Source organism: Zingiber officinale, chromosome 8A (assembly GCF_018446385.1).
Source record: "Zingiber officinale cultivar Zhangliang chromosome 8A, Zo_v1.1, whole genome shotgun sequence".
Lineage (NCBI taxonomy): Eukaryota > Viridiplantae > Streptophyta > Magnoliopsida > Zingiberales > Zingiberaceae > Zingiber > Zingiber officinale.
This window is the reverse complement of record NC_056000.1, coordinates 35,445,840-35,557,053: the sequence shown is the minus strand read 5'-3', so window position 1 is coordinate 35,557,053 and position 111,214 is coordinate 35,445,840. Positions and strand designations below refer to the sequence as shown.

The 111,214-nt window shown below is 36.0% G+C and overlaps 7 protein-coding genes, 2 non-coding genes and 1 pseudogene across 16 annotated transcripts; 4 read left to right on the top strand and 6 right to left on the bottom strand.

Moving 5' to 3' along the window:
• Positions 1 to 2,906: 2,906 nt before the first annotated feature.
• Positions 2,907 to 26,768, bottom strand: LOC122008447 (protein SUBSTANDARD STARCH GRAIN 4, chloroplastic). Of its 2 annotated transcripts, XM_042564180.1 has the most exons (24): positions 26,566 to 26,768; positions 24,384 to 26,466; positions 21,619 to 21,817; positions 21,450 to 21,509; positions 19,973 to 20,077; positions 19,613 to 19,753; positions 19,115 to 19,177; positions 17,874 to 18,104; positions 17,693 to 17,776; positions 13,809 to 13,966; positions 13,109 to 13,631; positions 11,837 to 12,007; positions 11,667 to 11,726; positions 10,847 to 10,969; positions 9,949 to 10,224; positions 8,706 to 8,771; positions 8,166 to 8,297; positions 6,682 to 7,509; positions 6,100 to 6,380; positions 4,704 to 4,954; positions 4,273 to 4,511; positions 3,981 to 4,172; positions 3,355 to 3,627; positions 2,907 to 3,244 (listed from the first exon to the last, which is right to left on the bottom strand). In XM_042564180.1, exons 2-24 carry the CDS (start codon positions 26,351 to 26,353, stop codon positions 3,098 to 3,100), a joined length of 6,573 nt encoding a protein of 2,190 aa, XP_042420114.1. In that variant the 5' UTR covers positions 26,354 to 26,466; positions 26,566 to 26,768; the 3' UTR covers positions 2,907 to 3,097. The 2 variants fall into 2 exon arrangements, with proteins under 2 accessions (XP_042420114.1, XP_042420115.1); XM_042564181.1 differs by lacking the exons at positions 24,384 to 26,466; positions 26,566 to 26,768 and adding an exon at positions 22,619 to 22,707.
• Positions 26,769 to 29,562: 2,794 nt separating this feature from the next.
• On the bottom strand, positions 29,563 to 38,171 carry LOC122012375 (annotated as a pseudogene).
• A 1,501-nt stretch (positions 38,172 to 39,672) lies between these two features.
• LOC122010682 (pentatricopeptide repeat-containing protein At4g13650-like) lies at positions 39,673 to 41,670 on the top strand. Its single transcript, XM_042567186.1, has one exon. The coding sequence runs from the start codon at positions 39,673 to 39,675 to the stop codon at positions 41,668 to 41,670; it is 1,998 nt and encodes a 665-aa protein (XP_042423120.1).
• A 75-nt stretch (positions 41,671 to 41,745) lies between these two features.
• On the bottom strand, positions 41,746 to 50,290 carry LOC122008446 (protein PAT1 homolog 1-like). Of its 4 annotated transcripts, XM_042564178.1 has the most exons (7): positions 49,986 to 50,281; positions 49,769 to 49,860; positions 49,593 to 49,676; positions 49,343 to 49,488; positions 48,282 to 48,338; positions 46,387 to 46,456; positions 41,746 to 44,212 (listed from the first exon to the last, which is right to left on the bottom strand). In XM_042564178.1, the coding sequence occupies exons 4-7, from the start codon at positions 49,433 to 49,435 to the stop codon at positions 42,165 to 42,167; spliced, it is 2,268 nt and encodes a 755-aa protein (XP_042420112.1). In that variant the 5' UTR covers positions 49,436 to 49,488; positions 49,593 to 49,676; positions 49,769 to 49,860; positions 49,986 to 50,281; the 3' UTR covers positions 41,746 to 42,164. The 4 variants fall into 4 exon arrangements, with proteins under 4 accessions (XP_042420112.1, XP_042420111.1, XP_042420113.1 ...); XM_042564177.1 differs by lacking the exons at positions 49,593 to 49,676; positions 49,769 to 49,860 and having other exon boundaries at positions 49,986 to 50,082; positions 50,180 to 50,290; XM_042564179.1 differs by lacking the exons at positions 49,593 to 49,676; positions 49,769 to 49,860 and having other exon boundaries at positions 49,986 to 50,082; positions 50,156 to 50,287.
• A 1,250-nt stretch (positions 50,291 to 51,540) lies between these two features.
• TRNAR-CCG lies at positions 51,541 to 51,613 on the top strand. The gene has a single exon. It is a non-coding gene; the product is annotated as a tRNA-Arg (tRNA).
• Positions 51,614 to 54,792: 3,179 nt separating this feature from the next.
• On the bottom strand, positions 54,793 to 58,155 carry LOC122011393 (mitochondrial import inner membrane translocase subunit TIM14-3-like). Of its 2 annotated transcripts, none has more exons than XM_042567783.1 (4): positions 58,044 to 58,155; positions 57,850 to 57,908; positions 55,216 to 55,394; positions 54,793 to 55,137 (listed from the first exon to the last, which is right to left on the bottom strand). In XM_042567783.1, the coding sequence occupies exons 2-4, from the start codon at positions 57,850 to 57,852 to the stop codon at positions 54,981 to 54,983; spliced, it is 339 nt and encodes a 112-aa protein (XP_042423717.1). In that variant the 5' UTR covers positions 57,853 to 57,908; positions 58,044 to 58,155; the 3' UTR covers positions 54,793 to 54,980. The 2 variants fall into 2 exon arrangements, with proteins under 2 accessions (XP_042423717.1, XP_042423716.1); XM_042567782.1 differs by having other exon boundaries at positions 57,850 to 57,905; positions 58,044 to 58,152.
• A 544-nt stretch (positions 58,156 to 58,699) lies between these two features.
• Positions 58,700 to 58,773, top strand: TRNAE-UUC. The gene has a single exon. It is a non-coding gene; the product is annotated as a tRNA-Glu (tRNA).
• A 1,528-nt stretch (positions 58,774 to 60,301) lies between these two features.
• LOC122008444 (switch-associated protein 70-like) lies at positions 60,302 to 65,903 on the bottom strand. Of its 2 annotated transcripts, none has more exons than XM_042564172.1 (10): positions 65,746 to 65,903; positions 65,507 to 65,611; positions 64,710 to 64,771; positions 64,538 to 64,621; positions 64,402 to 64,433; positions 64,188 to 64,269; positions 63,689 to 63,917; positions 63,308 to 63,535; positions 61,658 to 61,950; positions 60,302 to 60,832 (listed from the first exon to the last, which is right to left on the bottom strand). In XM_042564172.1, exons 1-10 carry the CDS (start codon positions 65,767 to 65,769, stop codon positions 60,496 to 60,498), a joined length of 1,476 nt encoding a protein of 491 aa, XP_042420106.1. In that variant the 5' UTR covers positions 65,770 to 65,903; the 3' UTR covers positions 60,302 to 60,495. The 2 variants fall into 2 exon arrangements, with proteins under 2 accessions (XP_042420106.1, XP_042420107.1); XM_042564173.1 differs by having other exon boundaries at positions 65,507 to 65,643; positions 65,746 to 65,881.
• On the top strand, positions 62,752 to 72,450 carry LOC122008445 (ras-related protein Rab5A-like). Of its 2 annotated transcripts, none has more exons than XM_042564175.1 (7): positions 62,752 to 62,868; positions 68,494 to 68,571; positions 68,673 to 68,840; positions 69,554 to 69,602; positions 70,192 to 70,265; positions 71,718 to 71,811; positions 72,165 to 72,450. In XM_042564175.1, exons 1-7 carry the CDS (start codon positions 62,827 to 62,829, stop codon positions 72,269 to 72,271), a joined length of 612 nt encoding a protein of 203 aa, XP_042420109.1. In that variant the 5' UTR covers positions 62,752 to 62,826; the 3' UTR covers positions 72,272 to 72,450. The 2 variants fall into 2 exon arrangements, with proteins under 2 accessions (XP_042420109.1, XP_042420108.1); XM_042564174.1 differs by lacking the exon at positions 62,752 to 62,868 and adding an exon at positions 67,916 to 68,065.
• Positions 72,451 to 94,011: 21,561 nt separating this feature from the next.
• LOC122011601 (L-type lectin-domain containing receptor kinase SIT2-like) lies at positions 94,012 to 96,063 on the bottom strand. The gene has a single exon (XM_042567985.1). It carries the CDS (start codon positions 96,058 to 96,060, stop codon positions 94,054 to 94,056), a length of 2,007 nt encoding a protein of 668 aa, XP_042423919.1. The 5' UTR covers positions 96,061 to 96,063; the 3' UTR covers positions 94,012 to 94,053.
• Between the last annotated feature and the right edge of the window lie 15,151 nt (positions 96,064 to 111,214).

The following is a 111,214-nucleotide window of genomic DNA, read 5'->3' as shown; positions in this document are numbered from 1 at the left end:
CACACAAAATTGACGAACATTTAGAGTACCATCTCGTCCTCTCAACTATAAAAAAGAATTATGATGCATTGCGAAACATTGAACATGACCCACATCTAAAGGGATAAAATAAATTAAATTTTAATTTAATGAGTGTGCATTGCGAAGCATTGAACATCCCCATCCAACGCTATAAAATATAGCTACAATAATAACACATTTTATAATCGAAAAGATCATAAGCCTTTCCTTCTTTCTTGGAAGGATTCACATCATGTGCCCAAAAAGAGTTATTTTTAAGGAGGAACATTGAACGTGTACGAGTTCATCAAATTGAATAAGTTGAAGAGAGACTAAAGTTGTGCTCGGTTCTATCGACCCGTTTTGACACCTCTACCTAGAGTACAACCACATCATCATGGTGTACACGAAGAGGAGTATACTTGAGATTCATAGCAAATCTAATGGGAATCTAATCACATGATAAATAACATCAATGCTATAAGTTAGTACATGTTTCGAGATCGATTGGACCATAACTTCTCGCGAAATCTAACCTACGATCGACTCGTGTTAAGTCAAATTTGACCTTGATTACCTTAATTCAGCTCCTTTTACTTTGTCCAATGAAGAAGATAAAGAATCACGTGAACTGTTAATAATAGTCAACTTTAAATTATATATAGAACTTACTATTTACTCATTTTAGGGTATTATCTGTTTAAAATTCTTTACAAAAGTTTTAAAAAATAATTAATAATAATGATTTGCAAAATATTTGATATGGTAGATTATACGTGAAGGATGATATTATGATGGGTCGAATCAACTACTCGGGAAAGAGATGAAAATAGGTTTTCTCTTGCAATATGTGCAAGTAATAAGAGTTGTTAGTAAGTAATATACATGATAATAAAAAAAAATATTGTTAAATATTAATTAAATGAATCATTTTCGTAAATCCACCAGTAGAATTTTCTTTACTTGAATAAGAAAATTTTGGCTAGACATAAAATATTAATATTTGAATTTATTCATTTAATGTTCTGACTAATAAATATATTTTTAAAAGTAAACAACAAATTAAAAGAGGCGTGGTGGCTAGAGCAATAGAATCGCCCTTGCTTTGGACGAAGGTTCGAGCCGCACCTCGTTAGTTATAAAGATGGGCGATGAGGAATATTTAAGTGGAAGAGGGGTCTCTTTCATAGCCGTCTGATGATTATATCTGATGATTCCGATCATATCTGAGCTCATATTTTATATTTTTCTCTTTTTATTTCATCATTTTCAAAAAAAAAAAAAAATTCGGGAGAAAGGAATTATGAAAAAAAATTTGTATCAAATATTAATACTACATACCTTATTACTTATTAGGACCCTACATATATAAAGGGGTCTCTTTCATAGCCGTCTGATGCTATCTGATGATTCAAATCACATCTGAGCTCATATTTTATATTTTTCTCTTTTTATTTCATCATTTTTAAAAATAATAATAATATTTCGGGAGAAAGGAATTATTAAAAAAAAAAATTGTATAAAATATTAATACTACCTACCTTATTACTTATTAGGACCCTACATATATATTTTTTATTAAAAAATAAATTCTTTACCTCTGTATTTTTCCATCGGGAATTAATTTAATTTAAATACCACGAATATTTTTTTAAAAAATTATTTAATCATATTTTATATTTTTCTCTTTTTATTTCATCATTTTCAAAAAAAAAATATTTCGGGAGAAAGGAATTATGAAAAAAAAATTGTATAAAATATTAATACTACATACCTTATTACTTATTACTTATTAGGACCCTACATATATAATTTTTATTAAAAAAAATAAATTCTTTACCTCTGTATTTTTCCATCGGGAATTAATTTAATTTAACTACCACGAATATTTTTTTAAAAAATTATGTAATCAATAGTATATTTATATAATTACTGCTATGAAATAATTTTGAAGTGCCACCCCCAAAATTATACAAAGACCTAGATAAAAACATTTAAATATATTTAATGTCTACAATTTCTTATCAAATGTAGTGGGTGTTCTTGGCTAGAGAGTGTCAGTCGGCCTTATCTATGGACGAAGGTTCGAGGCGCGCGCTCTTCAACCAAAGCACTGGGCGATGACGAAAATGTATCGTGAGGGAGGGTCTCTTTCACAACCATCTGATCTAGAACAGATGAATCTATTAAAATCTGAGCCCAATTTTTTTCCCCTTTTATTTGTTTTTTTAATGTGTTTTTTAAAGAAGAATAAGATATATATAATAAAAAATTTCAATATTGTGGATAGAGAATTCAATGATTAATTACTTGTAATGATTAATATATAGAGATTAGGATTTAGGACCCTATAAATCTATCGAGCTATGATATTCTTAAGACTTCAGGATAGACACATAAATGATAAGACTTACCAAAAATTTTCCTTGAAATTTTTTCTTAAGAATATCATTTCTCAAATCTCTCCTATTATTTTTCTGTTAAAGATTAGTTTTTTATCCCTATGTTTTTGCTATATATCTATGCAAATGCTCCAATACATCTGAAATAGGGAAGAAAAATATTATGAATTTGTCATTAAAAGAATATTCTTTTTTAAATTTATCATCCAAATGACATTATCTTATATATATTTCAAGTTTTACCTTTAAAAAAAATTCAGTTGATCCAAATGACACTGATCTGCCCGTAAGCAAAGAAATTCCACCAACCATATATAAGCAATACACTAAAGCCACCTTTTATTGTATACATTTGGACTAAGGTTCGAATTTTAAACGAAACGAATATCTTCAAACTGTATACCTATAGAAACTTAAACACCTGAATTATTAAAAAAAAAAAGGAGAGAATATATCTACGTTTTCATTGGGAAACGTACGTAGGGATCGAAGGAACACAAAGGATTTCACTTGCCATTTCCATTTTTTTTTTTTTTTTTTGCCAAGAAATAGATCTGTACAAACAAAATCAGTGTGCCTATGAACAAGCCTACTAATTCGCAGGCAAAAAAGAATACAAAATATCCGCTAAGTATATACAAAAATAAATAGGACTGACATTGCATATCATGCTGTGAAGGTAAGGACAAAGAAAACTAGTCTTGGGAAGTTGCAGTATATTCGAAGAGGAGACGATTTGATGGTGCCGATTGAAAGAGAACTCGCAGCCTGCTTGTCAGCTGATACATCAATGTCCACTGCATTGCGATTTCTGAATCCTTCATCTGTCTCACAACTGAGGCCTGAAAAAATAAGTCAAACATCATAAAGTTTAAGCGGATAGATCAACAAAAACAGTCATTTAAATGCTCTGAAGCTAGTCATTCGTCGATTCAGTAATCAGACTTTGCACCTGAAGTCGCTTTCCAAGCTGAACTTCAACTTCAGTACCAAAGGAGAGATTATTGGCAAGAGATTTCAGAGGATCCACTGTAGGATCTAAAGATAGCAGACTAGGAATTCGGGGAGCATAAACGACTCGCCATCTTGCCTGCCCAAATTCTCCCTTTCCTTCAATACGGGGCATCAACGTTTCAAGGGTCGCAGTTGCAAGTTTCTTGAACGCTAGTTGGCCATCCCCTTCCAGCAACGACTCTGCTAATTGACTCTCGAAAACCCTAGCAGCCTATAAGACTTGGTTAATATGTAATCCAAACAAATATTAGTATTGACATGGGAAAATACCAAACTACACATATACATTTAGTAGCTCAGTAAACTTTCTTATTCTCATATGATGTATCCTAGCAACAATACTGAAGGGAATTCAAGACACAATTTAGGTTAAGGGAAAATTCAGGTACATTACAAAAAAATTCAGGTACATTACAAAATATTTTGATAAATTCAGGAAGAATTTGTTGTTCTACCAAAATAATTTCTATTGAATATAAAAAAAAAATTGTCATAAACAATAAGCAAACAGATGACTTACAAATTTATTGACAATGAGGGCAATATTGTCAAAATGTTCCTTACCTCAGTTGGTGTGAGAGCATCTTGATCTACAGAGCGAGTTGAGGTCACAACCAAATTGTCCTGCCAAGTGCTAGCCCGACTCTGGATTCTAAATTGCCACTCCGATCCCATCAATGCTAAGTCTAGTATCGGATCTATGCCAAGGTCAGGCTCGAATTTAGCTATGTTGAGATGATCACGTTTCAACCTGACCTGCAATTGAAACAGCTAAAAATAAATTTCTTCCATAAAAATAGGTTGCTATAACATAATTCATACAATCACTTCAAAATTATCTCTCAATGAGCTTGACCTGTGTGGCAACTAAGTTAACATCTCCATTTTCAAATGTTAAAATTCCCTTTGGCCGGATATATTTGGGATGAGCCATACCATCCAACTCAAGTTCACCGCTCACAGCAAAGTTAAGAATTAAAGGATAAACAATCCTTAACTCTGGTCCCAATGTTAGTTTCAAGTTGGTAAGTCGTACATCAACAAGAGGTTTAAAAATTTTCTCCTCAGTCTTCTTCTCAACCACAGGTTCCTTCACTACAAACAGGAGAAGACTCTCACATATTAGAAAGGTCAGAAAAAAGAATGAAGTAATTTTGAGGAAACTAATCATCACTGAAATACTAATAATATTCATTATATTAATTATATCACATAACAAGACAATTGAAATATTTCTCAATATCAAAGAGTGAGCTTTTATGCAATATGACAAAATTTGAATGGTACCTGGAGACTGGGGCCATTTGTTTGATGAATCAGACATGGATCCAACAAAACGCGGCGTGCGTCCAGATGTAGTCACTTGGTTGTAATCAACAGTGGGGAAGCTAAAATGACCATCTGCCAATTTATTAGAACCAGCACCATTACCTTTATCATGAGGCAAATATGCTTCCCCACGGCTCAGTTGTATCGTTCCTAAAATATTTGGCTGCAATATAGAACCCATAATCTGCATTTGACTGTCAACCTGGCCACTGTTTTTAAGATGCTGTCAGTAAACAAGTAAACAATACAAGAATACCAGTCACATCATAAGTTAAATGCAATCCCGAGATAATTCAAATATGGTAAATTGGCAAAGGTGGTCCAATTAAATCAGTGAAGTACAAGCAATCAACTAATATGGTATTACCAAATGTAACAGGATACCTGTGTGTTTTACTTCACATAAAGTACCCTCCCATATTTAATTTTTAGCTGAAAATGACGCTATTTTCAATATTGATACGATGGTGCCTCTCAGCTCATTTTAACTCCATAATTCCACTCACATCTCTATACATCTAACCTTTAAACTAGCCATAATCTAGATGTGATGCAAAAGTAAATTATATCCAACACATTGTGTGAAGGCATGAGGCAAAACCATTTGAGTCAATGTTGGTGAACTATTGGGTGCAGCTGTGCAGTAGGATCACAAATATAGTTTCATCAGGCTTTGGAATTAAAACTTAGCCAGTATAAAGCAGTTTATACTCAACAATATGTCAATTGTAAAGGCTTATGTAAAAAATGGGTCTTTTGAGTTTATAATGAAAGGTACATTGCCCTTTCTTACTTCCTTTAAGTGACTCTACAACTAAAGTATCAAAGGTATTCATGCTGTACATCCTGTAAGACTAAATAAATACATGAAATCCTTATACAATGCCTCATTTTATCTGCACATGCCTTGGATATAGCATTGACAAGTTTCTATGATGAATAAATATTGTGCTAATATTTCCAACATTAACCTGTGTTCATTCATGATCAGGATATACACACATCCTTCATTGTTTAAAGTCAGCCAAATATGTCAGTGGAGTGTATCCTTACCATCCATAACCATTGCATACATTATCTGTAAATAAAAGCAGCTAAATTTTGTTGGAATTTCTTGGAATTATCCTAAGTGTGTGCTGCCACAGCCACAAGCATAATTTTTTTGTTTCAAATTTTGTCCCAGAATGGGATAAAATCCAAGCAGCCAGCCTCAAACAGTCAGAACTCACTGTTAGTAGTACTAGTCATGATGCCCTCCCTAGAAATAAGCAGTAAGCATATGTATAGACACAATTTACAAGTCACCTACTACAAATGGCACAGAAATTGTAATCTATTAGGGAAAGGAGTTAACCTGAAAATATTTTTAGCTCGCACTTCTAGAACTTCACATTTTAAGTCAATTTTATCTTTGCTAGACGATTCATTATTTTTGAGAGGCAAATTTCCTTTGAGCAATAGCTTCCCCTTCCTGCTGACTCTGCTTTCAATTGAACTGATGAACAATCTATTTGATATAATGTCAAGTGTGCCTCCAAGATTTGAAAGAGGCTTCTTCAATACTGGAGAAGAAACAGTAGCACGGTGAAAGGATGCAGAACCATCTATAATTGGCTGTTCAACAGTTCCCTTGACCTATGACAAACAAATTGTTTTTAAGATGCTTCAGACTAACCTCAAAACCAATAAAGTTAAAGAAAAAATGTCAGAGAATGTGTAGACAAAAAAAGGCAACAAATAATCAGGCAAATGCTGTAGCTTAGGAAGTTTCAATTATGTAACTAGGAGTGTCACAATCAAATGTCTGGGTAGTGAATATACTTTGGCAACGATGATCATAATGGTTTACATCTAACTCTGCTAAAGAATTTCTAGAAAAATGAGGCTAAATGTGAAATGGCATAAATGAGAAAATGCATTTCATTTTTATACCCACCTGAAGCATAATATCAGCATAGCCCTGAAGCCAGTTGGCATAAGAAGACAAGGCTGTAATTAACGTCATACCCCCATCTTTTATATCTGCATTTATACGGACTTCACTTGCATCTAACATGTTCCAATTCAAACCTTTTAAACTTTCAGCTAACTGAAAATCCCATCCTTCATCAGTCTTATCTTTTATCACTTTCTTTTCAGTAATGTCATCAGAAGACCCTTTTGCAGATTCCTTAACCCAAACAGGAATTTTTATTGCTCCCCCTGTAATCAACCTTTCTTTCTCATTATCTTCTTCTGAGTCACTTAAAACATAAGTCACAGGAACACTTCCTTGAATATGTACATGACCACTCTGAATGGCAGGTTCAAAGTTGGCATTAAATACAAACCGACTAGTTGATGTTAATGAAGCAACAAGTTCAGCCTTTCCAAGATCAATGCCTCCTATAGTGCCATCAAAAAGTCGTATTTTAACATCACACTCAGGTTTTGCCAGACTTCCTTTAAGATCTCCTTCCATGTGTAAGATACCCTTTATTGGCGTCAACCATTGGCGGAGAGACTGTATTGAACTGAAGGTAGAAGATTCAATAATCTGTACAACCATTGGCACCAGGCCAACGGGAAAATTTAGCACTGCAAAATGAAGATTTGTCACTGGTCCAAGTAGAGTTCCATCAGCATGGAGGGTTGCATTGTCTTTCTGGATAAATAATTTATCTAGTCGCAGACCATCAAGATTGCTATATGCACCAACTGCCAAAATGCGCTGAGTCTTATAGTTTCCCCACTCCCAATCCTCCCCATGGAAATCAAAATCTGCCTGCAGGGCACATATGAAAAGTAAATAGTGTTTCCTTTGAGCACTAGAGGTACTATGATAAAAGTTTCCAGTGAATTAAATTTCTCAAAGGTTAATGCTCAAACAGAAAACTCTAAGGTAATGCAGTGATCTATTGGAAGGCAAATAACAGATCAGTCTCTTATCCTTGCTAGGAAAAAGCATGAACAATAAATGCTAAGGCACAAAAAAAAAATCAATAATTAGAACATATTAAATTGGCTAATCACATATTCCAACAGCTTGAGATATTATCGAATGAATTAGTTTATATATTTATATTGTTAACACTCCCTTCAAACAAGGTTGGAGTACTTGACTTGATGGACCCAGACCTCCCAAAAACTAAATTGATTAGATAAATTTTTAACATAGGTTGCATTTGAGTCCCCGACCTCTTGCTTTGATAGCATGTTCAAGTTGATTGACAAACCACTTAACCCAAACTTGAGTTATTAGGAAACGAACTAATTTATATGTTTATATGTAAGCACAATCTCAATGCCTAGCTCTTTGGGTAACATCTATTTTCAGCAAAAAGTCATTCTTTTGTGCTTTTCTTCACTGTTCTTTTAGCAATACCTGAGAATTGATACAATCTTTTACATTTCTCAAAAATAGGCTGAATGAATGCTTACCATGGTGTCTCCATTGCCACCTCCGCTAGCATCAAGAGAGCCATTCCAGCGACCTTTAAATTCAGCTAAACCAGGAAGAGTAATGTCTTCAAAAGCATCCTCATCAGACCTATTGTAAAAATTTTGTATTGCCTGCATAACAAATGTTTCATGATCTTCCAGTTTAATACAAAACACGCCAAGTAACAGCAATATCAGTAGAAGAATGACATATAATCGCTGCTGAGCAACCTAATTCAGAAAAAGGAGCATATAATAAGTCAAAGACAATACAGGAAGGATGAGCCAGTTTTTGGCAGAATGGCTTAACATAAAAATCTTGTTTGACAACTTAAGATGCCATTAAAAACAATGGCAAAGTAGGATTAAAAATTGAGTGGTCAACATGCCAAGGATAATTCTGCTAGTACAAGGAGATTTGCAATAAAAAAACGCATTTAATTGATGGAAGCACTAATATGACCAATGAATACATGAATGGAACAATATTTCAATGTAAAAAATATTTATTTTCTGTTAAATTGCAGATTCAGATAATACCTTCAGATGGTCACGAAGGTTTTCAGCATAAAATCCCACAGATTGCAAGCTCTGCATAAAAAAGTCCTGCAACAAACACAAATATTTGCATGGATATACACATTCATATGTTAGGATAAACACCGACTGATCATGAGGACATAATATACGAATCTAGAGGCAAATAGACTTCAGAACTCCAGAGCAGAAAAGCATTCAATTTTTATTTTTATTTTTTGTGTACATGTGGTATGCATTTCAGAACTACATAGAACACTTGTGCAATGTTCCACAATGTCAAAGATTTTTTTTCTCTTTTCGGCAAAGCTGAACATCAGAGAATGAGGGAGGAGACAGTTAAGGTAAGTGGCAGTATAAGGTTGATGCTGTGCAGCCACCTCTACTTCTTTCTCCTCCACTTTTCTCCTCCCATTGTTTCTTCCTCCTCTTCATATTCTCCCTACTCTCCTCCTTCGTCTTCCTTTCATAGTTGATGTTGAAGGTGTGATGCTGTGTGCCACCTCTTTTCCATCCTTTTCTTTTTTCTTCTCCACTTTATTCCTCCTCCCTGTGCCTCTTCCTCTATAGTCCCACTCTTCTTCCACCACTTACTATTTCTCCCTATCTCTTCCTCCTACTCTCCCCTTCTTCCCTCTCCACTTGGTCGACACTGACCAACACCAACTTGCACCAACAGGTATGCTTGCCAGAACTGATGGCATCAAATTCGAGCCAGGCATTGAGACAGCAGCACAAAGCGTGACTTCGAACCAAGTTTGTCTTAGTTAAAAATATTACTAATCAATAAAATTTATATAAGTATTTCAATGATTGTGGATGCACAAGCTTCATTCCTTATACAAACAAAAAAACAAAGCTGAATTAGCACGGTATGCTTCTGCTTGTGAAAAAAATAGTTTTGGATCTAATAATTTCATTTCAAAAATATATTCCATTCAAGCAAAAACCAAAAGAATCATGATAACCTTAGACATAGCATCTACACATGGAAACTTGTTTCTAGTTCATGTTAGACCATAAAATTAAAATGAACAAAGTAAAATGTGATAAAGAACAAGTATTTAGATGTCAAAAATAACCCACCCAAACAGAATTGAAATATTTAATAATGCACTTTGGATTCCCACTTGCAATATGTAACGAATACAACCATTTTCACTTTGTGATATGTTTATTTGAAGGAAAGGTCATGCAATTTTAGGAAAAAGTACACCCTGACAACCTAGTCACAGCAGAATATTACCTTCGATCTTGACTGGACAGCAGGATCAGTACTTCGAGAAAGGAGCCTTGCCAAGGGAAGCATCTCAGCAACTTCAGCATAAGGAACTTCTAATCTTATTCGCCATCTTCCCATTGAAGAAATCACGCTACCAAGATGACCAGCCATTGCCTTTTTGAGGATGCCATCCTTCCCTCTGCTACCAGTATACCTATCACGTGTTCCAGGTAACACATACTCACCTTGTAGTTCGTATCTGCTACTAGCTTGCTCAAGAACAGTCTTCTCAACAGTAATCTGAGAATTACAATTCAAAAAGGTATAGAAAAATATGAAGGAACAACTTGGTATAAAATACATTGAACTCACTGGAACATGGACTCAATAGAAAAAACAGTCAATATGCATAATAGATCTCAAAAGTAGTTATCTAAAACAACTGCAAAATTAACACAAACCATGGTATATATATTTTCTTCATTTCATTCCCTTATCACCATGGAGAAATTCTAATGGTTCAGTAGTAAATAATCAGAATCACATACTTATGATAGTGTTTGAAACATGCTACTCTGCACATTGGGGTTTCATTGGCCATTAAGACCTACAGCCTTAAAGTACTATAGAAGATAGTATTAAACAGAGCACAAACTCAAATATATAAATGTCATGAGACCAACAGCATGATTACTAACTAGGATGTATTTCTATTCTAAGATCTAATAAAAGTGGTAGCAGTTTGGCTGGTAAGCCCTTAGCAATTTGGCCTTTCACACATGTATCAGTCATAATCACCCATCCTAATTGTTTTCCTCTTCTTTCTTTCTATTCATTTATGCTATAAACATACATACTCTTTACTAGTAGATAGTTATATCAAGTGCCATTGTAGCAAATTTAATATGAAAATATTACTGACAACATCACCAGTCCATCGAGCAGCCACATCAAATGCTTGACCAAGTACACCACTAAATTTAGGTCGAAGAACTGACAATAATCCATGGCCCCTTCTCTTCTGAAAATTAAGTTGGAGTTCTGCCTGCATCACAAAATTTCCAAAAAAAAGTATTGAGCAATCATGGGAGAATTGCATGAAAGAATCCAAGGTTGATATTATTTTTTATTGGACAGAATGTCTTTAATTTACAAATCTAACTTAGTTTGCATGTAGGTTCAAATTTTGGTTTTGTTAAAACTTAAATCTATGAACCAGAAACCTTACAACAAAGATAGGAGAGAGATTACTAAAAATGAGATAAAATGTTGAAAACATATGCATGTGAGCTCACAAGTATACAATCCAACATGTATTAAACTAATATTTCCCAATCTAAAATAGGCAATCTTGTCGGTGGACAAGGGAATTAGCATTTCTTCTGTAGGAGAGGGAGTCCACTCCGGTCCTACAGAAATAAGTCGTGCAATAAGTTGAGTCTGAGATTTTTGGACCATAGTTCTAATGGCCTGGTGCTGTATCAGGTTGGCACAGCATTCACTTACCTTTTCACTATATAGATATAGGGAGAGAGTTCAAATAGTTTACAAAAATAACAAGCCATGTAAGTACAAATATATTCAGAAACTGCTACATGTATCTTATCAGCCAAAATTTACCAAAAAAAGTCTATGCAGTTTGAAAACCATGCTTCTGCTGATCCAAAACCTGAATTATTTGTGTTATTTGATAACAATTACACACACTGGATCATAAAATTTCACATATAACAAAGTCATACCTTTTGAACTGTTCCTCGAAGTGATGCTAGTTCCAATTCATCTAGGGGTAAATTCCGCACCTACAAAATGAGAGAAAAGTCCACTTGGGTTGCTAAATGAAATGACATGGAAAACCAATAAAAGGTATTTCCAAAATTGCAAAATGAAAAGGGAAAAAAATTGGCAGCACCTCTAGATTAGCTGAAATATGTGGTTGATAAAAGATATTAGCTCTTATTTGCCCCTTCTGAAGAGAGAAAAATAATGATCTTCTATTTTTCACCATCTCTTCTTTGCTAAACCAAAATGGTCCAATCACTTCTGCTAACAAATTCTCATCAGGCCTCCCAGCAGCACTCAACTGATAATCCACAAATCAAACAGTATATGATCATTAATCAGATTAAGCAAATATATATATATATATATATATCAAGGTAATATTACTCAAATAACTATATATTTGACTCAAATTCAATAGTAATTGTAAGCTCTTGTGGGTAACATGTAGCAGTGTCAAAATGGGCCTACTGGGCTAGGCATGGCCCAAGCTCGGCACATTTCCTTCTTGTGTTGGGCTAGGCATGGTATGGGCAGTCATGAGCCATGTTTGCATGTTCAAGACTGCACAAAATTGTGCCTGACCTAGATCAGGGCCTGCTGGGTGTTTATTTTTAAAAAATAAAATAATAAATAAATCAGAAAAGGAGAAAAGGAAAAGGAATATGAAAAAAATCCAAAAACATTTTTTAAAAAAAAAGAGAAATAATTTTTAAAACTGTTTTTTCTGTTTTTTTTTTAAATAATACTTACTATTTTAAAAAATTATATAAATTTTTTTTGTGAGGCTCACCTCATGGGCTGTACCTAGCCTTGGTTTGTGTCATGCTTGGCCTCACTTGCGGATCGAGATACCCCTGCTCAGTCCAACACATGGACAAGGCTATGTCGGCATGGCACAACTCATCCCCTAGTGGGTCAAGCGAGGCACAACTCAAATTAGTTCTCAAGCAACTCGACATGATTGCCACCGCTACTACTTGTGGAAACCCAGCAAACAATGAAGAGGTCGTCATATAGGGCTATCAACAAAGTGCTTTGTTCCAACTATTTTGGTTTCTAGGCAAGGGTTTTTTCTTTTTTTTTTTTCAAATTTGGGCAACTGGGGCTTTAGCCTAAAACTCGAACCAATTCAAATAACACAGGACTCAAGACATAAATCATATGACAATTATCTAAAATTCATAAATACCCAAATTATATTGCAGCCAAGAACCTTCAAACTTTGGGGATAGGCCTTGGTTAATCTTTATCCTATTTAAAAGCTACAGACATTTTAAATGGCATACCCCTGAACACTGGTCAATGCTGTTATATATTTACAAATAAAGCATAAAAGTGCAGATAAAAAAACAGAAGAGACAATTATATTAATTAATGTTGTTATCTTTGCCCATCTTACCTTGACAACATCACGTGAAATTGAGAGGGAACCGGTCAGTTGGGGAGCTAGCATAAGTTGGTTGACAGTAATCCCAGATAAAGAGACATCTCCAACAAGTGTTTCTACATCACTGTCAACCTTGTGTACCCCAGAACTATTGCCCTTGCTTCCAAGTGCATTTTCAACCATGGTTTCTATGGTTTTGACAACTCTTCCTTGAAATTTGACCTTTCCAGTTGTTTTCAAGTGCAGAGACCTAGGTGAATCAAAAGTATTGGAAGAAATAAAACTGGCCAGCTCAAAGTCCCGTAAACGCAAGTTTAAGTCGACTCCCCCAGCAATTAGTGGCATTCTCTTATGATCCATAGTTTCTCTATCTTGCAAATAGTCATCACGATATGATGTTTGAACCTTAGCATACAAATCAAAGGCAACTGATGATGAAGTGACTATGATGTTATCATGAGTTATAATGATGTCCCCTCGTGCATCACCAAATGAGTCTTCTGCTTTTGGTGCAACCCACTTGATATCAAATCTCCTACAAAAGAAATATATACATATTGAGAGAGAAAAAATTCAATCAGACTAGCACAAGATAACTCAAGAACTGCTGCTAAAGGGTGAAACCAAGTTGTTTGTTTAATGTATGACCTACTGCTTGGAATTAGAAATCAGCAAATTTAACTTTCATACATAAAGTTAACATGTAACTTACGGTCTCAACAAAGACCCAGATAATCTGGTCTCTCCATTAAGCTCTCCAATTTTGAGCGGCATCAAATGCAAATCTTTAGGTAGATATCGGTGAAGAACTTTATCAAGTAAAAAGTTCCCAGAAAAATTTATATCCATTGCTGTATCGTCAACTTCCCCCTGCCAAATATAAAAAGGGAAGGCATAACAGTGATGTACTCCAGTATTTAGACCTTATACAGGGCAGATATAGATAATTTAAAGGATAGATGTTGAATTTAGTTCATCCACAAAAAGCTAAAGGATTGATAATGTAAAATTATACCAAGCTAAAGAATAAGTGCGTCTCAAGCATTATATGATCAAGGTGTGACCAGACATATTCTTTTCTTATAAAAACTTCTAGCTACTCAACACTTCAATTAGAAATCCACTGCGAAGAAACAGCAACTAGTCCCCATGAATTAAGGTGTGCATATAGGCTAGCACCAGACTGTATTATCTATATTTTTTTGTATGCATAAATAATTTAAATAATCTTCTACCATTCAAATTTAAATGTTATAAATTTCACTTCTTTTGTTTTGAGTCAACTTGCAGCTGTCTTTTATATTGTTTAGGTCAACTTGAAATTGTCTTTTATATTTTCTTTCAAGACTTAAAATATTATTTCAGGATGAGTTTAAGTGCCCAACTGAAATCACATGGATCACATAATCTACAAAAAAAAAAAAATGATCCTGATTGTGCATGCCCTGATCAATGCCCACCATAAGAGAAAACAAGACACTAGAAATGGACTTGACATTTGACGCCGATCCCTAAGTTAGCCTCTATCTTGAGCATAAGAAAAAAGCTTGAGTGACAAGTCATTCATTACCCATTCCTCTTTGGTGAGAGGAGTATCTGTAGTGGGAGTGCAATGACGAGCATCATACAATCAATGTAGGATTAGGCCCATTACCAAAGCATGATTGTGCACTGGATATTCAGATTACATTTACCATCCTAGCAACAAGGCTTTCATGCTGGAGTATTAGCAATTGAGACTAGGGGTACAATTTGGCATATTTTGATAACGATATGTGGCAACCCACTCTCATTGAGGTAGCCCTCAAGGTCATACCTCACTTTTTTAAGGCATAAGGCAAATTTGGAAAAATGGGCCCCCTCAAACAATATCATCTACCCAGGCTTTGAATTAAGGCTTCTTCTCTTTGTTTTATTTTCCTCTTTTGAAAGCTAGACAAATGTTTAGGAGCCATAAATTATTGAATTTTCTGTAAACAATTAATTCAAATATTTTAAATCCAACTTGAGAAATATGAACACAAATATATGAATGAATGCTGCGTATACTTACACAAGAAAGAGCAATTAAAGAAATTAGAATGCATCATACTGATGGAATATAATTAAAATTTGTGATTAATTTTTTTCTATGATTTTTTTTTGAACTTGATTACCCGACTTTATAGAATCTCCCCTTAGCCTCTCACATTCTTAAGTCAATTAAACAACAACATAGTAGTCTCGATTTCACACAATTTACAAATTCGTACCGAGAGGAAAAACTAATATACAGTGCTAAATTAATTAATTAAACAACAAAAAAATATCAAAAATAAAATGCACATGGCCCATCATTAGCCAAGTTGAGTAGATTAAGAAGTCCAGACCCCATACCACTTACCAAGATTGAACACATTACATAAGAAAGAAAGCATATCTACTAAAATTGAAAGAAAGTAGATAGTCAATCAGATGGAGTATAACAATTTAAAAAAAAAAAACCCTCTCAAATCTCAACTCTTGATCAAATGAAGAAGACATAAATTGTCAAAGGAAGCAGTTTATATTATCAATTCACTACAAATAAGCATCACCGCATAGTCCTCACCACATCACGACGTGTATGAGTTGTAAATTTTTTTAACTATTTTGTTTTATAGCTTGTGATTTTAAAAGGGCTTAAAAAAAATTTAGGCCCTCTATATGCTTGGATAATTAGATTACCTAGAGTTAAAAAATTAAAATTAACTTTTTGGACCTATAACTAATTTATAATATTTGTTGGGAGGGCCCCCTAGATGGTTGAGCCTGAGGGGGAGGGGCCTCCCCTCAGGTCCGGCCATGGTAGCCCCCACATTATGGAGCGAGGATGGGATAAAAAAAATATAACATGCATGAAAAGAGAAGCAGAGATGGGAAAAAAATTAATTTACAATTTATTAGCTTGTCTACTAGATATCCATATAAGTTACTAATGCGTCTTAAGTTAGTCAACTTATTGATTTTAGTTCTTAATTTTTTTTATTTCCACTAAATCAAGAATTTTATAGAGCATACAACAACAACAACTAAGTCTTATCCCAGTAAGTGGGGTCGGCTAAAGAATTTTATAGAGCATACATAACAAAAAGTTGTTGACTTTAGGAGAACATTTGTACTAAAAAATGATTATCAAAAGGTATACATTAATGTATTAGTAGGATGAAGGTTTGAAGTATCGAAGTGTGCCACTCAACACATCCGATACATTTCATTCCGATGGAAGACCGAGACACAATATATGTCGGCACAAGGTTTAATTATTGTGTCGCTTGTGTCAAAACAATCACAGAGGTCACAAGGAGAAGAAATTGATGGTTAAACTCTAAACCTAAAGCAAACCTTAAGTTGAAATGTGATGAGGCAGCGAATCACAAAAATTCACATTTGTGGTTGATGGATGGCGATGGTCGGAGAGGACTTTCACAATACTTTCTTCAATATTTCTTTTTAAAAATGTCCATGTTTGCTCTATCACTATGCAACCAAAAATTCATTATAATGCATATTTGTATAACTTGTAAACTAGCCTAAACCAAAACTCAATCTTTATGTAGATGATTTGCTATTTTAGTGGAGATATTCAAGCCTTAATTTTTGTCTATTGACTGTCCCACAAGTTGCATTCCTTTGGCAATAATGTAACACTATCATTTTTGTATCATTCAATCCACAATATAATTTATTTTAGAGATACTCTTCTTTCTCGTGAGATGGCTGATTGAGACATGCAATCCCGAATGCTAGCCAACTGATAAATGTGGTGTATCCTGGTGTTGCATCTCTTAATCTCCTTTCTTGAAAGCTTAGCTGAGACTTGATACAGAGCAACACATCAAAACTAATTCATGACTATCATGATATGAGGGTGTAGGATTGAAAAGGGCTGGGGGGATTCGATTATCTGGTGCTCCCTGCACTAACAGAGGGATAAGCCAGTTCAGATCTACTCCCTGCCAAAATATGCTATGCTTATGAGACATTAGGGAAATCACTTATAATAGAACTCCAAATCTTCATGTGTGCTTCCCTGTCTAGTGTTCTGGGTTATGAATAGTAGTTCTAGGTACAGACGCTAGTGCTCATGATAATGGAAGTCAAAGTCATATATGTCAATTATAATTCATTGATGCCCATGTTGAACACAACCCACGGTATCAATGCCATAGGTATTTTTTCAGATGTGGGCATATAGGATCACCTTGGTCGCTTTTTGCATGAAAACTCATTGACTCGCCATATCACCAATGCTAGCATGTTTATACACGACTTAACTTCTGAATTCAATTTGTTTTCTCACTTTATTGCCTATTAGAGCTACAGCTGACTTGCACATGAATAGTCATAGTTGTATATCTGAAATTTAGTTGATTGTTTCCAATTTTCCAATAAGTCCTACCAAGTTTATAATTAATAGCAACCTACATCATGTAAATAAACAACATCAAAAAACTATGCATCTAAACTACCATCCAGCATGTTGTCATGAAAATGTAAAATTGAGAAAACTAAGAACAAGTGCAACTTGATCACCATGCACAAGAATAAGGCACTTCTCTGTAGAAAGCAGCATACCTCTGGACAAATCCATACGCTTCCAGCTCCTCTAATTTCCCCATCATCTAAAAGGCATGCCCTGATGCCATAGAGGTCAGCAACCTGTAATACACAGAATGATATATTGTCAATAAATACAATGCAGTATGGTCATTAAGGTGGATATATCCATATAAGCACATGCATAGATGCAACTTACATAATTATCAAGGTTGAAAGTAAAATTTGCTGACGCATGTGAAAATGGAATGCGATCAAAAGCTGCCACAGCGCCAGCCTCTTTATTTTCAATTACCGCTTCAGAGGCAGAAGATGGAGGAAATGCATATATTGTCTTAGAAAACTTCCTTGATATAATTCCACTTCCAACCAAAATAGGAGCATCCAATGGACCTTGACAATTGAATATAGCTGTAACAGATCCAGCCACCTACATTGGTTAACGAGATTAACCCAGGATAATTGTTAAGGGTAACTAACAATTGAAAGTTTTACATCCTAAATTAGCATGAGTTAGCATAGCTCTCCGAAGAATACACAGAAAATAGCATGAGAAGTTGTTCGACAGGTTACCTTTAAAGTGAAGGCATGGAACCAAGATGTACATCAATAGTCACAATATGGAGACGCAAAGCATTTGCAAAAGCAACCATGATGTAGTAAAGTAAAAAAACACATTTACCTCTAACTATACTACCATACATCATTGAAAAAGCAAATTATAATTTCAATTCCTGGGCAGTAGATATTGTCTCAGTATGCAGTTATTCAGTAGCCATCCCATAAAAGGAAATGATTAAGAACCTAAATATACGGTACAAATCAACAATAAGATGAAAAGGTTTACAATGGTAGCACAGATTGTTGCACAATGCAAAATAGATGATGATGAACCAAATAGAAAATTGCTAATAGCTTAGCATATAGGTCAAAAAGATCAATATACAATAGGAGAACATCAAAAAGTGAGTTTGGAATGAACCATTTATAGATGATAAATTTCACTAAAAAATGAGAGGCAATCTTTATAGTAGGACAAAGAATCCTGTCCTGGCCGCCAATAGTTTGGTCATTTACAGAGAGCATTTTACTCAATATTGAGAACAAGAAGCGTTCAGAAAATTTGCATATACATAAAAAAATAATAAAATAAAAAAATAAAAAAAAAACCATGGCTTGATACACTCGGAATTATATAGTTGTGAAGTATACAAGAAAGCCTTTTAAAGTCCAAAATTAACAGAAAACTGAATGCTGCCATTTCTAAAAGCACAGGGTAAGTAGGAAAGAAAAGTTTGTGAGGAATAGCTTAACAGAAACAAGAAGCATAATATCTAATTAAAGGATTTAGAAGTATGCTTGTAAAAATGCCAGCAAATGCACTTTAAAATGATATGAAAAAAGAAATGCTTAAAATACAAATTTAACAGAAATGTGTACCGGGAATAACAATGGTCTCATTCGCAATGTCTTCATAAGCGCATTCACCTCAACACTCGGAACCTGAAGAACAGAAGCGTCAGAATGATGAAAAGAGAGATTCAGCAAATGTCTAAGCTTTCAAGAACTTAATTTGACAGCTCATAAGGCTTGTTTGTGTGTAAAACATACAGCATATGCACAAGTGATAAGTAAAACATCAAGAAAAATTCAATGTGATGTCAACTGCAAAGAAATTTTGAATTATTTTCTAACATAATCATAAATGGTCTTCAGTTGAGTAGTCCATCTAAAAACAGAAAAACTTTGTTACAGAAGAATGTATCAATGTAATCACAAAGCTCCCACATGATATCTATTAGCTACAACTCCAATACTGCAAAAAGTTAATCTAAAAAATTGCATCAGAGGAAGTATCAATCTATTAGTTGTATTTATATACTTTTATGTTTTAAATTTGCTATGTATCTCCAAGTCAGTATCCAACATAAATATTACCTGACACATGAGATGAAATTCACCATTCTCTGGATTTATTCCAAAATCACCAGAAGCTTCAAGAGGGGCATCACCGAACCAGCCACTTGCATTGTGCAAAAAGATCCTTTGACCACGAAAACACAATGTTCCTGTCAATTCCTGCAAGCAATAACATATCCCTTCTAAACACCAAGTTTATAAGTTTATCAGGCCATCTCCATGGACAGTGACAGCTTTTGGGTTTAGGTTAAGACAGGGTTATCTCAAAATTGTTTGGAAATTTAAGGAGGGCAGCTATTATGACCAGCCCCACTAACATCCACGAAGATTTAAAAAATGTTATTTTCCAGTAAAATTAATTGTGGATATTGGACATACTGAAAAGGTAGAAGGAGAATCTAGGATATGAAAAGACAGTCCATTAACATCAAGCTGGCCATGGAGACTTGGAAAGCTATCCCCTCGAGACATGCAGATGTGAATCTGACATAAAAAAGAAAAAGAAAAACATATATAATCAGTCAAATTACATGAAATCCATCATTCAGATTAAAAAAGATGCCAAAATATATCCATTTGTTCTAAACGCAGGAATGAAGTTTCACAAAGCATCATTAATTTTAAAAAGCAATGAGACTGAGAACAATCATCAACTAGATTCATGCTAGTTGACATTATTGTTTCTAGAATAACTTCTAGAACCATGGACGACCTGCAAGACAATTCACTACCAACGATGGAAATTAAGTACTTGAAAAAAAGTATATGTTAGCATCTCTTGTACAGGTAAAGAACTTTAACTTGTTTAATGAATTTAACCAATAAAGTAGTTCAGTAGAAAAGAGGATTATTATATATTCTAAACAACCTATACAGCCTCTCAGGTTTGTCAATCCTACATGATTAAGTCAAGAGTAAAAGGTGAATTCGGTAGTTAAACCTCTTTGAGAAAAATATAATTCACTTCTACGCTTCTTGGAATATATCTTTCTTTGGAAGAACTTTGAAATAAAATAATTAGATGGATTCAGAACTTTAGCCTTCAAAATACTTGTTGACAATAATGCACAGTGTGTCTTAACAATCCTAATACTTCAAACACTGAAGGTAGAGATGGATACCACAATATATTATGCAATTGCAAGGAAGTATATTGTTAGAAGAATTAATTGCTAAAACCTAGCCCTAACTTTAGCCATATTAGATCTAGCTAGAACACATTTTGCAACACAGCTTGCAGACTATTAAGTCTCTGTTACTCCAATAGTAGTAAAGTTAGCTAGCAAAGTTACATGTACACTTTTCTTTAGTCAATATGTTCAATCATCATCAATCAATAACCCAACTAAATTAATTTAAAAACTAATAAAGTTTAACCAAACACAAATCCTATACTAGGTCATCAAACCTCATGCCACAGTAGAGAGCTAAATTCAATAAGTTTAACTAGGACATTTTGAATGAGCTTGCTGATTAAGCAAAATTCAAAATTGCAAATGTAACATGGAGACGAAGAAAACTAATGACGAAATTAAGAGGGAATAAACAACTGCCTAGATTTGTTATCAAATTCTAACTTTGGATAAAATTGATGTTTACTGAAACTTAGGGCAGAAGTCTAAACTAAATTAAGCAATTCACCCTTGTTAGATTATCATGACAATATATATGCCAAAGCTACAAGACATAAGAAGAATTCTCAGAAAAAAAAAGAAAGTAATAGATTATATAATTGATCATTGTTGGGAATCTTATCTCCAAAATAATAGAAAATTAATAGCTAAAATACGAATTCTAGCAAAATCAGGAAATATAGCCAATTCAAATAGGTATCTAAAGGGAATCAGACAAGCACCTCACCAGTGGCTCTGCCTTTCGACCATGTCAAGGGAAGTTCTAAAATCCGCTCAAACAGCTACATTAATCCAAGAATCAGATAAAGGAATCATTGTGTTAAAATAGAATGGAAATTTTACCAAACCAATTCTCTGCTTCAAAGTTTCAGAAACATAGAAACTACTTACTGGAGCAAAGAGATTTATGATCTTCAAATTTGCATGCCAATTTTGCTCAAGAATATTTACAAATACATCAACAGACAGATCTCCCCCACCTTCACAAGTCCGCTCCTTTCTCCATTCCCTACAATTTCCACTCAGTTGAGCATGCACTCCACTATAGTCATTGTCAAGTTTGAGACGCCCATTCACTTCAATCATTTCCCTACATATAGATTTTTCATTTCAACTATCATAAGGATTATATGTATATGCTTGCATACATGTAATCCAAAAAAAAAATCCTTAAATTTGGTGCAACTAAATAGAAGAATTTAATTCCATGATCAGTTAACTACAAATAAAAAAAAGTTTGGGTTAAAAACAAATTGCATGATCAAACACTAAATAGGTGCCACACAATCAAAACTTCACAATTTGTCGTGATAAGCCCAAGACAATATGGATGATCCCCAAAGGAAAAGAATATTCATAAATTAGGTATGTTTGTCACCTGCACCAATCAAAATCCAATAAGACCAGATGGCTGGATCATAGTAATCTCCCTCACTCAAGCCTATGTGAGTCAAAGTCTATGATCACATATTGGACCACACCATCAACCACAGATGATCTTAGATCTGATTGGCAGACCCACCACTTTTTTATCATTGTCCAGAGCATATCATCACAAGTTGAATCACCCAATCCTCCCCAAATAATGTGAATCTAATGGTGAAGGATTCACCTCAGTATCACCAGTACTCAGTGCATATTTTCATCCAAGAAAAAGATTCATGTAATAAATTGTCTCCCAAATCCCAATACAGTTTGTAGAAATTCATAAACCATTTTAGCATGGACATTATTCAAAATCTCACATCAAGCATAGTTCCATTGTTGGATCAATTAGTTGCTAAATCATAACACCTATCAAAAACATAAAAGTAAAAAAGTTGTGTATTGCCTGTTCCAAGAAGTGCAAACGTATTGTCCTTTTTAGAATGAGCAAGTACTGTCATATTACCATGTAACAAGGGGATTTCAGAACCAAAATCTCTAGCTGCCCACTCAAACACATCACCTCACTGATATGAGACAGGAGCAAATCATATCCTGGTGAGGTACTTTGCTTAAGTATGTGAAGAGTGTTTAAATTGTTGAAAAAACTAACACCACAAGATTAAGAAGAAAGTAAATGCAAATAACATTTCGATATTGTTAGTTATCACAAATATAGAAAAGTTATGGTTCGTGTTGATAATAATAATCTATGAGCTAATAAGACACCAAAATCAGAATATAAAAAATAAAATATTATTTAGAAGGTTGCAAATTTCTTAACTATTGTAGTTTCCACTTCTGTTGATAGTTTAGCACATTTCTTTTGTTGCTACTGCAAGGTCCTGAAGCACAGAGATTTTATTCATTGGTGTTAATTCAGTGGCATGTGGACTTTTGTTTCTCTTCATGGTGCTTTCGAGAATTCGAGCTAATATATTTCATGTTACCTCAATTTGAACTTCCTCAATTTGTTCAATTGAGAGTGTCAAGTAAGGAAACAATGGTGGTAGAAGGAATGTCCACTTCTTTTATGATATGAAGTTGACTATGCAATCACATATATAATGATTATTAAACATATTAATTAATTGTATCAAAAGTATATTTTTTAAGTACATTCTTTGTATATAGTTGGTAATAAATAGTAAAATGCAAATAATATTAGCAATATGAAAAACATGCAGTTCTTATGAAAGTTTCAAGATTTATTGTGCACGGTTGGTATCTTCAATCCTAAGTTTAATCATGATTGAATTCCTGATAGCAATCACATTCTCATCTCTTTGTCGAAGTCATGGTGCATGAGTTACAATTATTAGGCGACTCATTGGTGAAGACAATTCATTACCCCTCGAAGCTTTACAATTGACTTATTTTATATCATAATCCAACAAATAACATTCTTTGACAAGTTGTAGCATCTCTTACTTTCTTATTTTGTGAATTTATTTTATTTAATAATATTAGTCATCTTCTTCGTGTCTAGTATATTCTTAAAATGTCTAGTCAATTGGAATAAACCCAATTTAGTATTGGTGAGCCACTTTGAACCAATCTGAGATAAAAGTAATATATGACTACATATGTGATGCTATGATTAAACAAAATGATGCCTATATCAGTACGAGCCAGAGTTTGCATTACCCTTGCCAAGCCAAGTAACTATATTAAACAAATAAACTAGTCAACTTTGCCTTCTAGTAATATAAGCATTTTGTTATAAATGCATCTACAAGGCATAAAATCATACAAAAGGAAAATATCAAATTACCACAGGAAATTTTAGGTCCCTTTCACTGCATCAATGAGAATAGGCATATTATAGCTGATTCATATGGAGATCTCAGAAAAAATGAGTCAGAACAGTGAAGTGCCAGGATATACGTGCATCTTAGTTTGTTGTATAAGCACAAGCAGAGGCATATTAAAAAAATTGTAAACCAATGGCAAATAACAGGTGGGAATGAAACCTGTGAAGAATTATGTATCAACAAAAGTAGCATACAACAACAACTAAACGCTATCCCACTAGGTAGGGTCCACTATATGAATCCTTCTACGCCATTGGGATCTATCCCCTACTATAGTATCATGTATATTTAAATATATTTTATTGTTGCTAACCAAGACTTCTTTGATCTATCTCTTTCTCGTTTGACGTGCATATGAAGCCATGAAAAATTGCAATGTATATGTCTGAGAGATCAATTCTAGTAAGATTGTCAGACCTGGGTTCAATGTCACCAAATCCCAGAAGCATTAGTGTTCCTCCAGCATAATGAACAGAATCCAGTGTAACTGGAAGAGCTTTCTTGATGGAAGTAGTCTTAGTTACTACATCTTCAAAGAATGAAGGAGAAAGGTCCTCGTAACTTGTACTGAGGAAGAACATCAGTTTCTGAATAAGACTGGCAAGGTGTTGAGATACAAGTGCATTATTAGGAACTTTCCCAGGTCTAAAGGTAAAGGGAAGAAAGGTCTTAGATTGGTGCATCTGTGTGCAAGTCCCAAACTCTCTGAGGCTGAATCTTTCACAATTATTATCCTCATCATCCCCTGATTTGTCTGCAATGTTATGCGCCACTGTGTCAAACCCAACACCATTGCCATGGCCATAATGAAGATGATGGTTCTCCAAGTCATCATCATTTTTGGCATTTGAAGAGGATTTAGAAGTCACAACAGTACAGGCATCAGTTTGCAAGGAGCTATGACTATCTTCTGCTAGCTGATGTTTTTCCATGCTTCCATTCATATGTATTTCATTGTCTTTCTGCACATCAAAATTACCAGCAGCTGAGTTACCATCAGAAGCTTTAACTTGTGTCTGTGATCTAAATTCTTCATCTAAATAAACTAACCCAGTCATGTATTCTGACTTAGTTCTTTCAACAACATTAGTTGGTGTTACTTGGACAGAATGATTTTCTTTGTCCTTCATAAATGTTAACTCAGGCCCAGTATCTCTGTTGCCTTCACTAGATGAATGTGTTTGTGAACTAGAAGACGGCTCACTGAACTTCCCATCATCCTTGGCTCCGAGATATGCCAAAGCAGCAACAGCACTCCGCTTGAGAGTTCGTTGCTTTGAAGAAAACCCCCTTTCTGCAACAACTTTCCCTTTTCCATTTCTTTTGAACCTATGCCTTAAAAATTTTGGTATTATTTTGGATGAGAAGTTTACACTTACTGCACTGGATTTCTCTGATTCAGAGTGCTTATAACCATGGACACTATCATCCATGCAATGGTGATCCTTTGAATGCATATGGTCATCAATACAAAAGAGTGAACTTGGCCTCCTTGACTTAGCAGAAAGAGGTTTATCCTTTATGCCTTCATCCCTAAGTACTGATGAATCCTCCTCAGGAACAATGTAACCCATCTCTGCAGCTTCCCTAGCAGCTTTAATCCTTTTTGTTGCCCAGGAAGCAGTAGATTGTTCTCTAGCAATCCTTCTTGTTTTTGTCCTGTAATCTATTCCCTCTTCAGACGAGTGATGTCGCTGCATACCATTTCCTGATGGAGATGGAATGCCCAGCCAAGAGAAGTCCTCCTTTTGTGCAACTAATAGGCAGGGTTGGAACAAAACAGCATCTATAACAATCTTCCCCCTCCTAAGGCTTGCAAAAGGACGAAGTCGAAGTTTCATGGTGGTAACCTCCCCACAAGAGAACTCCTCCTTGTGAGGTCCAATTGAACATGAATCCAAAGTGATGCCCAGTGGTGAAACACATCGAACTTTTCCAAAATCAAGTTCTCTTTGCAGATGCTCACTAAGAATTGAGCAAGCAGTAGGTAGAAGATGGGTCTCCACAAAGCTACTGGCCTTACGCTGCGCATACCACATCAGCATTCCTGCCATGGAAATGACCGCAACAAAGACAGAGCACCTAATGAAGAATAGCCCCTCTTTCCAAGGTGGGTTGAGCGATCTAAACCAGGCCTTAGTTTTGGGAAATGACTCCCCGAAGCAATTCACTCTGAATCCATCATTCAAAAACCCAATTTTCCTTGAACAGAAACTGGGAAATCTGCCAGCAAATGAAAATGAAGAAGGAACTCCACGACCTTTCCGGCGATTCCTAGCACTGGTATAACTAAAGAAATCCCTATCAACGGCGCTGCCATTTCTCCATGCCAAAGACGTCCGAAGCGGCGATCCTAGCAACGAACTACGGAAGCAATCTGCGCTCATCTTGGCCTTTTATTCAACCGAGTCCCAAAATCTCAAGTCATGCGCAGGGGACCAAGAACTCGATCTCAGTCCCCCAGTCGACTCAAAACGCCCAGCCTTCACACAACATACCGCTAACGACAACAAAAACACGATAATGAGCCAAAACAGACATATAAATAAGAATACCTAATCACTTCGATCCAAAACCCGGGATAAGCGACGACGAATACCTGGTCGCTTCGATACCCCATGAGCCAAGGCAACAATCGAGGATATCGATCTTGATGAGGTGAACACGAAGAACCAATCGGCGATAAGAATCGAAGCGAAGAGAATGAGGGCGATGGATCGCCGGAGAAGGTATGGTAGGAGGTCGAGGGCGGAGAATTTCGCTAAGCTGAGAAAAACTCTCGCTTCCTTTCGCATCAAGAACTCTTTCTATCGTCTCTTTCCGTAAGAATCGGACGGCCCTAAGAAGTCTGAGGACTCTGTTCCGTCCAAGACATAAAACAGCGGTTTAAGACGATAGCATTTCCTAAGTTGACGTAAAATGACGTATTATCAGATCTAAAGTCCGTTGACAGTTTGTTTCCTGATTGGGGTGAGAAATCAGATTAGGTAACTAACAAAACTTTAAAGGCGCCCGTTTTATTCATTATCGTCCAAAGTACGTGTCATTTAAAAAAATTATTAAAAATGATATCTTATCATACTTTTACCTTTATTTTAATATTATAAATTTAATATTTCTAAATAAATTTATTTATTATATAAAAACACTCTTCATCGTGTCAATCAAAATCACTCAAACTTAAATTAAATTGTTTCAGCTTGATAAAATTACTTTAATACTATTAGAGCAATTAAAATTAATTAAACAATATTTAATAATTTTAATTAAATTAAATAAAAAAACTTTACGTATAATAATTTTAATCGAATTAAAATAATTTTACTCTATTATAACACAATCACTATATCTTTTATAACATATTCAAATACAAATATTTTAAAAATGTAACACCCTTTTAATATTTTCTTCAAGTTTCATTTTGAAATAATAAAAGTAAGGGCCTATGTATAATTGGTAGTTTATGTGTTTTTAATAAATCTATTTAAAACTTAAAATATCTGATTTAGCATCCATTAGAGAACTAATAATAACCCATCCATTATATCTTTGTCAAATTTCTATTATTTGGAGTAAAAATAAAACAATCATTCTAATAGCGACAGACCACACTCTCTAGAGGGAATAAATCATAAAAATTAATTATTCTAATGTGTGGTAGCCCTATGCATGAGAAAATTAGACGTCAGTGAAATATTTATACAGAATGGACTCCAAGATCTATTAGATTATAGCAAAAAATTAAAATCTGTCATTCCATGGTTCCATACGATTGGTCCCACGATCATATATGAGTAGATAAATTGAGAAATTATAATTAATTAGTACAGTATCCAAGATTTATTGGAATAACTACCTATACAATTACCAACTGTGTCAATCATTAGAGTCAAATTTCTATTATTTGATATTGCCAACATTGTCTAATAATCATTTTTCCCACCTCATCCACTACTTCCCTGTCATTTTATTCCCTGACCAAATGCACCATTAATCTAATAGAAGGATAATAGTTTCAGAATTAACAGAAAATAATTGGAATATAACGTTTGAATGACGAATACAAGTATTAGGATGCTTGTGCTAAGTAACAAACCTTCAGAATGTTGGATATTGGAGTCTTAATGGATCAATACGGTTTTGTGGAAAAATTGGAATGCCATCAATAGATAAAAGTCGTAATTGACTTCAAAATTGAAATCTACGTTTCGCGTAGATAAATTTAGACTATTAATTTGCTCAAAACAGATTAAAGGTGAATGAGAAATTAATTATTTAAAGTCGACCCAAATAAACATTAATTATTCATTAATGATATATATAGGAAATGCATGGGAGAATAGTCCCACATCGGAAATTTTCGATGTACATTCTTTGCTTATTAATGATGCTGTGTTAATGGAATTAACTTAGAAAAAAGATCAGGTGCTCTCTTCTTAGGGGCAAGCAAGTGCTCGCACCTGTGAGCCCGCCACGTGCGCAATGGGCGCTTTGTAGGCGCGGCACTTTGCACTTTGCATCGTCGTCGCGAGGAGCTTAAATTTATGCTCCAGAGGACATTGCAGTACCTACGTGGCACTCGGGCTCGTATCTGACATGGCAATGCGGCACCTACGTGGCACTCGGGCTCGTATCTGACATGGCAATGCGGCATCCACGTGGGCAAGAAGAGATGACTGGACTATTGATTGGGAAAACAGATGACAACCGTTGATCAAAGAGGTGTGATGGATCGCTCGCATCCGTATCTGACATGGCAATGCGGCATCCACGTGGGCAAGAAGAGATGACTAGACTGTTGATTGGGCAAACAGATGGCAATCGTTGATCAAAGAGGTGTGATGGATCGCTTGTGATGCGATCTAGAGCGTTGGATCGCGAAGAGTCACGATCTGACCGCTTGGGATGAGACTTGATCTGAAGCGTCAGATCGAATGGATCAGTAAATCCAGATCCGATGGCTGATGACAATAGGCAAGATCTGAGGGTCACAACTCTTCAGATCTGATGGATGAGATTAAAGTGGGATATGTGAAGGGTTATAACTCTTCAGAATGGACGATCCAGATCGATTCAGCCCAAAGAACACATCCTTTCACCCAACAAGGCATTCAACCTCTTCATTTGGTATAAATAGAACCCTCCAGATGCTGGAAATATCAATCGAATCATCGAATTCATCTATTCTACTCTCTCTTGAGCATTCATCTCATCTTGTGTATTTAAGAGTCCAAAAAACCTACGAGAAAGTTCGCTGGTCTCGGAATTTGGAGTGCTACGATTCCGAGACGTTCGTCGTTGTATCTTAGGAACGAATTGCTGCTATCTGTTAGCACCATAGCGGAGCAATATCGTTTACGGAGATAGTATTGAACACTAGCCTCGACGATCAGTATCAGTTTGCGCACTCCGGGAGATACTGGATCCAACACAGAACTCACAAAACCTATTAAAACTGTAGCTGTCAAAATTCACATTCAAAATTCATTTGTTTCTATCAATCCCTCATTTCTCTTCGTTTTTAGGATGTTTATGTTGAAAAAAGAATAGAGATGAAATAACTGAAAGGAGCTGAAGTGCACCAGATGATCGATCGCTAAATTTTATTTGCGGATGTCTCGGAACCTTTCACCAATTTCTGAACAAAAAACTCTCCTGCAAAAGATTTCAAAAACAAACAGATGTATATGAAGGATTAAAGATTGTGAATTGCCAACAGAAAATGTGAAAAAGGTAATGTGGTGCAAAAAATACTCTCAATTGCCGCACAATCTACTTTTGAAGCTCAATTAGTGCCACACAGTTATCTCTTAATAACATGATAATAACATTTCAATTAGAATAATCACATTTCGATAACTAAACTCATGAAGAAATATAACAAACAAACACATTTCTAATTTAGTTTCGCAGCATATGCGAAAGTTTCTAACAAACACATAAATTTTAGTAAGCATCAGATGATACAATCATACTCACCAGAGGTCCACTAGCAACATAATGGAAACCAACAGATTCTCTATACTCTTTCCAGAAGGCAAACTTCTCACGGGTTACATACTCTTTGACAGTCAAGTGTAACAGTGTTGGCTGCAAAATATTTCAAAAACAAACAGATGTATATAAAGGATTAAGAAAGAAAAAAAACTCAACTTCCATTCTAGGTTGCATCATATCGTCAGACCTGTAAGTACTGGCCCAATATAAGAATATCAACATCAATAGCCCTTAAATCAGCCATGTCTTCCTTCACCTCCTCATCTGACTCACCAAGATGGAAGACTTAGTCACCATCCCCTCCTTGTGTACCTTCGCATGCTCCTAGGATTGATAGACTCTGCTCGTACCTGCCCCAAAATAATAAAACCTGGTACTAATGAACATCAGGTAGGTGTATTGCTATATCAAATAAAGTGAGACTCATTCTATGAGATTATCAATTAACACTGAATAATTACTTTTGTGTATTTCTTACCCTGCTCTAGGATCTCTGACAATTCTTTGCAATCACCTTACAGTTTCAATGTTGTGGGCAAATACATCAAGGTTAGAATCTACCAATAATGAAACAACCCCAAGATCACCTCAAAAATCAGAAGTTAAACACTCCACTAATATTTCAGGTTTGAGTTTCTGGAGCACAAACAAACAGCTGTGAGAAGCCATCAATCCTTCGCACCTATGAGCATAAGCACGTATAGAAACTAGAGTGTGAAAAGAAAATTTTACAAACCTCCAAAGCTTTTACTGTCTCCGCAAAGTGGCCACTTCCATCGTCAGGCAATTCATTACGATCAACACTCGTAAGAACTGCACAACATAGTCCACTCTTTCATTTCAACTATGAAATGAATACAATTCTTTGGCCAATGAGATTCAATCACTATAATTTAGAAACAATATATTTTGAACTCATGCACAAGAATGCAGCTTACTCATTGCTAATTTAATTGCAATCATTATATTGCCTAAATGAAAATTAAATTGTTACTTACTTTCATTATTTCCATGTACTGCACTTCTGAACATTAGCTGTCAGTTAAAAGTTGATAGTTAATGGAATGGAATGACTACAGCTTCTTGAACATGAAAATTTTCTGATTAGTTCTCAATTTAATAGCACAACTACTCGATAACTAAAATCCTAATAGAGAGCTCAAGAGCATACCATAGCTACAATATAAAACTGCATACAATTTTAATATGAATAACAACAACTACTCCCAATTAGAGATTGCCTTCGCTGTGTTCACAGGCTCCATGGGATCCGGTGGCGTTGGGTTCCTGTTGGTCTTAACGACGCAGAATCTACGTCCCGGGGTGCATGTATCTCCTAGAAGCATAATTGTGGCTGTTGTAATGTCATCACTTTCACAACTAGCTCCTCCCCCTCCATTCCAACATTACGTCCAAAACACCAAAGTCATGGTAAGCTTCAAGGGAAAAAAAACTCACACAGGGCTCTGTTTCCAAATTGATGTAGCACAAGGGATAAACAATTTGACACGTAGAACAGTTTATTCAAGAACAGTGGTTTATGTGCACAAAATTGTTCCACTTGTAATCATGCAATTTGTGGAATCCCTAGAATCCTTATAACAAAAAGATCTTAATATCAATTATTTATTCAGAAAAAAAACTGATATAAGTGTTGGGTCCTATATTGCTGATGCAACCTGAGTGCAGGTAGAATAATGGTATATCATCATTTTCGGCTAAGTCGAGATTAGAGTTAAACTCTATCTCTTTAAGACAAATTTTCCTCGCACACGGTGCTCACGGAATATGGCAATCGTCTCCCAAGATACAACAACTTTTATCTTGTGATAGCAGCACTTCAAATCGCAAGACCTCCGAACCGAGGAAGCTTCTTGAACTCTCTAATGCAAGAATGCATTGCTTGTTTTGCTTGGAAGGAAGTAAGTGAATGAGTATGTGAGAGACTTTATTTATACATATGAAAGGGTATCAGAACCTTTTTGTTCAATTAAATCTCATCCATCAATTTCAAAATGGATGATGTAGATCGCATCATTTCCTAAGAGGCATACTACCTCTTCATTAGATACACGCTTTAATCATCCAAAAGACATTTAAACCTTTTTTATTATTCTTTCATTTATAATTTCTAACAATCCCCCCACATAAATGAAAAATAATGCATGTTTGTGGCTTTGAACCTTCCGTAATGGAATGCTATCGAGCATACTAGGCTGCGTAGTGAACGTGATGTCTTGAACTGCTCAGCTGTTTGTGTATACTAGGACAATAACACCCGCACAAAGATTTATCTCACATACTTTGGGTTCTCATGGATGGTTCCATTTTGGTCATGGATATCATCTTGGATTCATGAGTGTTTCAATGAAAACGGCCAGTTTTCACACTCACATAGGTGGCACTTCTATCAAGAGTATTCTATCATACTCCACCTTATAAAGTGTAGAAGTCATTAAAAGCATAAGCTTATCCTCACTACATGTGGTAGGACAACACAAGTTTATCCTAGGATTGGGATAGAGATAATGATAATATATCTCGTGTGCTGTAACACAACTTCTGTAACTTCGTTGTCCCATTGAACCAAATTATTGGAATCTCCAGTCAACAAGGTTGGGTTACCGCTACAGTCGTTTTTAGTTGTAGATTTTTAATATCATTCCTCTCGATGAGCAGTATACTTGATCTCGACTTACCCTTCGTAAGAGGATCTGCCAAATTATCTTTGGACTTGACATAGTTGATTGCAATCACTCCGTTCGAGATCAACTGCCTAATGGTCTTATGTCTACGACGTATATGTCGAGACTTACCATTATACATACTACTCTGTGCCCTTCCAATCGTCGATTGACTATCACAGTGTATAAGTACGGCGGACACAGGTTTCGTTCAGCTCGGAATATCTTTCAAGAAATTCCGCAATCATTCAGCTTCTTCAGTTGCTTTGTCTAATGCTATAAACTCGGATTCCATAATTGACCGAGTTATGCATGTTTGCTTTGTGGATTCCCAAGATACCGCTCCTACACCGATTATGAATACATACCCACTAGTGGATTTGGAATCTTTTGTATATGATATCCAATTAGCATCACAATATCCCTCTAAGACAGTGGGATACTTTCCGTAATGTAATCCATAGTTCATAGTATATTTCAAATATCTAAGAACTTGCATCAATGCTTTCCAATGAGTGTCATTTGGATTACTTGTAAAATGACTCAACTTGTTGACCATACAGGCAATATCCGGACGTGTGCAGTTTGTGAGATACATCAAGTTGCCTATTATTCGAAAATATTTCAATTGCGATATGGGCTCACCATGGTTTTTCACTAAGTGTTGACTTAGAACCATAAGTGTTTTCACTGTAGAGAGATCGTTCGCATTGGACATTTTCAATACTGACTCTACATAATGGGATTGTGTCAAAACTATTCCATCGAATGTCCTGAGAATTTTAATTCCCAATATAACATCTGCTAGACCCATGTCTTTCATATCGAAATTCTTGGTCGACATTTTCTTTGTACTTATGATTACCTCATGATTACTGCCCATTATAAGCATGTCGTCTACGTATAGACATATTATTACATGACCTTCAGGTGTGTTTTTGACATAAATACATTTGTCACATTCATTTATTTTGAATTCGTTTGACGACATTATTTTGTCAAATTTTTCGTGTCATTGTTTATGCGCTTGTTTAAGTCCGTACAACGACTTAACAAGTCGACACACATTTTCCTCTTTTCCTAGAGCTACGAACCCCTCAGGTCGCTCCATATAGATTTCTTCTTCCAACTCATCATTTAAGAACGCAGTCTTAACATCCATTTTGTGTATTTCAATGTCATATAGTGTTGCGATGACTATCAGCACTCGTATGGATATAATCCTTGTCACCAGTGAGTAGGTATCAAAGTAGTCAATGTCTTCCTTTTGCTTGTATCCTTTGACTACAAGTCTGGTCTTATACTTGTCAATTGATCCATCAACTTTATACTTACATTTTAGTATCCACTTACAACCTAATGGTTTGGTACCAGAAGTAAGGTCTACTAATTTCCAAGTATGGTTATTCATGATGGACTCGATTTCACTATTGACGGCTTCTTTTCCATATTGAGGCATCAGGACTAGAGAGAGCTTCGCTTAATGTTCTTGGGTCCATTTTTGACATAAAAGTTAGGGTTGTAAATGAACCAAACGTTCGTGAACAAGCTTGGTGTTCGGCTTGGTAAGAGCTTATTTATGCTCGTTCAATATACATTAGATTAATTAAACAAATAAGTTTGAACAACTTGTTAAGCTAAACAAACAAGTTTGAACACATATGTGTTCAGCTCGTTAACGTTCGCGAACAACATTCATGAACAACGTTCGTGAACAATGTTCGTGAACAATGTTTGTGAACAATGTTCACGAACCATATTTATTAATAAAACTCTTTTCAATATGTTAAATAAATAATAAAATAAATAAATTTAAATTATCAATCTTAATAACTAATCAAATAATTAAAAGTTTCAAACAATCAAACAAGCTTGAATTGAGAGCTCGATAACATCTAAATGAACCAAGCTCAAATCAAACTCAAGCCAAGCTTGAACCAAGCTCAAGTCAAGCTTGAATTGAGAGCTTGATAACATCTAAACAAACCAAGCTCAAGCTAAGCTTTAAACAAGCTTAAGCTCATAAAAATAAATCAAGCCAAGCTTGAACACTCATTTCAAAAGCTTGGTTCATTTTAAGCTTGGCTCGGCTCGGTTATCTTATCAAACAAGCTTGAACACCCAAAGCTCGGCTTGTTTACAACCCTAATAAAAGTCATGAAGTCTGGCCCGAACGATTTCTCAACTCTAGCTCGTTTGCTCCGACGTGACTCTTCGCTTTGATTGTCAATAGTCCTTTTACGATAACTAAGTTCAAAAATGTCATTTTCGTTAGAACTTCCGTTGTTATCACTTTAAATGTTTCCCTTCTTATTTGGGAATATGTTTTCAAAGAATATCACATTCCAAGATTCTATGGTTGTTCCCACATGAATATCAGGAATGTCTGACTTGTGAACTATGAATCGATATGACTACTGTTATGAGCATATCCGACAAATATCGCATCGAACGTTTTAGATCTGATCTTTACTTGCTTTGACTTAGGTACTTTGACCTTTGCTAAGCACCCCCATACCTTTAGGTATTTGTACGATGACTCGCGGCCTTTCCATAGCTCATATGGTATTTTATCATTTTTCTTGTGAGGGATTTTGTTGAGAATGTAGTTTGTTGATAGTATAGCTTCCCCCCACAAGTTCTGGGGTAAACCTAAATTTATCAACAAGGCATTCATCATTTTCTTTAGTGTCCGATTTTTACGTTCAGCAACATCATTTGATTGAGGCGAGTAAGGCGTTGTTGCTTGATGGATAATGTCAGATTCTGAACAAAACTCATCAAACGTGGCACTATATTCTCCTCCTCTATCGCTACGAATTATTTTAATTCGTTTATGAAGTTGATTTTCAACTTCTGTTTTATATGTTCTGAAAGTTTCTAAGGCTTCATCTTTACTTCTTAAAAGAAAGACATAACAGAATCTCGTGCAGTTATCGATAAAAGTAATAAAATACTTTTTACCTCCTTTAGTATGCACGAATTTTAAATCACATAGATCACTATGTATTAACTCTAGAGGAGTCGTTGACCTTTCCATCGAATAAAAAGGTAGTCTCGTCATTTTTACTTCCACGCACACTTCACATTTGTGTGTTTCGTCAACATTGACGTTTGGTAATAAATTTAACTTGATGAGACATTTCAAAGTATTATTATTGACATGCCCAAGTTGATCATGCCATAAATTAAAACACTCAACAACATAACTGGAAGCTTTTATTTTATTACCATCAAATTCACGGTGTACAGTCATTACAACCATTTTAAACAAACTCTGTTCTAAGTACCCTTTACCTACGAATATACCATTTTTTGTAAATACAAAGTTGTTTGACTGGAATACTAGTCTGAAATCGACCTTAACAAGTGTTGATCCAGAAACTAGGTTTTTCCTAATGTTGGGAACATGGAGCACATCAATGAGCGTTAGCTCTTTCCCAGACGTCATTTTCAGAACAACTTTCCCGAGTCCGACAATCGGGGATGCATGTCATGAAATTGTCCATATAGAGCTTTCACTTTTATCGGAGTATACTTGGAGAACATCGCCTTATTTAGAAAGATATAACGGGTTGCTCCAGTATCGATCCACCACTACTTCGGGTTATCCACCACCGTGTTGGCTTTAAACACGACCGCAGTGAGATCCAATTCCATGTCGTCAGAAGTTACGACTTGGTTAGCAGTATCCTTCTGACTCTTGGTTGGTTTCTTCGGGCGTCTGTAATCCTTGGACATGTGTCCTGGCTTTCCGCAATTGTAGCATGTGCCCCCTTGAATTTCTTGCATTGAGCATTCTTTTTGGATTGCTTCAGCTTTTGGCTCAGCCAGATTGGACATCTCGTCGACTGTTGCTTTGTTCCTCTAGAGTCGGACATCTTTCGATTATCTTCCTCTATTCGTAGCCTCAAGATTAGGTCTTCAAGTCTCATATCTTTTTGCTTGTGCTTTAGGTAATTTTTGAAATCCTTCCACGACGGAGGGAGTTTCTCGATTACCGCGGTTACTTTGAACGATTCGTTCAGCTTCATGGCTTCACCATCCAGATCATGTCTTATCAATTGCATGTCTTGGACTTGAGATGCTACGCTCTTGGAATCCAACATTTTGAAATCCAGAAACCGGTCGACGATGAATTTCTTCAACTCGGCGCTTTCGGTTTTGTATTTTTTTTCAAGTGACTCCCATAGAGATTTTGCTGTCTCTATTGAACAATACATGTTATACAACGTGTTATCCAATGCATTGAGAACATAGTTACAGCACAGGAAATCTCCGTGCGACCACGCATCGCATGCAACCTTACTATCAGAATTTCCTTCTATAGCGGCTGGCGGGTCTTCATGCAAAAATCGTACGAGGTTTAATGTTGTCAGGTAGAACAGCATCTTCTGCTGCCATCTTTTGAAGTCGACTTCGTTGAACTTTTCCGGCTTCTCTCCGGTTGGAACGACGGTTGGAACATCGTTGATTCCAGCCATCAGTTTGCACAAAGAAAATTCGTCTTAAAAATGTTGGGTCTTTTATTGCTGATGCAAACTAAGTGCAGGTAGAATGATGTATACCACCGTTTTCAGCTAAGTCGAGACTAGAATTATACTCTATCTCTTTAAGACGAATTTGCCCCGCACACGGTGCTCACGGAATACGACAATCGTCTCCCAAGATACAACGACTTTTATCTTGCGATAGCAGCACTTCAAATCGCAAGACCTCCGAACTGAGGAAGCTTCTTAAACTCTCCAATGCAAGAATGCAATACTTGTTTTGCTTTGAAGGAAGTGAGTGAATGAATGAGTATGTGAGAGGCTTTATTTATACATATAAAAGGGTATAAGAACCTCTTGGTTCAATTAAATCTCATCCATCCATTTCAAAATGGATTATGTAGATCGCATCCTTTCCTAAGAGGCATACTACCTCTTCATTAGATGCACCCTTTAATCATCCAAAACACATTTAAAGCTTTTTGATTATTTTTCCATTTATAATTTCTAATAATAAGTTGGAGTTTATGTTATCTATCAGAAACAAAATTAAAGCGGCAACTATCTACCTCCAAAGTTTCAAAATTTTGATGCAAGAAACCAAGAATTAGTAAATCTACACTAAAATTTTGATCAAGGAATCACTATGACCTCTCCGATCTTGGGACACTACGCCTCAACACAAACCGTGTTTGGCTTCAACTCCGAGAGCGACTCCTGCAGCAACCCGTACTTCTCCCCCTGCGATGCCCTCTGACTGAGCCACTCCGGCTTCTTCGTCGTCCGATCACGGCTGGAGTGCGGCCCTATTCTGCCTGACTACGGACGTACGGTCCTCCGGACGCCGCCGCTGCTGCCAGCGATTCCGGCAACTTCGACGGTACCGGGCCAGGCATCGCTTCCGCTCTCTTCGAAATATCCACGGCTTCAGATCGAACAGAAACGCGCAAATTCTTGGAATTCTACGACCGCGACTTCGCGGAACAGATCGACATCGGCCAGAGCAAAGGATTGGCGACTGACTTCTACGACATTTTTGAGAATCAAGCTCGCCAATCGATGGAATAAGAAGAGTAGAAAGATGGGTAAATTTGCATGCAATCCCCAATCATAAACTCAACTTCGCATGCAGTCCTCATTGACCAAAATCTTTGTTTTCACTCCATAGTCAAATATAATAGACACTAATTTACCTAATTGCTTCTGATATTTTTAGGTATAAAAACTCCAAAAATGAGTATACTTTTTCTTAAATTCAGCACATCAAACTAGAATTCAGTATATTTTCTATCAAATTGAGCACTGTAGGATCGAAAAGAATTTAGATATCTCCACAATAGCATGATATTGTCCACTTTGGGCCTAGACCCTCATGGCTTTGCTCTTGGGCTCTCCCCAAAAGGCCTCATTCCAATGGAGATATCTTTTCTCTTATAAACCCATGATCTTTCCCATGTGTTTCCAATATGGGACTATGTTTCCTTGTAGGATCGAAAAGAATTTTAGATATCTCCACAATAGCATGATATTATCCACTTTGGGCCTAAGCCCTCATGACTTTTCTCTTGGGCTCTACCCAAAAGGCCTCATGCCAATGGAGATATCTTTGATTCAAAAGAATTTAGATATCTCCACTTTAGCATGATATTGTCCACTTTGGGCCTAGACCCTCATGGCTTTGCTTTTGGGCTCTCCCCAAAAGGCCTCATTCCAATGGAGATATCTTTTCTCTTATAAACCCATGATCTTTCCCATGTGTTTCCAATATGGGACTATGTTTGCAACCTTGCAACCCCAACAAGCACGACTCTTTTTCCACTTCAATTAGATAAAAAATATACTAAATTTTCTTTAAATGATACTCAATTGGATAAAAAATATACTAGATTTTTTTTAAATTGTGCTGAATTTAGAAGAAATTATATTAAGTAGGAAAAAGTCATGTTCAATTTGATAGAAAATATACTAAAATTTAATTTAAAGTGTCGAATTTAAAAAGAATTATACTTATTTTTAGATTTTTTATATCTAAAAAAATATGAGGGGTCAATTTTGATAGAAATATACTGGATTCTAGTTTAAAGTGCTGAGTTTTGATAGAAATATACTGGATTCTAGTTTAAAGTGCTGAATTTAAGAGAAATTATAATCATTTTTAGACTTTTTGTATCTAAAAAATCTGAAGGATAATTAGATAATGATATTTGTATGGGGGAGTTGAAGCAAATGAAACTTTGTAGGTAGGGAGTGAAAATAAAGTTTTTTAGACATAAGACTACATACAAAATTAAAATTATGATTGAGAAATTTTTTTCTAATTTACTCAAAGATCATTTTTATCGTAATAAATATTTGAAATTCAGATTTAATTTGGTTCGTCTGATCAAAATTAAACGAATCAGATTGATGTTATTGGGAAGTAATTTAAGACAATAAGAAGGGCAATGAAGGGAACTTCAAAAGGGCAATTAAACTAATGCAGGGAAAACACACTTTCTCCATTTAAATTCTTAATTATCAAAAGAAAAGACATCGATGAGCCTCTCCGACGAACTTTCTCCGATCTCCTCCGACGAGCTTTCTCGGTACCTCAAGCACAGGAAAAACCCACGAGCAGTCTCTCGCCTCTCCCTCAAGCTCGGACGCTTCCCCTCCACCTTCCTCCGCGACGGCTTTCTCCGAGCTTACGCATCCCTCTCCATGCCCGCCTACGCACGCGATCTGTTCGACGAAATGCCTCACCCAAATGTAACCGTGGCTTCGCTGAAGGAACTCCTGGCCAGAAGGGTGGTCCATGGCTACGACGGCCAGCTTCCTCTCGCCAGCCACCTCGGAACCGTGATCGCGGGCTGCTCTCGCGCCAGGGACTTGAGATCTGGGCAGCAAACGCACTGCGCCGCGGTCAAGCTCGGCGTCGAGAGAGACCGTTTCGTGTCGAGCACGCTGATCGCCATGTACGGAAAGTGCGGGAAGCTTAACGAATCATTCAGCACCTTCCTCCAAACTCCCCAAAAGGACACAGTCATCTGCACCTCCATCATCACCTCTCTGGCCACCAGTCGCGGCGATCAGACGCGAGAAGCTGCCCTTACAGTCTTCAGGGACATGATGGGCGATCGAATCTGGCCGGTCGACAGAACATTCGTCAGTCTGATCAAGCTTTTCGACGCACCCGAAAGGCTCGGCCAAGGCAAGCAAGTTCACGGATGCGTTCTGAAGCTCGGCGTCCAGGTCGATGATCAACTGGGCAGCGCTCTGATATCGATGTACGGAAGGTGCGGCAGCGTCGGCGAAGCAGTAAGACTCTCCGCCAGGGTGAACATGGATGCGGTTTCATGGACGTCGCTGCTCGTCGCCTACACCCAAAATGGCTACGATCTCCGCGCGATAGATCTCTTCAGAAGCATGATCGGAAGCAATGTGGTCGTCGACCGCTTCATGGTTGCGAGCGCCATTGGAGCTTGTTCAGGCATGGAAAAACTCAGATTGGGAGAGGAGATTCATGGCTATTCTCTGAGACAGGGATTCTTAGCAGATGTATCAGTTTGCAATGCCTTGATCACACTTTATGGAAGGTGCAATCTTATCGAAAAGGCTGAGAGATTGTTCAAGATGTTGAGGGTGAAAGATATGATCTCTTGGACTGCATTGCTGACTTGTTATGGTCAGAACGGATGTGGAGAAGAAGCAATAGTCTTGTTTAGGGAGATGCTCCGGCGAGGAATCGGTCCTGCTAAGTATTGCATTTCGGGCGCAATTCGAGCATCGTCGACGATAGCGAGTCTTGCTGCTGGCGAACAGTTGCATTGCCGGGCTATGAAGACAGGGAATGGCGACGATCTCTCAGTCCATAACTCTCTTATAGCGATGTATGCTAAGTGTGGGTGTGTAGAACTCGCACGGAGAGTGTTTGAGTTGATGAATTGTAGAGATGTTGTCTCTTGGAACGCCATGATCACAGGGTTTTCGCAACATGGTCGTGAAGGAGAAGCTCTAGAATTGTTTGACAAGATGTCGAAAGAAGGCATTCGACCAGATGACTACACTTTTGTTGGTGTCCTGGTGTCTTGCAGTCGTTTGGGTCTGGTAGCTCATGGATGCAGCTACTTCGGTGCGATGAGTGCGGAACATGGGCTCGAGCCGAAGATGGAGCATTATGCTTGCATGGTTGATCTGTTCGGTCGCGCTGGAAAGCTTCAGGATGCCATGGAGTTGATAAACGCAATGCCGTTCGAGCCTGACCAACTCGTTTGGGAAGCTCTGCTTGCATCGTGCAAGATCCATGGAAATGTCGATCTTGTGAAATCAGTGGCGCAAAGGATCATGGAAATGAGACCAGAAGACCCTTCGCCTTACATCGCGTTATCTACGATGTACGCTTCGACGAGTATGTGGGAAAGAAAGGCTTTTGTTCAAACTATGATGAAGGATGCAAGGGTCAGGAAAGACCCAGGGAAGAGTTGGATCGAAAGCCAGCAAGTATCAGACCATAGTCACCATTCAGTTTATTCGTTGCAAATGGTAGGAATTTAACAAAAGATCAAAAAATTTATTTATTATTTATTATTATTTTTTCTAATGATTTTAATTGAAACATCACCAATGCAATTACCATGAAAGCCACCAGCATTGAATTTAAGCAACTCCTAAATTAAGCAGTCTGCACATAAAACACAATTTGGCGATTCTTCAAGTCCAAGAGAAGATGGCGATAAAAGGTCCTGTACAATTTCTATCACTATCACATTTGCAAGGAGAACTAAGGCAGGCAATCAAAACTGAGCTCCCTCGACGAAACCACAGTTGCAACTCTACCAACGTTCTTGCATGAATGTTAACATTATTCTATTCGAACATAGAAGTTGAAGTGAGAGGAGTGAAACTATCTCTGTTTTACCCGAAACCTACGACTGATTTGTGATCCAGGATTCAAGTGTAGTGTGCCATCAGGTATCTCTGTGTTCAAACATAATGGAGAGAAATGAAATCACTTGAGTGGTATCGAGAGATTTGTATCTTTAGGTGTATCATCCTGGCACGGACTCAGAACTATCAGGTCTGCTCTGACCTCCACGAGTACCAGTATCGGTAATAGGCATGGACCTCTGAGCAAATTCAAGCAGCATCTCGCGCTGATGTTCGTTTGTGTGAGGAAGACTTGCACGCAACAGCTCGACAGGCATCTCTCTGCTAATGGCTATGGTTGCTTCAGGTCCTGCCATTGAAATGCCAGATGCTTGGACAAGCAGCATTCGCATTATACTGTCATATTTGCTCAGGCAATAGTGGGTTAGAAGCCCAAAGAAAGCATCAAAAGATGCCTGCCACAGAGTTCGATTGGCGAAACTGTAGTTGCTTGTGACGTGGGGTTCTGTTAGAAGTTCTGTAGCTCTATTGAGAACAGACTTTATAATTATGCTGGCTCCATCACCAGTTGAACTTCCAATAGGACGCAGAGGTGGTTGTTCAGATGAACATACCACTGCAGCCAGGCAAGCACCAAGAGCGCTAAGTTCCATATTGCGCACACATGAAGACACAGTCTTGGAAAGGTTGATGGTTGTCTCTGCTGCACTAGGATCTGAAGGTAGACCGCCAAACAAAAGCCTAAGGTGGCGGAAAATGGCCATGCAGACTACTCTTGTCAGATGACTTCCAGGAGGCAGAAGGTGAAGATAGCGTGATATGAGCTTTCTACCCTTCGGAAGAGAAATGATACGTAGGAAAACACGGTCATCCTTTGGGGCAAACACGACTGAGTTATCAGATTTACCAGGACCAAATGGATCAACAAGCTGGAGTGATGCAGCAATGACATCAAGAAGAACCTGTCTTCTCCGCTTCAGTTGCAACCCACCGTCCTGTGGTTGGTTATTCTGTAGAACTCGATCAATATCATCCACATCCAGAAGAAGGCTAATACAATCTTCAACAGTGATCCTAGCAGCCAACATAGGCTCCTGCTCAAGAGGCTTCATAGAGGGTTTCTGATCATCACCTGATGCAGATGGCATCTCAACCTCAAGGAGAGGACGAGGCCTGCGAACCGAAGAGAATGAAACTCTTCCAAGTCCATCAACCTGAACATGAGATTCATTATTAGAACGTGACCGTGATGGAGGATCCTTTATTGCTGTTGGACAAAATGGTTGCTTTAATCTTAAATTAGATGATTTTTTTGCAAGACATGCTTGATGGTAATAATCATCCAAATAAGGATCAGTAATATGTGTCACCGCATGCTGCATTTTCAGAATGCTTTCTATTTCTTGTCCGGACATGTACTTTGATCTAAATTGAAAACCACTGTCACTCTTCAAGCTGCCAGTTTCTGACCGTTGTGACAATCGCATATTCTGTTTTCCTCTGTGAGATTTTAATCTATGCTCTCTAAAATTAGGCATTCCACTAACTGACTCAAAGTTGTTTGTCATCATCTGAGGATGATAATACCGGTTGCATAAATTAGGTTGCAGGTGAGAGTAATGGGTGAGGGATTGCCGGAGCAATCTCTGCTGTTGTAGCTGTGACAGAAACTGTGGTGAAATTAAACCACCTTGTGGAGGTAACTGATGTGAAAATAAGTCAGGCAACAGATTGCAGTTCTCCCCGGCAAAGAGGTCAGAATGATTCAACAAGTAATTTCTTGGCAAACTGGCTGATGAAACACCAGAATGTGTAAACTGCATACTTGGATTATAGTGAAGACCATGACGCAATCCTCCCAACTGATTTTGAGGACCAGAATAAGGAATTGGAGTAGATATCAGCTCTGCTATACCCACTGATGGTAAGCTTGAATGGCGTGTTAGAGGAAGGCTTTGTCCCCCAGGTGGTGGGTAGGAAGTGAAAGATGACTTGGGCACATTGATTGATTCAATAGAGTAATGATGCTGCAGTTGGTGAGGATGAGAAGATGTACGGTACAGGGACTTTAGTTCATCAAATTGAGATGGAGTAGCATGTGGTTGTGACGACCACCGTTTGCTTTCTTGCACATCTTCAGCATCAAATATTTGATGATCAATCCAGCTTGGAAAATCAGCTTCTTGTGTCCAGTCCGCATTAGAAGAACCTGAGTAGGTGTTAAGTTTTTGGAAGAAAATTAAAAGGAAAATATAGCCATTTTGAAGTAGGATTAACAGTGTGATAGTTAACAGAGAAGAACAACATAGAAGATTACAAGAAGAAAATAATATGCAATGGCTCAACTTAATATCAAGGTTATATAGAGAATTGAATCAATTGGAAGCGTGGTCAATGATTTAGAAAGGAATCAGTTGCTACTAGAACTTTTGTTATGCTTGAAAATTGAGCTAAGTATAAAATGGTAGAATATAACATCTATTATTTGGATCTGAAGAAGAAGATTAAGTAAAGAGAAAAGTGTATCAAGCAATACCAATCTAATATACATCCATGGAGATTGATACAGGCAGAGGAAGAAGAGAATACTCTTTAAATGAGTGATAAGAAGGATAAAGGCATTTTCAAAATGGATGTAATTTATATACTGAAAATAATAGATGAAGTTTCGAGAAAATAAGTTAATATGACAAAAAAACGACTCAAGGATATTCTAATTGAACATAGGAATTAGTAAAAGAATTTGGATACTAATTTTTACATCTGTCGACAGATAGAACTAAGAGAAAAATTAAGGGCTACATAAAGATTGAATCAGGACTATTTACACTCTCATTAATTAGCATCATATCAGTTGATAAAAGCATAAAACGAAAATTTGTTCTAAGTATGACAAAGAAGTTCATCTGATATCTGCAACCACAAGATCGTAGAGATGAGCCTTTATTTACACTTACAATAATAATATAAAAAGAAAAATCATTTGTTACACACTTGGTTACTAACATTTTATTATCATACATGTTCTTATTACATCTCACATGGATATATGTATTAATATTTTTCTTCTTTAAAATCCACCACAGAAAATGTCTAGGAATTCTCTCATAGGCTCATAGCCTTTTCTAAGTGGACAAAAAATTGCGTGCAAATTCTTGTTCTCTCCATATTTCTCCATTAGTTGTTTTATTTTTTTTTTAAAAAAAAACAGAATTTATAGTCGATGTTCTAAGCATAGACTAAATTTATTATTCAATATTTTTTGACCTCTTAGTATTTTATCAATGACCTTTTCCAAAAGAATCATAGTATAACTCACTGATTCAATCACTTATAATTAAACAAAAATTGTTCATCACCTTTCCTTCAAATCAATTGGTGCTAAAAAAAAATTTAATCTCATTCACCAGGAATTTTTTATCTAACTTTGATTAGTCACTTAATCCAATATCCCCCTAAACTCTTGCAGACTTCAACTGTAATATCATCAGGACTTGCACTTCTATACATTCTTTATTTTCTTTAAATCTTCTTTAATCACATCATATCTCTATTATGAATATATTTATGACTCTGATACAATATATTTAATCTCCAAACACACATACACACAGATATATATATATATATATATATATATATATATTGTAAAATAATCTATCATTCCTTAATTATTTTACCATTGAAAGAGTGAGTCAACTACTTTTAATATAAATTGAATCATGTTTCCTTTAGGGCATGTACATAATAGATCAAACGATCACCCACCTATGCACCTTGATATCTTGAATTGGATTAGGCTTCCTTCACATTTCGATCTTTATCAAGTACACAGTTTATATTGCCTAAATCTTTATACCCTCTTTTCCTACGATTAGCAATTTGGCAGACTTCTAGAAATTTTTAACACTTCCTTGTATCACTTCTAGTTCTCCTTAATATATGATCTCACTCTTCTCAGCTGAAAATTCATGCTTTTATGATTGACTCAATTTTCAAATGATATATCATATTTCCCACTTCCAATTGTGACCATATATCTTACTATTAGCATGAGAAACAATTGAGTTTTGCAACATTTAACATTATACCAAGAGTTTAGTACATCAATGCTAACAAAACCAGAAAAAGGTGGCAAACGGGGGAGGGAATACAAAACGCACGCACGAAAAACATACAAAATGAAGTGTTTTGGTTGGAAATATCCAAGTCATTTTTTGTCCTCAAATCTTGACTGTTGGAAGATCATTCTTTTATGTCACTTGCATCATTAGATATTACTCTCTAAAAGTTCCTCATGGGTGAGAAATGCAAACAAAAACAACATAATGTCAACAGCAAACACATAAAGATTAGTTTGCAATAGATCACATTATCACTTACTTTCTCTAGAAAAAGACCCTCTATCACCAATAACACCAACACTCCTTGGTTCATTGACGACTCTGTTCAGCTGAGAACACAAAGATAGGCAGTCAACAAAGAGCAGATGCATGGAAAAAAAAAATGATAACAATTTATTGCATATCATACAACAAACAATATCAGAGGGCTCCAGAAGCATACAAACCACTGTTATAACTTAGTCTGCCACTAATCAGAGAACATAAGCAAAAAAAGAACCCATCATTGACAAAAAGGCACAAGGATAATATTGAAGCATCTAAAAGAACATAAGAAACCAAAATCTAGATAAGCAGGCAAAAACAAGTAGTCTAATGTTCTGTAGGTGTGAATTGTAGGCTAAACCCTGCATGACTATATATTAGGTGAAGAATGCCTACAATTACAAGAACACAAATACATCACAACCTCAATACAAACTAAGAGAGGGAAATTGTATGAATAGAATAAAGAGAAGAATTTAAAAAAAAAAAAAACTGACAAAAATAAGATGTATCCTTAGGGAAAACATGATTCACATCGCAACTACCACGACGTTCAACCTATAATTAGAGGCCAAAGGGTTCTACAAAGTCTAACATTCCATAATGTACTAACATGTGCAGTGTATTCGTACTCATCCCAAATTAGCCCAAGGTGAGTCATTTGGTGCAATACTATTATTCTTGTTCTGATTACATCACTGCTATTGGGATTGAAATTTTGCATATGATTTCTGACCTTCCTTATGCTTGTTGCATATATACTATTCTATATTTTCTATTTATGAACGATGTTTCGTTGTAGATTTTGTTACAATTTTAATTATATGATCTAGTTGAGATGTATATTTTGTTACTAACGTGTTTGTAATAATCATCTTTGCTTGTCAATAATATTATGTGAAAATATATTGCAAGTGTTATCCAGTGTCTCAACAACATGATCCTATAAACAAAATCTAGCACAGAGGTTGTGCCAATGAAATTGTATGCAACCAAAACAAGCTCAATTGCTGAGTGGCATTATAACACTTTGTTGTTTATGGATAAGAGTATACAAAATTTAACATTGTATATATTAGAATGTTAGGGTGGATATATGGAGTTACTATAAAGAATAAAATAGAAAAATTAGGTGCAAATCCAATAAATGGAAAAAAAAAACATTATGATAGAATAGATTAGATACAAGGTGAAATGGGTAGAGAGACCAAAGATATTATGTCAAGAATAAACCACAATTTAATATTTGAATATTACTGGTGGTATAGCTTTGCATAGAACTTAATTGAAGAGAACCAATTCAGATAATAGACCCAAATGGTCGGTGGCAAACTCATCTACTTGATGATGATGACAATGATGATGGAGACAAATGAGATCAACATTAACTTGATAATGAGACAAATTAGGCTGAATCCCCGACTCACAATTTTTCCTGACATCTTTTTCACCCTATCTAGGTAATTTAGTTCCAGATGTACTGGTTGTAAGTTTTAGACTGAAACTAGTAAAGTGTGATTCTGTACTGCTAAGGAACTACCAATTAAATGTGATATTGCCGTCATTTTATACATGCCTTCCTTAAAGCATTCTTCTTCTATTTTCCATATAACTCAATTATGAACCAAGCATGATAAAAAAGAAAGAGATCTCGACAAACAGTATGAAACAAAATTTAGCCATCTGTTATGAGCACATGAACCTGTATACATTCATATAACACCAACAAAACCTCCTATAGCATTACTATTTATTTCTCCCCTAAAGAACTCAACAGAACTGTCGTGAACTTTGTATCATTATATGGCTTCTGTGAAAAAAATGGCAGTACCTGACTTAAAGTGAAAATACAAGATATTCTAGTCAAATGAGCATATGTATATATTTTACCTTTCTAAAAGTTGTTGCCAGGTCATCAATCTCAGATAAGGACCCTAAGCTTTCAATCTGTAGAAATCACAATAAAATTGATTTTAGCTACAAAAGTTTGCAAAAACATTATAAATACGGTTTGAGCAGATAATAACAGTAACTAAAAGATCTAACAAAAATCTGATAACATAGAAAACTTGGTGAACAAAGTTAAGCCAAAGGAGCTACAAAATAAAAGAAAGCAATCTCAAGATAAACCAAAAATGAAAAGGTTAGAAACATGAATTAGACAAAGGGAGAAGCAGGTGAAAGGTCAAAGCAAATCAATATTGATAATGAAAGAAACAAAAATAAGAATCTGAAAATTTGCATCACGAATGACAATGCTGAGAAGAAATCTTAAATCACCATGATCATTAAAGGTGTAACTTAACAAATTCTCACATGTAACCTTGCAAAAAAAAAAAATACCTATCTTAGTTTGCACTGATTACCTATAGTCATACTCACTATTCAAAATAATCATAAAGTTGATTTCCAACAATATGTAAGGGATAGTAATTATGAAATCATGAGAAATATCAGAAAAAGAAAAGCATATATCTCTTTCCTCATCATTCCATGTGCAATGAGTCCAGTTGCTCAAACTCGTTTTTGGAACACACATATGAGTGTGTCATGCCAGCACGGGTACAGCAGGCATATGTATTGAGCCCAAGTCACTAATAATGTATATGCAAATGCTCATCCTCCACCTAATTATTTTTGTATTTGCCAATTTGATTAGCTAGCATCTACCATATTAGTGTTTGCTAAATCCAGCTTGTTAGACTATCGTGATGTTTAACCCCATTTGTTTATTCATACTAAGCAATTCGCACAAAAGACAATTGCATAGGTCAAACCACAATGGAATCAAAGTGGTATGTTATTCTCTGGTGATTTCTTGACCAAGTATCTGAATTTTAGGCACCCATATCTAAAATACCTAACCTATCCAAATAAATAAAATGGTTAACAGCAATGGTCACAGCTCATGGACTACAGCCCAAAGATTTGTATTCATAAAACTAACTCACCTCTTTATCACCAAGAGAAGGAAACTTGGATTCCTCCTCAAGACCAAGAAAGTCATCATCATACTCCAAACCACCTAACTCAACTTCCTCCATGCCACCTTTATTGAAGAATGCATATTGTGAAGCATCAAACAGAAGACTACTATCTGCACAGAGCATGAAACCAAGTTACAAGTCTATGAGCTGCATTGGGTAAGATAAGCTCTTGTTACAACGATAAAAAGGAAAAAAAACGTGAATTCCTACTAACATTTAGGATTGGCAGCAAGAGCGTCAAGAAGAAAGGTACTCAAATAGCAAAAGAAAGAGCATCAAGAACGCCTTCCAGCAAAAACTAATTATAAAACAGAGAGGAAATCTCACTGTAAATATTTTGCAAAGTTGCAAAACCCTTAAACCAAAAATTGTCAATAACCCAAGCACAACCTAAGCTTCATATTAACATGAAGAAGCATTCAGACTGCTCCTTGTAAACGAGCATAAATAAATTCAAGCATCGATCTCCAGGTCCATCAGATCTGCTTAGTTCGTAAAATTTATTTCCAGCATACGATAAGAGAAAATTAAATTCCTCGCGAAAAAAAAGGAAGGAGAACTTTAAGGTCCACAGCCATCCCAAGGATACGAAGAAGCAAACACCCACCTGATCCACTGGCGGAGAAGCTCCCGACGGCATCGCTCCTAGGGTTTCCTCCCGCATCGAGCCCCTTCATGGCACCCGGACGCCGAAGTCTAACGCCCTGAAGACCAAAAACAGCAAAAGGTGACGCCGGTCGGCGGAAGCATAAGGACGGGCGAAGGAGTTCCGCCCACCTCCGATCGGAAAAGAAGGATTACGCTTCTTCGCCAGCTGAGATCTGGGAGCGAGGCTGGTCGGTCGAGAGAAGAGCGTGGCGCTCGACCTCGCCCCACAAATAAACGAGCGAGAGAAATAGAGAAGAAAAGGAATAAAAGGTATCGCAGCGTATCAAAGACGGATTGCTGTGGGTGGGTTTAATGTCATTTGACTCCTTTAAGTTTCACAATTTTCACTAAAGACCTTCAGGTTGTATACTTGAGGTACTCTAGTTTTAAAAAAAAAAAAAAAAAAAAATCAAATTTAACCTTTTAAATTTACTAATTCTTACACTATTATTTTTCTATTACAAGTTGTTGCCTTAACCTCCTCATAACTCTTATGTTCAAAAATCACTTTTCACTCATGTTGATTCAAGTTATGTGTTATATTTTTACTAACACTTGTCAACTTATGGTTGTGTTGTCAAATAAAATTTAATGACAAGATGAATGTCTTATATGTTTTAGAATTCTATATTGTTGTGAGAACTTTTGAGATTTATGCTTTATCTATAGATGCTGCTTTTGCCTAGTACTATTGCTTATAAGTATACTTTTAAAATCTCAAACATTTGTCACCTATTTCTTTCCTTAAACTCATTGATTTTGAACAATGTCTTTGTATTGGAATTATAAATACTTACAGCCTATAAGTGTCTCGGTAAAGAGCACTCCAAATTTTAAAAATCATCAAAAGGGGTATATCTTTTATATATATATATATATATATATATATATATATATATATATCAAATAGGCATTCTTCCCATTATTTAGTATTTAGAATTTGTACCATATAAAAACTATAGAAATTACTAAGTAGTTATAATTTATAGAAGTTAATGGGTAGTTACTATAACATATTTAGTATGTGTTTAAGATTTAAGATCTCTAAATATTATTATATCAAAAAATAATTTATCAACTTAGTTAAAATTATTTAAACTTCATTAAAATCAATTTAAAATAGTTAAAGAAACTATTATGTAGCTCCCTAAATCCTAAATTCACCATAAATACATTATAACCGTTACTGATAGCTTCTCTACATTATAGAAGTTATTCAATAATTTTTACACGGTGTAAATCTTAGATTTTAAATCCTAAACCTACTTTAAACATGTTATAGTAGCTACAAGATAACTTCTATAATACTATTAGATCTAGGGTATTTTTAGAATAAAATTATAAAAGGAGTGTCTATTTAATTATATTTTTTAAAGTATATATTCATAAGATGTTTCTTGTCCCTTTGGGTTTTGTCATAAACGTTTAATATAAAATGAAGTTCAAATTTGGTGACTTTAACAAAAAAAAACAATAATAAATAAATAAATATTAATTTTAATACTTAACAAGTTGATCGCGTGGCCTAATGGATAAGGCGCTCGCCTCCGGAGCGGGAGATTGTGGGTTCGAGTCCCATCGCGATCGAGATGTGCGTTCTCTTTCTTTTTTTCGGGTTTTTAATTAAAAAAAATCACCTTCGCACTCGTATGATTGCGAGATTAAACCATGTTTACGGAAATAATCATCTCTTAAAACTGCTTCAATTCACATTCACTTATTTATTTTTTTTTGGGAAAAAAATCACCTTCTCGTGGACTTGTATGATTACGGAATTAAACCCTATTTATAAAAATAATCATCCCTTAAAACTACTTCAATTCATATTCTTTTTCCTTTTTTTTTTTTGAAAAAAAAATCGTCTTGTGGACTTGTCTGGAATAAACCCTATTTATGGAAATAATCATCTCCTAAAATTACTTCAATCCACATTCTTCTTTCTTTTTTTTATTTGAAAAAAATCATCTTCTCTTGCACTTGTATGATTACGGGATTAAACCCTGTTTATGGAACTACTTCAATTATCAGTTCTCCTTTGCAATATGAACAATCATTAGAACACACAAGTTTAATTAAACAAATTACAGAGACTATGTTATGCAAGTTGGTGGAGAGGGGGTTGTTTATAGTTTCTTCAACTTTCGCGTGTCTTTATCGACAAGAGAAATCGCAGGCAACGAGAGGACGAAAGGGAGAAGAGAGTAGTGATGGGAAGAGAGCAGCGACCTGCCTCTTTCCCTGACTTCCGTTTCTAATCTTCCTCCACCGGCGCCTGTGGTGGCAATCGACGACGGTGTGGACGCCGCCAAGGCCAGCGCCATCACCACCACCCACCAACTGGCGCTCCCGCCTGGAAGCGAGATCTCAACTTCCGTGAGTCCGTCCCGAAGCGAATTCTTTTAGTCCCACATTGTTCTATCTGTTCTTACTTTAAATCGATATATTAGTCCTCATTGGTAACTTCGTATGCTGAGCTGAATTGCGACAGCTTATGACCCGAGCGAGAGCAGTGAGTGGTTTGGACGATGTCGCAGGGGTTCGTGGCGTGAATTCTCTCATTGTACGATATCTGACCTGCCCGTTCCAAGTTGATTGAGAGCCAGTTTAATTAGGCGTTGGCCCGGTTTTTTTGGTTCATAATGGGTTGGACACTGGATCAGACTGGTTTCACAGAGTAATCACATCTACCCACCTTCAACAGTGGAAGGATAACATGTCGGTATAGATGGGATCCACAATTTTAGTTAAAAAAAAAAAAAAAAAAAAAAGTGCTACAATAAATTAAATTAATGCTCATCCTATTTTTTTTTATTCTAAACATATCTTTATCTTATTACATACTGATATAACAGTTATATATTAAAGTAATTCTTTTTAAATATTTTATTAAAAACAATAATATATAATATATTTTTATATTAATTTTTTTTACAAACTTAATAAAAAATTAGCAAAAATATTTTTAAAATATTATTATAATATTTTTTAATTAAATTAATTTATTTTAATACATAGTAAAATATTATTAGTATACAGCTACTATAACAATATTTTCAATTGAAATAAGGGTATATATAGTTGGTTGAGCTAGAATCGGGGATAAGTTGATGGCCGACGGAGAGGTCGAGTAGGTCAACAGCGAAGTAGAAGTTGAATGTCGAATTGGAACTAGGGTAACATTCAGACCACCATGAAAGAAAGTTAGAAGGAGAATTGAGACAAACTTCGATGAAACAATCCGACGCTCAAATCAAACCTCATAGAGACAAAGGAAAGTAGCAAAAATACAAGACAGCGAAGTCGCATGCCTCTCAATGTTGGATTAAGTAGGAGAGGATTAAGAATAATCTCATTCAATTTATCTGCAAATGCAAGCGGTTGAGAGGTTGTTTGTAGATTTATTCAACCTTCGTCCGTGTCCAACCTTTATCCTTGCTTCTTCTTCTAGCCTCCCTCCCCTACCTCCCGCAGTGGAAATCGACCACGCCGCCGAGTGCCGGCATGGCCAGCACCACCACCCACCTGGTGGCTCGCACCGCCGGGACCGAGAGCTCATCTACCGTCCCAAAGCGAACTCTGTTAGTCCCACATCGTTCTATCTACACTTCACCAAATATATTGGTTCTCCTTTGCGCCTCGATTGCCGAGCTGTGCAGTGGCAGCTCGTTGTGCAAAAGGCGGGTTCCGCCGCCCAGCGGCCCCCTAGGCCTGGCCCAACATGGATCCTAGGAGGAGGTAAATCAGCGGTGAATGCTGGCCCGATTAAAGCGTGGTGTCTCCGGAATTTAACACAGCCGGCCCAGATTATTCATCCAGTGCGCGTCCGTGGACCTTCGATCCTACGACTCATTGTGCAAGGATGTCACGCCTTAACCGGTTGATCCAGCCCACGGCAGCTCGTGATCCAAGCAGGGACAATCAATGGCTTAGATGATTTTAGTGATTTCCTTGGCGTGGATTCAATGTGCGATCGCTTGCCTGCCAATTCCAAGTTGATAGTGAATCGTTATAATCGGGTTAAGGCCCAGTTTGTCCGGTTCATGATGTGAAGGGCACTGGATCAGGCTGATTTCACAGAGCAACCAAATCTATCATCTTTCGAAGGTGGAAGATAACCTGTGTAATCCATTGTCTTTCTCCTTTAAATGTATATATCCTCCGTAATATTTACTTATTGCAAAAAATAAATCATTAGTATTAAAAAATTATCATAACTACTATTAAATAGCTATTCATAGATAAATTTGCATGTAAAAAAAACAAAAGTGTGCTTTAATTTTTTTTAATATCCTTATTACATACGTGTCTATGTAATAAGTGCTTGTCTATGTAATAAGTGTAAAAAAAACAAAAGTGTGCTTTAATTTTTTTTTTTAATATCCTTATTACATACTTGTATAACAATTATAATATATAGCACTAGTTATTATATATTAAAACAAATATTCTTTTTTAAGTTTAACTTAATAAAAATAATATATATTATATTTAATAGTTACTATAATAATATTTCAATTGAAATAAAAGTGTTTTTAAAATAATAAATATATTAAACACTTTTTTTATTATTGTTTTTTAAAAACATCCATTCTAATAATTAGAGATGCTTTTGATTTTTGCTAAATCATTCATTCATAAATGGACAATCCGTTCTTATCCTTTGTATCATTCTCCGTTCAATTAATGAACATCTCTTATCAATTGACCTTTTCAATGCTCCATCCTCAAGAATAAATTGAGAATTAACACCACCAGTTGCACATGTGTTGTTTCATAACGAGTAAAACCCAATTCTTACAAAATGAACTCTGTGAATCAATCTCAATTGTTCCAAGAAATTGAAAAAGGAAAAAACGTTGTCAGGATAGAGAATATAATTAGTTAGTCCTTTGTTAGAAGCTGGAACACTCTTACGGAGTCATATTCATCATGTGTATTGTGCTCACTGAAGAAATCAAAACACAGATGAACCACCTCTAAATTTACCCGTTAGCATGTCCTTGGCCTCGTTGATCTTCGAAGCGAGGAAATGGCTTCCTCCGCTATCCGGGTGGTTCGCCACCATGACTCTCCTGTGAGCCTCCTTGATCTTATCCGGTGGAGAATGCTCTCTGTGACAAGTCCAAGTCCGAGTTTGCTCAAGGAACCAATGAGATAACATTCAGTTAAGGAACCAGAGTTGGACATACCTCACGCCAAGGATCAATGAGGCTTCTCGCTTTGTCATCTGCTGCTCGAAGCCACCTGGATAGAACCTGCGGACTCGAGGAACAATAGGGCGAGCTTTAAACGCCTGCCATGCCTGAATCATGTATCGACCTCCCATCGCAGCAGCAGCCACTGTTAGACTTGCAATTAAAGGCATTGCCTGAAGTAATGATTAGAAGATGTCATGATATCATCGCGTATGAACCATATTCATGGATACTGGCTATTAGATGGAAATAATTCAAAAAGAAGAAACCAGGAATTATAAATGCTTAGGATCTTCGGCAATACTATATCTTAGGACAAAAATGAGCCAAGACGAACCAAACTTTATATTGTTCTAGTTTGTTACAGAAGATAATAGAGGTAAGCTAAGCCTAAAATGAAGTAAGTCCTTGAAATAGTTATTCAAGCTTGATTTCTTTTTATGAGCTTGAGTTTTGTTCAAGCTTGGTTTGTTTAGATATTATCGAGCTCTCAATTTGAGCTTATTTGATTGTTTAAAACTTTTACATTTTTAACCTATTTGATTGGTTAGTTTGGTTAGTGAGCTTGACAAATTCGTTTTGAGAACTTGCTTGTCTATTTTCATGTTTGATAAGAACTTTGTTAATGAACAAACTTTTGTTTGTGGACATTGTTCACAATCTTTATTATGAACATCAACAAATTAACAAGCTAAACACATGTATTTAATCTTGTTTATTTAGTTTAATAAGTTATTCAAAATTGTTCATTTAATTGATCTGGTATATATTGAATGGGCATATTCAACTCTTATCAAGCCGAGAATACTAAGTTTGCTCACTAAGGTTCACTTATGGCCCAACTAAAACTTCTCGAAAATAACTTACAGAATGGTATTCAAGCATGAAATAAGTATGAGAGATCTCACTTCTAAACTTTAAAATATTACAATTTCAATTATAGGAGAGTTTATATCATTATAGGAGAGAACTACGATCAGAATCACCGATATGCATTGATCAATCATACACACAATATAATGCTGCTGGTTCATGAGAACGACCAAGTTGGAGATGGTAATTAGCACTCTCAAAAGCAACTATTTAAGTTAGAATCCTCAACTTTCCAATTGGTTGGAATGAAAAATAGGGAAACGTTGACAAATATTCAAATAAATGGAATGCAGCAAAAAAGCTATACTGCACTAGTATTTGGAGGCAATATGAAAGCTCCTTTAATAAATGGAATGCGGCAAATATTTACAGGGACAGTCTAATAGTTAGTGGAGGCAATATTAAAGCTCCTTTTCCCCAAACATAACTGCATATTTGGAGTTCGATAGTTTCTGCAATCAGGGTTGTGTTATTGTGAATGACATGAAAAGGGATACAAGATTGTGTATGCTTAAACAATGAGAGAAAATACATTTGACCAAAGAGACTTTTGGATTCTACAAAGTTCCAATAATAAGTGTAGCTATATTTACTAATGAAAGGAAAGAGATGAGAGAAAGAGGGAATAAAAATTATGGTTCCTATTTAATTCCTCTTGCTCACTCCCACTTACTCCCCTCTACCTCGACACAAAGGAGATGAGAAAAGAGGAGAGAGTAAAGGTACAAGTTTATGCTCAGCTTCTCTAACACCCACTTCACCTTACCACATAGCCTACTACAACTTGTCACATTGCCTCGCCTACTTTAACTTGCCACATTGCCTCGCAAGTTATCATGTCACCTCCCCATCGGCCACCCACCACGACCTCATTTGATGCCAATCTCATCCAATGCCTAATACCCCACTCGCCACACTAGAACTCATTGTGTTAGAAGAGAAGGGGCAAAATGATCAATTTTTTCTTTCCTATTTTAGTGTTGACAATATCACACATGAACCAACCTAATCTAATCTGAAACACAATTAGTAGATACAAAATCCTAAAATGACATGATACCACCCTAACATATAAATGGGTTGATATGAATTGACCAATTTACAAAAATAATTTACTTTAAAAATATAGATAGCTTTTATATCATATAACCTAACTTAGAAAATTTAGTTCATGCACCTTATACAGACACAACTTGTTTATCAACTGATTAGCACAACATGACACCAATTGTCATCTCTATTTCAATGGACGCAATGTTCACCTGCCTAAAACTAGGTGAACATATCCGAGGAGAGGAGACTTCTTACTACTGAAATTTGGAGCTGATAAATGAAGATTTCCATGAACTGGTCCTCCCCTATCCTTCCTTCTGGGTATATAGAAGCAAAATTTTTATATGTCTTAAAAGCGATAAACAATATATCATTTTTTTCTTTATTTCAGTTGGGAAATAGAGGAAACATTGATACTGAAGTGAAGTCCATACTTTGTAACTCATCCACCCAAAGTTAAGACAAAAAACTAATCAAAGCTATTCATCATAAAAAGAAAATATGATTTATCCTCTTCATTTACCATCGTTCATTGGGACATCAAAACAAAGAGCTCAAAATTCATCAAATAAACTGGTATTTTGTCATAGCATCTCAACCATTCATCACCAAACAAAAAAATTTGTTCAACCTAAGCAAAATTCAGAATCCTTGCAACGAGCATTTAAAAAAGATTAACTGAACATCGGAATCATTACGTACCATTAAGATCGCAGCACTGAGAATCCAACCAGTCTATCCAAATCCAAGCAATCTCACTGCTTCATGCACCAAAAAAGAAAAAACATACAGGGTAAGCATTTGATCACAACTAATACCCTAAACTAAAAGGTACGTTTTTCCCCTTGGAAACGACATCTGACACGACAAATTCGAGGGCGGGGTGGTTGAAGTACCTGAGACGAACTTAGGGCGAAAGAGTTGCGTTCTTCGGAGCAGAGATTACGGAGGAAGACAAGAAGAGGTGAGCGGCGAGGAAGACGGAAGAAGAGGTGAGCGGTGACGAAGACGGAGAGGGATTTATAGGGATGATTCCCATTGCTTGGGCTACAAGAAAATGACTTGACGGGTCCGGCCCGGTCTAAATTGGCCTGACAGTAGTCGATCCTAAAATCATATTATTTACCATAAAATTAATATTTATTAAAAATATTTAATATAAATAAAATTAAATTGGGTGAGTTTAGACTTGTGTGACAATTGTGAGTAAAATTATTATATGAACTTTTAGAACTCAAACTTAAATCGATAAACATAGTATAATTTTAAAGGTTAGAATTTATTTGAGAATTAGACTAGTTTAGAACCAATTTTTTTTTTTAAAAAAAGCGAAAATTTCCAAGGAATAAAATATATACTTTTAAAAAATGAACGAATTGAGAATCATCCTTTTATACCCTTCAAAAATATATAACACAACTCACATTATGATACTCAAAGAAATAATTGTTTTGGATTTTTTTTTTTTGGAAAAGGCATTGATTTTAATTAATATCAACAAACAGTTATGAAATTAATTTAAATAAAATTTGTGACGCAACTTCACAACAGTTCCATTGTCGTCTAGTCCGGTTAGGATACCTGGCTTTCACCCAGGCGACCCGGGTTCAAATCCCGGCAATGGAAGTTTTTATTTTCTTTTTTGCTATTAATTTTTTTTCTCTTTTCTGTTTACATTTAAATAATTTTTTTTTTAAGGTGAAATAAATTGATATTTTTTTTTCACTCCATAATATCACCAGTTTTTATTCAAACTGTTTAAGTAAACAAAAGTATTCTTTCTTAAAAAATAAATATTTTCTATCAACCACTATTTCACATTATGACCACCGCTGCAATATTTTTAAAATATATTTTTTTAAAAAATCTAAATAAATGTAACTAAAATTAAAATATATAAAACAACAAATAATGAATTTAAATATAATCTTACTGATTCTCTCTTACATGCTCCAGATAATACCTCCTTGTCTCAATCAATATGATTCTTTTAGACCAAACTTATTCCGTCAATATGATTTTCAATCACCTTGGTGCTATTAAGCCTGAATGGATGGTACTCCTAAGTTCTTAAGTCTGAGTGGGTGATGATCTTGAGCACCATAGCATTCCTGAATGCTCGAGTCAGAGTGGGTGATGCTCCTGAGTGCCCAAGTCCGAGTGGGTGGTGCTTCCAAGTTCTAGTGAATGATAATCCCCAGCATTGTAATATTCTTGAGTGTCTAAGCCCGAGTGCTCAACGCTTCCGAGTTCCTAAGTTCAAGTGTATGACAATCTCGAGCACCATAGTATTTCCGAGTCTGAGTGGGTGATGATCCTGAGTACCATAACATTCTTGAGTAGGTGACGATCTCAAGTATTGTAACATGCACAAGCCCAAGTGAGTAATGCTCCCAAACATTGTATCTATGTTATTTTGAGTATAGGAACAATGGGAAAAGTAAAAGGCATAAGAACATACGTCTATTATAGAGCAGACATTAAGGGTTGACGTTGTAATGACAATTACAGAGATAGAAAAGGAGATGTCGATTATGAATGCGGAAAGGATCCATCAGTGATAAGTTACAACAGTTATAAATGTCAGAATCACACAACTGTATGGAATAAAAAGGTTGCATGAAGAAAGAAATGCCTTTAGTACATAGGAAATATTTCTTCGTCTCCTTTGATATATAAGGTAATCACTTACAGCAGAGTCGGTATGACAATTGATTTCTAAACTACTATTATTCTCCATTCTTGTTCTCAGCTTCTTTTCCAAATCCAACTTGAGCGTTGGGTCGCCAGTCATGCCAAGGTGCGCCTTGATCTCCCTACTAACCTCTAATTGATCTGTTTTAGAAAGGAAGCAAAATGTCCAACGAGGCAAAGAAGGAATTGGTTCATCTCCTTTTCATTCGGCAATACATGCCCGATCCGCTACGAGCTGACCGATTGAAGAAGATAAATCCAATGGCATGTGGTCCAAGTCAACAAAAAAAAGTTCTACGGAGTTGACTCATTCCTATTTCACACCGGAACACTTACCATTTCAATTTTCTGTACTTGCATAAGCCAATAGCTCACAAATCTAACCTCAAGACAAATATGGTAATCACATTTATTACATCTAAATATCGGTGGCAAAACAAATATTTAACATTTATAAAAATAAGTAAAAATGAGGCTTCTTAACTCATGATAATCTTAAAACTTCACAAATTACAATTTCTCTATACAAAATACTATAAGTATCATATTTTTTATTGTTCTATAGCATCTCTCTTTCATGAACTTTCTCATAGTAACCAAATAAGCCTTGCTCTCAATCCAAGTTAAAAGCCTAATTCCATGGTTAACACTCGATCACGGTTGGAGTGAGCTTCCCCCATGTTCGTTATCAACAGAAATATCCAAGCTGTTTCCTTCTGCTTCGGGAGAAATCTCACGCACATTGGTCATTCTTGCAGTTGAAGACTGGAAACTGTGCCAGTTAGCATCAGTAACAGAATGGATATCGACTCCATCTACACCAACTTGTATTTCACTTTCAGAAGAAGCCAGAAGTGGCCTGGGATCATTTAAGCAAGCTTTATCGACATCATCTTCTGATAAGTCAACGTGCTTTGTCATCGGAAGAGTATCATCGGGGGTGGAGTGTGCATCGGATCTCTCTTCAAAGACCTGCTTTGAGCTGCCTTGTCTGTAGAGGGAAAGCGCACGCACAAGAACAATTTTTGGATCATAAATAAACTGTAAATTACGTCAGATAGAAACCAGTGTTCCAAGTACAAAATCAAGAATCTATAACAACATACCTCCTACAAAAAGAACAAATTGTATGTCAATGGCCCCAATTAGAGTTGTGTCAATCCGTGGACGGGGCGGGTCAGCCGTGGCAGGGCAGCCATTTGGCGGGATGGGGTGGGTCGGCCTGCCATCTAGGCAGGTTGGAAAATCTCCAACCCAACCCAATCCAAGGCAGGTTGCGGCGGGCCAACCCGCAGGCCATCAAAAATTTTTTAAAAAAATTTAATATCTTCAACGTTTTACTTCGGAAAGATTTCATCAATCAAATATATCTAGAAATAGATATTTTAAATATAAATGGACACAAACGAGTACACATGTTTGATAAAAAGTATTATTTTTATTTCAAAATTATAACAAAGAAAGATAATAAATTGACATAAAACTTAACTTACATATGTTTTTCAACCCATGGGCCAACTCAAGTCTATCGTGGGCTGACCAATAAGAGTCGTGGGCTTAGGTGGGTCGGCCTACGACAGACTTGGGTTGATAAAATTCCAACCTAATCTGCTTAAATTGTTTGATGGAGCAAGTCAATCCGACGGACCCAACCGAAATTGACTGCTCTAGCCCCAATATGCATCATACAAAACCTGCTACTTCATCTTAAGTGAATGTTTATTCATGGAGGTAAAACTCTACCCAAGACAATTAATCGCCAGATTTATAGATATTATGAAATACTACCAAAGAATAAAACAGAATGATGTAATACCTCTGTACTTGTGATTGCAACCTATGAACAAGAGCCAGGAGATCCTCTTTTTCTTTTATAGCTGTTAATGTTTTTTCTACGGCATCTTTTACTCTGGCCTCGGAGTCCACCTCTGCTATTCTGGCTCTTTCTTCAGCTCTCACAACAGCTGCTTCTAATACCACAGCGCGTTCCCTAGCCTTTGCAAGCTCAGAACGCCACAAATGTGTTTCTTGAAGAGCAGATTCTCTCTGCTTTAGCAACAGCTCTCGTTCCTGTGAGAGGTTCTTAACCTTTTCTTCATATTCTTTCAACTGAAAAATCCAAAAACATATATCATAACGAAAAATAGACAAATAGAAGAGAGAATTACATAAGAACTAGCAACATAGATCTTATGCCGAAGGATGGTATTCAAACTAACAATGTTACTGACACACTTTTTCAATATTCGACTTCAATGTGATCCTTTCCTTGAAACCACAGTGGTAATTCATTCCTCTCTCTCCGCTCAAACCTGCCTATGTAATTTAAGTCTTCAAGAACCAAAAACAAGGATTCCACACTTTGTTCATATCCTTCTAAACTTGTTTAGAAAAAATAACTATGAGAGCCCTCAAACATTTACATTTGAGTGAAGGTAGATTTCAAAATCAAAGACGTTGGCAATAACTTCCAAGGCCCACACCAACTAAGTTAGTTGGCACCTCCAACCCTGTATCCTTCTAAGCTAATAAAATACTGCTTGTGCAGCGATTTTTTCTCCCCTAATTGTCTCTGTCAAGCAACAACACAACAAAGATCCTTTTTGAAATTCAAAACAAGGTTATCTACTCGATCATGCTGTGCATGAGAGAAAGAGATGATCATAATAAAACCATGCCTAGTTTGACTAAGAATAATTGCATGTAAATTATAATATTCTTGAATCCTGAATGGGCCAGAGGATAAATATTATTCTCAAATATCTGTAAGAAAATTGATCAATTGATATGGTAGGTTTAAACCAGTACTGGAAATTGCTTAAACTCAACTAAATTATAGAAGACTCATGTCCGTGGCACTTCTTACTGCTGGAGGTATTGGAGCTCGATTGATGCACCATGCTAAGCTTTGAGGGTTGGTTCACCAGGTGTGCAGAAAGCAGCCCACCCCGGTTGGGGGTGTGGGGGAAGCCCCTTCAACTCAAGATGATTAATGCAATCTTAGAGAAGATGAATGATTATGTTGACGTAAGATTTCAATCTTTTTTTCTTCTTATTGTCTCTTTTTGTCTACTCCTTGTTGTTTTCTCTGTTTTTTTCTTCCTGCAACTGTGCAGGTTGTCGTTTTTTTGGTCATGCCATTTTAGAACAAAATGATATGATCTGTTTTCCTTGTAGCATGTATAGTATGTACTATATATTCAATTAATAAGGAGGTCAGCATCATATGGATTAAAACACGGAGTTAATATTTTGAGTAGAAAAAGCATAAGAATAGGGCTATCTGGGTGCAGGATATAGTAATAGTTCTTATGGGAATCAGAAGTTTATTTATCATAATGGACTCACATGTTTTGCTTGAGTTAATTGCATCAATCAAACCAGTAATTAATCAGTTTACCTTTTATATGAAATAAATAAAAAATACTAAAATTTTCCCTCAAAATTAGGAGAATGAAGCAATTACCTTAAGCTGGATAGTTCCTTGGTACTTCTCAGCATCCTTCCTTAGACGCCCAATTTCTGCACATGCAAGTCTTCTCTCCTCATCCATTGTATGAGCTGCAGAAGCAGCAGTTTCAGCAGCCTCTGCTGTCTCTACTAATTTATCTGTAATTTCTTTTATTGTAAAATCACGAGCTCGAAGATCCTTAGCCAACTGATGTAGTTCTTCATCCTTGACTCTAATAGTCTCCTGCACCATGAGCAATATATAACATATAGTAACAAAAAAAGAGTTGCGTGAGTTCAAATAACCAAACACGAATGAACTGACATTAGATGATCAAAACTAATGCATGGATACAAACACTAAGGTCCACATGGTCTGATATATTATGTTAAATACCTTCATAATAGTCAAATCATCTAGTTGAGCATCATTTGGCTTAGTAGCCAACGACCCCAGAGCAGTTCTCAGGGAGATCTTCATGGCTGTTTCGATTTCTTTTGAAGCCTCCATTGCAGTTAAGTTAGCCGCTGCAACAACAGTAGCAACTGTTCGTAATTGTGACGATCCACTGCCACTCAAGTTATTAACTGCTTCCCTATGAGCACGCAGTACCAACTGTGTGGCACTGTTATTGAACAAAAAGTAAAAGAATGTTAATCAGTAGCCAATACAAATCACATTTTAAAGTAATAGAGAATATTAAAACAATGTTAACAATTGAGCCATACTAAATTATATATGATCATAAAACTGCCAAATATACTAGGAGTTTCAGATACACATGAAAGCATGAATGGCACTTGAAAATTTATGCTTTACTACCTAATAATATGCTGATTAGTTTAATGATTATGTTAAGAAAAAAAACCTTAAATCAACTAATCAAGAAACTTACTGTAAAGTGGAAACCCAGCCCTTAGCGGCACCAGGAGACTCTGCACAGAAAAAATACTCCTTTTTTTTTGGTGTGCCAACATCTGTTATTTTAGTTCAGGAACTAGATAATTTTCACAACCTTAAACTAGAAAGAACTGAATATATTGCCTGAAAGTTCAACAGAAAACGGAAACTGAAATCCACGGAAATAAAGCAGACATGACTATGGATACAAAAGCAGCATCCATCATATTTTGGCAATCCACTGCAAGAAGAAAAAATAATACATCAAAAAATTCATAATCGTACTACATTCAAGATTTTTTTTTTTTTGGAAAACTCATGTCACTGTGCATATAGAACCCTCACTGGATGTTTATGGGAGAATTAGTGATTATGCTGTTTGAATCAAACATGATGGTTCCCTTAATAGCTGGTTCATTTCTCCGAATCCTGTGCCAGGATCAACATAAAATTCTATGATCAAGTTAATCAGTTAGAATTCATAAAGACTCATTAACAAGTGGGTATAGCATGATACTTGTATTCCATTTTCCCAGTAGTTGGATCAAGAATCACCCAACGCTCATTCCATTTCCTTAGCTGTTCAAAAAAAGGCAAGCAAAGATCATTCACAATTCCATTACATATCAGCTTTTAAAGTTGGATAACAGTGATGACAGGATGCAGCTTGGAAACAGGGTAAGGAATCCTTGCATCATTTGTACATTTACTAAAAGACCAACAGTATGTTTTTATCTAAAGAGAGCATCACCCTAACTGATAGTCATAATAAGCTTCTTTCTGCTTTGTAATATACCAGCTGAGAGATAAATGATAATCTAGTAACCTAAATGAAGATAAGTAATGAAAAACATATAACTACCTATATACTCACAAACATTTGGATTTTGGAAGGATGTTAAAATCCACCAAAAGGCTCCAAAATCGTAACTTTTCAAAACCAATAAACTTGAATAAATAAATATTGAAATCAAATCATCCAAGTTTTAAGAAAAAATCATCAAATGAATTGGGATCATGCAAAGTTTTGTTTTCCCTGTACATACAGCATTTAAAGTTTCATGGACCACTTCAAACAAGCAACCTTTGAAGAGAAAATTCTTTCACCGATCAACACGCATCAAAATAAATACCGAATTTCATTTTAAACTTGTCTTGCAGCAGTAATGCCATGAAGATCATATCCGTTTTCCAGTAAGCAAAAAAAAAAAAGGCAAATATAACAAAAAAACTCAAAATTTTACTGTAACGATCTCACAACTAGGAAACTTGAAACCCAAATTCCTGTGGAGAACGAGAGATGAGAAGGCGTACCGTTTCTGATCGTTTCAAAAGAGGGCCCTGCAGCAAATACTTCCCCGACCCTGATGTCAGCTGCCGCTTGATCTTCTCCAAGCTGCTCTCCGCATTTCCTGCCCCCTATGATCACCGAAAACACGAGAAAGAATGCCCTAAGGGCATCATTTCAGACCAGATTTGGGTTGAAAGACACGTAGGGGCAGCAACAGCAGCAATTTTTGAGGGAAACACTATAATTCAAGCTGGCGACTCACCGTGGAGCTTCCATTGGAAGCCATTTCCGAGGCCGGAGACGATCAAAGGCGATAAACTGTGATTTGCGTGAAATCTCGAGGGAACGCATCAAAAAGGGTTTCTTCTGTTGGTCCCTTCGTTGGGTCTAACAGAGGGTCGCAGGGACAAATTTTCCCACATTGCCTCGTACACTTTATAAATTATATTTATTGCCCTGTAGTTTTAATAATAGTTTCATTTTAATTCTCCTCTATCTGGATAAAATTAAAGATTGAATATTTTAGATGCCGATTTTCAAAATAAAATTTAGATTTTTAAATTATTAAAAAAAATCAAAGTCCAACTCTAATTTTTATTATCGTTAAAAGAGCGCTCTAATTTTTATTATTAAAATAATCCTTCATTTAAAAGAAAATTATGAAATTTTCCTGAAATTTCAAAAAGAACCTTAGCTGTTTCAAAATTACTGAATAAGGTTGTTCCAATGGATTATTTTCTAGAAGGAAACAAATAATTTATGAGACCAATATTCATTTAATTTTATAATTCTAAATTTGTGGAATCAAATGATGGGTAAAATAAGAAGAGTTTCTTGTAAAACAATAGAATTATCCTCCAGTCGTGTTTTTATTATATTTTCTGTTTAAATTTTAAAGTGATAGGGTCCATTAAATCGAGCGTGATAGCTTAGTTGTATCGGGTACTGTTTGAATATTAAATTTTAAAATTTGAGAGATTATAATGTTTTATTTCTATTAAATTACGAAATGTATAATATATCGAATGGAAATTCGTTTAGAATTTTATAATTAATTATGAAATTAAACTTATTGATTTTTATTAGACACTCCAAATAATTTTAAATTTTTTTTATAGAAAATTCATGTTATAGTATATTAAATCATAGCTACTATAAGACATCCCTATTCAGAATTTAGATGGCAAAATAGACGAGACGTGAGAGAGTGCTTATGTCATTTTATAAACGGTGGGACGCTATTTTAATAAAAACTCAAATGAGACATCAACTCGATTAAAAAAATAGTAAAGTAGAATAAAATCCTCAATTATAATTTATATTTTGTATATAATTTTTACTTATAAAAAAACTTTGTTTCTGCATATAAAATTTTATTTGCTTCAACTCTCTCATACAAATATTGTGATCTAATTGTTCCTCAAATTTTTTAGGTACAAAAGGTCCAAAAATGAGTATAATTCTTTTTAAATTCAGTACTTTACATTAGAATCGAGTATATTTTCTATTAAATTGAATACATTTTTTTCCTATTTCCTAAACACTAAAAATAAGTATAATTTCTATTAAATTTAACATTTTAAACTAGAATCGAGTATATTTTCTATTAAATTGAGTATGACGTTTTTCCTATTTAATATAATTCCTTTTAAATTAAGTATCATTTGAAAAAAAATCTAGTATATTTTTCATCCAATTGAGTATCATTTAAAGAAAATCTAGTATATTTTCCATCTAATTGAGTATCATTTAAAGAAAATTTAGTATATTTTCCATTCAATTGAGGTGGAAAAAGAGTCGTACTCAATTTAATAGAAAATATACTAGATTCTAGTTTAATGTACTGAATTTAAGAGGATTTATACTCTTTTTAGACTTTTTATATTTAAAATATCAGGAGTAATTAGGTAAATATATTAGATTAGGAGTGAAAATAACATTTTTTTTCCTAATAAAAAGTATATGTAAAATTATGTTTACCAGTGCATATTTACCCTTAAAAAAACGCTCTTTGAATTTTGTGCTTAAAATGATTCCTTATTCTAATAGAACTTATTGATTTATTTAATATTTAATCTAAATTTGTATTTTTTATAAAAAAAATGCTGGCCACACCTTTAGACAAAGCATTTGCCTCCCTACGGCAGAAGCTTCCTATCAATTACTGCCATGTTATACGCGCTGAAACTACGCGCTTCAATATGTTTCGTTTGCTCGGCGCGGGACCTCTCTAATCTTTTAGTACAATCCAATGCAAGACTGGTATAATGTGTAATAACGTATATTTGATATGTCAAAACAAGACCTGAGGACCTTAATAAGGAATGCTCATGAAACGAACGGCCCAGATTGTATGATCGGAAGCGGTACACGAAGAGAATATCTGTGCCGCAGGATCACTGGAACTTTCTTTCCCTTATAATTCCCGTGTCGTTCGCGACGACTTCGTCGTCACCGTCGTCCGCGATAGACCCACCGCGGAGAGGAATTCGCGCAATCTCGGTGCGGGATTGCGTGTGACGGATTCCGATCTTTGTATTATGGCGACTGCCGGAAGCAACCAGATCAAGAACGCGAAATTGGTAATATGTTCAGTACATTCTTCAATCTTTCTTGTTTTCGAGTCAGTGGCTGCATGGTGTTTCCGAAATCCCTTATTTGTTCATTCATAGGTTGATTTCCGTGGCTAGTTCCCTTCCGATGTTCGAAATTTATGAAATTTCATTAAATCCTAGTTCGGCAATTTCCATGAATCGAATCGCCTATTTTGTCTTGTTGTTGATCATGGTTCTATGATTTTGTTTCTCGATTCTATAGTAATCTTGGGTAAAAATGAGATTTTATTTTTTCGGTTCCTGGAATTCACTCCAGCTCAAGTATTCATTTATCCTTTTGTCTTTTGTTTCACCTTTAATAGAAAGTTCTATTCTACTATTTCCTCTCAGATAAATTTTGCTATTTTAATGTGTTTGTGTATATATAAACTTTTACTGCTGATTTAATTTATTAGGTTCTTCTTGGGGATGTTGGTACCGGAAAATCAAGTCTGGTGTTGCGATTTGTGAAAGGCCAGTTTGTTGAATTCCAGGTTAGTATTGCATTTTGTGTCTCGTGTTCCTATAGCTAGCTGCCTTATGGAATTCGGACAGGAACCATAGAGTCCTGACCTTATGCGTCATGATGGTGCAGCAATCGACCATAGGTGCTGCATTCTTCTCGCAAGTAGTTTCTGTCAATGATGAATCAGTGAAATTTGAGATTTGGGATACTGCTGGGCAGGAGAGGTATCATAGCTTGGCCCCTATGTATTACAGAGGAGCTGCAGCTGCTGTGGTTGTCTACGATATAACAAATTCGGTTAGTGAAAAAGCATCACAAGTATACGTGTCTTTTACCTAATCCTGAATGAACATGTGCTTTTCAGTTTATCTTTTTGTCCTCAAAAGAATTTACTTGGAGAGGAACCCCTTGTTTCTCATCTAATTGGTTATTCATCATGACTTTGCATTCTAGTTAACACTAGACCAAGAAAATTTTGAGTCAATCAACTTCAGAAAAGGAATAAAAAAAGTATATGTGGTCATTTCAGTATCCAAATTATTGAGATTAGATAATCACATCTTCCTTGATTTCGGAATCATCTATTTTAGTCTATATTTGTTTTGACTAGAGAATCTTTTGGGTGAGTCTTCAAACCTAAAACAGAAGGTTCAAAGTATGTGATTATTGGAACGACAAGCTTGAGGACATTGTTCTTATCTGAAAATTAGGAGACCAATTCTTCACAAGACTATTAAAGCTTTATTCATTTATTATATATTTAGCTAATATAAGTTGCTTCTCTCCTAATTATGTTATTCATTAGCTATCATGACAAGACTAACATAGTGGGAAGAGATCTGAATTGTGAATTTGTGATATGTTAAGATACAGGAAGGTTAGAATTAACATAATTGTTTCCTCTCTAACTTACCATCTCCGAAGTTCAAACCAATGCAAAAACATACAGTGGTTATATTCTCAAAAGAAACTCAAATTGTATGTTAATCATTATGCCATTCATTTTGCAGGCTACATTTACTCGAGCAAAGAAGTGGGTTCAAGAACTTCAAGCCCAAGGTAGCATTTAGTTCATTTTTATAGTTGATGTGGATAGAGTTCACTTTTTCAGGATTGAATGGTTAAGTGACTCATTTTCTCATCATTCAATATGTTTGGCTATTGTAGCATTTTATATCACTTTTTAAGTGATCTTCATGAATGACCAACACTTTTAATTTATTCTCGCTTACCATTTATGTTCCTCTTTCGTTTAGCTAATGTTAGGAAAATGCATAAGCACCAACAACATCAATGGCTAGTAGTTAATGAGTTTTTTTTGTTGGCCTTGTGTGTTTTCCTCTGTTAATATACTGAAGCAATTCTTCAAGCATAAGTTGCTGCCTGTTTTATAGGGGGATTACATTCTGGTTTGTCTTTTTCATCATGCTAAATAATTATCTTCTTGTGACCTCAAAAACTAAGATCACTTAGAAGAGGAGATTCTGTGATAAAATAAATGCACCATTTTTGCAGCATTATTATCATTGTGATGTTTCATAAAAATCAAAACTATAGATATATACATTGTGTAGTATAGATCTGAAAATAACTTTGTTTTAATCGATATATGAGTAATCTAATATTCAAATACTTTATCGTGTTTCAGGTAGCTCAAATACTATCATTGCTCTTGCTGGTAATAAAGCTGATCTTTTAGAAGCTAGACAGGTCACAACCGAGGTAAGATTTCTTGGTGGTGCCTTATCCATTTCATGTAGATATTTAGTGCTTAGAACATATTTAGCTTATCTTAAATTCAAGCTTCACCTGATAAACATGTTTTTAGAAAATAAAATAAAATAAAGAGATGATGAGAAATTTACTATCACCTAAAAGTACTCATATAAATAATACATGAAGACAGAGTCTAGTACCTGGTGGATTACAGCTGGAATATTTTAAGTTGGCAGATCAAACATGAACTTCTCCACACAAGCATTTGCAAACATGCTTCCTAATTTTGAGAGTTAATGATATACATTGACCTTCTTACAGTTTCAATGATCCTTCCTCTATTCTGCTGGGCACCTGATTAATCCAAGCAGAAAGCAGATTGATCCATTATAGCGGAAAGATGGCTCCATTTATCCTTCAAAGATGATTTGATTCCTAACAGTCCATAAAGTCCATAACCATTCTTGACAAAAGGTGTTAAAACAATACCTACTGATTCCTTGAAGCTATGACAACCAAATTCCATAAAATAAGCTCTCAAAGCATTGATTGATAGGAACTTGAAACAAGTTAGTCAGACATGTCAATACTGAGGCAAAAATTCTGCAATGCTGGAATAAGATGAGTTGTAGTTCTGAGGTGCATTCACAATTCACCCACACAACAGTCTGAATCTGAACACTCTTCATAAGTAGAACATCTCTAGTTTTGATCTTCTGGTATAGCCAGGTTATAATTTTTTCCCTTCTATTTGAACTCTGAATGAATACCAAATTGATTCATACAGCATGCTGCTGATGCCAGTGAAAAGGTAAGAAATGGTATGCATTTTTAGCGGTATAACTACCAAAATAGTTCAATCCCCAAAAATATTGATTAGAGTGACTCTGAAACAACACCAGAAAATTCCATTCGTAGGTTGATTCTCTTTTAGTTCCTAAGTAACATTGTTTCTATTTTAGCACTGTTCAAATGACCGTGGCAATTCATGCATTAGTCTAATATGACATGTACAGTTATCCCTCCAGAAAATGTAGTTCCTTTTTCCATCATCGATCTTGCTTTTGATCACAAGACTAATGAAATTCCTCACTCGAAGTAGGTATTTCCAAATGCAAGACCGAGTTGGTGCAGCCTCAGTCCAGTGACTTTTATGGAAATAAGTTCATTAATGATAATTTTCCAAGGTTGCTTTTCAGATAGAGCTTTCCACCGCCAAGAACAAGGAAGGGCTAGATTATAGAAATCCAAATTCAAAATACCTAAACCACTTTCCTGTAATGGTCTAGCTACCAGGCTCCAGTTAGCTAAGTCTCTATTGTAGATGTTATTTACAGCAGTAGCTAGTTTGTCTATCGGTGCTGATAGGATTTTTTTGACCTTTGAAACTTTTTATCTTCTTGTCATGAAATCTTTATTTCCTCCTATATCGAAGATGATGAAATGCTTCAATTGCAGGAAGCCCAGACATACGCACAGGATAATGGCCTTTACCTCATGGAAACTTCGGCCAAAACAGCAATTAATGTTAACGACATATTCTATGAAATCGGTGAGTTCCTTTACAATGTATCAGCATAGCATGGAGCTTAGCCTACTTGAGGATATTCTCATAGAGCTTGAAATTACTTCCAACTCCAACTCGACTTCCATAATATCTACTTGAGCAGTCACCATGCTGACTTTTTTTTCTTCCTGGTAAAGCCCTTTCTAAGGGATTGCCAAGCTCCTGAATAAGAATCCATCTTTCACCAAAAAGGATGCTTCCTCCTGCACTACTTATCTTAGTTGTAATAGACAGTTAGGCGCCTGAAAATTCTTCTTCATGGCATCACTTCTTCATCGCTTTTGGTTTTCTGCGACGATAACAAATAACTAACACTTGTTTTGGTGGTTGTGTTTCAGCAAAGAGACTAACACAAGTGAAGCCAGTACAGAACCCTCAAGGAATGACTCTAACAGGCAGACCTGATGACAAACCAGTGGCTGCTGCTTCTTGCTGCTCTTCTTAGTCAATATTATTACACGTTTTTTCTTTAAAAACAACACTCTGATTTTAGGAGGAAAATGTTTTGAAGCACACAGTTTTTGAATTTAGTGATTTGTGTGTGAGTTTAATGATCACCAATTCATTGTAAATGTGTTTCCAAAACTATTTATAAAGAAATCAGTTCCTTTGGCAATTTATAAATTTTACAAATTATCAAAAATTGTTAGTTTAAAATTATGATATGACTATTTTTTTCTCGAATTTTAAATTTAAATATGGATAATTTAAAGCTGCTGCATATTTATTTTTTTAAGTATTTGTATATTTAAATTCAAAATAAAATGATTTTAATTATTTGTATATATAATTTAAATTGCTATCAAAATTTTAGCATGTTTTTTAAAGTTATTTGATTGTTATATACATACATACTAGGGGATATGAGAAAAGATAAGAAGTAGAAATTGGATATAAAAAAAATAGAAAGAGATATTTACAGAATAACTAAAAGAGGTAAAAGGAAAGATAAAATATCTTATCTAAATGAGATATATTAAAAAAGAGATAAAAGGAAAGATAAAATATCTTATCTAAATGAGGTATATTAAAAACGAATGTATAAAAAAATAAAAGACTAATAAAAAAGATATTTTCATCAATTTTTAAATAAAGTTTTAGGTAATCAAATTTACTCAAATTTAAATAGATTAAATGAGTATAAAATTTTAAATTTTTATCGTAAAATTTAAATTTCAAAAGTAGAATAAGTTTAAATGAGATGTAAAATGAAAAAGTAATTAGACCAGATGATATTCAAATAAAGGTATGGAAGTAACTAGGGAAATAATGTATTGAATGACTAGTGAAGGGTAAATATTAAAAAAAAAGTATGATTAGTGAAGGGTAAGTACTATAGTTCTCTTACATAAAAATAAAAAAGACCTATAACATTGTGCAAACTATAGGAAAATTAAACTGATAAGTCATGTCATGAAACTTTGGGAAAGAGTAATAGAAAAAAAGACCAAGGAGACTTGGTGATCAAAAATTAATTTGAATTTATGTCTGAAAGGTCGATGATCTTGTTCGAAAATCATGAAAAGGCTTGCTGGGGACGTGACTTCTGTGTTGATAGGTTGTAGAATCCATTTCACTCTTCAACTCAAGAAACGTCAGTGTCGGGCCAGAGAAGGGGCCCTCGATATTGACTCTCCGACGCTCAAGTCAGTCATAAAAAAAATGGAAGTGGAGCAACAGTAAGTAAAGGCGTGAATAGTGAATAATACGTACCTCGGCCGGTGCATGGACCCTCCCTTTATATAGCACCCCAGTAGACGTCGTGCCTCAAGGCATGAGCATGTTCTACAAATTGTCTTATGAAAGGACATGTCAGAAAAGTGGCTTTGACACTATACCTTAATAGGGCATGCAAATACCTGACAGAACGATAGAAACTTCCGTCGTACGATCCGCTTGTTGACCATGCCTTATTGTCAGTGACATTATCTCCCAAAGGGATATTAAAAGATATAAGAGGGGTCCCACTGTTTGGCTAGCGGGGGAGCCGCTCGGTCGGGGATCCCCTCCCTGTCAATCTCATCCAATCATCTTCATAATCCCTTGGCTAAGTTGATTATTTCCACACGATCAGACCAACGCTCTGGTCGCCTTAGTGTTCCTTTGCTTCGTGATGATCATATGATGTTCTTGCCATAGTGCTCTTGGTTGTTTGAGCATTCTGCTCGAACAAGCCACTTGTTGATCGGATACTTCATACCCGATCAACAACTGTAGTAGACCTCCGCTCGGCCTAGCTTTGGTGAGCCCGTTGTGTAAGTACCCGGTGATAGTTTTGATGTGATCAACCAAGTCAAGTTAGGTCTTGTTATGTTTTGTTGTCCTTATGTCTAAGTGTACAGGAACTTAGGAGCACAGGAGGTCGAGCGAAAAACGCAGCTAGCGAGAAGAACGACACGGGAGAAAGTCTATGGGCTCGGTGCATCCGAGGGACGAGGTGCTGCGGAAGAGTACACTGGCAGATGAGAAGGAAGCATTCGACGGTTCTGAGGGACGAGAAGCCGGAGCAGAAGGTTGCTCGAGAAGGCCGAAAAATGGATTCGGATAAGCCCTATTCTGGATGGCCGAAATCACCCAAACAAACAGAGATAGAGTGGAAGACCAGAATGAAAAGTCAACTGGAAGTTGACTGTGGTCCGAGTGCCTGGAGTAATTCTAGGCACCCGGATCTGGTCCAAGCGGTCAGACCACCTCGGGTGCCGAGGGGGCCCCCGGAGGCGCCCTCGAATGCGGAGCACCCTCGAATGCGGATAGGGTTTAAGCGGGTCTGGACGCTTGTAGTGGGTCCAGGTGCTCGAACCAGAAAGTTTATCGTAAAGTCAGCTGTCGTGATCCATTACTATGGGATAAAATTTTATTCCTCTTCAGATGCCTAGAACCCTTCCAAACACCCCGATCAGGGTTATAAATATAGTCCTGATCTCAGAAGCTAAAGACAACACTTGAAAATGATTCTATTTGAGTTTAGCCTTGTAATTATGAGTTTTGACTACTAGAAGAGGCTACTCCACCTAAAGGAGATTTTTAATGAGTTTTAATTTCCTTAGATTAGCAATCTATTGATTGCAAACCAAGTAACTCTTTCTGTAACTCTTCCTTTTAATTAGGTTCTTAATTCTTTTATGCAAGTATTTCTTTTAATCAAGCTATAAGTTTCGAGGAAGGTTTTGTTTGAATTTATTGTGCAGGCTATTCACCCCTCTCTAGTCGACCGCCAAGGGTCCCATAATTAGTATCAGATCCAGGATGCTTCAAGAGGACTAACCGTCGATCGAAGCACAAGAGATGGTCGGACTGAGCATCTACCCACAGAAGTTCCAGGGGGAATTCGTGAACTGGAAGAAAAATATGGAGGTATTCTTTAAGATAGATTTTGATTTATTATTAATTATGAAATTTAGTTTTGTAGAATCAAAGGGCAAAGAAGAATACCAATGGACAAACAAAGAGCCAATCGACTTCATAGCAAATGACAAAGCAAAGTTTCATCTGCTTAGCATTTTACCATCTCAAGAAGTCAACTGAATCGGAGCCTACAAGTCAGCCAAGGAATTCTGGGAGAAATTTTTGGAACTACACGAAGGGACCTCGAAGGCAAAACTAGCGAGATGGGATCTGCTCCGAAACCAGATCAACAACCTTCGATTAGAAGAAGGCAAAAATGTTGCACACCTCCACTCAAGGATCAAAGGAACTCATCACTGGACTCACAAAGTCACAAATCTCGGAGAAAAGGTAACCAATCGAGATTCGATAAGGTACACACTTAACACCTTTCCTAGGATTTTTGAATGGATATCCTTAGTAGATGCATATTACATCTCCAAGGATCTAGAGGTAAGTACTTTAGATAAATTATTTTCTACATTTGAAGTTTATGAAACTAGATGTGCAGATCTAAAGAAGGAGCCCAAACACAACATTGTCTTAAAGGAAAAAATGGATGAACCAGAATTTGAAACGCCCCTCGACGATGAAGAAGGGCATTCATGGTAAGAAAATTCAAAAAGTTGTTTAAAACTAATATGTTTAGTCAAGTGCAGGATAATAGAAGGAGAAGAAAGATATGATGTTACCACTACGATGAAGAAGAGCACGTCAAAGACAACTACCCCAAACTGAAGAACAAGAAGACGATCCAGTCAAAATATAAAAATATAAAAGTGATGTGGGACGAAACGTTGTTAGAGTCAGAGATCGGAGCCCAAGATAGACTTGCATTGATGGCAAGTTACCAAGAAGAGGACGAAGCAAGCTCTTCTGCAATGAACATCGAGAGCATTGATGAAGGGGGAGCAATATCAGAAGAAAGCAGCTCTACAAGGGGAGCATAAAAAATCGACAAGGTAAGTTAGGTACGGTCTCTACCTCCTGATTAGTTAATTAAATTCATAAAAATGTTGTCAAAAAATACGTGTAAATTAGAAATTGAAAATAGAAAATATAAAAAGGAAAATGATGAATTAAATTAACCTTGGCAATATCCTATCAATTAGAAGATTCTGATAAGATAAAAATTGAAAATTAAAAGCTGAAAATAGAAATAGAAAATATGAAAAATTTTGCTTGCACACATGTTCAACCGACTCAAAATTATTCAGGACTTCATAGGTATTATAGATATCATAAGAACTAAATCAGAAAACTATCACCAAAAAATATTTCAAAAAAATTTCTTATCAATCTGGTAGAAAGGAATCTATCTTGGATTTCAAAACATGCTTGGATTTAATTTTTATGGATGTCGTACATTTGAATTGATTTGATATTTTTATTGTTTAGAATTGGCTAAATAATTTTTTCATATAATTTCTGTTTGAAATAAATTTGATCCTAAATTTTTCAAGAAATAGGAATCCAATACTCATCTATAGAAAAAAATTTCATATTTTTTTGACCATTGTATTATTTTTCTACGAATTTTTTAACAAAATACAAAATTTTCAATATAAAATTATTTCGCAAGGTTATCCTTGCTAACTTGATTTTCTTGTGAAACTATATCATTTTCTCTACCTATAAAAATTTTTCGGAATTTTTTTGACCATTGGTGAATTTTCTATGAATTGTTTATCTAAATGTAAATTTTTAAATTATAAAAATCTAGATTTTTGAAATTTAAATGTTCATAATTTTTCTAGATAACAATCACCTTATTTTTATCCCTTAGACTCTGATTTAAATTTTATTTTAAAATTATTTTAATGAAATACCATTTTTAATATGATCAAAGGGGAGAATTAAAGATTAAGTCTAGGGGAGGGTACATTTCTTTTTAAAAATTATGTATTTGTAATTTTTTAACTGTTACTTGTTTGTGGTTTACCCACTACAAGGAAAATAGGGATTAGTGGCGGACATTAATTTTTGTCTCTATACAACGACAGACTTTATTAAATTCCATCGCTATTAGAGACGGACTTAAAATACCCGTTGCTAATAGACTTGGCTATTGTTAAAAATCCAATTTTTCCACGAGATAGCGACTGATTTTACATTGTCGCTATTAGCAATAGATATTTAATAGCGATGGATATTTAATAGTGATGGATCATTTAAATGATTTATCGCTAATAGCGACAAATATTTAAATGATTCGTCGTTAATAGTGACGGTTAATTAAATGGCCGTCACTTTATGTTGTGTATGTGGAACTACTTTTCCCTTTGGATCCAATAAATAAATGATCCATAGCTAATAGCGACTGATATTTAAATATTCGTTGCTATTAGCGATGGATATTTAAATATCTGTCTCAGATAGCGACGAATTAATATTTCATCGTTATATTTAAGATATTAGGGTACGACTGTCACCGCTCTTCCCTACGCGCAGTCTTCTCCTCCTTTCGATTCTCTGGTGATTTTACTGCTCCGGTGATTTCTCCCTCCTCCGACTTAAGGTACATTCTCCTTTGGCTTTTTCCTCTTCTTGCATCCTTTGGGCGAGCGCTGCCACACTGCGCTAGCGGCCGGTAGGCACTGCTAGGCCACGTCTGGTAGGCTCTGGTTGGGTGCAGCCGTGATCGGCAACCTCTGCCACGTCGTGGCCGACGGTCGTGGCCAGTACGCTTTGCCTATGAGTGGCCAGCACACTCTACCTGTGTGTGGCCATGGCCGACAGCCTCTGCTAGGTCGCGACTAGCAACATCTCCTATGGCCGACAATATCTACCACGGCCGGTAGCCTCTGTCAGGCCGCAGCCGTGGCCGACAGCCACTACTAGACCCGCACGCGGGCACGACCAGCAGACCCTGCCAAGTGGTTCTAGAATTTGAAGGACTTTGCTTATCTTTAGTGATACACTGTGTGCTTATTTAAATAGAATGTTGTTTATTTAGTAAATATAAATATGCTTAGTTTGACATGATTAACCATGTTGTAAATGTTATTCCCATTAGGATATAACATATATGAACAAGCCTTGGATGTACAATAGGTTAGACAATGGATTTATCAGTCAAGAATTTTTGATGGGGTTGAAAAGTTTATGAATTTCGCTAAGTCTCATCCAGAATGTTTGAATGGTGCCGAGTTAAAGTGTTCATGTAATCAACGCAAATGTAGAAATACGGCTTTCTGTGATGAGGATATAGTGAAAACTCATATATGTAGGTATGAGTTTGTTCCAAATTATTACAACTGGTATTGTCATGGGGAGTCGTATGTATTTGAAGAAATTGGACCTTCTGTTACTTCGTCATCCTGCCCGATTGCTCCAGAGAAATCATCAATGCATTTGAATTCAATGCAATCAATGGTTTACGATGCAATGAATGCATATGATCAATCGAATATAGAGGAAACACCTACACCCGAGTTCAGAAAATGTATGATATATTGAAAGCTAGTGAGAGAGAATTGTGGGAAGATGTCCATTCTGGCCATTCTGAACTATCAGCTATTGTAAGATTACTGAACATGAAGACAGAACATCATTTCTTTGAATGATGTTATGATGAAATGTGTCAATTGATGTCAGAGTTATTTTCCGCTGATAACTGCATGACTGATAGCTTCTACACTACAAAAAAAATTGATTAGAGATTTGAGTTTGTCAGTAGAGAAGATTCATTGTTGTATCAATAATTGCATGATTTTTTTGGAATGAAGATAGCGAACTGATAGAATGCAGAATGTGTAATCACCCTCGTTATAAGCAGAGTAGTCACATGTCTAAAAAGAAGAAGAAAAACATTCCCTTGAAAGTTATGTATTACTTCCTGTTAACTGCTACCAACGCTTGTATGCATTTGCCGCAACAGCAAGCCACATGAAATGACATCAAAACCATGTATACGAAAGAGATATAATGTGTCATCCTTGTGACTCACCAGCGTGGAAATATCTTGATTCCATATTTTCCTCCTTTGCAATGGAATCACATAATGTGAGACTTGGACTTTCGGCTGATGGATTTTAGCCATTTGGAAGTTATGGACAATAATATTCATCTTGGTCAGTTATATTAACATTATATAACTTACCTCCATGGATGTGCATGCAAGGCGAATTCTTGTTTCTTACTGTGCTTATACCAAGTCCTCAGAATCCAAAAGGGCAAATATATATATTTTTTTACAACCTTTGATTGCTGAGCTAGACCATTTATGAAATATAGGGACTGAGACTTATGACATTGAATATAAATCAAACTTTACAATGCATGCTTCTTTGTTATGGACAATTATTGATTTTCTAGCATACTCAATATTGTCAGGATAGAGCACAGCTAGCAAGTTAATATGTCCACATTACATGAGTGAGTCTGATGCATTTTCATCTTTGCAATGGAAAGATATCTTAGTTTGATAATCGTCAAAAATTTTTACCAATTGATCACCCATTCAGAAGAAATAAGAAAAATTTCAAAATGAATGAAATGGTAAGGAAACTTCCTCTAGTATCAAAATCAAGTGAAGAAGTTCTTGATAAAATTGACAGTTATAGATTTCTTCCAGTATATCAAGATGACTCTAATGATATCAATAAATACATTGTAAGAATGAACAAGTGTGGTTGGAGGAAAAGAAGTATATTTTGAGAGCTACTATATTAGAAGTATTTACTCGTTCGACATAATTTAGATGTGATACATGTTGAGAAAAATTTCTTCGATAATATCTTCAATACTGTGATGAATGTTCATAGAAAAACTAAAGATACAACAAAATCATGCGATGAATTAAAACAATTAGTGAATAGACCTGAGTTGCATTAGAATGAAATTGGTAAATAGCTGAAAGCATATTATACAATAGACAAATAAGGTAAGCAAGCATTATGTACCTAGTTGAAAGCAATCAACTTTTCTGACGGATATGCCTCGAATATGTCACGTTGTGTTGATACGAACATGTTAAAAATGTTAAGAATAAAGAGTCATGATTGTCACGTGTTTATGTAAAGACTAATTTCAATAACATTCCATGATCTACTTCCAAACAATGTTTGGCAAGTACTTACAGAGTTGAGTCTCTTTTCAGAGATTTGACTTCAAGGGTATGCCCACAGATATGTGTCGGCTTTAGATAGACATTCCAATGATACTCTGTAAACTTGAATGAATATTCCCACCAAGTTTTTTTATTCTATGGAATATCTACCTCTTTATTTACCTTATAAGGCACAACTAGGTGGTCCTGTGCAATATAGATGGATGTATCTATTTGAAAGATTTATGAGGAAATTAAAGAATAATGTTCGTAACAATGCAAGAGTTGAGGGATTAATATGTAATGTATATTTGGTTGAAGAAACAACTTCCTTCTGCTCTTATTATTTTGCTGATCATGTGAAAATAAGACATCGTAAGTGTCCGCAAAATTCTGATGATACTCAACCAACATATCCAAAGATGCTTTCTATTTTCAAGTTTCATGGTAAGATAATGGGTGCAACTATTATTAGACAATTAAATGACCAGGACTATCATGTTGCGAGGACATACATACTCTTGAACTGTGAAGAGGTCAATCCATACATAAGGCAATACTTCAAGTAAAAATATAATACAGTATTGAAGAATATTTGACATGCTATCTAATATGTCCTGAAATTACCTTTTTTGACAGCTCGTACAAATAACAACTATATCTACAAAGTCCATCAATAAGTACAAGTGAGGTAGAGACCAAGTTAGAGGATGATTTTACACATTGGTTTCAAATTTATGTAAGTTATTGAGTAAATTATTTATTTTACAATGTAATTGTATTATAGATGCATCTAATTTATATAATTACTACTGTTATAGGCGAACGATCGTAGAATATCAAATGTGGAAGATGAAATACTTAAAAATCTTGCATCATGACCTCTTCGTAATATAACAATCTACTCAGGTTATTATGTTAACGACTTTAGATTTTATGTGGCCCAAAGCGATTTACAAAGGCGTAAGTATAATTCTGGTGTTTGAGTAAAGGATCCATAAACAACAATGATACTCAATTTGATTATTATGGTAGACTTGAGAAAATCATCAAGATTGAGTATTCAACTATACCTTTAATAAGATGTGTATTAATGTTCAGATGCTCATGGTATAATCCAACTCTAAGAATAAGTACCGGAATGCATCATTTTTATAATGTAGTTGAGGTTAATGCAAACAAAAGATTAAACAAGTTTGAGTTTTTCATATTTGCGGTACAAGCTGATCAAGTATTCTATCTTGAGTACCCAACAAAGAGAAGAAGACCTAGTGAATAGTTAGCAGTGCGTCAGATAAAGCCTCAGTCAACCATAGGAATGCCAAACACCATAATTGGCCAAAATCATTATGTATATCAAAATGAAGAAGTCGATATATACTCAGTTGATTCAGAAATACAATCTACATCACAATTACTTATAGATATTAATGTCACTTATGAGAAAATAGATGATGGAGAGATGCCCAGTAGTGAGGAAGTTGATATACCAATAAAGTCTAGCGATGATAACTTACAAGATATTAATTTAGTTGATTCAGAATGACATAAGGTTATTAAATTTTTTTAACAATGTCATGGTATATTTAATAAATTTTATTTTTTATTTTTTCTTCTCCTTAGTTGACAATATTATATTAACTGTGTATATCTTATATTATGATTTTGCTTATATAATTATGCAGCCAACACGGAGATCGCGTGGTGACTAGATTGTGTTGCGAGTTATTGGGGACAAGTAAGTAATTATGTATTTAGTAAGTATTTCAGTAATTTAGTTACTTTTTAATAATCAAGCATATCTAATATAATATTTTTCCTTGTAGTTTTATCCCAGATGGTCACCAGGCAGTAGCATATATATCAAAAAAGTTTAAAGAACAATTATCTCCTGCTGATATTACATGGCAGCTCGTAGATCAAGATATGAAGAATTTTTATTACAAAGAGTTTTGGGTAAGTATTTAGAATAGAAACATATGTGTAGTTAACTTGATATTAATTGTCAAAATATATTGTTGCAGAAGAGATATATTTGGGAGGAGGGTCAGGAGGAAATGTTCAAAAAAATTTGGAATGCCTACCGCTTGAAACTATACAGGGACATGTATAAGTGGAGGTAGATGAGCACCAGGTCATCTAAGGTTCCTGATGTAGTTTGGCAAGCTTGGAGAGCCATCTGGGCTGCCTAGCATTGGCAGGATAATTCAGCGATTGCACGCAATAATCACAATTCAGAGCCTGTTGGGCCAAGCACCAGATCTACAAAGCATACCGCTGAATCCCGTTCGATGGTGGAGTATGCCTCTGACTTGGTATGTTTAAAATTAGGTTATATAAATATTTCTTACATATGTTTTGTTATTAGTTTTAATATATTTACATTTTCTCTACATATGCTGTTAAATTACAGAAACCTCCCACTTGTTGGAAGAATTTTAATAAAACTCATAAAAAGAAAGATGGGTCTTATGTCAATCAATGTTCTTCAACAATTAACGTAAGTATATCAAATTTGGTAAATCTATTTGTACACTTTATGTGGAGGTTACTAAAATTATTATTTTGACACAGGAAGCAATGACTACTAGAGTTGCTGAGGCATCTCAGCCTAGGGTAGAGGTAGAGGGAGAGGGGTTACAACCTCTTTCCACCGATGCAGTTAATGACATTTATTATGATGTCGTTGGTGGAAAGAAGAAGATATCCCTCTATAGGCTTGGCTCTCAGGCCAAAGTTATATATGAACGGATGAGGACTCCAGGGATCAGGGGTCATCCTACTTCCTCCTCCTCATCTAGTGAGGTACGAGAATTGCGAGAGGAAAATGAGGACTTGCGGACTCGGCTATCGTCATTGGAGTAGACAATGGCTGGGAGGGACGCAGAGATATGAGACATGCGACAGCTACAGGCTCAGACTAAGGCGATAGTTCGTTATATGCAAGCATTTGCGGCGACGTTCTCTCAGAATTCACAGATGACTGCCTCATATCGTTTGGAGTCCCAGGACACCCAGGATCCCAATGATTCCCCTGCAGAGTAGATTATTTTGAGGTATGTATCATTTAGCTTAACTTTTAATTAAGTCAAAAATAATAATATTTTTGTTAATAATTATATGCATATATGATTGTTTTATATATCTGCACAATCATTTTCAGATTTGACATATTTTTATTCCATGGACGCAGGTATATATTTCTAAAAATGTCAGTTAGTTCAACTACTTATTAGTTTAACATAAGTAGTTATATTTTTTGTAGTTTAATATTATATTTTCTATTCACAACTAATCTCAATGAAATTGCATGCAAGACATATAGATGATTTTGTTCCTTATTTTGCTTAGGATGTATTGTATTTGATTACTTTTTATTGGAGAAACTTTATCTTGTATTAGATTCGGACCTGTGTTTGAATTTACTATTATGTATCTAGTTCATTTTAATTCAGCTAGATTTGGGGATGTGATGTGTTGTGTGTTTGTTATGTGTTGTGAGTTTGTTATGTTGTAATTATTGATGTGTAGTCAGTTTTATTGTTAAGTATTATGAGTTTATTGTGAAAATCATCACTTGTGATGGTTGGAGTGATTTATATTCATATGTAAACAAGGAAAACTGAAAAAAATGTGCATACTGGAAGCAACATTAGCGACAGATAATTGACTTTCCGTCACTATTAGCGACAGATATTTAGAAATTCCGTCCCTATTAGAGGCAGATTTTTTCTCCGTTACTAATTTAAAGGATACGATACCTTTACAATTTGTTGCAATATCTCGAATAGGGAAATAGTGACGAATTATTTATATATACGTCGCTATTTGCGATAGATATTTAAATAGTCTGTCTCTGTTTGCAACGGATATTTAAATATTTGTCATAAATTCTTTTTAACAGACTTACTGCTCTATTTGGCTCCTAGCGACAGACATTTAGGCATTCGCCGCTATTTATAGCGACAGATGTCTAACTTTTCGTCGCTACAGTGGCAACGATAAACTTCTATCCGATGGGACTCTTTCCGTCGCTATCCCGTCGCAAATTTAATTTAGCGACGAATAGATTCCTTCTCTAATTCTTGCATTTTTTGTAGTGACCTTAACTTAACTTGGAATTGCTCACATCAAAAGAAAGGGAGATTGTAAGCACCCGTGATAGTTTTGATGTGATCAACTAAGTCAAGTTAGGTCCTGTTATATTTTCATGTCCTTGTGTCTAAGTGTGCAAGAACTTAGGAGTACAGGAAGTCGAGCAAAAGACGCAGCTAGCAGAAGGACGACACGGGAGAGAGTCAACAGACACAGTGCATGTAATATATCAAAAATATAGCTAAGGATTTAAAATAATTAAAGGTTGATATAATTAAATTATTTTAAGTGAAATAAATATATTTTAGCAGATAATTTATTTAGGTTTATATGAATTTATTAAACTTATTAGATTTTTCTGGATTTTAACATAATCTTTTTATATTTTATGGGATAAATAAGTTAGAAATAAAAGTTCGTTTAGAATACCCGTTTAAGTTAGGAGTTGATTAATTTAGAAGCTAGGTTTATTTAATTAAAAGCTAAGTTTGATTAGAGGACGCCGCTTCTCCTCGCTCACACGTCGCCACTGTGCCTGCTCGTACAGCGCAGCCGCGAAACGACACAGGCCATGGTCGACCGCCGCCTCATCACCTCCGGCATCTAGCTTCTCCTTCTCACAAGTCGCAGCCTATTCCCTTATCGTGTGCACGCTGTGTATCTCGCCACAGTGCCACCTCCCTCCTTAACCACGTGCATTGCGCGTTGCCGCCTACTACTGTCACCGCGCCGACTGCCGTGCGTCCAACCGCCAGCGCCGCTCCCTTCCTCATCCTCGGAGTCAATAGCCACCGTCTTGCTTCACCACAAAGAACAAGCATGCCTCGTTGCCGCCACACGTCTCCTTTGCTGTGTCCACCGCGTCACCACCCACCACAGCGTCGTGTTGCCAACAACGATGCGCACTAGCCATCTCTTCCCCGTGCCTCTCGACGTAACTACTTGCGGTCTTCCCAACGCATCACCCTACCGTAGGAATTTGAAAGAGCCGGAATGTAGCCGCTGCCTCGACCAGCCGTCGCCACGAGCAACCGCACCACGCCACTATCGGGAGCGTGCTAGTCCACACCCGACCACCGCTGTGATCTTAGCTAGAGGGAAGAAGTCGCGAAACAATTAAGGGCCACACCTTCGCGATCCATTGTCTCAATCTTGACCGGTGCACACCGCCGTTGCAACTCGACAACCACCAAGCTATAAGTTGGGTAACGATTAATTTAAAAAGAATGATTAATCAGGCTGGATAATAGCTCGTTGCTACTGGAAATATCATACTGATTTTCCTGTACAAAAATTTTGTACAAGTCCTGAACCTTTCCTAACAATCTATTATGTTCTTTATAAATTAAATTCAGAATCGCAAATGGAACTTAACATTATTGATTCCAAATTTAACTTATCTGTTCTTAGAGGTTTAGACTTGGATCGCAAATGATACTTAACATTATAGATCCAAATCCACCTATGTTACAAATTCAATTAAATATTTATTTCGAAAATCGGCTCCCAAGTCAAACATGGCGAGACACTTGACTTTCTTGGGTATGGGAACATCCACCACTGCCTCGACAAAGCCTCTTAACGAAATTCAATATTTAATTTCCTTATAGTAACCCTAGGTTTAACCAAAAAGAACAATCGAATCACAAGATCGAAAAAAAAACAAAAGAACACAAACTTAAATCACAAATTTGAAACCTAGAATCATATGCCTCTTGTATTTGGTATTTCAAAAACTATACAAAGAAAACTAGTATGATGCGAAATAGAATTACTAGTTATACCTTTCTTTGTAAGCAAAACCTCTTGATCTTCTATCGTATTCCTCTTCTTATCTCGGACGTCGTGTGGGCGACGATCTACCGAGACGAGAATCCACCCAAGCTTCCTTCTTCTCCAAGCAAGTTTCGGCCACCACAAGAACTCCAAGAGAAGATGAGATTCGGCCACCACCACCAAGCTCCAAGGGATGCTAGAAACAAAGCATTCTTTCTCTACTTCTTCTCCAAGCAAAATCCAACCACCAACAGATGCCGCCGGCCACCAATGTAGAAGAAAAGGAGGAGAGGAAGAAGATAAGGGCCGACCACCAATCCAAGGAAGAGAGGAACCAAACAAGATAGATTGCTATGAGGTGAGGCACCTCTACCCTCTCTTTTATATTCCTTGGTCTTGACAAATAAGGAAAGTTTTATTAAAACTTCCTTATTCTCTTTTCCAATGAAAAGAAAATTTAATTAATATTTCCTTTCTTGTTTCTATTTGGCCAGCCACCTCATGATCCTCCATCCAAGGAAAGTTTTAAACAAAAATTAAAACTTCTTTAATTTGTTTTCGGAAATTTTTAAAATAAAAATTTCTCTTTAAAAAATTCCCTGGTTGGTTATAAAAGGAGACTTTTATAAATTAAAATCTCTCTATTAAAACATGTGGATGATTTACAGAAAGAAAAGTTTTCTCTAAAATTAAAATCTTACTTTTAATCTACAAATAAAGAAAGATATCAAATCTTTTCTTAATCTTTTGTAGAAACTATAAAATGAAAGATTTAATTTTAAAACTCTCTTTTCAAATCATGAGGATGGTTTCATAAAAGGAAAGTTTTATCAAAAATTAAAATATTCCTTTTAACTACAAATAAGGAAAGATATCAAACTTTTCTCTTATTCTTTTGTAGAAAGCTATAAAAGAAAAAATTTATAATTTTAAAACTCTCTTTTAAAACCATGAGATGGTTACAAAAAAGGAAAGTTTTATCAAAAATTAAAATCTTCCTTTTAACTACAAATAAGGAAAGATATCAAACCTTTCTCTTAATCCTTTGTAGAAAGTCATAAAAGGAAAGATTTAAATTTTAAACTCTCTTTTAAAACCATGACTTTCACATAAGAAAGATTTAAAAAAATAAAATCCTTTTAATTTATTGTGGTCGACCACACCAAGCTTGGGTTCAAGCTAGGGTCGGCCACAGCTTGGGCTCCAAGCTAGGCTTGGCCGGCCACCTTAAGGTGGGTAAGAAGGTGGGTATGAGTGGGTATAAGACTTTATAAATAAGAGACTATGATAGGGACCGAGAGGAGGAATTGGTTTTGGTCTCCCGATGAAATTAAGCTTCCCGTGTTCGCCCCGAGCACCCAACTTAATTTCATCAATAATAATTCATATCACTAGAGAACTATTATTGAACTACCGCACCAATCCCAAATTATATTTTGGGCTCCTTCTTATTATGAGTGTGTTAGTCTCCCTGTGTTTAAGATGTCGAATGTCCACTAATTAAGTGAGTTACTGACAACTCACTTTAATTAATATCTTAGTCCAAGAGTAGTACCACTCAACCTTATTGTCATGTCGGATTAAGTCCATCTGCAGGGTTTACATGACAATACTTATGAGCTCCTCTTGAGGACATTATCAACCTAGATTACTAGGACACAGTTTCCTTCTATAATCAACAACACACACTATAAATAATATTATTTCCCAACTTATCGGGTCTATTGATTTATCGAGCTAAATCACACCCTTTGATAAATTAAAGAAATAAATACTAAATATATGTGTTTGTTATTATATCAGGATTAAGAGCACATACTTCCATAATAACAGAGATCATGTTCTTTTATGTAGTCAGTATAAAAAGAAATTACCTCAAATGGTCCTACTCAATATACTCATAGTGTACTAGTGTAATTTTATAGTCAAGATAAACTAATACCAAATTACACTACGACTATTCCAATGGTTTGTTCCTATCCATCTTAGTCATGAGCTACTGTTTATAATTTATAATGAACTGATAACATGATCTTCTGTGTGTGACACCACACACCATATTATCTACAATATAAATTAATTAAACAACTACACTTAGTATAAACGTAGATATTTGACCAATGTGATTCTTTATTTCAAAATAAATATTTACAAAAAGCTAGGCTTTTAGTATACACTCTAACAGAGCTTGGGGTGATCGGCCCGACCCCACGGAAGTTTCCCACCGGTCACTAGGGTAAATCGGGAAGCGCTCGCAGTGGGTAGCCCAGGAGCCCAACATCCTTTAGTTGCGAGTAACAATTAATTTAAGCATGCAGATGATGTTTTTGATTAACCTAGGTATAGGGTGGTTTTGGGTTAATTAAGGTTAGGTTAATTTGATTGGCTTAATTCAACTAATCTAGATTAGAAATTTTGATTACATATTACTAGTTAATTCTTTAATTTGGGTAATTGATTGTTATAGATAAGTTATTTAATTGATTGATTAATACGTTAATTTAATTAATCAATAGATAGATGAATGAATTAATAAGTTGACTAAATTAATCAATAGGGCTTGATTATTGATTAATAGACTCTTAGGTTCCTTTTATCCTATATTTATAGAATTTGAGCTCGATGTGATCTCATAGACTTGAAGACCATTTAGACACGCTACATCGAGGTGAGTAGATCCTGCTTATCTTCTTGATATTTTTAATTATAATGCATGATTGTTTACTGTCATATTTTGATAAGATCGCAGTTACTCGTTTACCTTAAGTCTATCCTATGTCACTCCTGAATTTGATACCTTATTGTTTGTCCTTATATGTTGATTTATTGTTGATAGCTATGCAATTATGTTTAATATCCATGATTGTGTTTATGGATATGCATGATACTACCATAACGTAGTGTAGGACATTGGATATTTTGCTAGAACCTTTAGTAAATGATTTAACTCTGTGTTTATTGTTAGGATGATCATACCATAGTATAGAATTTCAAGCATTTTGCTAAACCTTTGTTTATTATTTCATGTTGTAGTATAGGATATTGAGTATCCTAATAGACCCTTGTTGTTATTTAGGCATATAGCTTATGTTAGTGAATTTATGTTATAGTATGGTTACATAGGCTCGTGCCTATAGATCACTGATATTATAAGTAGTATAGTTGTATACTAGTGCAAGGGCATGTATATTAGTGAGATTATACTGACCTATACTTGTTGAAAATCACTCCTTAGCAGAAGGGTAGTGTATTCCACTAGGCCTTCCCCTTTGAATCAACCCCTAAGATCATTTTATCTTGATCCCGTTGTTTATTATATTTGAGATGATTCCATGGAATTAGTCGATATATTAATGCTAGGTGACTAGTAACTTGGGGATGTGATTGTCTATTTTCTGCCTATATACTAGTAGGATTATATCGTAATATAGGATACTGAGTATCCTAGTAGACTCTTACTTGTTATATAGGCTCATGCCTATACATTAGTAGAATTATACTATAGTATAGTATTTTCGAGGATCCTACTAGACCCTTGGTTGCTATATCCTGTCGACCATTGTCTCCCATTCGTAGTTGAGAGAATCGTCATCGATATATATATATATATATATATATATGACTGCCCATAAGATCATTCGTGGTAGTGAGTTCGTATGCAGTCCGTAGCTAGATAGCTATGTATATACCCTATCTGCTCATGAGACCATTCGTGGTAGCGAGTTCGCCTGTAGACAGTGACTATCATTTACCCTGACTGCCCACGTGACCTTCCATGGTAGAGTGTTCTCCCGCAGTCAGTGTTTTTTTATATACTTGCTATATGTTGGCCATATATTTGTGCGTGCAGGTGTGGATGTACTGTATGTACTCTCAATTTGTTGGTTATACTTGGTTGAGCATGTTACAAAAGTACTATGTTATTGGTTATACTTTTGATTAGCTAGTGATTATGTTGGGACACCTATATTGGTTAGTAAGTATTTCACCTAAGACTGCATCATTTGATCTCCTGTCAGTATATTATGCATACACTATCTTCTTCTACCCACTGAGTGGTTGTACTCACTACCCTTTGTTTTTTCTTTAACTTTCAGGTTAGCTGATAGAGGAGGTATTATGTTGCTCAGAGGTTTTGGCTGCTAGTCCCGTTACAGTTGGGTTTTCGTTGAGTTGCTTTATATTATTACTCCTATTGTTTATGGTTGCAGCTTCTTTCTGTATTGGATTTTGAGTATGTTCACATGTACATGCATATATACACATATTATCATTTTGTGACTTGGTGTTGTTATATTATATCGGTATTTTTATGTTGGCTTGAATTGGTTTGATATCGTATTTCCTATATTGTCACTAGGGGTATCGTCCGATTTGGCAAACAAGTATACCCTCGAGGCGTGATATTGCCTCCGAGGGACGAGGTGCTACGGAAGAGTACATTGGCGGACGAGAAGGAAGCGGGCAATGGTTCTGAGGGACGAGAATCTGGAGCGGAAGGTTGCTGGAGAAGGCCAAAAAAAATGAGTTCGGGTGAGCCTTATTCCGGATGGCTGAAATCACTCAAGCAAGTGGAGCTGCAGTGGAAGACTCGGATGAAAAGTTAACTGGATGTTGATTGTGGTCTGGGTGCCCAGATCTGGTCCAGGCGCTCGGACCACCTCGGGTGCCGAGGGCACCCCCGGAGGCACCCTCAAATGTGAATCGAGTTTAAGCGGGTGCGGGCACCTGTAGCGAGTCCAGGCGTCTGGACCAAAAAGTTTATCGCAAAGTCAGTTGTCGTGATTCATTATGATAGGGATAAAATTGTATCCCCCTCCAGTGCTTGGAATCCTTCAAGGCATCCCGATCAGGACTTTAAATACAACCCTGATCCTAGAAGTTAAAGACAACACTTGAAAATGATTCCATTTGAATTTAGCTTTGTAATTGTGAGCTTTGACTACTGTAAGAGGCTACTCCACCAAAATAAGATTTTTAGTGAGCTTTAATTTCCTTAGATTAGTAATCCGCTGATTGTAAATCATGTAACTCTTTATGTGCCTCTTTCTTTTAATTAGATTCTTAATTCTTTTATGCAAGTGCTTATTTTAATCAAGCTATAATTTTGCGAAAGGTGTTTTGTTTGAATTTATTGTGTCGGCTATTCGCCCTCCTCTGCCCGACCGCAAGGGACCTACACATTGGTTCTCTAGCGTTGACTACCTTGACTTTGACATTTATATTGACCTAGACTTTACCTCCACACCATCTGCTATCTCTGTCCTTGACCCGTACTTGGTGGGCCTCTTATCACCGCATCATTCGATAATAGGAATTATATATCTTCTTAGACAACTAATTAAAAGTATCGAAAATTAAAGCAAGACTTACATATGGTATTCGTCGATCTATAACAAGTTTACGATATAGTCCAAAGGAAAATTATATGAGAATTCTAGAAAACAAATGTGTTAGCATAGTTTATATTGAACTAATTAAAGATATATACGAGGATATAATAACAAGTGAACCCTTCAAGTGGATTAACTAAAGTGTTTTCTATAAAGATAAAGTTACATCAATCATCAACTCTAAGTCCATATCTTTTTACATTAATTACGAACAAACTCATTGGACATATCAAATATGGTATTGCAGTACGTGTTGTTTTAAATTATATTATTTTGGTAAATGAGACATATGAAAGAGTAAAAGTGAACTAGAATCTTGCCGAGAAACATTTCAAGTAAAAATTTTAGGCTTAGTAGAGTAAAAAAATAATATATAAAATTTAAGTTTGTTAATATTGAACATAATGATATAATTATTAAAATAGAAGATGACGAGTTATCTATAAAGAGTTTTAAGTATTTATGGTTACTTTTATAAAATAATAGAATAATTGAGACATATTTTATATAAAATAGAAGTATAATTGTTCACAGAGTATACTAGTCTCAAGAAAAAAAATTTTGGTGTCATTACTCTATGGTGTGAGGTGGGTTTCTACCACATGTGGCAAAGATGATTTGCTCATCTCAAGTACTCTTGTCAATTTGTCGCTTGGTTAACACGGAGAATATAAATTATAGATGACTATTAATTATTAATGTAGATGGCCAAGACACATTCGGATACATTAAATTTTGATATACTCCACAATAATAATATCTCATATTTTAATCATCCCATCATGAATTTCCAAGCTCCACGGTGCCACCTAAATTTCCACCGCAACACATTTTAATATTTATTTTTAAAATAAAATTATAACATTTCAACATTCAATTTAATCAAAATTCTTGTACATACAATAGCATATATCAAAAATATTTTTTTTTATAAACTTTATCAAAATTACTTAAATTTAATCAAAAACGCTTTATAATTTTGACTAAAAACTAGTATGAATACTTGCTATAGTTTTGGACAACTATAACATAACGTAGATAAGGATATAATCGAATCGAGTCGAGTTGAACTGAACTTTTGAATATTTAAGTTTGACTCATTTATAAACGAGCCGAGCTCAAATTTTATTTAATGAATATATTCACATCTCACGAACTTATTCGAGTTTTTATTAAACCTAAACGAGTTTAATAAATATAAATTAGAAATTTAAATATTAATTAAAAACTAAATTATATATTATAATTTTATTTTAATAAATAAATTTAATAAATTTATCTATTTAGTGTAAAATCTATAAATTTAATATCAAAACTATTATTTTTTTTCATTTATGAATTTACTAACGAATATGTTCACGAACTAACGAGTCGAATATTATGAAGTTTAAGTTTAGTTTATTTATTTTAATGAACCTCATTAAACAAGGTCAAACGAGCTTTTATTGAATTAAATTTCAAATAATTCATGAACGATTTGATTCATTTACACCCTAAATGTAGATAGTATAATTGTAACCACTATGAGCTGTAATTATTATAGCAGTATTGATAATTTTTTATCAAATATAAATACAATAATCAAATTATTAAAAATATTTTAATATAACAGTCTTACTATAATAATTTTGACCAAATTAAAATTAAAGTAATTGTACTTTATATTATAACAACTACTTTAGCACTTTATACATTTATACGTTAAAATAATAATATTTGGGATAAAAAATATACAACTAATTTTTTTTATGGAAATAATAACGAAGGACATTTTTTTTCACACTGTAGTGGGATCAAATCTAATTTGAAATTAAGAATGTGAAATTGCATATGTGAGCAATGTTAGAGCGGTCAAATGGATCAATTCACGACACAGGTAATCCATCAAAAATCTATCATCTAATAGGGTGAGCTGGATTGACCCGCTATTTTAATAAATTGAGAAATCTCTAATTTAGTCCAATTTAAAATAGGTTGAGAATTAAATCGTCTATTCCATAGAAAAATAAAAAATTAAAAAATTATAATTCATTAATTGAATTTGATTATTTTTATTTTGTATTTTGTATTTTTTTTCTCGACTTGGGAGTTAACCCGAACCTTCCCTAGCTCTTTTGGATACAAGCTAGTCCGATCAGTTTTTCAATAAATTGATAAAATTTTAAATCGACTAATTTAATTATTTGAAGGATAGGGCTAATGTGATAGCTTCAAATCCAATTGACGACTCTATCAGGTCAATTTCCTTTGTTGAAAAAATAATCAAAATTTTGAAAAAAATTAAAAATAATCATAGTCAACTCTATCTCCCACTTGTTTAAGACAAATATTATCATAATCAACCACATAATTTTATCATTATTATTACACGTCAATTAGACTAGATCTAACGTAATACAAGTAGATTCATATGAAGTCTAATTAAGAAACTTTAGCCGTCGTTGACTAACTGTCTAATTCTGAAAAAAAAGTTGGACCAATAAGGAGTCAAATTTTCTTTTTAAAGGAAAAATTATAAAAAGGTCAAATTTATTCAATCGACGATGACGTCACCGACGACGCCGTCGCCGGCGATGGAAACGGCATGAGATAATCATCAAAGCCATCATTATGCAGCAGAGCAAAAACACTGAAGCTCATGTTCGCCGGCGAAAGCTCCGGCATCGGTTCCTTCTTTTCCAAGTACCTTACCGTCTGCCGCATGCTTGGCCTCGCCGCCGGCAGCGGGTGGGAGCAGAGCAACCCTATCTTCAACACCAGCTCCACCTCCTCCAGCTCGTCTTCCTCCCCCATCCTCGTGTCCCTCGTCTCCGCGATCGCCCCCTTTCGCCAGTTCTCCACCACCCAGTCCACCAGCACAACCTGCTCCTCCTCGCCGGAGATCACCGGCCGCCGCCCGCACACAACCTCCAACACAAACGTCCCGAACGCGAACACGTCGGTCGCCGTCGACGACTTCCCGGTCCTGGCTAGCTCCGGCGCGAGGTAGCCCATGGTTCCGACCACTCTGCTCGATTTCAGATCACTTCCATGATCGTACAATCTCGCGAGCCCGAAATCTCCCAACCTCGCGTTGAACTCCTCGTCGAGCAGCACGTTGCTGGCCTTGACGTCCCGGTGAACAACCACCTGATCCCAGTCCTGGTGGAGGTAGAGAAGCGCCGCCGCTACGCCTTTGATGATCTTCATCCGCGCCGCCCAACCCAGCACCGGCTTGCCGGAATCGTGCAGGAGCCTGTCGAGGCTACTGTTGCGCATGTACCGGTAGACGAGGAGGAGCTCGCCTTTCCGGCGGCAGTACCCGAGCAGCGGCACCAAATTTCGGTGGCAGAGCTGGCCGAGGCTCACTACCTCGGCGACGAACTCCCTCATCCCCTGTCTCGACTCAGGGGAGGACAACACTCTTTTCACGGCGATCTCCGACTTGGAGCTCGGAAGAACGCCCTTGTAGACCCTCCCGAATCCGCCGATCCCCAGCAGCTCCGCCTCCCGGAAACCTCCAGTCGCTCTGTGCAACTCCTTGTAGGAGAACCGATGAGGACTGTAATCTATCTCCCACTCCTCGAGTTCCTCTGCATACTCCGCCTTCCTCCAATTGATCAACAGAGCGCCGGCGATGGCCATCACAGCAAACATAGCGGAAGCTAAAGGCAGCAGGATGTAGAAAAGCTTCCACCGTCCGGAGCTCGATCTCGCGGCCGGGAGAGGAGGCAGCAAGGAGTAGTCCAGAGCTTTAGCCGTGCCGTTGACATTGAAGCTCCAGCCTAGGACGTAGTGAGACGTCAAGAACGGACCATTGGTGGAGGTGAAGCCAACGAACATGGAGTCCATCAAAACTCCAGCGAGATCGATCTTCGAAGACAGCAGAGGCTTCCTCGGCTTCACCATCGGCACCGGAGCTAACGTGACGTCCAGTCGCGTCTCCTCGCCGTCGTAATCCACCCAAACTTGCATCATTCGGCCGCTCCGGAGGGTTAAGTTCCTGAAAGATAATTGGTCGTCGTCGGAGTAGTACCCGGCGGGGCTGGAGTTGAAGGACCTCAGACCGTCGATATCAATCCCGACATGGTTGTCGTTGACGTCCAGGAACTCCGGGTTAAGGATCGTGTCGAGCTCGACGGCGAAGAGGTGGTTGGATGGACTGCCGTTGTTGCTGAGATTGAAGAGGCCCAAGTACTGGCTTCCGGTTGCACAGGAGAAGTCCTCGGTGGGGGAGATCACGAAGAAGATGCCATGGCCACTGAGTTGGGGATCGATGGAGACGACGCCGAAGGCGAAGGTGGTGGAGAAGGAGAAGATGTGGCCGTTGGAAGGGTTTCTGAAGCTGAACTTGGAGGGATGGAAGGCGCGGCCGGTGACCTGCTTGGTGGCGTTAGTGAGCATCAAAAGGCCGGTGGGGGTTATCGTGGCGAGGCCTTGAAGGGTGAGGTTCGTGCCGAGGAAGCCATTGAAGAGGAAACCATGAGAGGAAGCAAGGTTTCGGTGGAGAAAGAAGCAGAAGAGTAAGAGAAGGAAGAGACAAGTCTTGAGGAGCATTGCAATTTGCTTGGCATAGTTACTAGTCTTTGAACCCAAATCTAACCACTTTTATCAAGTAGCTTTGATATCTGTTCAAACCGTATCGGTTGGTCACAGTCGATTGATCTAGTTATTATAAATATAATTATCTTTGACTATTAGATTATGAAATAATTTCTTGAAATTCACACATATTGGTGGTTGGATTATAGGAACAAAGTCCTGTTCATTTACTTTTAATAAAGAAAGAAAGAAAAAAAAGACAGTAGAATGCTTCAAAGTCTCCTATTTAGTTGCCGATATTCAAGAATATATGGGTAAAGAAAGAAGTTGAGCTTATGTATGTGAATGTTATAGATTAAGTTGGTGATAATAAAGTCATTTAAATTTGAAGATTTTTAAAAATTGAGATTCATGTTGGGAATAAAGAAATGTTTGGAATAAGGAATATTCAAATTTAAGGAGAGTTTTAAAAGTTGAATTAAATTTGAATGCATCGAGTATAGTAAATAGAGGCAAAGCTATTTGAGGTTGGGGGTGCAAATGTGGTCTGTGAAATTTAGGAAATAAAATTCATACATGATCAAACCTAATTATAAATTTTAAAACCTTATAGACTTGTTTTTTTTAAAAGTCCAATTAAAAACTTGTGTTTTCTACTCACTCGTGTTTTATTTTTCCCCTCTCTCCCATTTTGCTTTTCCTCTCTCCTCTCTCTCTCTCACACACACATATTTCTTTCTAAAATTTTTTTTAATCCCTTCTACAACTTAATTTTACTCACAAAATTCTTTGTCACACGTCATATATAATCGTCGCCCACATCATTATCACCGTATGCTATTGCTGCCAATACTATTATCAATTGCTGCCAACATTGTCGTCGTCGCTTCATCGACGCTCCATTATAAATACTTTTGATTGAGGTAAAGTTTTCTTACTTGATCTCTTTCGATTATAAATTTAAGTATTGAAAAAAATATATAGTTTTAATTTTTATATATGATCCTATCTAAACTCGGAGAAGACAGTTAGTTGAGGATGTGACTCCTTGGTGGACTGTGCGAAGACTACGCCCGATTTGCAAGGATAAAAATGTTCAGTGCCGATCCGGGGAAGAAGTCTCTGTCGTTGGCCCTCCGACGCTCAAGTCAGTCACCGGCAACAACAAATAGGAACACGAACAGTAGACAAGAGCTCTAAATAGTAGAATAGGTGCGAGCACGTACCTCCTTCGGTGGTTGGACCCTCCCTTTATATAGAGCTGTGGTGACATACGAGCACGTGCCCCCAAGGATATGGAGCTGTAGAAACGTGCAGGTATACGCCCCAAGGCGCCTACACATTTCCATACTTGTCCTATGAAAGGACGTATTAACAAAGCGTCTTTGACATCTTACCTTAAAGGGGCGTGCCAACCTCAAATGAGATAGTGGAAGTTTCTATCATACGATCTACCTGTTGACCATGCTTGGTGTTAGCGACACTATCTCTCAAAAGGATATTGAGAGATACGTCAGTGATCCCTTTGCTCGGTTGAGCGGGATAGCCCCTCGCCAGATACTCCCCCGCTCGGCTTGACTGGACCACTTTTCCATGGGGTAACACGACCTGATAGCTTGTGTTCGTCCGACCGGGCTAACGTCCCGATCGCCCTAACACTCCTCTGCTTCATGATGAGCATCCTATGATCTTGGCTGTACAGGCCATCTGCTCGGACCAAATCATGGCTGGTCGGGCGCCTCATTCCCGATCAGCCATTGCAATAGAGACCCACTCTGGCCAGATCATTGCTGGTCGGGAGCCTCATTCCCGATCGGCCATTTTTGACCTCCATGTTGACCTCTATCTCTGTCCTTTGACCCACGCTTAGTAGGCCCCCCTTTATCACTGCATCACAAGTCTTCTCCTCGAGTCTAGTCGAAGGAGGCTGCAGGTCTGACTGACTAGACGAGTAGTGCCTTGAGTGAACTTCTGCCTATCGGACACTCTTTGTGGTCTAGTTACTGATCGAGAACTAGTTAAAACACCTGCCCTGGACTGAGCCCTGAGGACCCACCTGTTTTTGCACAACCAGGAGTTATACTAGGGGTAAGCGCCAAGGATATACGTAGAGACTGAGCTTACTGAGCTTAGATAACCTGAGTAGTAAGTAACCAACCGGGGACTAGTTAAAACATCTACCCTGGACTCAGTCCTGAGGACTCGACCTATCTTTTTTATTTCCAAACAACGCTTGTACGGCGCCTTACCTAGATGCTTTAGGGCCTTAACCATATGAATCTCGCCAAGTCGGGGGCACGCCCCGCTCGGGTGCGTTCCTTTAATACTTGTCTCTTACAGCCGAATATTTTGGCATCCGATATTTGTAATCGCCGCTCAGCTGGAGATCATTATTATTACTGACTTAAGGTCGCCTGGGTTTATATCCTCCGCTTGGCTTAAATCGCAAGAGTTTATAGTCGTCGCTTGACATAGTCAGAGTTTATAATCGCCGCTCACCCCTAGGGTGTAGCACAGATGGTGGGCGTATAACATCTTTAGCGTAATGGCCAAGGGTCGATTCTCATTAACTAATGACCTGGGGTTTACCCCACCATGCATCTGACGCCTATGTATCTGCATGTACCTCCCTCTATATTTGTGGGGTCGACATTAGGGGGTCGTTAATGTAGCGGATCTACATTTATTTTTTATAGTCGCTTCTTGACTTGGGCAAGAGTTTATAGTCGTCGCTCGACTTAGGTAAGAGTTTATAGTCACCGCTCGACTTGGCCAAGAGTTTATAGTCGCCGTTCGACTTTTGATTGGCGTAGACATGAGCTTATAGTCGTCGCTTGACTGCTGATTTTCTTCGCAAGGGTTTATAGTTCCCATAGACGGTGTCAAATATGATCCTGTCCAAACTCGGTGAAGACAACTGGCTAGGGGTGTGAGTCCTTGGTGGACTGTGCGAAGACTACGCCCGATCTACAAGGACAAAAATGTTAATGTCGGACTGGGGAAGGGGTCCCCGATGTTGGTCTTTCGACGCTCAAGTCAGTCATCGGCAGCAGCAAAGAGAAACATGAACAGTAGACGAGAGCTCTAAAGAGTAGAATAGGTGCGCGTGTACCTCCTCTAGGGATGGCAATGGGGCGGGGCAGGGACGGGTTAGCCATCCCCATCCCCGTCCCCATCCCCACTTTTTCGGGTTCAGGGAATCCCCGAACATGAACCATCGGGGATTAAATCCCCATCCCCGCTTTCATCCCTAAATTAGTTTTATATTATTATTATTTTATTATTAATATTAATATTAATATCAGTAATAATAATAATTTTATTATTAATATTTTAATTTTTTTAATATAAATATTATTATCAATATTATTATTAATATTTTTAAAATTATTATTATTATTATTTTCGGGGCATATTCGGGGATGGGGACAATATCCCCATACCCGCCCCGAACTCACCCCATCCCCGAAAAAAAATCCTCAAACACGTCCCTATCCTCGAATAAATTAGGGATCCCCGTCCCTATTTCGGATTTTCCCCGCAGGACCCCGAACACGTGGGGAAAATTGGCATCTCTAACCTCCTCCGGTAGTTGGCCCCCCCCCCCCCCCCCCCCCTTTTTTTTTTATATAGAGTTGCGGTGACATGCGAGTACACGCTCCCAAGCGTATGGAGCCATAGAAACGTGTGGGCACATAAGGAGCCTGCATGTTTCCATACTTGTCCTATGAAAGGACGTGTTAGCAAAGCGTTTCTGACACCTTACCTTAACAGGGCGTGCCAACCTCTGATAAGACAGTGGAAACTTCTGTCGTACGATTTACCTGTTAACAATACTTGGTGTCAATGACACTATCTCCCAAAAGGATATTGAGGGATACGTAAGTGATCCCTTTGCTCGGTCGAGCGGAATAGCCGCTCGCCCGAGTACTCCCCCGCTCAGCCTGACTGGGCCACTTTTCCATGGGGTAATGCGACCTGACAGCTTGTGTTCGCCCGACGGGGCTAATGCCCCGGTCGCCCTAATGCTCCTCTACTCCATGATGAGAATCCAATGATCTTGGCTGCATGGGTCTTCTGCTCAGACCAGATCATGGCCGGTCGAGCGCCTCGTTCTTGATCAACCATTGCAGTAGAGACTCGCTCTGGCTAGTTATTGCCAGTCAGGAGCCTCATTCCCGATCGACCATTGCAGTAGAGACCGACTCGGGCCCCTTCACGACGTGCTTGCCGATTCTCCGACGTTGGCCTCCTTAACTTTGACCTCCACGTTGGCCTCTATCTCTGTCCTTTGACCCACAATTAGTAAGCCCCCCTGTATCACCGCATCAATATATTTATATATTTTTTTTTGCTAGTCAAGTATATTATTTATTTGCTATCAATTTTGTTTGTTATTTTTTTTAAATTGTTGGAAAAAAGATAGTCATTAAATTAGTTAATTATGTTTCTAAAATATTATGTTAATAATAAATTAGGTGACATGACAATATTAAAGTATTTTTAAGAAAATACGAGATTAACCTACTTCAAATCGGGCATCTCCTCCTCCACCACCTCCTTACTTTACTCCACCATTTTTTCATGTCGACTCATATGAGTATCCTTATGATCCTGGGCTAAGAAAGAATATTCTGGAATATAATGTAAATGAAAGGGAGATTATTATAAACTTTATTTTATTAGATTGTTAGTTAGGATGATTATTTAGATCAGGGTATTATACATAGGAATGTTAAACATTATCAGAAAGTGAAATCATTTGTTATACATAGAAATGTTGAATATTATTAAAAAGTGAAATTACAAATGATTTTTTTTACTTTAAATCATAAATAAGCTCGAAAATAGACATATCATTATTTCAACTAGAACCAAGGCTAAAATCAAAAATTTTAAATTCAAGTTCATTTTTAGCTTCTTAAATTCGAAATTTAAACTTTTTTGGATGGTGAAAATTAATCTACACTAATATTTGAAATTTTTAAAAATCACCCATCTTGATCAAAAATCCGGGTTACGCCACTGATAGTAAATGTTTGATGTGATGAATTAAGATGATATGTCACACCTCGAAAGAGTCCCTGTCTAATAAACGGACAATATCTCCCCTACTGCACAAGTATAATAACTACAGCTCGCACGACTAGAAACATACATAACCATGCAGGATAATAAGCAGCCTACACGGCTGAAACAAAAACACAGTTAGCGGAAGATATAAGGTAGGACACCAAAACCAAAATGACAAACTATGAATCGACTCAGCTTAAACACAACAAGCACCAAAAATAATAAAGACAGCCACAAAGATAAACATTAAGTCCAAGTCAAAATTATTACAATACCGAATCCATAAGAAATCCAAGGAAATGCAAGTAAAGTAAAATGACACAATAAAAGTTGTCCTTAGATATGACGTGGAACCGACAGATAGGATACTCCAAGTAACTCCGCAACATCTACATGTTACTTGAGGAACATAAAATATACAAAGGAGTCGGGTGGTGAGTCTGGGTGACTCAGTGGGTAATAGACATGATAGTTCATGGTCAACATAGAACATGGAGATCAAAGCATACAGTCTTAGTAGGGAAATAAGAATATGATTATATATGACATAATGAATGCACATACCAACACCGGTCTAACACATACAGTATAATGATCAGTAAATCACTAGGGACCAACAATAGATTTGCTCGTAACGCCTGAGCAATATGTATGACAACATATACATGTATGATAATTGAACATGTATGAATTATGATAACCATATGCAACAATCATAGCTCAATCAAATGTAATATATCACAAGCATATGCAAATATATTTCAAAAAGATGCGTCACACATGATATGCATATGAACATATATGCGTCACTTCTATACTCCACTCCAGCTTCCACTACATCAATGTGGCTGAGCGGGCAGGACTGTGATGACTACTCGCGTCTCTAGCTACCACTACATCAATATGGTTAAGACGGGCAAGGTGCAGAGTAGTTATCTAGCTACGTATCAAGAGGGTCACTGTTTGCACGACTCCAGTTACCACTACATCAATGTGGCCGAGTGGGCATGACAGGACAAGTTGAATCCAACTCTAGCCATCACTCCCCCTGAGTGACCAAATAGGCAGTGAGTATGACTGACAATTCTCTCAATTACAAGGGAGACTTTGATTGTTAGCATGCATATAGTCAATGATGAACATAATATAAATAATCATGATGTAAATATAGTCATCATCAATGTAATAACTCTATCACCATAGGTACATTAATACATGATCTATCTATCACCTAAAACTATAGGTATGCAAAGATCCAACAAGTGTCTTCTAAACCACACATAAGGTACAAACTGAAGGATCAAAAGATGTGATAGAGGGGGGGGTGAATATTGCACGTTAAATACTTTTCTTTTGCTTGTAAAATAAATCAGAATAAGCAGCAGAAATCAAAATGAAAGCAATACAGATGACATAAGTTGGTTACTTAGTTTGGAGCCTAAGTTGACTCCTACTCCAAGATCCGTGATCTCTTGATCGCACCGTTGGGCAATCCACTAGAATTCTTCTTTCCAAAATATTCGAAAAGAAGTAATGCGTACAAAATGATGAATGTAAGATAGTAACACACTACTATCTTTTGGAAATAAAACAATAATAGCCTAAAAAATATACCGACAATATGTAGTAGATTGAGCTCAGCCGGTACTTCTGGATGGTGTAGTAGCTTGCTTGAAGATGAGAGACAGAGTAGTAGAACGAACAGAGATTTAGTACAGAGGTGAACCGAAAATTGATGATCTGCCTTGAACCTCGAGCTCCCTTTTTATAAGCATGGTTTGGTCGACTGATAAACACATCGACCGACTAATCCATTCGATTGACCGAACCTCCTATTGGTCGACCGAACGCGCTCCCTTCCTTCTTCGTCGAGATCTTATCTTCTCACATGTATGAGCTTTAATGGTTCGGTCGACCGATCACCTTGTTCGGTCGACCAAATAGCGAACTTCCCTGTTCGTCAAGATTCACACTTAATTATGCATAAATGAAGTGATTGTTCGGTCGATCATTCTCTGTGTTCGGTCGACTGATCAACCTAACTTCCTTCTTTGCTTCGGCTCTATCTGATCTCTTCCCTGTCATCATGGTTCCGTCGATCGATCATTGGTTCAGTCGATCGATCAGCCTTTGATCGAACTCTATTATGCTCTGGTCTGAATTCTATTATGAGTCGATCTGGTTCGGTCGAGCGATCCCTAGATTCGATTGACCGATCAGGCCGATTCCTGCAAAATATAGTTAAACACAATATATCCCTGCAAAACAAAGGTTAACACAGTATAGTATGATGCATGAGTAGTAATTGACAGTAACACTGTCTTGATCTCAACTTAGAAACCTTCCCGATTTCTTTAGTTGGACCAGTGACCTAGAGTTTGTTCCTTCCCGGAACACGACCTTACTGTCGCTCCTCTCCAGTTTGCTTACCTCAACCTACCTACCAAACATTTGTCCTGTAGATATGTTTGGATTTTGCCGCTTAACATCCGATTGGCTTACCAAGACTTTCCCTCGATCTTCGGTACTCCAAACCTATCGAGCTTCCCTGCCAAGTGTCGGGTCTTCTCGACTCACTTGGACTTCCTGCATGTCTTCCACGATCTGCTAAGACTTCCTAGTTAAGTAAGCATCCTGTACACTTAATTAACTTATTAGATCACAACATGACTTAACTTGAACCTTTGAAATATCAAAACTCATGCTCGATTCTGGTGTATTTTGTACCAACACTCTTCCCCTTCTTGATGTTTGGCAACCAAGGTTCACAGTTAAGTTAATAACATATACAAAGATAAGTAAACAAGCAATTTTTTTCTTAACATTCCCCATGAGTTTAATAACTTTTCCTGAATTCACTATCTCTCCCCTTTTGATACACATCAAAAATAGGAGAAATATAAATAACAAGTTCGAACCAAAGAAGATGTTAAAAATATTATTTTAAAAATAAGGATTGGTTAAAAAATTTAAGTAGGATTCCAAGATATTTAGATTTTAAAAGTAGACTTTTGAAAACTTATCCAAATATTATAAAGATACATTCTAAAGATAAATTTTTTAAAAAAAATTAAACATTTTTAAAAATTAGAAAGTAAGTTTGAACATTTGTTAAAGTTAAATTTTTGACAATAAGTATTTTTAAAAATAAAAATAAAAATTTGTTAACTTTAAAATTTAAAAATAATTTTGAAAATTCGATAAAAAGACATTTGAAAATGATTTGAAGAAGTTTTGTAAAGATAAAGGTTGAGAATAATTTCGAAAATATGTTAAAATAATTTTGAAATTATGTTAAAGAAAAAATTTGAAAATAATTTTGAAATTTTTTTGTAAAGATAAATGTTAAAAATAATTTTGAAAATTTGATAAAGAGAAATTTGAAATTTTTTTGAAAAATTAAGTTTGAATTTCCTTATTCTTGAAATATTCAAAAATGATATTGAAGCTCCCCCTAAAATTGAATAGTACCTAAAAGTCCAAGCATAATTTTAAAAACTAAAAAATATCCTTATGATGAAATGTCCAACCTTCATACTTAACTAACTACCACAAGATAGCAGCTGCTGATTCAGGATGATCAATTTGACCGTTTGGTCTAACTAGTTTGTTATTAGCTAGAGTACTCAAATTGTTCAATGTGTTTTGTTTGAAATCTAGATTTATGACGATGCACTGACATAAGCATTTGAAATATGAGGTTAAGTCCTAAGCATCTCACACCACTCTATGTTTCAACATATACAAGCAAGGTATCCTATTGTGCTTGTGAGATGTTGGCTTGTAAGACTATAGGAACATGCAATTCTACGGTAAGTCCCAGACTACTCCAAAAAGATAAAATATTTTGAACACTATTTTGAAAACAAATTTTGAAATGGGAATTTTGAAAACATAATTTTTAAAAACTAATTAATAATTTTCAAAAACATGTCAAAGAAATTTATTCCATAAAACACATGTCTAATTATCTTCTTAAGTTACTAAATTTAGTTTTAGATAAAGGTTTGGTAAATATATCAGTTAGGTTAAATTTAGATTCAATATAGTTAAGTTCAATATTGCCTTTAGTGGCATGATCTCAAACGAAGTGATGTTTAATTTCTATGTGTTTAGTTTTAGAGTGACATACTAGGTTTTTAGTTAGATTTATAGAACTTATATTATCAATATATGTTTTCATATTTTTATAATCTAGATTAAAATCTTTTAAAGTGTGAGACATTCATAGCAATTGAGCTACGCATTCGTCCATCGCTATGTATTCTACTTCAGTAGTAGATAAAGCAACACAATGTTGCTTTCTACTAAACTAGTTAACTAAAGATTTTCCTAGTAGTTGACATCCTCTACTTGTACTCTTTCTATCTAACTTATAATCGACATAATCTGAATCAGAATTGTCAACTAATTTAAAATGTGATATTCTTGGGTACCACATGCCTACATTAATGGTTCATTTTATATATTTAATTATTCTTTTAACATAAGATAGGTGGGACTCTTTAGCGTATGTTTGATATCGAGCACACATACTTACTGCAAATAATATGTCAGGCCTACTTACAGTTAAGTATAGTAAGCTACCTATCATGCTTTTATAGTATTTTAAGTCAACTGATTTATCATTTGGGTCACTATTTAGATTAATGTTACTTGCCGTAGATGTTTTTAGTTCTTTAGAGTGTTTCATACCAAATTTCCTAATTAGTTATTTTGTATATTTAGTTTAATATACGAAGTTTTCTTCTTTAGTTTGTTTAATTTGTAGTCCTAGAAAGTAGTTTAACTCTCCAACTAGACTCATTTCAAATTTATTTTTCATTAGAGTTATAATTTCTTTTAAAAATTTTGAGTTGGTTGATCCAAATACTATGTCATCTACGTATACCTGGGCTATAAATATATCTGAATTAAGGGTTTTTATGAAAATGGTAGGGTCAATTTAACCTTCTTTAAACCCTTTTGAATTTAGAAAGCTAGATAGTCTTTCATACCAAGCCTTAGGTGCTTGTTTTAATCCGTATAATGCCTTTTTTAGCTTAAAAACATGGTTTGAGTATTCTAAGCTTTCAAAACTTAGTGGTTGACTTACATAAACCTCCTCCTTAATTTGCCCATTTAGGAATGCAGATTTAACATCCATATAAAATAACTTAAATCCTTTGTATACTGCATGAGCTAGCAACATCCTAATTGATTCAAGCCTAGCTACCGGGGCATAAGTATCATCGTAGTTGAGTCCCTTGACTTGACTAAACCCTTTGACAACTAGTCAGGCTTTGTTCCTTATGATTTCACCTTGGTCATCTAACTTATTCCTAAAGACCCACTTAGTGTCAATAACTGACTTACCTTTTGGTGGAGGTACTTGATCTCAAACCTGATTCCTATCGAATTGTCCCAATTCTTCTTACATTGCAATTACCCAATCAGGTTCAGACAATGCATCATTAATGATTTTGGGTTTAATTTTAGATATTAGTGCTATTTGGCTTAAGTTCCTAAAAGTTGATCGGGTTTGAACTCTTAACTCAAGATTTCCTATTATTTGTTCAATTGGATGATCAAGGTTTAGTCATATTGTTCTTGGATTAGTTTTTTCTATTTGTTTGTTTTGTTTTAATTGTTCTTATTCTTCTTAATTTAAAGAATTATGTTGATTATTACTTTTCTCAAGGTTAATTATATTATTATTAATATTTTCATAAAAAATGACATTCGTTGTTTCTTCAATTTTTAAAGTTGATTTATTATAAACTCTATAGACTCTACTTATAGATGAATATCCAAAGGAAAATTTTTGATGGATTTTTTAGGTGAATTTTCCTAAGTAATTTTTAAGGTTTAAAATATGCACCTTACATCTAAATACTTCAAAGTATTTTATGTTTGGAATTTTGTTAAAAAAAATTCATATGATGTTTTATTTAGAAATTTATTTATTATAATTCTATTTTGGATGTAACAGGTTGTATTAACAGCTTCTGTCCAAAAATATTTAGGTAAATCATATTCATTTAGTATTGTTCTTGTAACTTCTTGTAAAGTTCTATTTTTACATTCTACTAGTCTGTTTTGTTGTGGAGTCTTGGGGCATGAAAATTCATGATGGTAGTCATTTTCTAGATAAAAGTTCATAAAATTTTGATTTTTAAACTCACCTCCATGCTCACTTCTAAATTTCTTAATTTTGATTTTTTTTTTCGTTCTCTATTTGTTTGCAAAAGTTACTAAATATTTCAAAAGTTTCATATTTATGAGTTAAGAATTTAATCCAAGTATATTTGGAGTAATCATCTATTATAACTAAGTAGTAAAGACTTCCATTTAGTGATTTTACTCCATAAGAATCGAATAAATATAAGTGTAATAATTCAAGTATTTTATTAGTTCTATTTTGATTAGTTACTTTATGAGTTGATTTAATTTGGTTTCCTTGTTTACAAAGGTTGCATATTTTATTTTCAGGGGTTCCTAATTTAGGTAGACCTGTAACTAAACCATTTTTGTTTAATTTTAGTAAATTTCTAATATGAGGGTGAGCTAATCTTCTATGCCACAACCATGTTTCTTCATATTGTGTCGAAAAGGTTTTTAATAGATTTATTGAGTAAATATTTTTATCTCTAAATTCTTTCAATAATGTATTGGTTGATTTAGTGTAACTTATTAGACATTTAGAGGATAAAAATTTTACATTAAATCTAGAATCACATAATTGACTTATACTAAGCAAATTAGAATGAAAATATCCAACAAACAATACTTTGTTAATTAATATATTCTACTGTAATTGAATCTCTCCTTTACTAATTACCTTTAGCTTGTCGTTATTTCCAAAGACAATTGATCCTAGATTTTTAAACTCGATACTGGTGAATTTGTTCTGATCCCCAGTCATATATTTAGAACAATCACTGTTCAAAATCTATTTGCCCAAAGTTTTGGATTCCTACACATAACGTAGGAGTTAGTCTAAAATTTGGTTAATGGAATTTTAAGTGTTTTGAGTTTAACTTGAGTTTAGTTATTAAGTTACAAACAAAAAATAGTTTTAGTAAGTATTAAGTTAGGCGTGTTAACTTTAGTTTCAATTAATTTCACCTTTTAAATTAATTTTTAATTAAGTTTGAAATTTATTAAGTTTAAAAATAATTAAGTTTTAAAATAATTTTTTAATTAAGTTTTAAAATAATTATAATTAAATTTTAAATTAATTTTAATTAAGTTTGAAAATAATTAAGTTTTTAAATAAATTTTTAATTAAGTTTTAAAATAATTTTTAATTAAGTTTTAAAATTAATTAAGTTTGAAAATAATTAAATTTTTAAATAAATTTTTAATTAAGTTTTAAATTAATTTTAATTTTTAACTTAATTTAATAATTAATTAAGTTTTATTAAAAATTTTAAATTATGTATTTTGAAAAAGGTTGTTGAACTAATGTTAGATTCAAACTTAGCTTTAGGTTAATCAAGGAAGCTTTCTAAGGATAAGTTTTCAGTCAGTAATGAGGCATATGACCTTCTTATGTATTAACGGTGGACCACTTTGTGAATACTTTCCAAATTAGTCCTGTCCAAAAAACTTAATACTAGGTTTCGGTCTAACTAACTCATGTTTGACTGGGGTAGCTTTGGTCAGATCCACTAAGTCTAGTGCACCAGGTAGAATACACAAGATTCAGCCTAGACATGTCTTCGACAAAGCTTCCTTGACGTACTATTATCTCAATCCGTTCCGATACTATGTTATTAGGGTTTAGTGTACATTTTTAACTAATTGTTCTAAACTAAGTAGAAAAGTAAACCTAATCCTAAGCATGCATAGTTGATTAATCAAGTTGGTTGAACAATTTTCTTATTTGCTCCCCCTAAGTCATAACTTAGATATGATCTATCTAAGTAGTGAATTTGACTTTTAAGAATCAAATAATGATTTAGTTTGATTGGTTTAGTTAAACATTTTTTAGGAACTCATGTTTGGACTTAATTGTTGGGACCTTGACGTCCGCTAGAGGGGGGTGAATAGCGGCTCACCCAAATCGTTCGCTTCCTACGTTGTTAGCTTGCGCAGCGGAATAATACAAAAATAAACAAGCTAAACAAAATACAAGACAAGAAAGAATGCAAACCAAGCTACACGATCATTTACGTGGTTCGGAGATAAAGCTCCTACTCCACGGCGTGTCCGTAAGGTGGACGATCCCTATCCGTCGGTGGATTACTCCCCGGAAGACCTCCGGCTAGCTCACACTCCTTGTGGGTGGAGAAACCTCACCACAAACTCACCAAGACCTCTTGGACACAAGGAAAACTCTTGAGCACTGTAGACTACTAATTAGACCTTAACCAAGTCTAATTTCGTCGCCTTGGCCGGCCATACCAAGCTCCTTCTTATAGAGCTTGGAACAAATCAGAACCTGATTTGCCCGTTACCAGTCGACTGGTCCTTGCACCAGTCTGCTACAGTGCATCAGTCGACTGCTACAGTCACCAGTCGACTGCTACAGTAACGCTACAGTATGATACAGTGCTGCTACAGTAAACCCTAATTCTAGGATTTTACCTCGAGTACATTCACTCAGCACTCGTTCTCGCCCGACCAACCTAGACCTAGCCTTCTAGCCTCCTCCATCAGCCTTGCGTCCCTCGGATGCCTCCCCATCCTTCACGTCTTGCCTTCTGGAGCTTCCATCGGCCTTGTCATTGTTGTCGGGTCTTCCTTTGCCAAGAGGTCGCGCCTCCGGGACTTCATCCATTGCCAAGTCACACTTGGACTTACGTTGCCAAGACTACATGCTTGGACTTACACCGCCAAGACTCACCCTTGGACTTTCCTTGTTGTACCTGTATCCTGCACACTCACAATGCATATCAAATACAACAATAAACCTAACTTAAACCTTTGCCCAAACATCAAAACTTAGGGCACCTAGATTGCTCCAACAATCTCCCCCTTTTTGATGTTTGACAACCTGTTTAAGTTAGGGAAACATAAATGCAATACATATGCAAATAAATATGCAAATCAACTCATGCATAAATAATGGAACCTAAATCCCTAGGCTCCCCCTTCACCTAAGCTCTCCCTTGAGCTAGGATTTCTCGCAAAGGTAAACTTCTCCCCCTTTGCCTAAACAATCGCTCCCCCTTCACCTAAGCTCTCCCTCGAGTTAGGATTTCTTGCAAAGGTGTATAGGTTTCCCACTTAAACCTAGACTTCTCCCCCTTTGCCATACATCAAAAAGAGCTCCAACAATATCCCAATTGTTGAAAACATGTCATCCAAATTGACCCTAAACTCATGTATTTATCCCCCATGGATCTCATACATTTAAATGAGTTGACACGGTCAAGAACAACGTTGAAAAACACTTTTAGGCTGGTATCAGTCGACTGAACTAGGTACCAGTCGACTGCCCCCTTCGACAGAACCTTACAGAAGCATTCTGTGGTCGAAATCTACTGTTACCAGTCGACTGGTCTTGGCACCAGTCGACTGCCCTCATAAAAATGAGCTTATAGAGACATTCTGTGCTCAAAAACACTGTTACCAGTCGACTGGTATCTGCACCAGTCGACTGGCACCCTATTTCTGAAAAAATCAGCCTTTTCTGACCAACTTCAGAAATGCACCAGAAATTCTACAGACCTCCAAAAAATCTCAAATTTTGTGGAGAGGTCTATTTTAACCTTGTCTACTTGGGAAAAATATATATAAAAATATATTTATCACAGATCCTAAGATTGACACAAAACACAAAACTAGCTAAAAAGTTCAATTGAACCTTGACTTAAAGTCCTAGTTTTGGCTTCCTCTTGATGTATTTGCCCATACTAAACCATAATGCATCACTAGCATTAGTTTATATGGCATCTATATATCAAAAACTAATTTTCATGCAATATGAACCCAATTTATATTTCTATGCATGAAACTCAACTCAATTGTGCCAACCCACTATGTTAGAGACTTAAGTCCGTCTCCTAACCACTTGGCACATTTGATAACCCATCTACCATGGGTCCCAAAGGCTCTTCCTAACCTTAGGAATCTTAACCTTAGTCACCTCCCTTGGTGACTCATCCAC

Bases quoted from the DNA above. Each gene is read 5' to 3' on its own strand.
- LOC122008447 (XM_042564180.1), bottom strand. From the start codon at position 26,353: ATGAGCGCAGATTGCTTCCGTAGTTCGTTGCTAGGATCGCCGCTTCGG. The intron at 19,178-19,612 runs GTAATATTTATG...TCTGTTCTTCAG, and splicing joins AATTTCATCTCATGTGTCAG to GTTCCGAGTGTTGAGGTGAA. The intron at 10,225-10,846 runs GTCAGTAATATT...TGTAATTCTCAG, and splicing joins CTCGATGGACTGGTGATGTT to ATTACTGTTGAGAAGACTGT.
- LOC122010682 (XM_042567186.1), top strand. From the start codon at position 39,673: ATGAGCCTCTCCGACGAACTTTCTCCGATCTCCTCCGACGAGCTTTCT.
- LOC122008446 (XM_042564177.1), bottom strand. From the start codon at position 50,055: ATGAAGGGGCTCGATGCGGGAGGAAACCCTAGGAGCGATGCCGTCGGG. The intron at 46,457-48,281 runs GTAAAATATATA...TTGTGTTCTCAG, and splicing joins TGGCAACAACTTTTAGAAAG to CTGAACAGAGTCGTCAATGA. The intron at 44,213-46,386 runs GTAAGTGATAAT...ACACCTACTCAG, and splicing joins AGGGTCTTTTTCTAGAGAAA to GTTCTTCTAATGCGGACTGG.
- LOC122011393 (XM_042567783.1), bottom strand. The intron at 55,138-55,215 runs GTATGTCCAACT...GACTTGTCACAG, and splicing joins TCATTGATCCTTGGCGTGAG to AGAGCATTCTCCACCGGATA.
- LOC122008445 (XM_042564175.1), top strand. From the start codon at position 62,827: ATGATTAATGCAATCTTAGAGAAGATGAATGATTATGTTGAC. The intron at 68,841-69,553 runs GTTAGTGAAAAA...TTCATTTTGCAG, and splicing joins TCTACGATATAACAAATTCG to GCTACATTTACTCGAGCAAA. The intron at 70,266-71,717 runs GTAAGATTTCTT...CTTCAATTGCAG, and splicing joins CTAGACAGGTCACAACCGAG to GAAGCCCAGACATACGCACA.
- LOC122008444 (XM_042564172.1), bottom strand. From the start codon at position 65,769: ATGGCTTCCAATGGAAGCTCCACG. The intron at 64,622-64,709 runs GTATCATGCTAT...ATCCTGGCACAG, and splicing joins ACTGGGAAAATGGAATACAA to GATTCGGAGAAATGAACCAG. The intron at 60,833-61,657 runs GTATTACATCAT...TTCCCTCTACAG, and splicing joins TTGCAATCACAAGTACAGAG to ACAAGGCAGCTCAAAGCAGG.
- LOC122011601 (XM_042567985.1), bottom strand. From the start codon at position 96,060: ATGCTCCTCAAGACTTGTCTCTTCCTTCTCTTACTCTTCTGCTTCTTT.